This window comes from Thalia democratica, chromosome 1 (assembly GCF_965202585.1).
Source record: "Thalia democratica chromosome 1, ktThaDemo2.hap1.1, whole genome shotgun sequence".
NCBI lineage: Eukaryota > Metazoa > Chordata > Thaliacea > Salpida > Salpidae > Thalia > Thalia democratica.
Window position 1 is genome coordinate 41,537,241 of NC_139165.1, and position 144,179 is coordinate 41,681,419.

The following is a 144,179-nucleotide window of genomic DNA, read 5'->3' on the forward strand; positions in this document are numbered from 1 at the left end:
ACTAAAGTGTTAAATTCTTTTGCTGTTAATCTATAAATATTAGACAAAACTATAGTTTTTGATTTTAAGGTATATAAATTTGCGTCTCTTTGTTAAGTTTCATTCAGTTTAAATGGCTCGGATTTTGATGCCTGGGTCTAGCGTAGGATAACAAACTTTCAAAAGCAATGAATATCAAAAATAAAATTTTAACAAAAGCTATTTGAACATTAAGTTTTATTTTAAACAAAACTAACTAAATTTCATAAAAAAAACAACTTTGTTGAAATTAATTTGTTTTAAAAGCAAATCCTTATTTTTTAACAATAATAAACAACTATATTAATACAGATCAGGTTAATAATTGTCGGGTTAGATATGATCAGGTTAGAAATGATCGGGTTAGATATGATCGGATTAGAAGTGATCGGGTTAGAAGTGATCGGGTTAAATCGGGTTAGAAATGATCGGGTTAGAAATGATCTTGTTAGAAATGATCGGGTTAGAAATGATCGGGTTAGAAATGATCGTGTTAGAAGTGATCGTGTTAGAAATAATCGGGTGAGAAGTGATCGGGTTAGAAGTAATCGAGTTAGAAATGATCGGATTAGAAATGATCGGGTTAGAAGTTATCGGGTTAGAAATGATCGGTTTAGAAGTGATCAGGTTAGAAATAATCGGGTTAGAAGTGAGCGGGTTAGAAGTGATCGAGTTAGAAGTGATCGGGTTAGAAGTGATCGGGTAAGAAATGATCGGGTTAGAAGTGATCGGGTTAGAAGTGATCGGGTTAGAAATGATAGCGAGTTAGAAATGATAGTAAACCCCTACAGATGAACTCAAACTTAAAGTTTTATTCACTGTTAAAATTTAGTTAGTGATAACTATAACTTCCAGTTAAAAAAATTATGATTACGGAAGTTAAAATTAAATAATTAGACTTTATTAGTGAATTACTGTAAGACTGTATTTCACATCAATACTAATGTTTTTAAGATACAATTAACAGCAAAGCTTAAAAGTTGTTTAAAAAAAAATTGTACAAATTAGTCCAAGCTCGAAAAGTCTAAACTCGACCATACATAAAACGTTCGAAACTCAATGACAGGGTTGCCACAAACTCTGTATAACTCGGAATATTTTGAAGTCTAGAAAGTTTTAGGGTAACTCAGATGAGCTCAGGATAGTTCTGGGTATTTCTAGTTTTTTTTTCAACTAAGGCTGGCTCATGAGGTCTTAATTTAAAACTGACACTTGATATTCTGGATTTGATGATGAAGAGCAAAATCTAAGCGTTTTTAATGGTAGTTTTATGAGAAACATTTTTTTAGGGAGCCATAGCTTTTTTAACTTCTCTAAAGAAGGCCTTTAAAAAAAAAACTTTGGTAAAACCTGGTATATACTATTAAAGTCTCAAAAGTACGAGAAATCATTTAGTAACATTTAACTAAAAACAATAACATTTAAACTGTATAAAAATAATACGATTAAACACTTTGGTTGGGTACAAGGCGTGTTTAGAGCAGTAAATATAGTTGTAAAATGTTAAACTATAAAAAGTCGTTTAAACAATGTGGGCATTGAGTAATTTTGTTATTTCTTTTATTTATGGATTTATTTTATCTGAAATTGCAGTGTGAACTGTGTCCAGGTTGCATAGGGTGCATATATTTATTTGGCTAGCAATAATTTTCATTGACTCAATAATACTCCATTTAGAAGAATATTATCGTTTAGTTTCCATGAGCAGTTTGCCAATTGTATTCGGTTTTTAGGTTTTATTTTACCAGTCTGAGGGAAAAATGGTTTGTGCTATAAAATTTAGGCCAGCAAACTAGTTTATAAAAAAGTCATAGTGAGCAAGTTTAAAACATTAAACTTTCTCAATAGATTTTGGCATAACACTGTTGATATAGGTAACATCAGCACAGATTTTCAAGATGGTTAACTATAATTATCAATCAAGGTTATAACAAGCCAAAAACTATACGGGACAATAATCTGAAAAACATTAATAAAAAGTGTATGTCAACTACCAAAAAAAAGTGTATTTAACAACATAAAAAGCGTATACTAAAATGCATATAAAAACATAGTTTGACCTACAAACCATTAGATAACAACAAGAATAAAATAAAGAACAATATTAATATACATTACATTCCCCCATTTTATAATTAAGTTCAAACTATAACTAGAAAATTCTTCATATAACTATTTTAAAAACATTTTAATAAGACAGTATAAACCGGAAAATTAATGTTAGAAGTAGTGTAAAATATCGTATAGTTTAACACCAAATATTACGACCCTTATAAACAAGCACAACAAGAAACTCAATAAAAAAACAGGTAATGATAAAAATATATGTTACTGCAAAAAACACTGCTTGGTCAACAACAAAAAAATGCTTGACTTTACACATTCAAACCATCTATAAATTATACGTAAAATCAACCAAAAAAATTAAAGCAAATTATTATAAAAACAAACCAATTTTTCCTAAGGTGGTTAAAAATAAACCGAAAAGCTTAAAAAATTAGCAAATTACTTATGTAACCTAAACAAAATTAATGTTTAATATCCAATAAATGGAGTATTATTGAGACATTTCAATTACATTTGACTTTTTAACTATATCAAAACTTTGTCGTTAAATAAATAAACAACCTGCAACAATACTTCTCAAAAAACTGACTTAGACTTTTTTTTTTCTATTGCTCTTCATCATCATTTCCAGAATATCTGGTGTAAGTTTCGTTTTATGGCCTTGTCGCTCCCCCTTTTACGGCCGGTGGACCCCTAATTTTACTGTTTTGTTATATATAATATCTAGTATAAGTTACAAGCTATGAATGAAAATGATAAAGACTTTCTTTCTTTTTTTGTTCTTTATCACAAACTACAGAATACCTAGTCTAAGTTTTATTTTATGACCTCAAGGTCCCCCTGTGACCCCTTTGCTGCTCATGGCCTCCAAGTTTCTGTCCAAGATCTCCCAAAGGGTTTACTTATTATTGTAAGTTATTGTAAGTTTATTGTCATACGAAGGACCCAGGCATCAAAACCTAGGTCACTTATACAGAAAGACAAACAACAAAAAGACAAAAATAAACCAAAATTGTACATTAAAAATGAAAAAAAAAAACTGAGTTTAACTAATTAAAGTTTAAAAATAAAAGCACAGTTTGGGAAACCCTGGTTTACATGAAGGTTCATAGAAACTTATCTTTGGATTTTCTACTACTTTTTATAGTTTTTGGTCAATTTTAAGTTTGAAAAAAAAAGTAGTGCCTCCATAAAACTTTATTCAAATCGTCTTATAAAGAGTAGAATAGTTTTTTTTTGATAACTGCTGCCTGTGGAAAACTTTCCAACTAAAAACTAAAAGGTCGAATTTTTTAGTCCAAGACGTTTTACATAACTGTTTTTTGCAGAGAAGTTTTGCCTATATCTATGTTTCTTAAAATCATGTAAAATTTTTGCATAGTGTCTTTGTGATATTTCCTTAATGTCAATTGATTTAAAGTTGAAGTTCAAAGGTAGCCATTTTTTAAACATCCTAATAATCATGTTATAAATTATCTAAAAATAAATCAGCTTAACTTAAAATAAGATGCCTTAAAAGTTTTCAAATACATAACAACTCATACAAGTGTTTTTTTGTTAAACTAAAACTTAAATTATTTATTTTAATTTTTTGAAAAGTTTAAAACGATCATTTAAAAATTGTATGAAAATATAGGTTTTACATGAAATAATTCTTTTTAGCCCCTATACGATAGAAATATGTGGAATTCTTTGGAAACTTGAAAATAACCTATAATTTTATCTAGTTATAACTCTTATGTGGTAGCTTAGATAAAACTTTACATAATAAAACACATTTAATACCCCCTTCTTATGGCCTCAATATCACAAACGAGCTTTACAAACAATAATAAAAAACAAATGTACTACAACGTTTTTATATATCAAACCCCTCAAACTAGTCTTGTTAAAAAAATTTTATGTTTTTCTTTTTTTTTTCACGATACTCCGATCAAATTTTTCGTCTTAATTACGCTTTCTTAAATATACTCCTCCCTTGGTCGCGGTATTGGCTATCTAGGGGTATAATAGTAAGTAGACAAAAAGTAAATAATATAATAAATAATAAAAGGGCTAAATCTAATAAAAGAAACATTTTAACAACTTAATTCAAAATCTTAACCTTGTTTGCGATTACGAAAATAATTTTGTAAAACCCTAATCTAAGGTACTTCATTCTTCACGCTTAATTTTTACTCAGTAAATTCGTTATAGATAACATTTTACATAACTCCAAAAAAATAGAACACAAAAATAATGTTTTCAATAATCAGGTATGTTATATGGGAATAACTTGTTAAACTTTAGTCTATTGGTGTTAATAAAAGTATTATTGTTTATTGAACGACAAAAAAGCAGTCAAAACAATTGGTTTTAGGACCTGGTGCACGAGGAACTCTTCAATTATCAAGTTGTACACCTTTTGGACACCATTTTAACATCTTGTTCAGGACAAAAAGTAAATTTAACTAGTATTACTAAATGTAGTTTGGTAATTTTGTTTAATTTTTTTTGGTAAAGTTATAAAGTAGATTACTAGATTAAGTAGAAATGTCCTTTAGTAGCTTTTTAATTTATACAAACTAAAATAAAAGGAACTCTAATATTTTTGGAAGTTCAGAAACTCTTAAATTTATTTTTCTTTTACTAATCTAATTTACTATACAAAATTTTAAACAATTAAAGTTGCATTGCGAACACACGGCATTTAGGCATATATTTCATACTAAACGGAAAATGAAAACTTCAGAAAAATATTACTGTAACTATTAAAAAAGAAACAATTTCAATGCTTAGCCTATAAGAACTACAAGAAAACTCATGTAAAGATTTTAACCTTAGAATAATTAATATTACAACTTCGTTTCGACTTAGCTTAAACTTTAGAAATAATAAGCTAACATGTCTATAAATAAGTCAAAATCTTAAAAAACAAACTTAAACTAAGAGATTTTTATTATTAAAGAAATTAGTTTGAGAAGCATCTTTAGTACGAACAAAATTAATACAAGTAGACAGTTTTTAAGGACTTAAATTAGTATAGTTATAAATTTTTTTAAATATCGGTATAACAAAAGTGTATTTTGTTTAATAAATTAATCAACTTTTAAACAGATTTAAAGAGCTAAGCAAGCTAGAGTATTTTCGTTTTAAGCTGCCCAAGATTATTTAGGATAAAGTTGTTGTTGTTATAACTTGTAAAAAATCCAATAAGAAGTGACTTAGAAAGTTTAAAAATCTTTTAATTATAGATTATTTATAATAAAAGAATGTTGTTGTTCTTTTGGTTTATAAGCTATTATAAATCTACATTTATTCTGTTTCATACAAATGTGTAACTACGATTAATTATTGTTTGAACTAGCGTACTAGAGTAGGTTTTATTCATAAGTAGTTTTGTTTCTTATTTTACACACACAACTTAAAAGATTATGTATTCAAGATTAATGTAAAAAGAAACTTAATTTTTTTAATTTCTAAACCATTTTACAAACGAAAGTATGTAGATTTTGTTTGAGCTGCCACATCAATGACCTTTTATGTTAATTTTAGTGTTATATTTATGTTATTTTTTAATAATATACCAAGTCGTTTAAATAACATTTGCTAAATTATAACTGGATAACTTATTTAATATTGTTATTATATTTTTAAACTGTGAGTTAAAACCACAAATACTTAACAATAGTTTCTGTTATTTTTTAATTCTTATCTTCAATACTCCAGCTGTTTAATGTTTAACCATAAAACTAAAAATTTTAAAGGTTTAAGTTGATAAATAACACCAAACAAATATTTAGAATTAATAAAATTTATGAATAGTTCTATGAATAATAGAGATTTATTTAGTTTTTTTAATTATGCAGTTGCCTAGCTTTATAAAACGTGTGTGTTTGTTTGTTTTTTAAATCTTATTTAGTTGAATTTAGTTTTTCTAACCTACTTATAATTTACAAAAGTTTTAATTACCTAACTTTTCAAATGTTTGTTTTGTTGGGTTGTTCAATATAAGTTATATTTTCTAAATTTTTTTTATAGTTTCAGTCAAACTTTACAGTTATATATTATTGTAGATTTTTTGTTGCAGTACTTATGAATTAAGAAAAATAAACTTTGATTCTATTTTATTGGAAAATTTGCGAATAAAAATATTCTAAAATTTGTGTTTTTAACTACAAGATATTTATAGAGAGTAATTAAAATTTCAATATACTTTTATGAAGTTCAATAATGCAACTAAGTATTATATTAAATACGAAATGTATTAAATAATAAACACCTTAAAGTGAACTTTTACTAACTGTTTTTTATGTTTTGGTATTATAAATAGTAAGATAAGTTTAAGGAAATAAACAAACGATCTGACAGATAATAAGAAATTTAAATGCAAACAGTAAAATTATTGCTAAATTAGTTATATTAGACATGTCTCAAAAATTTGATTGTTGTAAAGTTATTATCTTCAAAACTGACAACAATCCAATAAATCCAGCGACAGTTGAATACGTTACAAATGTATTAAAAGATGAATCAACAACTGATGGACATTCCAACGTTGCTGATTGTGTCCCCTTGAATAATGATGGCAATACATTTACTGGTAATTCCTATAATTGTAGTAAAAGTAGACATGTTAAAAATTGCGAAATCAATTTACCAGAAGAAGCTCCTTGTAACATTAAAAATGATAGTAGAAAAAGTTCTACTCAAAATAGCAATGACTATTACGTTGCAGTAATAAATAGGATCAACGATTTGGATAAAGACATAAAATCAGATCGCAAAACTGCATCTAAACGACACAAGACCATTTTGCAAAGCATTGGAATTATATTTTTTATTCTTGTAGGATTGATTATAACAGCAATTGCTTATGCAGTTAAATTACTTGCAAACAAACAATTTTAAAGATTTTACAAACAAAAAAATTATAATTTTTATTTTTATTTGAGTTGAAAAAAAATCTACATATACAAAAATGTCAATTGTAATAAATGCATTTAAACTTAAAATAAGTATAGTTTTTGTAGTAAGTAAATGTTGGAATTATATTTCTCATTGTAGTAGGAATGGTTATAAAAGCTTAGTTTACACCGTTAAACTATTTGCGAGTAGACAGTTGTTGAAGTTTTACCATAAACTTTTGTTATTTTAATAAACTTTTCTATGCATACTGATTTACCAATTGTAAGAAAAACACATGCGTACAAGATATATTATTTTTCGAAAACTTTTTTATTTGTTGAATTTTATTATTATGAAACACTTTATTTAACAAATGACATAAACTTATTGAAAAAATTTAATTACAGGGTTATACAAAACCTTAAAGAACTGAACAATAACTGTTAAAAAAAAACATGAATATATATTTATTTTAAAATACAATTGTTTTCAAAAGTAGTTTTACATTCATTTTTAAACTTACTGGTAACCCTGTTTTATATTTTTACTCAATAGTTGTACTAAAACATCAATAAAGCTTTAATTACAGTCTTGCAAATAAATTATTTTTTGACATCACACTAAACATTTAAGTAATCGTATCATTTATTTTTTAAAGTTTAATTACTAATGTAATTTTTTCGTTAAACTTGTTAATATTCAGTTATGATATAACATATATGCTAGTGAACAAACAGTAAAATATGTACGAGTATATGATTGTTAACTAAAAAAAGACTACTAAAAGTTGTAAGAATTTTATTAAAAGAATTATAATTATTGAATATTCATAAAATAGTTAAATTTAGTGTCAAAGTACCTACATACTGCTTGTCTTTGAAAATGAAGTCTTATAGTTGTAAGTCTTTTTTAAAAATATGTTTTGTGTTTTACAACTGTTAACTTTAAATGTCTGACTTGATTATTTATATCCTATATAAGTTACAACAACTTTTATAAGTTTTTCGCATACTAATTTTGAAAGATGTTTCCATTTAATGAAATTATTACAAAAAAAAGATATGATTTTTTTATTGTTGCAAGCTAATGTCTGCTCTATTGAACTATAAACTGGTTCTACTTAAAATCCTTATATTTTAAAATATTTCTCACATATTATGTGAAATTTTTTTTTAAATAACATTTCTTAATTTTCAATGTTGTTTCATTAGTCTTAAATTACTAGTATAATAATCTTTCAAACTTAACACAACTTAACCGTACTTAATAGTCAGTAAAATATACAAAAGTTTAAATAAAAAATTAAAACGTACTTTAACTTTCTCATAAATTTATTTTTGAGTTTGTTAGGAAAATAAAATAAACTAACTTTTAATTTGCTTGTTCAGTAAAAATTTTGGAAACTTCTTTTAAACTAAATTAACATATGTGTTTGAACAACGATCAGTTTTAAGTGTTTATTTTTTAGCACTACCTGGTGCTTTAATATGTCTGAAATGATTTAAGAAATAGTGTAGATATAAGAAAATAATTACACAGTATGTTTATGAATTTTACCTAATCAATATTGACATCATGTCAAAACTTATTCTCAATTCTAAACTACAAAAACTATGTTATTTAATTTGTGCATACCGTGTTATAGCCTTAATATACTTTTATTTTTTCTAAGTTAAGAATTAAGACTTGCTTAAAGGTATACTAAACCAAACTGTGTAGTAAAATTTATACAAAACAATGATTTAAAATTTTAAAGGTTATAATTTTTTTTTTTACTCAAAAAGTAGAACACAAAAAAAGTAATAAAAATTAATAGATGTTTTATTTTTCTTTGTTGATTAGTTATACCTCAAAGCAATAACAAACAGCTGTAAAAGTACAATAGTTGGTGCTACTACAAGGTTTTATCAATTAATCAGAGTAAACTTAATATAAATAGTATATTCAATAAACTTATTTAAGTATGTTAGTAAAAATTAAACTTACGTTTTACTTTCGTGGATGTCAAAAACTTTTTATCTTGATAAGCATTAACAACTATCAGACAAAGTTAATATTTAACTTTAAGAAACATGCTTTTACAGCTTTATACAAATATAAATACTTAAAAATAATTAGAAAAAAAAAACAAGCATGCTGTATTTTAACTGTATACAACCAACATTTTAGTTTAACAAAAAGTTCTTGGGCGTAAACGTTTTGATTTTTTACCTCTTACAACTTTTTAGTTATTAACATTGAGCAACAAAAAAGAATTGATACTAATAACAACTTCTAAATACATTTTTTTCTTAAGAGTTTAATTTATCAGGTAAAAGAATTTTAGTTAAAAACAATTAAGCGAAGGGAACACTAATTACAAAGCATCAAAGTTTAAGTGCATTTTTATTAAACACCGCCTAAGCGCTTTTAAAAACTTTATATAATCAATTATGTTTTGTTTTGTAGATTTGGAATTTCTTTTTATTAACAGAAGCTTAGCTAAACTATTTGTGAAACAGAAAGTTTTAAACAGTTTTAATTTCATAATTATACACAGATTTTTGGTTGTATAGTTATTTTTTCTCAAGTTTTTAGTTTCTTTACTTCTTTTTATAAATCCAAAGTTGTTTTGTTGGTACATTTTGTTAAATTTTCTTTTTGCTTGAAAACTAAAACTTTTCAAATTAGATTTTAAACATAAAATTCAATCATTGCTTTTATAATATTTAACTTTTGTTTATAAATTATACTAAAAACTCCTTGAACAAACAGTTAATTAAATAAAAATATATTGATTTTATAATTAAAGTTTAGTACATGGTTTTTGCTGTACAGTTATGTATTTAATTTTAAAAAAATTAGCTGAACTTTTAAGTTTATTGTTATTTTTATAAATGTTAAGTCGTCTAGATAAACTTATTAAACATTAGTTTTTTATATAAAGTTGTAAATTTTTTTTATTCAGGCTCTATGTGTTTTCTCAGAATAGAAAGTTTTTGATAATTAAAACAACTTTTTTTTATTACTATTAGTTTTACAACAACTTTGTTTACAGTGTTTTAATAATTTATAACAATTTAAACAACAATAGAAACGATATAGCAACAAAAAAATAGGTAAACTATGAATTTTGTACTTATTCATTAAATTACCAAGTAATTCACAAAAAAGTACGTACATAAATTTAAAGAAAGTATATATTTGTTACAGCAAACTTTAGAAGACGCTTAAGCGTAATGTCTATCGATTAGTACATTAACTTGTGTTTCGCTTAATTTTGCACGCCAAAAAATATGAAAGTTTTATAACTGATGATGCTTAATAATTTTTTTTTTATAATTTTTCAACTTAATGCAAAGAACTAAAAAAAGTTTTTTTTTTGTCAATTTTTCTGTATTATTCACAGGAGATAAAAAATTCAGTTAGGGATTTCTGGATGCTAAAAATACGTTGTCGATTTGAGTTTTTACACAGTCATTTTTGGCATGTAACGCTTTCTACTTATTCACACTTTAACTTTTAGCAACTAAAGCGGTGATGCTTGATTGGAAAATTGCCACAGAAAATAGGAAAAAGAGAAGTATACGCGATCGATATACTTTACAAAAGAAAATATTAGTTACTTTCGTAGACTATACTGCTTTTAACTCACTACAACGAAGAGTAAATAATACTAACAACATTTTTATAAATTAGAAAAAAAGATTAAAACTTTTTAAACAGTAGTTGCTCGGACTTTAAAAAGTATGTACTTTATGAATTTGTTTGGCTGAGCTTAATTTTTTTTGGTAGAACAGTTGAAAAATAATTTTTGTATCAGCTAAAAACAACACAATTTGTTCTAATACTTGCAAGACGCAGTTAGTGTTTATTATTTGACAAAGGTTGTGTCAATTCTTTTGAACTTTGTTGTAATACTAGCAAAAGCAAAAAAAAGTTTTCAACTTGATAAGAAAAACTTAAAATTAATGTTTACATTGTAGTTAATTATAAAAACTATTTCAAATCAGAGTTACTAACTAAAAAGCTACTTATTCGTTCCAGTGTTCAAAAATAAAGTATTATTATAGAATAGTATGAGTTGCTTATGGTTAGATTATTAGTATAAAAAAACAAAAGTAATTTTTCATATCTACCTAGACTTAGATTTAAAAAAATGCTCATAAATCCATAAAAGTTGTTTCTTATTTTTGAAAGGTAAAAACAACATCTGATTTATCATGACCAATATTTTGACCGCATGGAGACCGCTTTTTGTTACTTTAGTCACCATGGCCTACTTGGATTGCTTTCTTATTTCCGAGCATGAAGGAAACAAAAGAACTGGAGTGACAGTGTTGCTGTTGATTGCTGATGTCTCAATATTAGCAGTTAACAGGTCAATTTTTATATATTTTATGCATTACCATTATTTTAATATTACTAAGCTTTATGTCTAAAAACAAATTTTGGTAAAAAACAGGTTAAAGTAAATGAATTTTTAAATATTAATCATGAGTAATTTTAAAATAAAAATTAGCTTACTTACTTTTTCACGTGTTTTTGACTGTTTGAGCTGTTATATAACTTTAAATTTGCGTTATAAAAAAATATTAATTTTTTAAAAGTTTCGGTTTAGGTGCATAGTAGTAGCAGCAAAGTCGCTGAAATGTCAAATTATTTGCCAGTGGATCCTACATACTTGCTCACAACAAGCTAAACTGTATTTCGTCATAAACCACATAAAAGAACACTGCATTTATGGTGAGTAATTTATTTTAAATATATAGTATACAACTGTCGTTCTTATGTTCAATATTACCATCACGTTCACTAGGATAACCTTGGAAAAAAAGTTTATTCATTTTTAGATTAAATCACATTTAAGTTTTTTTATTTGAACTCAAAAAGAATTTTCGTATTTTTTTTTAGCTTACACACATTTTTTTTTCTAGGAGACTGCAATGATTCAGCTTTCGTTAGGAAATCGATCGGCATGGTTCAATTAATTACCAACTTAACCTGTTTCCTACTAATTTCTGCTGAAAATTTCAACCTTGACAAACTGCTGCTAGCCCTCGACCTGGCAGACGCTACCGATTTAGGGGCTTTTTTGTGGGAGAGCCAGCCGAGCGGGGTTGGCAGCGGAACGGAGAAAGCTATTTTCTATTACGTCAGCATTTCGATGACGTTGCTTCCGATAAAACTTTTCATGAAAAAAAACTCTGTGGTTGAAGGAAAGGAAAATGATTCCCTAGGGGAAGTTTTTTTGCACCAATGGAACACGGCTAATTTCGTCGGGTTGATTGCAAGGTGCTACTTGATGGGATGTTACTCAACTAAAATTGTTTCTTCTTTACTGCTGGCCAAAAACATAATGCATTGTTTATTAGCTGTTAGTAGTTTGCATTGTTTTTTTTTTTCCGTAAAAATGGAAACTTAAGTAAGTTAATTTATGTTGTAACGGAGGTTTAAGATGTTTCATGTAATTAAACACATTAACTCAATATAGTATTTTCTAATAATATAATCTAAAAAATAAGGTAATTGAAAAAGAAAATTTAACGAAAAAGTTCAATTGTAAATATAGTCAGTTAGATATAGTTTCGATTAACTTTGATAAAAAATTAAAAACCTTTTATGTAGTATATATATTTTTTTTCTTTAAGGTTTATACGATTTTAAAAGTGTCGTTGTGGAAGCTCATCACGAAAAACGAAGGCATCAGAAACAAGTTCAAGCAAATTTTTTGGAAGAAGAAAACAGCGAGTATCGACGTTTCGGAGGAAGCGCAAAACCACAAGTGAGTTCGCACTAAAGACTTCTCTTAACAAATTTCCAGCAATATACCTCGTTTCAGCTTGCTCAACGACAACCACCACGGATTGCCAAACGACGCAAGCAACGAAGCAGCCAGCAGCGTCGGCGGTGATGAGCAGCAAGCCGCAGACGACGAGACTTGTTTTTTTTCGTGGGAAGCGAGCAAGAGCGAGGCGGCGAGTCGGAAGGAGCTGGAAGGGCAACAGGGGAAATTTTTCGAGTCGACCGTCGCCAAGCTGCTCATTCAACCGTGCGATGTGTTGAACCAATCGGAAGCGTTTGTCGGTTTGAACCAATCAGAAGCGTTTGTTAGCCTGAACGCGGCCAATGACAGCGATGAAAGTACATTCATTTGATAGTTTTTTTACTGAGAAAAGTTCTTGTTTCTTTCTAATAAAGTATAGAAAAGTTTTAAATTAAGTATATGTAAACTATTGAATTTTCAGAACTAAGTAGTATACTAAAACAACGTATGGTTTTATAAACTACTTTCAGACCGTTTAATTTCATTAGAAATGCTTCTTTAAACTTCATTTAACCTTGGTTTGCTGTACAATTTGTGTGAAATTTAAGGTTAAAGTTTTTTTCTAATAAATTTTGTCATAGTTTAATTTTTTTTAGAACTAATACAAATGCTATACCAACTATAATTATATCAATATATACCACTATAAACTTCAAAATACTTTATAGTTTGTCAAATAGTTATTTTATTTCTATTACTTACTGATACACTTTTATAAGTTTCCTTACATCTTATATAGTAGTGATAGTAGAACAAGTTTTTGTTAAGTCTTTTATCCGTTTTTTAATTCTATATACTTTTTAAACAATTTTAGAACACGTTTTTTTCTTTTGTTTGTAAAAATGTGCATCAATATTTTATTTATCTTAAAAGTTAAAAATTTAAAATCAACAAATCTACACTGTATTAAATTCTAATCAGAGTATAGCATTTGTAAAGTAGCTTAGTGAACTACATTTGTTATTCAGGTTGATTGAATATCATTAATTTATTTGACGTTATAAAATGTACGGTATCATGTTACTACAAACATTTATTATTTTTCATTATAGACTTTAATGTAAATGCTTTTAAAATATAATAAACAATATTATTGCTTTATAAACTGTGTTTAAATTTTTTAACCTAAAATAGTTCAACAATAGTAAATAAATAATGCTTTTAACAACATCTCACTTGTACAGAACACATTTACCAATAAATCTTTTTATTTAAGCTCCACTGCCAACATGCTAAATTTCAACTTATTTTAACTACGTTGGACAAAATAGATTTCTACATAAGTTATGTTAAAGATAATAATTCATAAATCATGTAACGAGTTTAACTAGCTAAACTAAAACCTAATATAGTTGTGGTGCTTAGTAAATTACGACTAGAACCAATTACATCTAATATGTTGAAAAGTACTAATCTATTAAAATTAAATTTTTTCAAGCATATTTAGAATACATAATAACAGTTTATAACTGTTTTATGGTAAAAGTAGCCAACAATATTAAAAAAAAACATTTTGTAATAACAGTAACCTATAAACTCTTAATTTGAATCTAACAACGCTATTTAAATATTTTTTAGTAAATATTAATTACATATAAGTTATACAAAGTTTAAAAGCTTGTTATACTAGTAAGTTAAGGCTAATGAAACAACATTAGTAGTTTAGATTATATTGAAAACAAAAAAAATGCACATAAAAAGTGTAGATTGTTTTTAAATATAGGAATTGTAAGTAGAAACTGTTTGTACTTTAATAAAGCAGACATTAGTTTGCAGATATAAAAGAAACTTTGTTTTTTTTTTGCAAACGTTCTAATTAGTAATAACGCTTCATGTCTCTAAATATGTATTTTTAAGTTGAAAGTACTATCACAACTGTTATGCGTCTTAAATTTAATCAATCCTTTTATTTAAGTTGAGAACTTTGATTGCCATCTTCAAAATATTAAGTACACAATATTAATAACTTGATTTTTTTGAGTTATAATTATTTGTTTGAATAAGTAAGTACATGGATCACATCTTAATGACGTAATAATAGTTTCAAAAGTTTGTAATTTTAACTAGTTTTGTACCGCCTAGGTTCAAAACAAAAACTTTTATTTTAAATACAATGAGGAATACTATACGAAAAAGAAAAAGCTTGATCGATCCTAAAAGACATTATGAATCGCGCAAATCCACTAAAAAACCAAAAAAACCAATCAGTCTGACACAAAGACTGTCGAACAGCTTTAACGTGCCGGTTAATCAACTAAGCTTAACGCTTTACGGCAGCTACGCAGGCATTGAAGTAGAACAAAAAAGAATAAAGCATGCTGGATATTTCGTTATTCATCCGTTCAGCATTTTTCGAGTTACCTGGGATGTTTTTTCACTGATGATATTAATGGCAAACGTGTTTGTAATTCCTGTAGGAATAGCGTTTTACAAGGGAGAAGAAGCAGGATGGTTAGCCTTCAAAGTTAGTTTAAGTTAGTTTCAAATAAACTGGACTTTTATAAACATTATATACTTATGAGCAAACTAAAAAATTTTAAAGTATTACACCATCAAATTAAGCAATATTTAATTTTTCTGCTCAAATAAAACACTCGTTTGCAATTTTTATATTAAAGTCGAACTAAAATCCTTATTTGAGCTCAGGTAACTTAACTATGTGTCGATAAACAAAATTTTATCTTAAATGTTTGAAACAACCTGTAAAACCCATTAAATATGTTTTTATAGTTTATCCAAGTACTTATGCTTTCTTCAGCTCGTTTCAGACTTGTGGTTTCTGATGGACATAATTTTCAACTTTCACACCGGAATACTCATGGAGTTTCCAGACGGTGAAGTAATTTTAGACCCGTACGAGATAAGGTCCTATTACATCAAGACCTGGTTCATAGTTGATTTGCTGGCTACGTTACCCGTGGACTTGTTTCTTTCTTTTCAAGTTAGTCTACTTAGGTTAAACAACAAAAAAACTTTAAGTTTTATTTGCGTTTGTAGTTGTTAGTTGAATTTTTATATTGAATAACCAACCAAATACATCTAATATTTTCAAATATTATAAAGGCTTAGAATTTCCTTAAGGTCAAAATTTAGTTTTGGTTTAATTTAATAAAATACAAAACTTCAAGTTAAGGTTTTTTTTTATTAAATGAAAAATACTTTATCAATAACCTAAGCTGATAAAGTAGACATTAAAACTACCGGAAACACTATATGTAAATATAAATAGAACCAAAAAAAAGTTCTAAGTGTTATATAGTGTACATATTTTTAGTACATTTTTAGTATGTGGATTAGTACATATTTTAAGTAAACATTTTCAAACAGCGATCGGTGACCGACTACGACATGAGCCCGGTGATCGCACAGCAGCGCAAGTACCAGGGATTCCACGCCTTCGAGCTTCTCAGGATGACGAAAGTGCTGTCCCTGTTGAGAATTCTCAGGCTTTCCAGGTTCATCAGGTACATCAAACAGTGGGAGTCGGTGAGAACTTTTTACTTTGCACTATTTCAAAAAGCTTTAATATTTCACAGAGTTGTTTTCATTTGCAGCAGCTAATTAGTTATGAAAGTTTAAGCGGTTTAATTATGTAAAGGCTAAACACTGAAAAAAAAGCAAGTAAATTTTGATTACTTGGGTTTTATCAATGTTGTGTAAGCACTAAAGTATCTTACAGCTGCAAAATTCTATTATAATAGTATTATAAATTATAAGGAAGCTCTGTTTCAGTTCTACAACACATGTGATAAAAGTTTTTGCTACGAGCTCATGATCTGTTTAAGAAACAAAACGAACTTTGAAGCTTAGAATGTTAAATATTTTTTTATTTAACATTTGATAATGTTTTTTTCACTCTTTAGATACTATTTCAACTTTAAATACTGCGAAACTTTTCTGAAACTTATTTGCTAAATTACAAACTAACAGTTCCAAAAATTGGCAATATTTTTAAAGTACTTTATAATTTTCAATTATTATATTTTCTACTTTTACAGAATTGCACTACTTTTAACCTTAATTATCTATTTTTTAAATTCCTTTACTTTTGTTTTATTTTATTTCCATTGGTATACCTATACTATTTTTTTCTTGTTTTTTTTTTAATTATGTTGCAAACATTTCGATGATTTCCACAGATCTGGCTGCACTTTCAGTTCGAGGACGCGATAGCCATCATCCGCATAACCAACCTGATCTTCGTGCTGCTGTTCATATGCCACTTCAACGGGTGCTTGCAGTACATGGTGCCCATGTTCTTCAACTTCCCCCAAACTTCGTGGGTCGTCACCAGGGGCATGATGGTATATAAACTGTTCTGAACTTTTCTTTTTTTTTTTTTTCTTTGTTGCTGTTTTTAATCGAATGCTTTTAATTAACTTCTTGTCTGAATATGCGTAAGTTTTTTTGTGACGTGTTTTGATAATTTGATGTTTACTATGCTTTTTTTACCCAACATACAAAGTTTATTTAAAAGAAGTAGGTTATCTCTAACTGTATTCTTATTCAAAAACATTTGTTAAAAATTTGCCACCAGGCGCATGGCGGCTTGTTGTTTGATTTGTTTCGTCATGCTTACTATCATTTTTATTTGGCGTTTTATAAATAACGATATAGGTTAAGTATTAGCAAACTTAAACTGAGACTAAGATACTAGTTGCAATACTTATTATTTACTCTGTCAAAATTCTAAAATCTAACTAAAAGAATATTTTTTTTACTTTCTTTTTAATGTTTTCCTAATTTACCCAAACTTGATTATGAACTTGCAAATAGCTTTTCAAGCTTAATTTTTTCATTCAAAAACCCACACAGTACGAGAACGTGACGGTTTGGGAAAAGTACTCGCGATCCGTGTTCCGCTCCACTTCGCAGATGCTGTGCATCGGCTACGGTCAGGACGTGCCCGTTGACCTGGTCGACTTGTGGACCTGCTACTGGTCGATGGTCAGCGGGGCCGTCTGCTTTGCCATGTTCATCGGGCTGGCCACCTCGTTCATACAATCGCTGGACGCTCCCAAGAGAATTTACAAGGAAAAAGTTTGTTGCTTGCTTTACTATTGTTTTACCACTTAAAGCAACATTTTAAGCTAAAAATAAAAAAGTTTGTTGTTTAATGAGTGTTTATTTTTTATGCTCACTACAGAATACTTATTACTTTTTACAATACTTAAGTACTATTAACTTCATTGTTGTTCCAATTAAATAAATGCTTGTGTTTTATGCTTAATGACTTCCAAGTACTGGTTATTTTAAAAGTCTAAACACTGCATTCCAATGCTGAGACGGTTAATTTCGGTTTTATTGTTTGCAATATAGTTTTATTATGTTTTTTGTTATAAATTAATGATAACTTTAACTTAATTAATGCAAACTAAACATTTCTGCAGTACATGCAAGTGAAAGAGTACATGTCATTCCGCAAACTTCCGCAGCACCTGAGGCTGAGAATTTCAGATTATTACGAGTACCGGTTCCAGGGCAAGATGTTCGACGAAGCCAAAATCCTCAGTGAGCTCAACGACGTGCTGCGCGTTCAGGTTCGTCGACTTCGCGCCTTTCAAACAGTTTGCACAAACTGGTGGTTATAAAAGCAGTGCCTGGTCCATTATATAGATAAAACTTAAACCTTCTACATGCTGGTCTGTTTAGCATTTAACTTTTTAACTGTAGTTCCTTTGTCTCTTCTAATAAAGACTATGCTAAGACTTATTTTAAGTATTAAGTATCAAATTTTAATTGGAATGATACAATTGGAATTAATATATTTTTAAGAATGGTACAGTTTTTGTTTTACTATTGCATAAAGTCAAATACCTGTTTAAAAAACTAACCAATAATAACACTAACAATCACGAAAAAAGCAAGTATAGTTATTTTTAATATAACCTAACAGTATGTGAGTTACTTAAATAATAGTTAACTTGTATGGTATATAATGTAGTGTACAACCACACTATATACCATAACTAAATTTATACTGGTACTAATACTGAATGCTATTAATGTTACTTATACAACCACGCACGACAAATGAGTGGTTATATTTTATATAAAGAACATTGCAAACACATAGAACATCATACTTTGGAAAACACTTCAAATACGGTCAAAGCTTTTACACAACAATTAAATCTAATAAAAATATTCTTTTGAAACGTATAATTAATAAAGAATTAACTTCTTGGAATTTGAATCATAAAACATATTAAGAAAAATAACATTGTTTGAAAAAAAATTTTTACAATAAACAATAAAGTAGCAAATAAGTTCAGTTTTGGAACTACATCTAGAAGGCCTTGACTAGAATGTCTCCACACACTCTATTTGGCTGGTTTAAGTAGCTACAAATTAAAAATGTAAACTTGCGTCAGATTAACTTACTTTCTGCTTAAATGATTTTATACTGTTTAATATTGAAATAAATAGAACAGTAGTGAACTGGTATTCAATTACATTAACAATTGGCTTACAAAGAGAACAAATTTGAAGCTTTTATAGAACTATACACATTTGGCACTTAATGCTTTTTTTCCTAGTAGATTAAAACCACCTATTTTTTTTACTTAACAAAGCTGAATACAGCGTTTCCGTGGCAATTCAGCACACACTAATTAGTTGAACTAACTTAGCAAATAATAAATGACCTTCAACAATATTATGAAACAGCACCTGAAATTTTTACAAATAGTTATAAGTATAGTAGCTAACGTTATAAGTTATAAGTATAGTTATCATTAAACTAACAAAACACTCCAGGTGATTCAGTACACGTGCCAGGGGTTGATCGATCAGGTTCCCTTCTTCCAAGGAGCGGACGAGCATCTGGTCAACGAAGTGCTGCAGAAACTCAGGTTCGAAGTCTACCTGATGGGCGATGAAATATTAAAGGTAAATTGTTGAGTTTCGTCGTTTAAAGACACAGATGTTTCAAACTTCTACGTACTGCCTCGCCTATATTCTTACCAAACGTTCTACTTATTTTCATAGTTTTATTGAAGTTTATACTATTCTGGTAGTATTTTTTTATTTTACTTTTTGATGAGCTTTGCTTGCATTTAAGACAACATATTAAAGGCTTGTTTTAAGTTTCAGCTGTTTCAGACTTTGATAAGTTGTCGCGTTTCTCTACTAACCAAATATAGACAGTTTCACAGTTATTTTAAAATTAATACTGCTTGTAGATTTTTCTAGTTCTAATTTTCGACCAGCTTTTATTGGGTAGATATTTAAGACTCCTACTACGTTATGATAGATTGTTCTACCAAAAACTTCAACTAAAAACTCAAATCAATAGCCTTATAAAAACTTTTACATAAAATTACATGGTCATACCACATTAGGAAGGAGACGTTTCGGACAAGATGTACTTCATCAACAGAGGCACGGTCAGAATCCACAGCGAGAGTGGAAAATTGGAGCAAATTTTGCAGGACGGCTGCTACTTCGGAGAATCTGCCATCACTGATGTTAGTTTGATGATTAATGTTACTAACAAAAAAAAAATCAAATATTTGCTAAAGCAGCTTGTTTGAAAGTCTCACACTAATCACGACACATTAGCTTTCAAAATCCTCAGCATTTTGTTTTTCCATGTTAAAAACTCTAAAGCTATGAAGTTTTTCTATACGATTCTGTTTTGTTTATATAAAAAAAAATTATAGCGGTTTATGTAGAATCTAAGCGTCTTAACTTAGTTCAAACAAATTACTATAAACACAATCGACACTGAAAATTGTAAAGAGTTTTTCTGCATACTATAGCGAAGAAGGTTCTGAAAAATCAAGTTTTGTAAAAATACTAGCAACTTTAGGTTTTCCTTTAATAATTTGTCAAAACAAGTAACTCATATAGAAACAGTTGTTAGAATTCTTAAATTTGTCCACTAAATTGTAATGTTGTTATTTTAAATCTTACACATAGAAACATAGTGGCAACTGTAACATGATAATTCTAAACTCAATCCAGAAAAGTACATTAATCACTATCGTTCTACAAAATACGTATAATGTTGCAAAAAATAATTCTCTTAACTGAAGTTTTGTAATATCACCTTTAAAACTCTTTTTAACAACTTGTCAATGCTAATCATGTGTCTGTTCCACTTCGAAACAGAGGAACGTAGTGGCAACGGCGAGCGTCACTGCTGAGAGCTGCTGCTTCCTGTACTCCCTATCCACCGACGACTTCAAACACGTCATAAGGAGCAACCCGCACTACGACGAGAAGTTCCAGAAGATGAAGGATCTGGAGGAGACCGAATTCAGTTGGTGTTTCACCTGTTTTGTTTACATTTACTTGTTTTATTTTCATGTTTTGTTTTTGTTTTGTTATCTAGAGTCTACTTGGTTGGGGTTATTTGAAAAGGTATTTAAAACTTAATTTAGTAATAATGGTAAACTTTATTTGTTTGCTTTAATTTGTAAGTTTATTTTTTCTTAAAATTTAGAAAATGTAGCATGTGTTAGGCTTAAGGTTATTGTTTTGCTTTTCTACGTTTTCTTCATTAATCTAAAAAACATAAATTGTCTTCAAGGAACTTATTGACATTGTATGAAAACTGGTTTAATATTTAAGTATTTTTCAAAATGTTTTTTTTTAATTTTTTTATGTTTTTTTGTACAATAGCGTATATATATCATTTAATAAAACAAATATTTTGAATCTACAATTACTCTGGTTTAATGGGAATTTTTTTAAATACTAACAGACAAAGTTTTTTTATTTTTATTTTTAACACATTTTAAAATTTAAACAAAAGAAATATGTTTTAAAACTTATATCTTATTAAAATTCAAGTTCTTTTCAAAGTTTATCATAAAAAACGTTTTTTTATTAGTTCATAGAGTTCTAAGGTTATTTAAAACTTTGACCAATACATTTAAAATTTTAATAAAAGTTAAGTTTTTCCCAAAGAAACATTTAGCCTACTTTTATGATTTGTAAACAGTTACATACAACTGATCTTATTTATAAAGGTAGTTATTTTACTAATACCTATTTTTGCTTTTAGGCTAAACATATTGGCAAATTAAATTTTTAAAATTTAGTATCTAATTTTTTAGTGAAATAAAGAGCTTATAAATTATATTATAAAGAAGTTTTCCTTAAAAACATTCATTTGCTTAAACTTTATTTAAGTTAAATGTTACCAATTTTAAATTGGACACTAAAAAACAACTGCTGAAGCTAAATAAATCAATATTATTTTTCTCTAAAACTTTAGTGCGAAACTTCACCACTAGCCACTCTACGCGACTGCTCAACTTAAAGTTTGAAAACGAATCGGTAGCCGACGATAATTACACCATTTTGGAAGACGAACTAGAAAAAATAACTTATTGAAAATTTTGTTAGAGAGTGATTTTTTCTATTTATTGATTTTATTTACATTTAGTTTTACACTTTTTTTTTTGTTTTTAAAACCTTCATACGTAATTATCTAATTTGTTGAGCATTAGATACAAGTATTTATCAACTTTAAATACGTTGTTTTTACAATTGTTTTAATAGTTTTCACTGATGTAAGAACTGCAATGATTTTATACAAAAATGCTTATTCAGCCCCACACTTTGTTCAAAGTTAGACACTTTTATTTGCTGATTTATAACACGTTGCTTTACTTTTGTAATTTAAAACAAATGCAGATGTTTTTAATTTTAGTACTGAAATAGTAATAAACTGTTTATACAAGTCTAATTTGTTAAAAACAAATATTTATCCATATACTAACACTTTGTTGGACATTATACTTTTATTTGATTTAAACACATTTTTACTTTTAAGTAACAAAATTTAAACAATTTTTTTTCAAACAACATTTCTGCAAAGTTTTCCAGCCAAAAACAAATTTTGTGCATTAATATATGTAGACACCAGATTATCAGTAAGTAATTACAGCTAGTTATGACCTTGACCTCTTCTTTGAGGCACAAGTTTTGTTTTAATACTACTGACTATTTGAAATGTTTGTTGTTTTTATGCTTTTTTTTTTGAATTGATTTGAAGATTTTCTACTGAGTTATCTTACAAACTTACTTTTTGTTTTGGTGTACAGGCTAAAACTAGAGTCCAAAAATAAACAAACTATTTCAAACTTTTCACAATTTAATAAACAATTTCACACACAAAATACTAAAACTTTAAAACGTTAAACTCAATGTTGTAAAAAGAAGCTATTGATAACACTTAATTCTTAAACTTAATCCAACAAAAGTGAATATGAAAGTTTAGACTTTGCTTCTTTTACTAATATTTCTGCACTAGTTTACCAAGCAATACGTGTTTTTATTAAAACCTTGATAAAAACATTCCTGTAGACTAATTTCATAACAAACGCCCTAATGGCATTAATTATTCATCGAAAAAAAAATAAACTGCGAGCGGCATTAGCAAAGTCTGTTGCTTTCGTTGCAACAAACTCATTCAGCAAGCCCTGTAACTGTTTTTAAAACAGGAAAGTTTGTAAAATTTGATTTTTGGTTTTGAAAAGGATTTTTAAAATCATTTAATTTTTTTGTATAAAATTAGACTTAGGCAACAAATATTTATATAAGTTTTTTTTTTAAGTTTTAACTTGGCTATGTAAGAAGTTAGTTGATAAACATGAGCTTTTTTCTTTTGATTTTCATACAATGACGGCTTTAATGTTTTATTACTATAAATACATATTTAGATTTTTTTACTTAGTAAATTTTTGGCATTAGCTAAAAATAGCCATAACGAGTTATAAAATCGAACAGTAACAAATATTCACAAAATTTGCTAAAAAACGTTTATCCAATAAAAAGCAATACGCACTTCTCAAATGTACTATTGAATAATTAAATTAATTTATTCTGTCTTTTTTTTTAAATTACGAAACGTCTGCTCAATTTTATTGTTTGTTAGAAAAATTCAAATGAGAACACGAAATTGAACAAAAAAAGTTTATCTACGAGATTTATTAGGTTTTTATAATTTTTTGTAAAAGAAATATTAGTTTTGTGACAAGAAAGTAGTTATTTGCTAGCAAAGTTTGGACAAGAAATATTTAGTTTGGTTTTAGGCAAAACATTAAGCATAGTTTAGCAATTATTAGTATCATTTAATTTTGAAAGCTCAATATACAAACAGTTTTTTTCAACTTTTTTCTTGCTTAAACTACTTTACTACTACATTAGCTTTATGAACTAGTAAAAAAAATGTTAATTAGTGATTTTAATTTATGCTGAAACTTTTTTTTTTAATTAAATTGTAAAATTTCATAGTTTTTCTTTTTGCAAAAGCTCTTGTTTTCGAAACTGTTTTGCTTTGTTAATAATTTTTGATTGAATTTATAAAATTACGAAAATAAGAAATTATAAATCGACGTCACAAACAAAAACAGGTTCTTAAATTAAAACAAAACTTAATTTTTGGTGTTTTACTTTATTTTTAACCAGTAACTAGTTTGTTCTTTATTGTCTTAAAATACCAAATTAGTTTTTAACACTTTCAGGACTTGTAAAATGTAAAAGTTGTTACTTGTGCAATCGACTTCCACATACATAACAACAAGCTTAAAAGGTAAGGTTTCAAAGTATACTACTAACTTATTTAAAAGTAATATTAAATAAAATTAGTTATAAAAAAACAATTTTACATGTTTTGCAAACCAAAGCCATCAGCATAACAGTTAAAGCCGGATAGAAATTTCAACAAAAAATCAAACTAGTACTAAAACATTTTTCTCAGTCAAAAGATGTCGGGCCGGAAAGAGCTGATAGTGTTCGACTGGGACAAGACCGTGTCCAACCTGTGCACCGAAGAAACGGTGATCTCGTTGTTGTCGGAGGAGCAGCAGAGGAGAGCGGAGGAGATGCACGCGGATCCTCGGTACTCGTGGCAGGAGAAGATGGACTCGCTGTCGGAGGCGCTGCACGAAACGGGCCTCACCGAAGACAGTTTGAGGCAGGTTTTGGGGAGCCTCAAGCTCACTCCAGGTACGCGAGTTTTCAAATTTTATAAAATTTGCACTTTTTTCTGTTTCATGTTGTATCTTATTATTCCTGATGATATTTCGCTTTGACAAAAAATAGTAGTTTGCAGTAACTGTTCGTCACTAGGTTGCTATAGCATTTACACGCAATTTAGTTATTTATATTTATTTGAAGCATAAAACACTAGCTCACTTTCAGCAGTAAGTTTCAAGATTATTTCGTAGCTATTTCGGCACAGAATGCTTACTTTTAATAAACAAAAGAAAGTGTTTACTTTTTTATAAAGTTGTCATCCTTTTTGCAAAGTTTTTAAACACAACTACTTTTTATAGTGTACAAAGTTTTTATCTTATTTAACTTAAAGCTTGCAGTACTTCAGTATCTGACTCATCGATTGATATAAATCACTTTTTCGATTTCAACTTTGCACTTGTAGCAATATGTGCTTGGCTAATAATTAAACTTAAAGTGGTACTTTTATTTAATTTAAATTCAAACTTGATACTATTTTATTTATCTTATACATCCTAAAATATTTTTTAAGATATCTAAAAATTGTAAACAATTTTTTGTATCATATAAATGTTGAAACAACAACCAACGTTGTAAATTTGTTGTTTATTTTTAATTTTTTATTTACTGTTATTTTTTACAAACCACTTAACAAAAGCCATTAAAGATATTAGATATCATGTACTTTTTTAATTTTGTTTAAATTAGGTAACAAACTCAAATCAATCTACAAAACACAACACGGTAAAATATAGACTCATTAAACTATCAACTACGAACCTTAGCAAAGAGATTCACTTTTTTTCCTTAATTTCACGTACAAACATTTCGCAAAGGCATGGAGGGGCTGCTGACGTACATCAAGGAGAAGGAGGACAAGTACGACTGCGTGGTCGTCTCGGACGCCAACGAGTTCTTCATCCAGTGCATGATCGACTCCAACAGCTCGCTGGAGGGCGCGTTCGACCGCGTGCTCACCAACCCGTGCCGTTTCTGCGACGGCAAGATGGTCGTCAGGGCGTGCATGGCGGGCCACGGCAACCTGCAGGGTAACCCCCAGTGCCCGGAAAACATGTGCAAAAGCGCGGTGCTCAAGTGGTTCCTGAAGGAGAGGGAAAAGTGCGGGGTGACCTACAACACTGTGAGGTGAGATTTTTTGTGAACTTTTGAAAAACGTTAGGGTGAGCGGATAAAATTTTTGAAACTGAATTTTTGACCTGCTGAATAATTTTTCTTCCCACAGACAATGCAGTGTTTTGTCAATTCCTGTTGTTTGACTCGTTATAAACATTTAATAAAGTTTTTTTTATACATTTAAACAAAAGTTTTAGTTAAAAGGTTAGATTAAATCTTATAACTTATGTGTACTGTTTATTAGATATATTAGATATTATTATAAGCTTTATTAGAATTTTTTGAACTTGGTCCAAACCACATTTATACGATCTCACAAAAACTTTTTTTTTGTTTTTTAGGTAGTTTTAAAACCTATTTGTTTTTAAAAAGAATTTTACAAACACGCGTTTCAGAAATACATACGATTAATTTAATTATGTTACAGTTTAAAGGTTTTTCTTTTAAAACTTGATTACACAAAGCCAAAATGATCAAAGGTTTCAAGCGTTTTTTGAACTGATTCACTCACTCAGAAAATCCACAACTTTACATAAAGTCCATTAAATATCTATCGTCCATTAGTTTAAAGTTAGGTTTAGTGTATTTAAAAGTTTGACACGAAATATTTTTGTTTAAATGTTGTACTAAAACAAAATAAACACAAAGGCTGGTTTTAAATCTTGATATTTTTACAACATTTGCCGTTTCTATAACGACTTTGTTTATTTCGATAGCAGAACATCTGATTAATAACGTCGATTGTGCAAACAATTATGATTTATTGAGATTTAAGGTTATTAACAATTGTACAAATTCCATTGATTTGGTTAGATTAGAAGCAATCTCAATATTTTTAAATAAATCTGAACAATGTAAGCAGAAATAGTTTGACTATAAGGTTTCTTTATTTACTTAAAAGTGTCTTTGTTTGTTTTAATTTTAATTTAATTATTAGATTGTGATTTAAAGTGTTTATTTTTGAATTAATTATTATTTTACATTAATCTAGAAAAATTTGAAATTTGTTTTTTGTTGATTGTTTTTTTTTTTTACAGCAATCTAATAATTATTTAAGTAATTTTTAAAGTTTATTGTTTTTAGTTAAAAAATTATTGTTTTATTTTAAATGCCTCCAGTAAGTTTCTGAAGAGTTGCAGTGAAAATATATAAAAACAAATATGAAAAACGTTGGATTGTTATTTATATAGATATAAAATACTATAATAGACTTAAGTTCGTGATATTAAAAAGCTTTACTTAGACTTTTTTTTATATGAAATTGTGCAACTATGCTCCCTCATGCAATTTTGTGCACTTGTGCAAATTTGGCTTCGTGCAATTTTGTGCACTCGTGCAATTTAGTCCCCTCGTGTAATTTAGTAACCTCATGCAATTTTGTCTTCGTGCGATTCAGACTCGTCCCCATATATTAAACATTTTGTTAAACTTTTTTTATTTATTTGTCCTAGACAAGACCTTAAATGGTATCCAAGTAGTGTGGATAACCACTCGATAAACAAAATGATCTTCGTGCGCAGGTCCAATTATTTTGAGCGCTTTTTTTTCGTTCAATAAACTATGTATACTATGTATAACTTTCTATATTTTTGCTATAATTGACTAAAGTATTAACTTGATTTTAGTTTTTCAAAGCTGATGAAAAAACCAAGTATATTTTTCTTCAATAGAAATGTAACTTGATTAACTAAAGTTGAAAATTTTGCTGTTTAATAAAGCTCCTCTTGTAGTACATATCAACAACAATGTGTTGATTTTTTTTATTAGCTATCTTAAAACTATCTTAAAACTAAATTAACGTACATGATAATGGACTTAAAACTGTTTTTACTCAATGCAAACTTTTGAATTTACATAAGTATAAATGTAAAATAGAAGGACAGTTTTAAATAACTAAATGGTAATATAAGGTCAGAAAAATGTTTAGACTGATTCATAGCATTGAAGTTTTTCGTTAGAAAACTCTTATTTTGTTATTATAAAGTATAAACAATAAAACAATAACTTTGTTATTATAAAATTTAGTTACTTGTTATAAAATTTGCTCGTTTTTTTATAATATAAATAAAGAATTTTTTATTTCATTACCAGCAATTGTTAGTTTGTAAGCTATATTTATTTTTAACTTGCAACACACAATATTTTAGTAAATTCTACAACCTAAAATAACAGTTTGGGTTCAATTGGGTTGTACACTTTCTGTTAAATTAAGTAATTTTATCTTATAAAGTTTACTTTTTTTTTGCGTTTTGCATTAGTAGAACAACAAAATATTAAAAGCTATCTTAAATTTAAAGTTTACAGAGGCACTTCATGTTTATAGTTAACTTAGTACTGCTGGATAACAGCCTTAAACATTTATGATGAGTTATTTTTTAAAACTACAAACCACTCACATTCTTGTTTTATTTACTATAACTCTCATGCTCTCACTATCTGCGTAAGACAGTCTTATTAAGTTCAAACCAAGTATTATAAGTTACTACTTCACCCATAGGAACTTTTTTTTTGTTTTAAAAGCAAGTTGCTACACAGATACGTGGGGGACGGCGAAAACGACTTGTGCCCCGGCGAGAACGTGCTCACCCACCGCGACAACTTGTACGTCAGGAAGGGAAACTACCAGATGTGCAACTTGCTGCAGGAGGACCCGGCGCGGAGGCGGAGCATCAAGGCGCGGGTGGTGTTCTGGGAGAGCGGGGACAACATAACGCAGGACCTGATACTGTCGAAATAAGAAAATCGGTAAAAGTATAAAAATTTGACCGATTCAAATCTTTTTTGAGTTTTCGTTGGGTGAACTTTTAGTGTGGCTTGAACTTGTTGGTACGAAAAAATAAAAATATTTCTGTCGCAGCTCTATTACTTGTCGACAAATTGCTAACGAAACAAAATTTTAAAGTGGTAAAATACTTTATATTGATGTTCGAAAAAAATAAGTATTTAAATATTTTAAAACTTTATTTGAAGTAAAATCTGAATGAAATAATTGTTTTATTTTTTAGTGTTTCTTACTAATAAAATGAGTTTAATGTAACTTACTTTTTGGTCAAACTATTAAATTTTTTAGAAAAGGTTGCGTCTATCTTTTATTTAACATAGGTAATGACAAATTAAAGGTGTGTAACATTTGATGTAACCTTTATCGGTATTCATTTACATATAATAATTAAAACATTTTACACTTTTTAAAACGGTTTTATACTTAAACTCAGGCAAAGATTTAAACATTAATTAACTTTTTAACTTTTTACATTAATTTCTCATTTTTAACACTACTGTTTAAAATATATATTTAATTAAGATAATTCATAGGTTGAATAGGTACTAAGACAATTTATTCGAAGGTTTGTTGTTATAGTCAAAGGCTGATTTTAAAACTTATAACTGACAAGATACATTTACAATTCAATGCCACAGTTTAAACTAAACTAGTGTTGACTTTTTTTGTATTTAATTCCCTTTATATAAAAATAGATTCAAAGACATAATTTAAATGATGAATTAAACTCGAATTTATATTTAAACTTCCGTTTATATATTAAGAATTTTTTAGTCAACAATAAAGCAATTTAAGTTCTAAATGTATATAAGTTATTAAACTAAACCACTAGTTTAAATTTCAGAATCTACTTCATATTATTCAAACTTAAAAAAGGTATACTAAACCTCAGTTCGCTTATACATTATTGATTTTTTTGATAAATAACTTTAGTTTTAAAAGAACAAACAAGCTTAAATAAATGTAACAATAAATGAAGTAGTTTCACTAAACATATAAACTTTTCTAAATAAACAAGCAAATTAAAAAATAAATAAAAGAACAAATACTTTTAAACAACTGTTTATTTTCTTATTGTTGTTTTATGCAGAAGTTCCATTATTTCCTGAAAATCTTTCAATAAACTTTAGAACTTAATTTTTAAATTGTCTTAGTTCTATTTCCTTATAAATTTCTTGGTCACTCGAACTCAACAATTTTTTTATATTCAGTTGCTCTCAGCTTTTGCCTTTAATCCCTCTCATTGTTCTAAAATTTAATATTTCTGCACAAACAACATATGCAGTCACCTCTCGCGGATCTACGTACATTACGTCTACAACAAAAGTACGTAACTAAACGAGAGGTAGCAAATAAACCTACTATATTGGATAGTTTTTTATAATGTGTTTGGACAAACACAGTTTGTGAACTTTTCTTTTTTATTTGTTTACAAAAATAGTTTTTATTCATGTTGTACATATATGTGAAACGTTTTTTTGTTTTCAAATAATAGTTTATGTGTATACATAGTGTTTTTTCTACTATGTTCCTCGCCAACCAAAGAAAAAACTTGTCTTGCATGGTATTAGAGAAAGATCTTTCACAAACACCATGCAAGACAAGTTTAACCTTAGGTGGGCAGGAAATTAGCTTGGTTAAAAGATTAGTTGAAATGAAACTTTATGCCATAAATATTTTGTGTAAACTTATAGTTGTACCTTGTTTAATTTAAACGCATAAATGGGGACTAAGATATCTGAAATATAGCAAAGCCAACGAGTTCAATAGGTTCCTTATGAAAGACACAAACTAAAAATTCTAAAATCTCAATTTTGTCTATATTAGCATTTAAAATGATATAAAAAAAAATTAAATATATTACTAAATTGATGTATACAAAAATGTTAATATTAAATATTTTTAAGCTTCTTATTTTGTATTTTTAGAGAACTCTTAATTGCCTAACTAAACGAGAGTGCGTAACCAAACAAGTGTGTAGTTTTGACTACCTAAACAAGAGGTGACTGTAACCATATTTAAATAAAAAACAAATAAAAAACTCTAACTGGCGCTTACTTGATTTGTTAAAAATGTGTATTTAACTTTTGTCACTAACGTGTAAACACAAGTTGTTATTGATTTACATTACAAATAACTTAACTGTTTGAGCATTTAAATAAAATGATAGTAAAACATTAACAAGACTAGTAAAATAAATGAAGAATTTTATTGGACAAAAAACATTTATCATAAGAATATTTTAATAATTGTTTTTAAAATGTTGTAGGAAATAAAACATAAAGAGACTATAAAAAGAAAGCTTTGTTTTTGAATATAAATTTTGAAAAAACTAAACTTATACTCTTTTCCTGTTTTAATATGGTTTTCATATCATACAATTATGTCCTTTCAAAACGCTAAAACCAAAGCAACAATATTAATTTTATCTTTAAACTGTTAACACCAAGTAACCAGAAAATGTTGAGAACCTGTCTTAGCAAAAAATCTGCATTAAACTATTTTTATGGAATTTGCCAATTGAACGAAATAAAAATACATAAGTCTAATCATGGTTTTTGGTAAAAAAATGTAAATCTATTTATATACATTATTTCACCAACACTTTAAAAATCATGTGATTTTACTTTTAAAATTTGTGGGCATTGTTGGAAATAAGTTAGAAGCAATGATCAAAAGTGTTGACGGTATAGGGGGTCCCAACATTTTTTTACAAAAATTAACAATAGCTTTTATTACAAAGCTTAGAGTTATACTATACTTTTTATAGAACAAAAAAATCAATTAACTTTTGAGATATAACAAGTTTTGTAAAAAAATTCCGACACAACCGTATGGAATCAAAAATTTCAAGGTCAACTTTCTTGGAATTTGAAAAAATTACTGAAAATCTATCTTCTCCTTTGTTTTTAAAGCAATTTTTTCAAATTTTAATACAAACGAATTGTAAGAAGCGAATTTTTGTAAAAAATAAAGTATAAAAAACTATGATCAAAATTCAAAAAAAAATTGATCATTTTATCTAAAAAAAAAGTTTTACAAAAATTTAAAAATCGGTTTCCTAAAAGTTGTTTAAAATTTGTCTAAGATTACTCTGCAGAAGCTTTAAAATAATTTCACAAAAATTGAAGGAGAACATAGTTTTTTATTGAATTAGTCTACTTTTGTCTTTTTAGTTTCCGCCTCCCATTAATAGCATACAGTACGCTCTAAGTTTGATCGCTTATATCTCAAAAGTTACTTTGGATTTTAAGAAGCAGTTTATCTAACTATGTAAAAAATTAGACTTTTTTTATTTAAGGTTTATCCCCATATGCCCTTTAAAAAACTAAAGTGGCATTTGAGGATTCAATTTAAGTTAGCTTTTACAAGTTTTAAACTTTTTTAATTTTAGTATTTAACAAACTATTCTTGTATTTAAATCGTGCAAAAAGAAATTAATAACAGAATTTTTTAATCAAAAATTTAAAACAATCTTAAATAAAGTTGATTTAACGCTTTATTTTTTTCCTTATAGTGCTTATAATATATCATTATAGCAATTATGCTCACTCAATATATTTTTATATAAGTTTTAATTGTATAAAAAAAAACCTTATTGAATTTTAATATGTAAATTAAAGTTATAACATTTCTTTTAGTAATTAAACTATGTGAAAAATTTAAAGATCATAAGTTTTTAGCAACTTTATAGTTAAATATTATCTACATTTTTAAAAAGCTTATGTAAAGTTAATGTAAAATCAACTTGAATCAAATTTATAATAATACAAAAATTTTTATTAGTTAAATTATTTAATAAAAACACAACATAGAAATTTATTTTATTCTTATAAGTATTAAACAGCAAAAAGTAAATTGATGGACACAAAATTTCATCTAACAATAAGACATAAAACAAAAACTACATTTACAAACATCTACTAAAATTTACAAACATTAAAACAAAAATTTTATATCTTAATTACACATATTTACATATATATATATATACGTCTTTTAAATTAGTAACACTAATAAAAAATTTCAAAGCCAAGTGAGTATAATTTAAATTTGCACAGAGGTAGATGTTGCAAGTTTTCCAAAATCAGTAGTTGTAATCTTTTTTTAGTTTCAAAACAAGAAATAAAGTTTTTTAGTAACACACAAACAATAAATAACAATTTACAATTTATCAGATCAAAATTGTTGTGTTCATCAATAAAAAAAATTCAATCAAGTCTAACAAATCAAGCTTGTTTAATGTTTTTAATAAGAATTTATACTTCAAATGTCTTAAAAATTACAAATTGAAATTTAGTTATATAATTTAAGTGAAATTTTTCAAACTGTGATCTATGTACAAAATTACAAACTGTACAAAACCCAAACTTTTTTTTGCTGTAAAAACTAATTAAACAATGATGGAAATAGTAAATCGACAATATTAACTGTTGTATTTTCAAGCTCGCACACATAACTGCGCGCTCAGTATAATCTCAGCAAGAAAGCAAAGTTGTAAGCACCCAAAACAATAACCTGCACATATTTACAAAATATATAGTTCAATAAAATCACAACACACTTGCAACAGTTACATTATGATAATCAATTTGTGACAAGAATTTGTGAATATTATGTCATGTTTTGTTCGAACAAACTTTATTTGTAACTGCCAGGCCTACCATAGTTTACTTTATAAAATCTAGCACGTTAGTTCAAGTTAATAACTTGAACTGTGCAAAAGTAAATATACATAAAAATTTTAAAGTACTGCGCTTTTTTATACACTTGATAAAAAAAAAAGTTACTAAATCATTTAAGCTTTTTAATTTAATTATTTATTATTTAAAGCAAAAAATGTTATAATTTTACACAACAACAGATTACAAAAGAGTATTATCAACTTGTGATATTTATGTTAATCTAAATAAATATATATCAATAATATTTTGTATGCAGTTTGATCCTAAATAAATTTAATACAATTTACACTAGTTGAATATAACTAAAAATAGTTAAGTTAAAACAAACTTTAGTAGAATAAGTTATAACCAATTTAAAGGAATATTTCCTATGTGTTTTATATAGATAATTGTTTATTATACAATTAATGTTTCTTAAGTACATACTTTTATATATTACATAATAATTTAAAAACGTATTATTTTCAAACTTAAGTAACTTTTTAATCTAATGTTGAGTCTTTTGTAATGAAAACACATTTGAAATATATTTTTTTAATTTTAAAACAATATTTCAGATTACGAAAGTTGAAAATACAACGTAATAAAACTTATTTAAAAAACTTTGTTACTAAAAGTAATAAATACTTGGATGTTATTGAAACGAGAGCCAAACTACCACACGCAACACTAAACAACAATACAAGTTAGTTACCATCAAGTTTAGTGACAAACATCTTAATATATATATAAAACAATGTACAAAAGAGGTCAGCAAATTGGAAAATGTTGTATCAAAACTGCAGCTTGACATTCAAACAAAAAATATTGTTAATATGTATTTTATTCTGTCAACTAATTAACTTTAACACTTGGAAGAAATGGTTGAAGATGTTCACTATTTTTGTATTATTTTTTTAAAGAAAAATATTGGTAAAAAACTTCAACACTTTAGAAAAATTCTTTTAAATCTTGTTTAACACATTTATATTTAAAAATAAATCTTCATTTTTCTTATATAGTCGTGCTATGTATAACAAAAATTGTCCAAAACTAAAGGTTCGGTGACAATGTTTAATAACACTATATTTAAAAACGAAAGTTATTAAGGGCATAGGGGAGGTCCAATTTTTTTTTCAATTAACATTGACTTATTATATCAAAGCTTAAAGTATAAACTACAAGTCAGTTTTTAATGAATACAAAAATTTTTAATCAATATGAGATATAGACGTTTTTGTAAAAAGTTTCCAATACAAACGTATGAACCGCAAACTTTTCAAGGTCAATTTTCTCGAAGTTTAAAAATTCACTAAAATCTATCACCTCCTTCATTAATTTTAGCTGGAGACCTCAAACTTTCAGGAAACATTCCTTTTGTAATTGAATAGACATTTAATGTTGGGTTTTCAATAATATTGAAAAATACAAATTTAGAAAAAAAACAAAAAAAAATATGGTTTTTTTAAATATTTTCAAAATTAATATAATTACTGCGTTAAATCGGATTGAATATTAATAATAGACTTACTGTGAAAATTGTTGAACATTGGTTGAAAAATGAAGTAGGAGATAGATTTTTAGTGAAACAGTCTTTTTTTTGCATTTTTAGTTTGCACCTTACATTAGGAACATATTGAGGTCACCTACTTTGATAGCTTATATCTTGAAAATTACTTTAAATTTTGTTAAGCAGTTAAAAACGTCTGATAGATCAGATTCAACTCTACAAAATAAGATCAACTTGTAAAAATCAAAGTGAACCCCCTATGCCCTAAAATTGTTTTAATAAAAGTTAGATTGACAAAACAATGTTATAAATCTATTGAAATAAATAGACTGAAAAGTATAGAGAATTTTGAAGTAGGTACATCATTTAAGATATTTATTTCTAATAAGACTCTCGTTTAAATTTATTTTATGTTAGTTAAAATAACCTTGAGACTATGGAAAACATACATTACACTAATTTGTTCTCTGGTAAAAACTAAACACAATTAAAACAAAAGTCAATAAAAAAATTTAAGCTTCTTAAAAGCGGATTAAAATTCAAACATTATAAACATACAAAAGTAAACTGATGTAACTTAATTAATTAAGATATTAAACTTTGTGCACTTCGATTAAAACAATGTACAAAATATATATAGAAAAGTGTAATTTGTTTTCTAAGCAAAAAAGCATCACACATCAACTCAAATGAAGGTGAAAAAACATTTGGATCTACCGATTTGTTTTCTTGAATTAATACATCAGATCTTGTTTGTATTAAAAAAAAAATTAAGCAAATCACGACCAAACAAAAGTAGAAATAAATTAAGTAATTTAAACAGGTGTATCTTAACATTCAAAGTACCCTAGATCAATTAACAAAAGTTTGCTTTTAATAAAAAGTGTACATGTTTTATGAGAGTACTCTTCACCAAACAGTTGGAACTATATGCTTTTTGAATTTCGCCTCAAAAAAAAAAAAGAACTTACACATAGGTAGTAACTATCAGAGATATCAGGTCGTAACTGGTAATTATGAAAAGAAACCGCACCGCTCAACGTTTATGATTAAAGATGTCGCGCAAGAGATTTAAAAATTTAAGCTTGAAAACAACGGGAGAGATCAAAAAACATCATAGAACCTGCCATGTGATGGATTTTCAGAAGTTCAGCCACTGTCATGAGCTAGCCGCTGCAGTCAAGTCTTGTTTTTGACGTGGGAGACGTTACTTGTCATCTAAAGTAAAATGTTGTATTTTTTGAAATTTAGATAATACTACAGTAAAACAGCTTGCTTAATTTTAAAAAGTTTGCTTTGTTTACTCAAAATTAAAAATAGAACTTATGATCAACGAGTAATTTAAAAGGCTATTTGTAATACATAATTTTAAACAATAAAAAGTGTTGTGTATTTTTTTTTTTTGAATTTCAAAGTTTAATAATTTATTATCATTCAGCGTTTCTAGTTTTAAGCAACAAATGGATGTACTTTAGTTTTTTAAAACTTTAAAAACTCCTTAATGTAACACAAACCAAAGTTAAAGATGAATTTATAAGAAGCATTATCTAAGAGATGCTATATGTGATAAGTAGAAAGTAAAATATCATATTTATCATGAACTACTTTTTACAACAGCAAAAAATAGTTTTAAAAGCTTTTAGGAAAATTTTGCTCATGATAAATTTTTCATTTGTTAAAAAAACAAAATTATTTCAATTAAAACATGCACAAAATATTTAACACGTTAGATCCAATAACAAAACTGTATTATGAATATAAAACAATAAACACCTATGCTCCAGCGGACAATGGCGTTGGAGAGTTCTTCACTTTTTGGCTGGGGCAAAATGCATTGATCTCAATATTTGACTTAATGCAGAAGTCACAGCACCAGATAGCCATTTCCTCAGTGATCAAGAACTTGTAAGCGGCGTCTGTCAGTCCAGTGCAAGTCTTGTGGAAATACATTCCACAGCTGGCTTTGCACTGAATCATGTCCTCGCCTACAGCTATTTCCTGGTTGCAAATCCTGCAAGTTTTGGGCGCTGCGGGGGTTGGAGTTGCATTTCCTGAGCCCAAACCGTCCATTCCGTTCATTGGCTTTACATCTTCAGTTTTAATGGATGATGACTTTTTGTCATTTTTCTTTTTTGATTTTGGAGCGCTTGGCTCAATTTTAGGCGACTTTCCATCCACAGCTGAGTTCTTGCTAGACCCAGTGGACTGCCTCCTTATAGCAGTCAGAGTTGGCCTACCCATTGGGCCAAGGTGTGCACCAGGCCCACCAATCATCCCATGCTCAATCACTCCATCTGACATCGGACCGCCAGGCATTCCTGGCCTAATGCCGTTTATCATTCTCTGTCTGTAAGCCATGTAAGGCACCCTGGACATGGGGTAGCCGTTTGGGCAGGATGGGTGCCCGCTGTAACTTGGTGACCTCACCATGCCTATGTGACCCCCTGGAAAATGGTGGGGTCCCATGCTGTATCCAAAACCTGGGCGCATTCCTGGCATTTCCCTGTAGCTGGCACCCATTGGGGCGTGACTGACCATCCTTGGAATGGGCTGGCCAGGGTGAAAGGAAGGGTGCACCATTCTCATCTGCATGCCCGGGGAAGGCTTTGGGGCATCATCAAATGGGTCCCTAGCAACCAAATTGGACTCTTCGGGGTTTGGAGGCCTCACATTGTCAAGCTGACCTGCGGTTGAAGTGACCGTCTCTTTGGCGGCGTTCTTTTTTCTTTTGGAGTTTCCTCTTGGCATTGTTAGGTTTTTTATTATGTTTGCCACGAGCAGCAAAAACGCGGATGCAACAGATTGCAGGAAGTAAAGTGCTCGTTTGAAGCGATGCATCAATAACAAACAATTATTCTACCGACTTTGTGCTTTGAAACAAAATAGTCAAAGCTGATTTTATTTTGTTTAAGTTCTGAAATAAAAAATACTGTAAATTTATGGATTTCGATACCAACTTAAAAGTTTTAAGAAACTCTTCATTGGTTATGATTTAAAATAAACTTAATAAAATTTACAGATGATTAACAGTTAGCAATAATTTTTCAAAAAAAAAACAGAAAATAGCATAATTTCTAAGTTAATTTTTTATTATAAAGAAAACTTTTAGGTCATGAAGGTTTATGGACATTTTTGTACCATAATTAACACTAGTTTCAAAAGTAAAGGGGCAATATTGCCTCCATTTGGGAACCCTGATTTAAAAATTTATCTTATAACAAAAACACCAAAAATTCACTTTAATTATATCATTTTACAATTTTAAAGTTTAATTTCGCAGCAAATGTCAAGTAGTTTTTTATTATTTAGAAAGCTTATTGTGAATTTATAGACTTTCTAAACTATTTTTGAAGAGAAAATTTTCTTTAAAATTTCAGAGAAAATTTAATTTAATGATTGTTTTACATGCATTTTGATACCATTCAACTTTCTTTTACATTAAAGTTTAATGAGTAAGAAACACAAAGTACTGAAAATACTTATTATTAGGTATTGAAATATTTATAAGGATATATCTAACTATCTAAGAAAATATTCACATTACTTAGTATAAAAAAAGTGTAAAGTATTTAAGGACATTTAAGATTGATTTTTATAAATTAAAAAGTATTAACAGAAATGGGGATAAATAAAGGAAGTATAAAAACTATTTTTATTATAAAATTAAAACATGAGTATTATAAATATAAAATATGATAGTGTAACTTGTGCATAACTTTTTTATTTATAAATTGATATTCAAAGGCAAATCTTATTTCTGTTTGCAAAAGCATTTTTTACCAATTTTAAGTAAAAGAATATTGTAATAATGTGGCTTATAATAAATTTGTGAAAATTAACAGAAATTTGTATAAAATTGTGAGCTTATTGAGAAAGTACACCTTAAGAAATAATTTTTTAGATCGATTTTGTTTATCACATAAATTGATATCATAATTAGGGTTGCCACTGTTCAAGTCAAAAAAACTGTCCTGAATTATCCAGAGGTTTTTCATAACTTGAAAAATTAATTTTCAAAATTAATAAAAATCTTCAACAAATTGGTTTTAAAATAGCAAACTAAATCTAGAAAAAAATCTATTCTGAGATTACTAAAAACACCAAAAACTGACGTGAGTTTTTTATAAAAAACAAAACTATCTGAGTTATCATGAGTTTAAAAGTATAATTAAAAAATATCATAAGTTATCCTGAGTCATGGTGAGATTTTCAAAATTCTTAAAATATCCTGAGTTATCCTTAGTCATGGTAAGATTTTCAAAAACTTCAAAATATCCTGAGTTATCCTGAGGGCGCGGCATTAGTTTGCTGGTTGAACTTTTAATTTATAAGGAGAAGAAATAACAACCTTCTGGACAAGTGCTTATTTTATATGCTGGCAATAGCTGTGCTACTGTTCTAATTTTAAAAATGTATATAATCAAACACTGTAACAACTACTAATAACTAAATTATATTATGTGACTCAATTAGAATTATAGCACTACTTAAAATAAAAACAAAAAAAAATCCAAAATGTACATACAAAACTAAAGTATTGTTTTCTATTTCAACTGCAGATAAAAATAAAAAAATTAAATATCTGCAAATAAATAAGTTGATAATTGGAAGCATGACTTTTTTATAAATATATTTCAACAATGAAAAACAGAATGTATAATCATGTAAATGTTAACACTTAATAATTTTTTATCTACAAAATGGAAACATAATGTTACTTTTTTCTCAAGAAATAAAACTCTAGTAGAATGTCATCAGTCATCACATAAATAACTGTTGACATTTTTAAGAAATTCTTGTTAATATTTAACGCTTGTTAAGGTAAATTAAGGGCTAGGCCCACTTAATATAAGTTAATCTTATATTGCATACTTCAGTTGGTTTGAACTGCTCTTTAAACTTAATTAGTTAACAGTTTTTGAGATAAGGTTTATTTCAAAAAAGTAAATTATAAAATTTTTAGTTTTCAAAATATATAAAATTCTTGCATAGAATCAATTAAAAAACTAGTGATGGAAAATAAAAATTTGAAGAAGATTGGTTAAAAAAATAAAGGTGAGAAGATAGATTTTTTGTGAAATAGTCTTTTTTTTGCGCTTTTGGTTTATGCCTTCTACTTAGAACCTATTGAGGTCACTTATTTTAATTGCTTATATCTGAAAATTTACTTTTAATTTTGTTAAGGGGTTTAAAATGTCTGATAGCTCAGATTAAACTCTATAAAAAATAAGATCAACTTGTAAAAATCAAGGTAGGTTACCATATACCCTTAATGTCAATATTAAAAAAATAATTTCTTGAGCCCCATGATTATAAATTACTGCATTAAAGCCCTGTAGCAAAATTTTTGTTTTTACAAGAAAATAATTCATAACTTTAAAATTTTCTAATAGGTTTATTATCAATAACACTCATTGACAAGACTTCTTAAATTGATATAACATCCATATCTTATTTTATAATATTATTCTTTAGTCATAAAATTGTATGTTTTCATATTTTTAAAAAATTTCAATAACATTTTCTGTTATAGTTCATAAAAAAATCCTTTTAATTTAAGGCCATAGGGGGCGGTAAAACATGTTTTTTACAAGTTGATCTTATTTTAAAGATTTTTTTCTAAGCTTGAAGATGCTTTTTATGGTTTTAAAATATTAAAGTTATTTTTTGAGATATAACTAGTCAAAGTCGGGCCACATAATAGGTTCCCTATGGAAAGGAAAAACTAAAACAATAAAAAAGACTATTTTATTTAAAATTTATCTCCTCCTACATTTTTCAAGCAATCTTCTTCAAACTTTTACAGTCTATTTATACAATAACAAAAAAACGTTACTATGAAAATAAATAAAAAATTTAAAACATAATTAAAAAAAAGTGTTTTGTGTTAAAAATTTTAATTTTTTTACATTATTAAAATTCTAAGGTAATGTTTTTTCCTTTTAATATAAGGAACATTTCCTGAAATTTTGAAGAAGATTGCTTGAAAAATGAAGAAGGAGATAGATTTTTAGTGAATTTTTAAATTTCCGAGAAAATTGACTCCAAAAAATTTGCGGTCCATACGTTTTTATCAGAAACTTTTTACAAAAAACAAAATATCTCAAAAGTTAAATGATATTTTTGAGTTCTATAAAAACAGGCTTGAAGTTTGTATTTAAAGCTTTCATATAACAGCCAAAGTTTATTTTTGTAAAAAATAAAGTCAGACCCCCCACCCCCTATGGCCTTAATGTCAACTGCTTAAAATGAATAAGAAAATAGCTTTATACTAATCTTAATTAATTAACTTTTCTAATTTATTATAAAATCTCAATGAAAAACTTACAGTTAAAGGGGATTCAATTTTTAAGTAAGACTTTTTTTTTATACTTAGCTACAAGTTGCCTTTTTTTTCTTGAAAATTTAAGCAAGGTATAAGCAATCATATTTAGTGTTACATAGGTTTTAAATACAAGAAAAAATTAACTTCTATGTAAAATTATTTCTACTCCATCAGCTTTTGAGCAACTGCTATAAAAATTTCTCAGTAAAAAATTTATAAATTTAGAATAATTTGTTTGAAACAGACTTCTAATTTTTCATAAACTGTGTTTTATAAAACAAAAAAAAACTCTATTACCATCTTTGTAAATAAAATCCCTCCTACAAGTTTTTTGTACCATATAAAGTTTGAAATAAATGCTTTTAGATGAAGTAAGAGAAATAGTTTTTGTAAGTTTTGCAAAATTCAGAGAAAAATGAAAGTAAAATATTTATTTCATAGAGTTGTATCAGACTTTTTTTTACAAAACTGGAAATTCTCAATTTTTTTTTTTAAGTAACTTAACTTTTATATTTTAAACTTTTAAATAAAAGCTAATGTGATTTTTTGTAGAAAAAATGTTGGACCCGACCATGGCTTATACTTGTAATAGACAACTTTTTCATAAAATAGTTTCTCAAAATTTAATTAAACTTTTTTATTATAAAAAAGTGACTAATAGTTTTTATTTTGAGAGTACAAGAGCCGTTGATAATTTTTGGTAAAAAATTCTTTTACTGCCAAAATCTATAACAATATAATTGAAAACTGGCAATTTTGTCAAATCTATGTGCCTACTTCATTAAGTAGTGTTGTATTCAACAAAAAACTCTTTTAAAACAATTTTTATCATGGTTGGCAAAAGTTTTTAGTAATTTTCTTTCAGGTTTTTTGAATTTCTTCCATGTTTAAAAAAACAAGTTTTTTGGTTTATTTTGAGAGTATAAAATTATACTTTAATTTAAAAAAATTTTATAGTACAACAACATTGAAAAGATACTTTACAAGTAGTTTAAATGCTTGTTTACTGAATTTTTTTTTTATACAAAAAAAGTTTCATCTTCATAATAGATTTTATTGTATTAAATTAAAATTTTGCTACATAACATGTAAAAATAGTAAAATATTTTCCAGGTTTTTTTCCTGCCCAAATTCCAGGTTTTTCCAGGATTCCAGGTTTTGCGCAAGCTTGATATTATAGCATTGTAACAGGATATCAAATTGCAATTGAATACTGTTGATAAAGTTGTTACTAAGATTTGGTTGGAAGTTTTGAGCTATAAGTTCATCCAAGCGGTTAAGAGAAAGCTTGCAAGGTCAACAAGCTTTATACTAATGCAAGTTTAATACAGTTGAAAAATAAGAAAATAAAGTGCAGACCAGAAATTACTGATGTAATGTTGCAAAAAGTTAAGAACGCTGCTATATAAATCAGCCACAGAAAGCAGTGAGGGATTCTAGCCACATACTGCTGCAGTAAACGTGATAATGAAGAATATATTGTTTTCTTGTGTGTTTTTATTAATGTTATTTTTATAAGTATTACTTATTTACATTAAAAGTAATTAAATCTTATTTTGTTTTATACATTCTTAAAGTATATTCTTGCTAGATTAAATCTTGTGTAAAGGTTTTGACCACATTTAAAGTGTTTTCTAAATGTGGGATTGGGGGGAAACTCTTTTTTTTCAAAATTTAATCTTAATTTATACAGTTTTTACCAAGCTACAAGATGCTTTTTAAAGATTATAATAATTCAAAATGATTTTTGAGATATAGCCGGTCAAAGTTGGAGGCAACAATAGGTTCCTTATGGAAGGCGCAAACTAAAATGGCTAAATAGACTATTTCTTTAAAAATATATCTTCTACGTTTTTTGAGATAACTACCTCAAATTTCCAGGAAATGTTACTTGCAACATTTAGAAAATTCTGTTAGAACAAAATTTAACAAAATAAAAGTTTTGTAACAACAAAACTAAAAAACACTGTTTTTTTTTTGTTTTTTTTATATAAAATTTTTGTTTTTTAATTTTTATAAAATTCTTTTTGTCAGAATTTTCTAAATATCTCAAGGAACACTTAAATTTTAAGGTAGTTATCTCAAAAACGTAGGTGAAAATAGATTTTTGGTGAAATAGTCTATTTTTGCAGTTTTAGTTTGCGCCTCCCATAAGGATCCTATTGCTGCCTCCGACTTTGACCGCCCATATCTCAAAAATTATTTTTAATTTTTATAATCTGTGAAAAGCATCTTGTAGCTTAGTAAAAACTATAAAAATTGGATCAATTTTTGAAAAAAGTGTTTTACCCCCCTATGCCCTTAAAAAAATTTAGTACTTTTATGTTTTAAACCATTCCAAAATTTAAACTTGATTTTGATAAACACTTTATTATATTAACTATTAGAAAATAATTGTTTTACTTAAGTAAAAAAATTATAATAATTTAATTGATATTAACGTTTCAAAATCCAAACAATAACTGGTTTTTTTGAAACTGTGACCTTTTTGGTAATTACTTAGGATGATGTCACACCAATATCAAACTGAAAATATATTATATTTTATGTCTATTTTAACTGTAATTATAGGCTAAAAATCAATGTTTTAAGCCTAATATGTTTAATCTAAAAAGATACTTTGCTTTAAACAAGCTTTATAAATACATAGTAAGAATTTAATTTTCTTATAATAAACTTAAATATCTAATCAACTTTATTTTACAATATTGTAATCAATGTAAAATATTTCATTAATATGATCACTTTAAATTGTCAAATAAAACCGATTAAATTATTTAGTTTTATTAGTTTATGATTAATAAATTTGACTTTATTATTTATTTATAAGACAAATTTTTTGCCTAAAAATATGGTTAAAAAAGACATCAAATATAGTATATTTTCAGTTTGATATTGGTGCAACATCATCCTAGGTAATTACCCCCTTTTTTTTATAAATGAAGTTTTAAAGATAAAAAAACTTTTAAAAACTTTTTTTTTTAATTTAAGAGATAGGGTAAATCATGATGTCAATGGTATATTTTATTAACAATAAAATAATTGAAATTTTAAACAAATTCCACAAATTTGATGTATAAAAATGTTTTGATTACTCTATTAATTTTCTTATTGTAAGTAATTACATTAATTTTGTTAAACTAGATTTTTTTTAACTACCAAAACTACAAATATACTAAGTTTTATAAAATAATTTCTAACAAGTAGCTTTTAATTAAATAATTTTTTGGTGTATTACAAAATACCATAACACATTTGTCAAAATATTAACAGCATACCTGTCTAGTGATTTTTTTGATATATATTTTAAAATTTCATAGTGCAAACAAAAGTGCTTATGCTCAACATTCATCATTGAATTTTCAAAACGTCATTTTGTTTTTCAAAAATGTCTGACCAAGACGCATTTGGTAGCTTAAAAACAATTTGTAAAAAGTAATTGTAGCATTTTTTAAATAAGTTTCAAAAAAGTGATATAGTTGAAAAAAAGAATGAATAAATTTTACTAAACAAATACTAACTTGAAATAGTTTTTTAATCTCAAAATTCTAAATATTTAACTTTTATTACTTAATGTTTCTATAAGTCTAAAAACAAAAACAAACATAATGTTAGTCAAATACATAATGTTAATTTAATACTTAAATATTTGTATTCTGATCTTTAGTTAAAAATAGTTTTAGAACATTACATTGATTACTATTAAAGCATTTAATCGAATTTTGCTTATAGTTTTTTTTTCTGATTTTACAATTAAGTTAGATAAAAAGTTAAAGCAGCTATACATTTATAAGTAACATAATTATTATTTAAACAAAATTAATTAGTTATACAACTCATACTTTGTAAAATATTGTCAATAAAATTAAACTGCTAATGTAAAATGAAAAGATTACTTTTCAATACAGTATTTTTTTTCCGTTCTTAAGCTGCGTTAAAGTTTCACAAAATATAAGAAGTTAATACTTAAAGTTTAATAAGACTTAAAAAACACGTTAAAAGTATTTCTTTTTGTTTTAAACAACTATTAATACTTTTTATTTGTTAGTTTCTGTACTTTAAAAGTTACTGATCGAGGCAAAAAAATGTTATAATCTTTTGTTAGTAGTCTAAATAAAAACAATTCAGAAAGGTATTAGCCTACATTGAAGAAAATGAATTATTTAAAAGATTTTCTGTTGATTAATCACTGTATTGGTGTTTCAAAAACTGTGAACTAACAACGGAAAGCCTTAAATTGCATTTTAAAATTTAAAGTTTTTAATTTATTGTTTTAATATATGCACTACTCATAATCATACTTTTAAATTTATATTATTTTATACGTTTTTAAGTGAAGACAAACCATTTTATAATAATATCTTAAGATTTTTCTACTTATAATAAAAAAGAAAGAAACTTGTACCTGTAAAAAACTGTTTTACAGTAAAGTCTAAAAATACAAAATCGGCTTCAAAAAGAAAATAATTAAACAACGCTAAAACTAAACTATATACTTGTCTCATAAGCTCGCAATTCTCTTTAAACTTTGTCATTACAACTTCTGTATACCGGATCTTTAAGGGCGCTTACTGATTTCACCATGAAAAAATATAAGTACCTTTTTTTAATTTGCACATAAGCGTTCAACAAATTAGTGCACCGAATCTAAAAGCATGACTTATTGCAAACTTTGAATAATTGCTTTTAAAGGTTTTCTGTTTAATGTTTTAGATGAAAATGTTTTTATAACAACAGAATAAAAATACTTAAGTATCGAGTTAATTTTATGTTGATTTTAGTTTTAAGGATTTGTAATTTATATGTTATAAAATGTGACTAATTGATATCCCATAAAAATAAATGGGATATCAATTAATAATGTTTCGTGAATAATCTTCTACAAATTAATAAGTTTAATATGTTTGACTTTAATATAACTCTTTAGTGATACTTTAAAATTAAAAATAAAAACATTTCTTTGTATAATCTATTCAGAGATATAAAAATAAGTCTATAATATTTTTGTATACAATACTTTCAACTTCAGCTCTACATTTTATTTTGTTTTTGTAACAAAAAGAAACTATTTTATTTATGTAACTACTACAGTGGGTACGGTACTTTTACACAAATATCAGTTATAGTGTATGAGTTATACCTTCATCATTAAATTTGAGAAAAAAACTGTTTAATTAATTTTACTTTTACGACAATGAAAAAACATTTTTTAAATTAAATAACGTTCTCTTTAGGGTTTTAGGTTATTTTTCTATTTATATTTATTATACATTCTCAACAAATAATAAAAGTACTATATCAAGTTGAAACCCTGGTTCTTTATATATTAATTTTTTGATTAAGATTGATTTTGTTAACAAATAAAATTTTCAAGCTGGTTGATTATGTTATGTTTATTGTGAAATATAACCTTCTATAAAAATTGACATTGAGGATAGTTGTTATAATACTGTAAATTTTATTAACAATAAAAATAAATAAATAACAAAATTTTGTAAAGCTCTACATAAGTTAAAAAAGTATACAGTATTTAAATTCTGAGATTTAATGAAATTAAAAACACATATATATATAAATAAAAATTTATTAATTCTATCTTTTGAAGTAATAGACTTTAATCTAAGTTTAATATCACATCTATAAATTTTACAATTAAAAGAAGTCAGTATAGTTAATTTAAATATAAGCCTTTTAAAAATTGATACTTTATTTTTTAAAGAAATTTACCTAAACCTAAGTTTTCACATCTTAATTATTACAATTAAAAGATTAAAAGACAAACTATATTTTTAGATTACGCTAATTAGAAATTAAGTATATTACATAGTTTTTTATTCATTTATACGCTTGGTTACAAAGTTATACTCAACTACGACATACCTTTGTTTATTTTATTTTATTACTATTTATTAGTTAATTAAGTATTTAAAGATAACTTTTTTTTAACAACGTTTATTTTTAAAGGTTATGCAATTTTTATGTAATTAATACAAGATTCTACTCTATAAATATTAGAATTTAAAACTATATTTTTACTTTTAACCTTTTCAGTTTGAAGTAATTTTACAACCCAAAATGTCAAACAACCTGAAAAACCATGGAGAATGGCTCAACAACCTTCCAGAAAAGTACAATTTAGAAGGAAAAGAGCTGATATCTACTAAAAAAATCATGGATTGTCAAGATTTCTACCGTTCGAGATACATTTTCTACATTCAGCAGCAAGCTAGGGAGAATCTCGACGAGGAAGACACCGCTTTGAGGGGAGTTCAATACGAGAGCTCTGAAGAAGGCCATCAATACTACTCGGTTTACAGGAGGCTCGAAGATATGTTCAAAAACGCGGAAGAAAATGAAAGAGTTTTGCAACTCAGCAAAGAAAATCAATGCGACGAGCATAATTCTGAGAAAGAAAACAACACAGCAGCTAATGATAAAAACAACAACCAAATTGCTATCGATGAAAACAATAGTCCAGGTGCTAATGATGGCAGCTACACTGATGACGCAAATGTTCCAAGCACTACGGATGACGTAAGCGAGTCGATGGCTCAAATCCACATCAGCATCCTTGGTCAGGGAGAAAGCAGCGATGAAGAAGATGATAGTGACAGCCAGGATAAGCAAAAAGACCCAATGGAAGGTTTCGTATGCATCAATGATTTCTCAGACGACAGCAACCCAATTTACGATTTCGCCGAAGTCCAAGAGTTTGAAATAGGCGAAGACGAATGGTTTTTGCAGCAGCCGAAAATTTACCAGTACGTCCTTATGTTTGCCAACGCCTTAAAAACGCAGGTGAAGCAGCAAGACCTGCTGAGTCAAATCATCGAAAAGGGGTTGGAGCTGCAGGAGTCTGAAATTGTCATACTTAAGTACGTGTACGAGAACCCTGTCATCAACAGCAGGTACATGAGAAGCCAAAATTCATATGAAATTAAAGGTCATCATTTCAAGGGAGCTTACGAGAATGTGCAAACTGATTTCACTCAGACGTGGCCCGCTGTTGAAGTAAACGAGCAGTCTTCAGCTTACGACAAGATCAAAGCAGAACTTTTCGATCTCCAGTTTAAAGTTCAGCCTGTGTTGATCACTTTGGAAATATTCGAACTTCAGATGAATGTTTCATACAAGCAGATTCAGTGCAGCAATCTGTTGAACACTCAGGTGCAAATAAGAGAAAGGTACTTTTATTTTTACATGTTGAAAGAAGTAAGCATCCTTGAAGATCCAAGATACAGAGTGTGCTTTGAGTGCAATGATATTGATAGTATTCTGAAGAACTGCAAATTTCGCTACAAAGTAGTTGACTATCTTATCAAGATCTATCAAAAACTAATAGAGAGTGGCGAGCTCTCTAAAATATTTAGTTCAGTTTAAGTATTGTTTGCTTCAACTTTTAAAGTAGCCATTTTACTTATTCATACTTTTTTTAAAACCGTACTTTACAGTCTTTTTTTTACTTTTAATGCAGACTTATTACTTTTGTTCGTTAAATAAATTCAGATTGTACATTGTTTTTTTCTATTTAATTACTAGTAGAAATATTTACAAACATTATATTAATACAGAGTTTTTACATATAGAAAGTGAAAGGAAACTGAAGAAGTGACAAAACTTAAACTTTTTTAAATTCAAGTATTAAATTATGATCTTCAACATGGAAGAATTAGCTTAAACGGCTTATTATTGTCAACAGATAATTTTTTAGATACCCGCTACAGTGTTTGTCCAGTAGTGAACCACTACAAATAATAAAGTTTTTAAGCTCTCATCAATCAAAATCATAATTAACAAGTGCAAATAAGTGCTTAAGAAAAAGCTTAAAATTCGTTTATATAGTGTTTTGTTAACAATGTTTTTAAATTCCTTTTAATACAATTTTAATTTAAAACTTGAAAATGTTTTTGCTAAATTTAACAGTTAAAATTTTGAGAAAGTAACAAAATGTACAGTTTTAAATATGATTAACTGATATCAGTTTTTAACTTGTATACATTTTGTTCAAATGTTTAATTATATAAGCTTGGACGTATACCAAATGTTTGTCTACTAAACGCAAAAAAAAAATCACTTAAAGGATTGGCAGTTAAAGTATATTCCTAGTTTTAGCCTTTTTTAAATTTGTAATAAACTACATTATTAAACAGAAAAATTGAAAAGTAATTTTTTAATTTAGTGGTTGAAAACCTTCAGATTCTGACAGTAGACCAGGCTTTTCAGTGGACAAAATGTATAATTTTATAAAAAGAAACAAGTGTATTAGTCGACTAAAAAGATACTGTTAAGTTTTAAGTAGTTGATAGAAAAAATCAGTTTGAACACTGCAGAAAAAATTTTAAACTTGGTCTTAGATATTATCTAATTATGATTTTCGACAATAAGTATCCTTTTGGATGGTAATTAGTAAGAGTACAAAAAGTAAACGAGTAAAAGTATAAAACTCTTTCTATTTAAGATTGGGCGACAATGTACCTAATTTTTAAGTGTACAGTTATGAAAATGAAGGCGAAAAACCCTGGTCCTAATGAAAAAATGCAATTTACTACAATTTTATATTTTACTTTACCTGTTTTATGTTAAAATTAGAAAGAGCGGCTTTAAACTGCATATTATTTAAGTAAACTTTAAATAAAGCACAGACATATTTATTAATTATGAATTAATTTTTATTATTAAGTAAATTTTAATTTACTAATTTGGACGTTACTACATAATGTTTTGTTAAAAACAATACATCTAAGGGTTTTAATTTAAAATAAATATCTATTAAAAAATATATAAAAGTTCAATTAATTTTTAGTTTATGAATTAATAATCTACTAAGAACACCTTAAAGTTCAAAAGTTTAATGTTATGTTAACAAGATAAAATATGACATTTTAGTGAAAAATGTTTAACACTAAAAATGAAAAGAAAACTTTAAACGAGTCATAAGATTTCGAAAATTTTGAACGAGTAAATAAAGTATTTAGTTTTCTATTTGAAGTTTGAATTTAACTCCAGAATAAGAGTTGAAATTAATATAAACTTTCTAGTTAAATACAAAATCATTCGAATGTTTGCATAGAGGTTGTTTAATTGATTTTTTCCAATTAAATTTAGTAAGCTGCATTTTCATTATTTTGTTACAATAAACGAAAGCTTTGAAACATTGCTATTTGCCTTTATTCTATTTTCGACCTACGGCTTCTTGTAGAAATTTCTACATTTGATTTAGAAGTACATCTGTCCGAATATTTAAACTTTCAATTTGTTTCTGTACCTAGTTTTACAGCTTTTAACAGTATAAAATCTTTACCAGTACTTAATTTATATTTTATTTATTCCTTCGAATTTTCATCACTTTTTGTTAAACTAAAGTGTTTTAGGTTACTACTTGTTTAGAGTAAAAAAAGTATTAGGTGAAAGTGACTAGACATTAACAAGTGTTAAGAAGAAAGCTTTAGTTTTACAGTTTGAATTTAACTAAAAAATATCACGCTTAAAGTTTTGAACGCAGACGAATTGACCGGTGAACTTTTTGAGTATTTGTCTGAAGAATGTTCGATTTCCGCTGCTACGTATTCGACCTACATCAAAGAAAACACGTGATGTTTTTATTTATCGTAATCAATCAACATCTGCGACTCCCCACACAAGAATGTGTGAAGTTTGAACATAATTTCTTCTAACAACAAAGCGAAAGTTGACAGAAAATTGCGTAAGACTTTTACCAGACAGACAGAGAAAATTTTTCAATTTTTTTTAAAAGGAAGCTTGATTTCCGCTACTACTGTCTGTTATCTTACGAAATCAAAGAAAATATTGTTGTGACTTTACACTTGGTCAAATGTCACTTCTCAGACACTTGTCGGTCAATTCTTACCGCTGTCTCGAAAATGTGTCTGGACATTCTTCTGAAAGTTTTTCTCCTAACATCAAAGAAAGATTCGAGAGTATATAAACACCCGAGTTCTAATATTTTTCACACAATTCACACAAGTTGTAGCAACTGTATGTTGCAGTATATAATATTAGATCTTTTATAACAAAAGTGTGCTTTAATTTTTGATTCAATGTTATTAAAACTAACTTCGTTCTTTATTATTTGATAGATTAAAGTTTACTTTAAAGTTCTTTTTATTTTAGATTAAAAACTAAAAATGAAGTTGTTTTTCTTCATCCTAATAGTCGTCGCAGTTGCCAGTTCAAATACTTTTCGTTTTAGTGACAACAATCCTGTTGACTTTTGGTGCCAAGGAGAATGTAATATGTTGACGCATGGATTTGCAAAGAAGCATAATATAAAAAGGTGCCAAAATTATATCTGCAGTTTTGGTTAGTTTTTATTACTTTATATACTTTTCATTTCGTACTTAAAATAACAGTAAATCAAAGAAAACATAACTTTTAATAAATTCAGCCTAAAACTATTTACTGTTATTTTTACTCTGATGAATAAATAAAACAAAAAAAAGTCATGTAAAACATTAAAAAAAGTATAATTAAATGTATCTTTAAAACATTTAGGCCGTCAAGGATGTTTAAAAAACGAAGGCTTTCTAATTTGCTTAGTATAAGTTTTTTTTTATGTTTCAAAAGTTAATGAATGTTTTATTAAAACATATAATCAAAGTATTTGATACTATCTGGACATTCTTTTTAGTACACAAACCTAAGGAAGGAAAATGTCAAAACATGTGCAAAACCTGTCAAACTAAATGTAGAACCTATGTATTGAATAAGTTTTCAAATGATGAATTCTTTGTCGAAAATCAGTGTGGCACAAAACTTCCTGAGAAAAAGTATCAAACTTTTGATAGATGTTTGAAGAAGATTAAATATTTGAATAAAAATACTGTTAGAGATAAATTAGTTACTAATGTATTTAACAACAAAAAGTTAAACAAACTTTTTTTCAAGTTCTAAATACATATTGTCATGCTCATAATCGATTTAGTTTATTTATTTTATCTTTCTTCAATGAATGTTGATTTTAATACGTAAAAACATAGTTTTGTGCTTTTTTAATATGTATGCCGGACTTTAAAATTTTATTTATTTTGATAGAAATTTAGGTTTAAACTTATTTTGTTTTGTATTTAAATACTAAACAATTTAATAGCCCTTAAATAGATAAACATGTACAGTTTTTAACTTTATAAGCTGCTCAGAATAAAAAAGTAAAATGATCTATGTTTAATGAATTTGTTAGTTGTTTTCTTTTTTTTTTATTAGTAAATTAAAATTACTATTTTTTTATTTAGTTTTTCGTGTTTTTAAAATTTTGTTGATTTTTTATTAAATCTAGAACATATTTTATTGTCAAAAAGATACATGTTTTGTGACGTTAAATTTTATTTATGAAAAATAAAAAACATTCATATATGAGTTATAGAGTTTAATTTATCATAACTAAGTTGTAACCGTAACCACTAGTGAACAAATAACTTATAGCTAAACAAAACTTTGGTATTCTCTTTAAGCATTAAATTGAGTTTTTACGCTTAGTTAATAAACAAAATATATAACTAAAATCGTGTGTAATAATTAATTGGTTAACATGTTAGTAAACTATTTACTGTAGTATCAAATACTTAATCTTATTTCTGTAATTAGTTTAGTTTGATGTTGGGAAAAAACCAGGTTTTATAAGTTATCGCAATTAAAAAGTATTAATAGAAAATAACTCAAATTTATACTCATACGTTTTTAAGATATAGAATAGTTTTAATAATGCTAATTTATTTATTTTGTAATGTTTTAATAATACTAGCTTCAATTTTTAATTTACTTTTACAAGCGTTTTACCTATACACCAAGTTAGAAAGGACATCTTAAATAGGCTATAAGTAATTCGATGATTTAATTTAGAGTATGCAGTACTGTTGATTATTTATAGTTTTGATGTAGTTTTTTTTGTGTATTTGGGCTTGTTAAAAATCGGCAAGCTAAAAGCTATTTTTTTTAGATCATGTTTTTAATTAAAAACGATTACTATTTTAGACTTTTTTAAAACTCGTAAATTTAACAACATTTTATTAAAGTGTAAAGTAAGACTTTGCAAATATGTTTACAATTTAATCATTAAACTCAAAAATATCGATAAAACTTCTAAGCAACATGAAAGATTGTAAAAATTAATGAAATAAAGTTAATACAAATATTGAAAACTGATTAAAAAACCGTGTTGATACCACAAAACATTTTAGTTAAGTAGTTAAGTAATTAAAGTTTTAACCATCTTTTAAACAAATTACCTAATATAAATAGTATATGTTTTTATACATACATATTTAAAACGTCTTTTTAAAAGCTTTCTAGTTCAAAGTTATTTTATAACGAAAAAAGAAAAATATTGTTACGTTTAAAAAATTAGTGCATATAAAAAATATATATATAAAGTTATTTAGATAACTTAAAATAAAACTTTCATCTATTCCAAATGGGTAAAAGAAAAAATAAGTTTTGTTAATATTGATTTTTAATAACTTGTTTAAACCTAGAATACAATTGTATCCCAGTGTTTTAATACGTAAGTTTGCACTACGTACAGCTTGTATAAGTTTATGGTTTTAGTTTAAACTAGTATAAGAATATTTAAGTTCGCTTTCAAGTTGCTAGTATCAGTTTCGTTTTTGAAGCCCTTTATCATAGATTAGTTATTTAAAAATAAATACAAATAACTTTAATTTATGTTTTATTTTATTTTTTCAAAAACTATACCGATGTTTGCTTCGAACAGTAATAAAAACAAGCTTTACCATATTATTAAAAAAAATATTCACAAAAATAAAATTTTAAATTGCCTGTTCGAAATTTTGAAGAAAAGTGTTTAAAATCGTCGTATTTCTACAACAAATTAGAATATATGAAATTCTCGCTTAGAAAAATACGTCCAAATTCACGTGTATCATTAAATTCTATCGCATTTGAACAATTATTTATATAGTATTAAGAGCACAATTCTATTTTGTTTTATTTCTTAAATAATCTTCTTTTCTTCTTTATCCAGTTTACTAAATGAGAAAGATAAACTGTGGCGGCACATTTTTAACTGAGGGCTGCTTACCTTAAGGCGGGAGGGTTGTTCAGACAAATCCGCCTACAGACGTTCGCGACCCTTTGTACCTATCTTTGTTGCCATTTATAACCAAACTTAAAACCGTGTATTAGAAAAACTACAAACGCCAAAAAACGTAAAAAGTTACGAACACCTCTACACGCCAGAAACCTAAGAATAAAGTTACATTTGATGCCCATACAGCAAGATCTCTTTCCGCAATAAAAAGTAGCACGTTTGTACAGAAAAATAGATACAGCCGAACATTTGCCGCGGGAAAAGCTAGTATGACACTTGAAACAATTTCAGAACACCTAAACGGCCCGAAATACGACTTTTTTGGTCAGAGATTTACATCTCATAGAAGGATGAAAAGACATGTCTACATAGTTCCTTCTACTTCATTGTAAAAACTTATCTCTTTTCAAAAAAAACACAAACAATCTTAACGATATACTTCTAAAGCCTCAAGTTACTTATAATAGTTTCAAAGCAATAAATATAGGAAAAAACAGTACTTGTACCAAATCTTTTAAGTCCATAAGAGTAAACTTATTCTATCATTTACGATAGCTGACGTATATGTTAAGTATACAATGAATAAACAAAACAAAACTAATATCATTGCCTACGAATTTATTATGCGAAAAAAAGCGCCTTAACAATTATAAATGTTAATTAGACTCGCAATTCTTTGAAAAGAGCATCATACCTTTCGATAAGATAGTCAACTGCGTCGTATAGAGTTTCGCAGCTCTCCAGAATACTATTGATTCCTTGGCATTCCGTGCACCTTTTGTATCTCGGATCTTCAAGGCTACTTACTTCTTTCACCATGTAAAAATAAAAGTACCTTTCTCTTATTTGCACCTGAGTGTTCAACAGATTGCTGCACTGAATCTGTTTGTATGAAACATTCATCTGATGTTCGAATATTTGCAAAGTCATCAATACAGGCTGAACTTTGAACTGGAGATCGAAAAGTTTTGCTTTGATCTTGTCGTAAGCTGAAGATTGCGCGTTTACTACAACAGCGGGCCACGTCTGAGTGAAATCTGTTTGCACATTCTCGTAAGCTCCCTTAAAATGATGATCTTCAAACGCAAATGGGTTTCTGCTTCTCATGTACCTGCTGTTGATGACAGGGTTCTCGTACACGTACTTCAGTATGACAATTTCAGACTCCTGCAGCTCCAACCCCTTTTGGATCATTTTACTTAACAGATCTTGCTGCTTCAGCTGGACTTTCAAGGCGTTCACAAACATAAGGACGTACTGGTAAATTTTCGGCTGCTGCAAAAACCATTCGTCTTCGCCTATTTCAAATTCTTGGACTTCGGCGAAATCGTAAATTGGGTTGTTGTCGTCTGAGAAGTCGTTGATGCATACGAAACCTTCCATTGGGTCTTTTTGCTTATCCTGGTTGTTACTATCAACTTCTTCATCGCTGCTTTCTCCCTGACCAAGGATGCTGATGTGAATTTGAGCCATCGACTCGCCAACGTCATCCATAGTGCTTGGAACATTTGCGTCATCAATGTTACTATCATCATTAGCAATTGGATTGTTTTCATCATTAACTACCGGGTTGTTTTCATCGTTAACTGCGGAGTTGTTGCTGTTTTCTTTCTCAGCATTTTGCTCGTTGCCTTGATTTTCTTTGCTGAGTTGCAACACTCTTTCAATTTCTTCCGCGTTTTTGAACATATCTTCTAGCCTTCTGTAAACCGAGTAGCAATATTGACGGCCTACTTCAGAGCTACTGTAATTGACTCCCCTCAAAGCGGTGTCTTCATTGTCGAGATTTTCCCTAGCTTGCTGCTGAATGTAGAAAATGTATCTTGAACGGTAGAAATCTTGACAATCCATGATTTCTTCAGTGGATATCAGCTCTTTTCCTTCTAAGTTGTATTTTTCTGGAAGGTTGTTGAGCCATTCATCATGGTCTTTCAAGTTGTTTGACATTTTTAGAATTTAAAAAACAAAGTCTATAAGAAATAATGATTAGTATTTAAATAAAACCATTGAAAGCTTCTGTTTTTGTACACAAAAACTTTAATTGAATGTAGAGTTTTCGCTGCTGATTAATTATAAATAGCTCAAAATGTTCTAAATTGTGCATATAATTTCTAAAATCTAAACTTAAAGATACATAACACCTGTAAAATATTCATTACTAGAAACTTGAGATAATTTTTATCGTCATATTTATACAAATAAAAAAATTCTTGCTGTTAGGATGCATAAAAACTTGAGGCCCCCTTTAAAGAAAGTAAAAATCTATGGCCCCCTTTAACAAGATTACTCAAAAAAAACTAGTTTTGAAAACACCAAAGATTTTTTTTCCTCTTTGTTTTCAACTCCAGAGTATCTAGTGGAAGGGAATCTTGTGGTCCCATATGGCCCTTTTACTGCTCAAAAGATTAATGAACAATAAAACTAAAAAGGTTGTTAGTAGAAGTTAAGTTTTGTAGATACCATACAAAAAATCATTTTTTATTTGTTAAATATGAAATAAATGTTTGATCATAATAAATAAAGATTACTAGCGAAAAATTAAAATTTGAATTTTTTCATTAAAATAATTACCTAATAAATAGTAAATAAATAAAAAACAAATATATGACCACAGTAAGTGTAACTTTGTAGCCAAGCTTAAAAATAATTAAAACATTAATATAAAGAATTTTAGATCCAAATGTTCTTTTAATAGACTTTACAAACTTTATATTTAAATTTTAAGACTTACAAATATGTATTTAAACATAGGTTTAGGATAATTTCTTCAAAAGATAATAAAATCTTTAATTTCTAAAAGGCTTAAGTTTTAACTTTGCTAGCTTAATGTATGTTATAATATTTATAGATACATAGTTAAATTTAGGTCTTTTTTTTTCACTTCAAATTATAATTTAAACATACTTATATTTTTTTTGTCATTAATAAGTTTTATTCAAGCCTTAATTTGGATCACAACATAGACTTGATAATTTTCTTAGCAAATGTACAATATATTTTATTTAATTTTATTTTTAGTTTAGTTTATAGTATTATCACAACTATGCTCAAAGTCAATCTTTATAACAAATTTCTAAGTTTTAAAGGTAGTAGAAGGTTATATCGTACAACAAACTTTCATAAAATAATAAACCAGCTGAACAATATATATATCTCTACAGAATCAATCTTCATAAAAACTTGGTATATATAAGGTACCAGGGTTTTAATTCAATATCGTACTTTTATCATTGATTGTTAATGTATAATAAATCTTTATAACAATAATAACCCAAACCGTCAAACAAAAACATAATTCAACAATTTAAATTTTTTTTTTTATCGCATAAGTAAAGTTAACTTAACAGTTTTTTATAATTTTAGTATGAAATTATAACTTATAATTACAACTGATTCTGTGTAAATGTACCCAGCCCATTATAAGTTTATAAACAAAATACTAATTTTTTTTTTATAAAATCTTATTAGAATATACTATCGAAGTAGAAGATATTTTTTATAAAAACGTTATAGATGAGTTTTTATATCTGTTAATAAATTATACGAAGAAAATTTTTAATTTTTGTTTTGAAACATCACTTAAGAGTTAGGTCAAACTATTGATGTTATTAGTCGTTGTTTGTAGAAAAATATTTTCAAATCCATGCAAATCGTTTTTTAAATATCGTTTTTTGTTAGGCATACTTTATAAAATTTTGATGTATAACACATAAAAAAAGTGTATTATCTTAAACGTCCTTTACAGCATTTTGCAAATTTATTTAATAATAACAACTTTGAAAAAATATTTGCTATCTTTTTCATGAGACTTCCTTAGAAAATTAAATTAAGATACTAATATCCAATTAGTTGTTTTTTAAGAGGCCATTGTAAATATTATACAGTGCTTATAAATTAGTTTCGTGTTCGAATAAATTTTTAGCTGAAACTTTCTTTAAAATAATTAGAATAAAAAAGTAATTCACAGTTAAGTTTTTGAAAGACCAATACAGTGATTAACTAATAGTAAATCACTTTCTTTTCATACAAGTAATACATTTTCTTCAATGTAGGTAAATAAGTGACGAAAATAGAGAAATTTAAACTGTTAAAAAAGGTTACATGTTTTTCTTGCCTCGATCATTTACTTTTAAAATACACTTACTGACAAGTTAAATGTAGAAATAAATGTTTTAAAAAAGTTTGAAATCCTTTTTTTGTGTTCTGTCAGCGATTAATTTAAAGTTAATGTTTCATACTCGTTATACAAATATAACCATACTTAAAATAGTTAAACGTAGCAATGTATTATTTGCTAGTTTTCGAAGTTAAAAGTTATAAGAGATGAAAAATTTTTGATATTATACAACGTTTGTATAACAAAAAAAATAATTACGATTCACTTATATTAGTTTTTGACTTCACAGTTTGTACTAGTGATTAATCATACAAGGCAGGGGCGTATCGTCGGGTGCGACACTGGCACATGCGTGCCACCAAAAAAAAAGAAAAGAAGTAAAAAAAAAAGAATGTAATATCTTTATCTTTTATTGTTCATTTTTGCTGCTTAACTTGTCTTTTTTCAACTATGTTTATCTAGTATTTAAAAAGTTAAACGAAATTTGGAATACTAATTAATGACAATTTAGGGAAATTACCCAATAAATTGAAATCTGTGCAAGCGAAAGTGCGCACCGATGTTGATGAAAAACTCCATAAGGAAAAAACTTATAACTTCATTAACTTCATAAGAATTTAGACTCAAAAAGGACGCAACTAATTAGTGCACCGCAGTGGTATAACCTTATGACAGATTATTCTACAAAAAATTTACAAAAATACGTCATGCTTAAAGGAAAGTTAAACAACTTTACAAGTTTTTTTTTATGCTACAATAAATGTTTAGACTATTGCTAGTTTTCTGAACTTTATTTTTGTAAAGATACAAGAACAAGCGTGTCGGCCTATGAGAAATAAATTTTGTTTGTGATTTTTATTTTAACAAATACAATCAGATAAATTAAATCTAAAAAGTATACTTTTAACTATTCTACAAAAATGTAATAAATTGTAATAACAGTTATAAAGTTGGTCTATTTTAACTTCTGTGTAACTTTATTTAAATAATGTGCAATGAGGTGTTGTTATCACTGTTGTATTGTATATTAAAGAGATTGATATTTTTCTTCGTAAATAAAACAGATACTTTCGTTTTTTTGAATATATTCATTTTTAAAAATATAACGTTTACTGTAAGTGGTAAAAATAATTTTTATTTAGTAAGTTTACAATTGTGCAAGTATAAGTAATTCTAATGAAATTCATACTTTTTTTAGTTGTTTAATTTTGTAATGTATAAGTATCGTTTTAAAAAGTTACATCGAACTAATTTTACTTGATGAATTTATTTCGATTATATTACTTATAAAAAGATCTTTTTATAGCTAATTACAAAAGTTTTAACTTATGGGATATTTTGAAAAAAAAATTGCGCAACCCCTGACCAAAGTACCACACTACGCCACTGATGCAAGATAAGGTAAAACATACAAAAAATAAATTAAATGACGTAATAAATGAAATATAAACTTTTCTTTTGTGTCAAGAAAAATGACCAGCAGCTATACAAATGTAGAATGATATAAGCGCAAATCATGACAAGCTTTTTTTCTTTTGTCCAATCGTATCAAAGAAAAAAAGTGAGTAGAAAAACTTTTAAAAACTATTTTTTTTTAACTCAAACTGACCAAAAATCGTTTGCGTTCGGCTTGAAACCAGGGTTTTGCCGTATAACAAAAGTTTAGTCTATATGACAACTGAAAAGTGCATAAGTAAGTTAACATAAAAATTCTTTTAACAAAAACAAAAAGTACTGCACAATAAACTCTATCTTAGATATATCTCAATCAGGATTTCTAAATGTATGCAACAAGTAACGGTACGAAAATTTACGTAATTAACTAGTAAAGCGGCGATATTTTTTTTTAATTTTTGTAAAGTCGGCTATTATAAAAAAATTGTTTTCGAAATTTTGACTAAATAAATAAAAGCGATTTACTTCGTTTTTAGAGTTTATTTTATCGATTTCGTGTAAATATTAAAACAATTAACTTTAAAATGCAGGATTTTCAAGTAAAATTATAATAGCAGAGAAATAATTGTTTATCGGAGATTATTTTTTACTATATTTTAACCTGTTAAAATACTAATTTTACATTGCAAAATTACGTTTAACAAAAAAACATCATTTTTCTATTTAATAGATTTTAAGTTCTACAGATGTTATTTTTTTAATACTTATAAAGTTAAGTTTGTTTTTTAAACTCATGAAAAAACCATCTACTACGAACACCTTAAAGCATAAAAAGTAATGTTAAATTAACATAACACAATTTAATACTCAAGTGATAATTAAAAAAAAACTTAAAAAACTTGTTGATTTTAAGTATAAATCGTCGAAAGTTGTAAACGAAGAAATGACGTATTAATTTTTCGCTACGAAATTTGTGTCTTACTCCAATCAACTAAAGTGATTGCAAACATTATAAAGAAAATTGTTCGAACGTTAAATCTAATTAAGTTTAAATGATATATTTTATAATTCGATTAAATAAGCCGGGTTTTTAATTATTTTATTATGATAAGCGAAAGCTGTAAAAAGATTGTTGTTTGATTTTTTATCTAGTTCAGAAATTTTATCACGCTTTTTGTAAGAAATTTCTACATATATAAAAATATATTTTATTGAGTTTTTTCAAATCCTATATTTACGGCTTTATACAATTTTAAAACTTTACAAACGTCTTTGTAAACCTAAATTTCTTTTAATTATGTTTTAGATTAGACATAGATATTTAAAGTTACCATTCATAGTTATCAAAAAAATCAGTCAGTATTTTTGAAGGAGAAAGTGACTGGACATTAACAAATGTTTATAAGGAAACAGAATCGTTGACTGCCGTTTGAATTTTGACTTAAACTAAAAAATAAATTGTTTTTACCGCAGACTAATTGACCAGTGAACTTTTTGAGTATTTGTCTGAAGAATGTTTGATTTCCGCTGCTACGTATTCGACCTACATCAAAGAAAACATGTGACGTTTTTATTTATCGTAATCAATCAACATCTGCGACTCCCCACACAAGTATGTGTGAAATTTGAACAAAAATTCTCCTAAGAACAAAGCGAAAGTTGACAGAAAATTGCGTCAGACTTTTACCACACATGCAGACAGACAGAGAAAAATTTTCACGTTTATGTTAAAAGGAAGCTTGATTTCCGCAACTTCTGCTTTTTATCTAATGAAATTAAAGAAAATATTTTGAATTGTTGTGACCTTACACTTGGTCAAATGTCACGTCTCAGACATTTGTCGGTAAATTCTTACTGCTGTCTCAAAAATGTGTCTGGACTTTCTTCTAGAACTTTTTCCTCAACATCAAAGCAAGACTCAGTAGTAAATATACGAGTGGGTGTCACTTTTGCACGAAGGGATACTTTTGCACGGCGTCACTTTTGCACGACAAGACACTTTTGCACGGTCGTCACTTTGGCTCGCAGGGAAATTTTTGTACAGCGTCATTTTTGCATGAGGAGACACTTTTGCACGGCGACATTTTTTCACGATGACAATTTTTTACGGCAGCATTGTTGCACAAAGTCACACTTTTCCGATGAAATTTTTGCACGGCGACATTTTGGTACGATGACTTTTTCGCACTATATTGCATTTTGGTAAGAGTTTTTTAGCTAGTAGCAAATCTGTAACACAAAAAGAAACTGAAAAACAAAATTTTATAACATACTTATATTAAAGGCAAATAATGAAAGATTTAAAAACTTAAACAGTAAAAGTTAATGTTTGAAACAAACTAACGAAAAGATAAAATAAAACTATTTACAAAAGATTCATACCAGGGACAAAAAATTTAACTTATTTAGAAACTAGGACAAAAAAATATTTAAATATTTTAAGTCTTTCATATTTTGCCTTTAATTTAAGTATTTTATAGAATTTTAGTTTTCAGTTTTTTTGGTATTAGCTAAAATACTTTTTACCAAAATTCAAAACTGATGTTCCGTGCGAAAAAGTCATCGTGCCAAAATGTCGCTGTGCAAAAATTTCATCGTAAAAATGTGACGTTGTGCAAAAGTATCGTTGTGCAACAATGCTGCCGTAAAAAAATGTTATCGTGAAGACTTGCGTTTAAAAGCGAATATTATTTAAGTTGATAAAAAAAATGTTTATTTAAATTTTTATTTGAGAAAATAAACGTAGAAGCGTGCAAAAGTGAAGTTCCGTTCAAAAGTTACTGATTGTTTAAATTTTTTGCAGTTCATAATTATATCCGTGAAAGTATAACGCCGTGCAAAAGTGACGCTTTGCAAAAATGTCGCCATGCAAATTTAACGTCGTGCAAAAGTTTTAACGTGTAAAAATGTCGCCTTGCAAAAGAGACGCCGTTCAAAAATGGACCTGCGTGCAAAAGTGTCTCCTCGTGCAAATGTGATCCTCCGTGCAAAAAAGTCGCCGTAACAAAGTGTCTCCTCGTGCAAAAAAGACCCTCCGTGCAAAAATGACGCTCTGCAAAAGTGTCCCCTCGTGCAAAAGTGACCCTGCGTGCAAAAGTGACGCCGTGCAAAAGTGTCCCCTCGTGCAAAAGTGACGCTCGTGCAAAAGTGACCCGTTTCCTAAATATACACTAAAAGTATAACGTTTTGAACATAACTTTATTTACGTTATAGCAATAAACTTTTGTAAAATATAAGTTTATATTTTATAATAATAAAACGTAGTTAAGTTTTTTATCTGTTTAATAAAATTCATTTTTGTAACGTTCTGAAAACAGGTGAAAGCTTTCAACGCAGACTAATTGACTAAAAATATTTTAAAAATTTGTCTGAAGAATAATTCATCAAAGAAAGTGTCTGATGTTTTTACTTATCGCCTGCGACAATCAACACAAAAATGTGTGATTGAACAAAATTTCTCCTAACAACAAAGTGAACTCGACAGAAATTGCGTCAAATTTTTACCACACATGCAGACAGAGAAAATTTCAAATATTTGTAAGAAGGAAGCTTCATTTCCGCTACCACTGTCTTTTACCGTAAAAAATTAAAATTAGATAATTAAAAACGTTGTATTGACACTTCTCAGACACTTGTCGGTCAATTCTTACTGCTGTCTCAAAATTGTGTCTGGACATTCTTCTCAACGTTTTTCTCCTAACATCGAAGCAAGATTCGAGAGTATATATACACCCGAGTTCTAATATTTTCACACAATTTTATTTATATTATAGCAACTGTCTGGCGTAGTAAATAAATTAAGATTTTTTATATTAAAAATTGACTTCAATTTTTAATCTTAAAACATTAAAATCATCTTCGTAATGTTCTTTATTGGTTAATACATTAAAGCTTACTTTAAATTTTTTTCATTTTAGATTAAAAACTAAAAAATGAAGTTGTTTTTCTTTCTCGCGTTAGTCATTGCAGTTGCCAGCTCAAATACTGTTCGTTTTAGTGACAACAATCCTGTTGAATTTTGGTGCCAAGGAGAATGTAATATGTTGACGTATAGATTTGCAAAGATACATAGTATAAAAAGGTGCCAACAAGTTATCTGCAGTTTTAGTTAGTTTATATTATAATATATAAATTGAAAACTTTACTTAAAATAAAGTGGTTCTAATACAGAATACGACTTAAAATTAATTTTAGCCTTAAACTGTATACTGTTTTTTACTCTGATAATTTTTTTGAGTGTTTTAAAACGTAATGAATGTATTACTGTATCAAATAATCATAATTACAACTAAATCTAATTGATATTATCTGGACATTCTTTTTAGTACACCAACCTAAGGAAGGAAAATGTCAACACATGTGCAAAATCTGTCAAACTAAATGTAAAACCTATGTATTGAATAAATTTTCAAATGATGAATTCTTTGTCGAAAATAAGTGTGGCACAGAACTTCCTGAAAAAAAGTATCGAACTTTTGATAGATGTTTGAAGAAGATTGATTATTTGATTAATAAAACTGTTAGAGATAAATTAGTTACTAATGTATTTAACAACAAAAAGTTAAATAAACTTTTTTTCAAATTCTAAATATATATTGTTCAGCTCATAATAAATTAAGTTTATTTATTTTATATTTTTTCAATTTATGCTGATTTCAATATTTAAAAACATAGTTTTATGTTCTTTAAACAAGTTTGTTTGATTTAAAACTTTTTATTTATTTTTATAAAAACTTGAGAGTATTGTAAAATTGTTTTTAACTATGAAATAGTTCGGTAGCCCTTAAATAATTCAATTTGTTCAGTTTTATAAACTACTTATACTTTTAAGATTTTTTAAATGACTAAAAATGTATTTAATGAATCTGTAAGTTATACCTTTATTAAGTCGAAAATTAGCTAATTTCAATTATTTATTTTATCTTAGTTTTTCGTGTTTTCAAACTTTTGCTGAATCTGTCAATTACTTTAATGTTTTACATACTTTACTATATTTAAAATAAGTTAAAAATTAAAACCGCAATTCTTGTTATATTTGTTAAATAAACAATATTTTATTGTTTTTTCAAGTTAATAAAAAATTATGACGTTCTACTTTAATCAAATCATTAAAAGTTGTAGAGACGAAATAAAAAACAGTTGTTCTTCTTTTTACCATATATTATAATTTTTAAAAACTTGTTGCGTTAGGTAGCTATGGTATATAAATTAAACATACTTATAAAACCAATTTTATTAAAACAATCAGTTGAGAAGTTAGAAAATTTAACCACTTGATTTTAAACGATTTATTCCAGCTATGACTTAAATTTAGTTTAACGTAAGGAAAAAGTTAGTTTTTATTAGTTTTCTAATTAAACTTTAACAATTAATACCAAGTTCATTCAGCTTTATATTTTTCATTTTTATAAAATAAAAATATTTTAAGTTTTGAAACTAATTAACAATTAGAGTTTAGATGCGATTAACTTCAATTTTTGATTTACAAGTCTTTTACACAAACCATCTAAGTTAGATAGAACATCTTAAACAAGCTGAAAAAATAACTCGATGTTTTAACAAAAAGTAAGCAGTATTGTTAACTTTTTAAAGTTTTATTTCGAACCTAAATTTTGTTGTGTGTGTTTGTGGAAAAAAAGTAGCGACCGGCTATAAATTGAATTTTTTAAAATCCATATAAAAATAGTTTTGTTTAATTTTTTATTGAAAAATTATTTTATTTTTAATGATGAAGTAAGACGTTAAAATTGTTTTTATAACTTGATCATCAACTTTGAAACATATCGATAAAACTTTGAAGCAACATGAAATATCGCATAAGCTATCGAACCACATGTTAAACAGGTATTTAAATAGCTGATTAAAGAACCTTGTAAATGAAAACTTAGTTATACCAGCAATTCAAAGTTTTGCTGTTAGAAAAAGCATTTTTTAAACAATAATAGTTATTTTTATTTTATATTTCGATAAACAGTTTTATAACTACTTATTTATTTCTTTTTATAGGCTTTCAAAATGAAAACTATTTTAACTCCAAAAAGTAAAATGTTACAATGTATCAAATAAAATGTATACATGATCATTTATAAAACTTAAACTTCTCACTTTTATTCATTGCCAGTAGTGAAATAAAAAATCATTTACAAGTTTTATAGACAATAACTTACAAATGCTAATTAAATTTCTTAAATAAATTGAGGCTTACAGTATTGTGTTAAGTAAATTGTTGATACATGCAGCTGGTTTTACTCGTTAACTTTACACTGTACTATTTCTTATTTTAAGTCTGTTGTTGTAAAATATTTGTTTTAATTTTAAATATATATTTTTAAGTTCATGCTATAAGTTTAATTTCTCAGTAACTTAAAGATTCGTGCTCGTAAAAGTAAAAAAACTCACAAACTTAATCATTACATTTAATTCAGATTTATATATTTTAATTTTATTGTTTTTCTATAAAATTATGGCTGTAGCGCCTGATCAAAAAGTTATATAAAAAAAACTTAGAAATCCGCGTGTTTACTTAAAATCATTAAAAACATCAATTTTATAATGACTTATATTTGAACATATTTAACATTATCACTCGAAAATCGTAAGTCTGCACTTTATTTCGCTTTCCACAACTATGGCTAAAACGCCTTATCAAAATATTATAAAAAAACTTAGAAATTGGCATTTTAATTTAATATAAACAGAACATGAAACTTGACTTCACTTATATTTGAATGATATATATTTGAACATGTTTAAAATTATCACTCGAAAATCGTAAGTCTGCACTTTTTCTCGCTTTTATAAATACGTCCATTATCGCGGTTATCGTTACATTCTATCGCTTTTAAAACAAAATGTTGTATAAAATTAAAATCACTACCTAAATCTGAGTTTTTAATTTAAAATTTACATCTCTCTAAGAGTTATCTTACTTATCAAACGAGGAAGGTAAACTATGGCGGAACCACACCTTGTTTACTAAGCTTGAGGCACGCGGTAGTTGTAAAGCTCATATCATCCTTTTATCGACGAATGCGACCCCTGGTGGCTATCTTTTTGTCGAAACTAGTTAAATATTACTATCGTTGTTAACTTACTACACGTACAACCGTGTTGTGTCTCCGCATAAAACCTACAAAAATATCTCCACGCACAAAGACTAGGAATACAAAGCCACTTTTTCTCGCTTTTAGAAATACGACCGTTATCGCGTCTATTCCTCTATCCACGCACAGAGCCTAGGAATAGAATTAAAGTTACATTTGATGCCTCGTTAGAAGCAGGATCTCACTCTAGGCAATGATTAATGGATCTTTCAAACAGAAAAATTAAAATATTTTTGTTGAAGCAGCCAGAATGACACTTAACACAATTTCAGACAAACCTATACGGCTGCAAATATGGCTTTTTGATCATATATTCATATCATATAGATGAAAGGACATATATATGAGTTCCTTCTACTTTATTTTATAAACTTATCTTTGTCTAATAAAAAACATTGATGATATTTATCTTATTAAACATAAATCTACTATTGTACTTAAAATCAAACAAGGTCTTTTACTAAACACAAATATATTTAAAATAAATACAAATTTTCATCAGAGTGTTACAATTTATACAAAATAACGAAAATTTTTAACTTTTGTATCTTTATAATTGAATTTTGAATGAAATGATTCGATCTTCATTACCAGAAATTTTTATTTAAAATTCTTTATTGTTAAAAAAGTTACAACGAAATAAAACTTGGAGCATTAAGAAGTTGTAACAATATTTTTGACCTAATAAAAATTGATGCCATATACATTCTTTTAAATAACCTAAAACAAAGTTAGGTCGGCAGAGATAATTTGATTTTTCATAATCCTTGTTTAGTTAAACAGTGCTCTTATGTTATGGTTAATTATGTTTATGACTCTTAATTACTTTTTTGTTTTGTGTTTTGCTGAGTTTACTAATTATTGATGCAACTGTAAAGCTGAATAAATTAAAAAGTTTTGTTAATTTGTAATTGTAATAAACTTTTGTGTTGAAAGATACTTATCTTAACGGTATACTTCTTAAGTTATTTATAATCAACTACAAAGCAATATATATAAGCAAAGCTTTACAGTACTTATGCCAAATTCTCTTAAAACCCAGTATAGAGTTTTTTAATTATTATTTACTATATTTAACGTATTCGTGAAGTATACAATTTATAAGTAAAAAAAACAAGCAATATTGACTAAAAATTTACTATGCGAAAAAAAACGTCTTAATCAATATAAATGTTAATTAGACTCGCAATTCTTTAAAAAGAGCATCATACTTTTTGATAAGATAGTCAACTTCGTTGTATCGGGTTCTGCAGTTCTCAATAATATTACCGATATCTTGGCATTCGGTGCATCTTCTGTATTTTGGATCCTCAAGGATGCTTACTTCTTTCACCATGTAAAAATAAAAGTACCTTTCTCTTATTTGCACCAGAGTGTTCAACAGATTGCTGCACTGAATCTGTTTGTATGAAACATTCATCTGAAGTTCGAATATTTGCAAAGTGATCAACACAGGCTGAACTTTGAACTGGAGATCGAAAAGTTCTGCTTTGATCTTGTCGTAAGCTGAAGATTGCTCGTTTACTTCTACAGCGGGCCACGTCTGAGTGAAGTCTGTTTGCACATTCTCGTAAGCTCCCTGGAAATGATGATCTTCAAACGCGAATTGGTTTTGGCTTCTCATGTACCTGCTGTTGATGACAGGGTTCTCGTACACGTACTTAAGTATGACAATTTCAGACTCCTGCAGCTCCAACCCATTTTCGATGATTTGACTCAGCAGGTCTTGCTGCTTCAGCTGCGTTTGCAAGGCGTTGGCAAACATAAGGACGTACTGGTAAATTTTCGGCTGCTGCAAAAACCATTCGTCTTCGCCTATTTCAAACTTTTGGACTTCAGCGAAATCGTAAATTGGGTTGTTGTCGTCTGAGAAGTCATTGATGCATACGAAACCTTCCATTGGGTCTTTTTGCTTATCCTGGCTGTCACTATCACCTACGTCATCGCTGCTTTCTCCCTGACCAAGGATGCTGATGTGGATTTGAGCCATCGACTCGCTTACGTCATCCGTAGTGCTTGGAACACTCGCGTCTTCAATGTAGCTGCCAACATTAGCAATTGGACTATTGTTTTCATCATTAGCAACTGTGTTGTTTTCATCATTAGCTGCTGGGTCGTTTTCATCGTTAGCGATTGGATTATTGTTTTCATCATTAGCAATTTGATTGTTGTTTTCATCATTAACTGCTGAGTTGTTGCTGGTTTCTTTCTCAGCGTTTTGCTCGTCGCCTTGATTTTCTTTGCTGAGTTGCAACACTCTTTCAATTTCTTCCGCGTTTTTGAACATATCTTCTAGCCTTCTGTAAACAGAGTAGCAAGATTGTCGGCCTACTTCAGAGCTACTATAGCCAACTCCCCTCAACGCAGTATCATCTGCGTCGAGATTTATTCTTGCTTGCTGCTGAATGTAGAAAATATACCTCGAACGGTAGAAATCTTGGAAATCCATGACTTCTTCAGTAGTTATCAGCTCTTTTCCTTCTAAGTTGTACTTTTCTGGAAGGTTGTTGAGCCATTCATCATGGTTTATTAAGTTGTTTGACATTTTAGTTTTAAATCACAAAATCTATTTAAAAAAATAATGATTAATTAAAAAAAATGAATCAATCTGTTTTTGTATAAATAACATTGCTGACTGATAAGCTTTCGCTGCTTATAAAAAGAGAACAGCTTAGAAATTTCTTAGCATATTGTTTTTAAATTTAAAACTTAGGATACAGCTCCAGTGGTAAAGCTACTGTAAATTATCTAGGACTATTATACTTTGGACTAAATATTTTGTCGTATTTATATGTATTTTTTTGATGCATATTTTTGACATTAATATGTTTATCAAAAATTTTTACCTGGTGTTATAATACATAAAAAAAAACCTGCCTTATCTAAGAAATAAACTATTAACTTCCCGATTTAAACGTTAGCAGTAAATTGGAAAATAAAATATAAAATCACACTAATCGGCTTTGATAAAAATAAGTTACGACGAAAGTTTATTTAGAAAAACTTGGTATAAGTTGACCGGATACCAAAACCAAAGCAACATTAATTAACCTGATCAAATTAAGGTTAACTTTTTTGAAATCTAACCCAAGTTATTTAACTTAAAATTGCTAAGTTACCATTGTTACGGTTTTTTGAATATTATATAATGAATGTGAAACTTTCAAGTACTTAAAGGATTCGAAAATATTTTAAATTGACTACATGCGTAAAAAATGTTTCAGACTACAAAAAAATTATAATCAATTACCAGTTAAAAATAACATTTCAACTTTAAAGTATTAAGTTAATAGTTTTATAATTTGCTTTCTATTTCATTTACAGACAAAGCTAACTAAACAACATCAGTTACATACCAAAAAACCGTTTAACTTAAACTTATAAAATTTGTAATTCTGCTAAATAAATCTTGTGATTTATAGCTTTTTACTTTTGTTTTTTTCTTAAATTGTTTGTAGAACAAAAAAAAAAGCACTCAAAAAGTTTGTTCGAAGATCCTGGTGTTCTAAAAAACCGCTTAGTTATGGACCCACGTTACAGTTTAATGTCTTGTTCAGAACCAAATTTTTTTATAAAAATTGTTAAGCAACCAAATAGTTAAAAAAAAACTCAATCAATTTTTATTACATGACGAAGAATTTGTTTATTTTAAATACCAGCTGATATTAGTTTCAGTCAAAGTATTTAGAAGCATATATTGTTAACATTTGTGTTCGTTTAAAAGCTTGAATGACTACTTTAGAATGCTCAGTCAAGCACAAAACCATATGAACAATTTGAATACAAATAATAAATGATATCTTACAAAATAAATCCTAGGTATTAAAATATTTATTAATCTAAATTCTGTCTAAAGTTTATTTTGCTGTAACATCATCCAAAAATTTAAAAGTATGTTTAGCAAAAATTATTGTTTTAATTTTTTCTATGTTGTGTTGATCACTAGTTTTCGATTTTGAAAGTCTTACTCAGAGTCCTATGCCATGAGGCCACACTTTATGAATGTTTATGCCTCTGAAATATTATTACAAACTATCTTTTACTAATACACAGTTTTTTGTTTTGCTTAAAAGTTTTATACAAAAACAGTCATTTACTTAGAAGTAAGCCAATATTATTATTATTAATCTAATTTCAACCTCTGTCACACTTGTATTTAAAATATATTTTTCACATGCAGTAGATAGTTAAAATTTATTGAGCATGACAACTCAACTTTTGAGGTTTCAAATTCTTAATTTAGTCATTGTAAAGAAACTATTTTACTCAATACCTTATCAATAAGTTGTTAATCATCACAATTTTTTTAGACCTAGTTCAGGGCTTTCCAAACTTTTTCATAAGGCCCCCTTTAAAGAAATTAAAAAACTATGCCCTATTAGATATGATTTCTCACAAAACTACCCTTAAATATGTCTAAGGGTTTTTATTACTCTTCATCATCTACTCAACTATATCTATGTAAGTTTAAATTTATAGTCTTAGGCTCCTTTTACAACTAATTTTATTTGAAAGTTTCCCCTAATTTTTAGTATTAGTTTCAAAACCACCCATATATGCAACTAAGGCATTTTTTTTTACTCCTCATCACCAACTCTAGAATAATTTCCAAAATATCAGTAAATAAACTGCAAATAGTTTAAAGTTATGACCCTTTTGTAGCTTACGGCTTATTTTGGAAACCCTTGATTTAAGTTTATTAACTGATATAACCAAGAAAAACTTAATAGCACTTAGTAATTTTGTTATGGTTTTTAAAGTAATACATCAATGTTGAAATTGTTTGAACAAAATTTGAACAGTCTAAAATTTTAACAAAGTTTTAAAAAATGAAAAAGTACTGTTAACCAATCTTGAATACTTGAGCAACAACTATTTAGAAAAAGTGTTATTAAAACCCAAATGAATTCTAATAAACTATTCAATATAACCAAATAATTGCATAAAATATTTTAACAACCTTGTTAAAAAGTTCTGTTAAAGTTAAAAACATTAAAACTGCAATCTAAATTTTACTTATTCATATAAGTTGTCAAATGATGTATTACTAAATACTCACATTCAGCATTTATCCTTTATATAGTTTGCAAGAATATTTTTTTTAAAACATTAAGGTGAAACATTTAACTTGTAACTTTGAGTCAACTCTTTGAGTCTTAAGAAAGTGTCCTGAGTAACCTTAAACTATCCTGATTCATCATGTGTTTTTTAAAATCCTTGAAAAGAAGTTTTTTACAAAATCAATAAAAATCAGGTTATAATCGATAAAATTAATTAAAAAAATAACTAAAAATATAAACTAAATCAACAACTCATTCAAAACCTTAAAAAACTGGCTTGAGAATTTAGAAATCTTTAAAAATATCCTGAATTTTTCTAAAAAATTAAACTGGCCTGAGTCATCCTGATTTTTGAGTCATCCTGATTTTTTTTTGTATTCATTATGTCCTGCGTAATACTTAGTTTTTCATAGGTTTCAAAATATCCATAATTTTAAGTTTCCAGAAATTTCTAATTAAATGTGATAATAAAACATGTTCTATAAAACACTTTATAAGAAATCAGAAAACCTGGAAGTAATTTACATGTTATAAAATTAAAAAGAAAGGTGTATTAATTATATATGTTAAAAGAACTTCAGAAGATAATAGAAGAGCATTAGTTCTTATACTATTTTAGTGCATACTTTTATGTTAATTTTGAAAAAAAAACTAATTCACATTTTACTTAGTTCAAGAAGACTAGTGCAGATTTCTATTTATTTGCTTATTGTTTGTTTAATAAATAACAAATCTATTATTTTTACAAAATAATTAAATATTAAAAAGCTTATTTATCAAAAATAGTAAAGAGTTTTAAGTCATGTAAAAAGATGGCAGTTTTATTTATTCCTGTAAAATTCTTGAGTTCAAAAATTCAGAAACAAAAAAACCTGGAATGACCTAGAATGTAATACTCTTTGTGAAATTCTTGAAACTAGAACAAAATTCATCAAAAAGTCTCTAATTTTGAAAAAGCTTTATATGTAACTTAAACAAATTTAGTTAAAGTGAGAAAAACTATTGTATACAATAAAAAACATATTATTTAGAGTTTAACTTATTATAAAAAATTTAAAGTAGCATTAGTGGTGTATCTTATAACTATTTTTTACCTTAAATTTAATAGACAGGAAAATATGTAATTTGAAATCTTGATTATATTAAAAAAATATTGGCAATTTTTATGCATTTTCTATTTTATAATGTAAGACTTTTAATTTAATTTTTCAGATTTAAAAAAGTTCTTATTGCTTAATTAGCTAAAGGTTTATATCTTTAAGCATAAACAGCTTTACTTAATGTTATTTTGATCATACATTTATAAAGATTTTAAAAGCAACCTGTACTATGTAATTCAATGACAGAAGTTGCTATAACATAAACTTCATATAAAACTCTAGCAGATAGTCACACCAAAAATTTTGTAATCCAGACTCATCAGTTGTAGTAGAAGGGTTGTTAAAAAGTCTGGAATTGAGGAAAAATCTGGGCTTTGACAATTAAGCCAAAAAAAACTGGAAAAACCTGTTTGAAAAGTGTTGATAAAACCTGGAATTAAAAAAAAAATATAATAACCTGTAACTTTCACCAATTTTTCCATGTGAAATAATAAATTTTAATAAGTAATGAAAAGTCTATCTTATACAATATTTTTATTAATCATATAGAATTTTATTTATCTTTTTAATATTTTTATACTATTTTAGAAAGTTTTACTTTAATTTTGTACTAATAGTGGTCAAAAAACCTAGTAGTTTCAAGAACCTTGAAGACATTTAGAAAACCTAGAACTTCTTTTAGAAAAACCTTTACTTTTTTACTTAGTTCAAGAAGAATACTGCAGTTTTCTATTTTTTATTTAATAAATAACAAACCTATTGTTTATAAAAAATAGTAAAATATCAAAAATAACAAAATAGTAAATTATCTTTGGTAGCAGAATTAACATGTACCACAGCATGTTTCAAAACTAGACTTTTTGATGAAGTTTGTTTTAGTTTTAAGGTTTTCATAAAGAGTATCACATTTAAAGTTTTGTTTTGCTTTAATTTTTATACTAAAGAATTTTACAGGCATCTATAATATATAAAGTGGCCATGTTTTTTACATGATTAAAACTCTTTATTATTTTTAGTAAATAAACTTTTTAATGTTTTAATATTTTGTTAAAACAATAGATATGTTTTTTACTAAACAACCAATAAACAAAAAAATAAAAAAAACTTCAGTATTCTTCTTGGACTAAGTAAAAAAGTAAAGGTTTTTTGAAAATCTTTTTCAGTTTTTTTAAATGTCTTCAAGGTTCTTAAAAGTATTAGGTTTTTTGATCTAGGAGTTTGAAAATTAGAAAAAAACCTAGAGTTTTCAAAAAATTTCTATATAAAACATGTAAAAACCAGTAATTTTGAACAATTTTTCCATGTGAAATTATAAATATTAATAGAATATAAAAAATCTACCTTAAACAATATTTTTATTAATCATTTAGAATCCTATTTATCTTTTAACCATTTAAGACATTTTTACTTTAATTTTGTACTATGAACAGGGTGCCACTCTTTGAGTCAAAAAATCTTCCCTGATTGACCAGAAACTTCCCTGAGTAACCTTAAACTTCCCTGAGTTTCCCTGAGTTTTTTTTCAAATCCTTAAAAATTTTTATTTATTAAAAAATTACCATGTTAATCTTAAGAATATTGAAGAACTTGCTGCAAGGCTGAAAATTTCAAAATAAGCACTTAAAATGAATAAATTTAACTTTTTTGAACAAAATATTGAAACTGGATTTACTAAACCTCATTCTATATCTAGAAAAAAAATATCCCTGAGATTTTTAAAAAAATCTTAAAGTTTTCCTGAAATTTTTAGATAAATACCAAAACTTCCCTGAGTTTAAAAAAAGAGAATAAAAAATCACTGAGTTTCCCTGAGTCTCCCTGGGTTTCCCTGAGATTTTCTACAACTTAAAAATTCCCTGAGTTTCCCTGAAATCCCTGAGTGTGTGACAACCCTATATGAATGGTAAAAAAATCTAGTACTTTCAAGAACCTTGAAGACATTTAGAAAAGCTGGAAAATATTTTTAAAAAACCTTTACTTTTTTACTTAGTCCAAGAAGAATACTGCAGTTTTCTGTTTTTTTTTTAGTAAATAACAAATCTATTGATTTTACAATATAGTTAAGTATTGAAAAGCTTATTTACAAAAAGTAATAAAGATTTTTAATAATGTAAAAATGATGGCCATGTTATATATTATAGATGCCTGTAAAATTCTTGAGATTAAAAATTAAAGCAAAAAAAAACACCTAGAATGTGATACTCTTTGTGAAAACCTTAAAACTAAAACAAACTTCATCAAAAAGTCTAGTTTTGAAACATGCTGTAGTACATGTTAACTCTGCTACTTAAGTTGATTGTAAAATTAAGTTCTTATTTATAAAATGAGAGTACTTTTTTGGGTTTTATTTTTGTTTTCACAGGATCTTTTAGTTTACTACCAGGTCTAAACTTTTTACTATAAATCAACACTATAATTCTGTTTAAATATTTTTGAAATAACTAAATAAACTGCATATAAAACTCTATCAGCTAGTCACACCAAAAATTTTGTAATCCAGACTCATCAGTTGTAGTAGCAGAGTTGTTAAAAAACCTAGAATTGAGAAAAAAATTTAAACTTTAACAAATAAGCCTAAAAAAACTGGAAAAATCTAGAATTGGAAAAATTTTGAAAAAAACCTAGAGTTTTCAAAAAAAAAAAATGTAAAAAACATGTAAATAACCTGTAATTTTGAACAATTTACCATGTTAAGTAATAAATTTTGATAAGAAATGAAAAATCTATCCATATTTTTATTAATCATTTAAAATTTTATTTATCTTTTAAAAATTTTATACAATTTAAAAAAGTTTAAAATGGTTAATATTTTGTACTACAAATGGTCAAAAAACCAAGTAGTTTAAAGAACCTTGAAGACATTTAGAAAACCTGGAAAATATTTTCAAAAATTTTTTATTTTTTACCTAGTCTAAGAAGAATACTGCAGTTTTCTATTTTTTGTTCAGTAAACAATAAATCTATTGTTTTTACAAAATATTAAAATGTTAAGATTAAAAAAATAGTAAAAAGTCTTTGGTAGCAGAGTTTAAATGTACTTACAGCATGTTTCAAAACTAGACTTTTTGATGAAGTTTCTTCTAGTTTTAATATTTTCACAAATAGTATCACATTCCAGGTTTTTTTGGCTTTTTTAAACTCAAGAATTTAAAGGCATCTATTATATATAAAATGACCATCTTTTTTACATAATTAAAACTACTATTTTTTGTAAATAAGCTTTTTAATATTTTGCTGTTTTGTAAAAACAGTAAATTTTTTATTTACTAAACAAACAATATACAAAAAAAAAAAAGAAAACTTCAGTATTCTTCTTTGACTAAGTAGAAAGGTAAAGGTTTTTTGAAAATTTTTCTCCAGTTTTCTAAATGTCTTTAAGGTTCTTAAAACTACTAAGCTTTTTAACTATTTTCAACCTAGAAAACCTAGAATTTAAAATTTTTTGAAAAAAACTTGAGTTTTCAACAAATATATAAAAAACATCTAATAACCTGTAATTTTGAACAATTTTCCATGATAAATAATAAATTTTGATAAGATATAAATAATCTATCCATATTTTTATTAATCATTTAAAGTTTAATTTATCTTTTAAATATTTTTGTACCATTTAAGAAAGGTTAATTTAATTTTTTACTAAAAATGGTCAAAAAACATAATAGTTTCAAGAACCTTGAAGACATTTAGAAAACCTTGAAAATTTTTCAAAAAACCTTAACCTTTTTACTTAGTCCAAAAAGAATACTACAATTTTCTTTTTTTTTGTTCATTGATTGTTTAATAAATAACATATCTATAGTTTTTAAAAAATTGTAAAACATTTAAAAGCTTATTTACTAAAAATTATACAGAGCTTTAAACATGTAAATAAGATGGCCATTTTATATATTATAGATGCTTGTAAAATTGTTGAGTTTAAAAATTAAAAAAAAAAATCTGGAATGTGATATTCTTTGTAAAAACTTTTGAAACTAAAACAAACTTCATCAAAAAGTCTAATTTTGAAACATGATGTAGTACATGTTAACTCTGCTACCTAAGATGATTGTGAAGTCAAGTTTTTACTTATAAAATGAGAGGACTTTTTTGGGTTTTGTTTTTATTTCCACAGGATCCTTTAGTTTACTACCAGGTCTAAAGTCTTAAGTTTTTAATATAAATCAACACTATAATTCTGATTAAATATTTTTGAAATAACTAAATACAGTTAAAAATAAATAATAAATAGTCCTAGTTTTTATCACTGGTTTTTTTGTGTGGAATGGGCCCAAAGCATAAATTTTAAATATTTATTGATGGCTTAAAATTGAAACAATATGGTTATGTTTAAAGTAGGACAAGTTAAAGTGCAAATAAATTTTAACATTTAGGTGCAAAAATTGATCTATAAAAAGTTTCTCATTAATAAAAAACAGCATTCAAAAATGAGTCATACTAGTTAGAAATGAACTACCCCCTTAATCTATGATTTACTGGTTTTAGAGTTAGTTTGGTTAGAGGTAAGGGTGAAAATGCTAGATTTTGAATAAGACAGTAGTTAAGTTATAATTTTATATAAAAGCGTACAGTATATTTGGGAAATTGTTTTGCTGTTAAACTTTTTATTTTTGATAAGTTCAAAATTGGTATGAATCTACTTGAAGATTGTTTGAGTTTTTGTGAAATCAAAATGAACTATAGCTTAATCATCAAATAAAAAAAGACACACGTTATCTTTACCAAATAGAATAACTTTTGTTATATAAAAATGTCTTTGTACTTAATGTAATTTTAAACATTTAGAATTTGTATAATTTATTTTAAATTTTGTTGGAAGTTTTCCATTAAAAGTTTTTTAAGACTGTTGGCAATTCAGATAATTTTTAAAACAAAATTTACTTTAAACAATCTATTCAATATTTTTCTTAATTTATTTTACAATTTTTTGTATATTTTACAAATATAAATTTTTTAAAATTCAAATTATTATTTAGTTAGCTTATCTAATAATAGCCTATGTGTACTTCAGTTTGATGCTTTTACAATGAACTAATACTGATGGAAGAGTCAAAACACCTTTTTAACAAAAAAACTCTTAATATTATTTAAAAGCTTTAATTACACACTGTGTACTCATTTACGAAATATGAATAATACTATTATATTAGATCAATTTTGAATACTGGATAAACAAAACTTCTTATTAATATACTGATAAACTTTATATCTTTGCTTAAATATATAATAAATCTCAGATAACTATTCTTTATTGTATTAAAACAAACTCAGAAAGTTGAAAAACAATTACTTACAGTTGTCAAATAAAACATATTTTAATTTTATTTTTCTGTATTTTTAGTTTAATCCTTTAATAATGAACCTTTAAAATTTTCTGAACTTGTTTAATTGTTTATTAAAAGCTATTTCAAAATTGAAAATACTATTAAGAGCAACTGGTAGCTAGATTATAACCTTCAAAACAAGATAAATCAGTATGAAAGGTACCTTACTTTCATTAAAATAAATTTATCTTAAATGAAATATTTGTATTATGGCCATTTCGGTTGAGTTCTTTTACATAAAAATTTTCAAGTATACTTATGAAACTTTTATGTCACAGCAAGTATTAAAATTAAAAATGGCAGCTGCATTTGTCTTTGAGACTGCAAGACAAGAATTTCGAGTGAGTTTGATAGTTTGTAATATAATTTTTTTATACTGTTGTAGCTTTTAATCTACTGGTTATTAAAGTTGTTATAAATTTAGCAGATTATTTAGAATAACTACATGACATCCTATGCAAAGTGTTGTTAAAGTTAAGTTGTGATTTTTATTTTGCTAAGTTAAAATTTGGAAACTATAAATTCAATGCTTTTTTAAGACTTGAATAAAGTTTTTATTTAACTGTATTTTTATATCCTTTATTTTATTCGAAACTTATTATCATAAATTATATAAATTGTTTAATTTTATAAATTAAAAGTATTATATTATTCTAAATGAAACAAAGACATGCTCGATCACATACCAAAATAGTATACTGTTTAAATAATACTCTTATTTAGTTTTTAAGTTGTTAAACTTTAGTTAGGTTTTTTAACAATGTAAAACATATCAAATTAAAGCTATAACATAGTTTCTACATTCATGAAACCAAAACAAGCAATAAATAAAACTTCAACTTTGTTGCTCAAAACAGTGAAAAATGAACTCTCTGCTTTTTTTAACAAAATACATTTTTAATCAGTTGACTTTTACAAAAACAGAGCAAGGTGGACAGCCACAAGAAGGATGCTGACCTGCAAGTATTAGCCAACTTCTTCAAAACGTACACTGGCATGGACAGCGAGAAGAAGACGGTGATGGACCAGGTGTTCAAGGATCTGTCCAGGTTGCTGGTGGACCAGGGCGAAGGCGCGGTTGATGACGTGCTCAGCATTGTCAGCGTCTGCATTTTCATGGCCAAGAAAGGTTTGTTTTGGACTTGTTAATATTTTTAGTTTTACCAGGGACTAATCTTCGGTTTTATAAACAAAAATCTTCAGGAAAGGTTAGTTAAGTAGTTGAAAAACAGATGCTGATTGATATTTTAGAATGTTTATTAATCTATTTTTTATTAAATTTTTATGATTTGCTTTATAAAATCTTTAGTAAAAAAAGACCATATAATTTCACTGTTTTAAAGTTTTGACTTAAAACTAAAATTATTTCATTAGTTTATTAAATTACTTTTAACCTTATAACTTGTGAGGTCTTTTAAATTCTGAATTTTTATTAAAATTAGATTTAATGTTTTGTGAAAAAGAGTTTAAAAAATAAAATATTTTACAATAGTTGCTGTATGATTTTTTTTACTTTTAGCTTATCACTGGAAGTTATTGATTTTTTTTCGATGTGTTTTGATGTTTATTAATTTTTGATACAAAAACAAATCACACAGTACAAAATTTAAGGTTTTGGCTGGAATTAAAGATGCTATAATATTTTTTGTTTAAATACTTTAAAGCTATCATTATAGGATCAATTTTCAGCCTGAAATAGTGTTTTTAAAATTAAGTTGATAAAACTACAAATTGAAATTATTTTTGTTTTATATGAAAACAAATATAATACTTTTACTTGTGTTTAATAAAGAAAATCATCACTTTATGTTAAAAAAAGAAAATATCATTTTTGTATATAAATTCAATATTGATAATGTAAGCTTTTTAAATAATTTTTTGGTTATTTGTTGTAAATTTCATTTTGTTTAATTTTTATTACTGTGTATTAAATAATAAAAACTGTAAAATAATTTTCATTCTCATGTCTAAATTAACAATTCTCATGTCTCTGTTTGTTTTATATTTCACTTGTTTAAAACTTCTTTAAAAATTATACTTTTCAATATAAAGAGTTATAGGTGAAAATTTAGTGTATTTTAAAAACCAATTTTTAACATATATTCTTTGGTTTAGACTAGAATTCAAAATAACTTTCTCTAAAATATATTTTAAAGTAAGAAATATCACACTCTAGTTATTAGGTTTTTTATCCAATTTCTAACAAGTATTTTAAGCCAAAAGTTTTTTACTTAGTTGTGAAATTTCTAAAAATCACTTTTGTACTGTTTTATCAATTTTTACTTACCTTTATGTGTCAAAAGTTACATGTAAAATTAAGTTGAAAATTGTTTGACAACTTAATATAAATAGTCAATAGATTGGTTTAGCAATAATTTTATTATGAATTTGCTTTTTGTTATAAGCTTGTTTTTAAAACGATTTCCAGTACAATTTTTTCTTGATCATATTTGTTTTTTTCTTTCTTAAACAATTAATACTAAATATTGGTCTCTATAGTTGTTTTTTTATAAAGTTTTGTCTAAATACTTTTATTTAGTTAACGTCTGCTAGACTCAAGACTTAAATACAAACTTTTGGTAGTTAAAATAATATGCAAATTTTTTATTTGAATTAATATTTTTATATTACTACATAAAAGTTTTAATTTTTTAAGATGTATTCCTAAAAGTTTCACTATTGTGTCAAAATAGACTTTTATTCATTCAAAATAAAAATATCAACTATTTATTAAATATACAAGTACAGTAATTATTTTAAAGTGATTTATACAAATACTTTATAACAGGGTTTCCACAAAGTCAGAAAAATTAGGAAAATTCAGGAAAAATGAGTAAAAATGATAAAAGTCAGGAAATTTATTTTTGAAAATGTCAGTATTATTCAGGAAATTTGGCATAAACATACCCTTAATAAAAAAATTTTTCATCACTATAAACTGCATTTTGCTAATGTTAATTTTAAAAATATATTTGCTTTTGTAATTCTATTTTTTTCAGGGTCTTATTGAATTATTGGAATAAATTACAATGTTGTATGATCTCATGTGTGTGTTAATTATGTGGTAAAGATACAATTATTTTCAGGGTTGCCACAAGGTCAGGAAAGTCAGGAAAAACTAAAAAAAATTACAAAAGTCAGAAAAAGTCAGATTTTGTTTGTTCAAATTTTCAAAATTCTTTATTTTCAAATGGTAAAAAAGTAATTAAAAATCCCTTAAAGTCAGACTAAAATTGCAAAATTTTCTTAGAAAATTACATAACTACTTTATTTCAAATGCCTTTATCTGGTAAAAATTAATAAAGTGAGTGCGAAAATAAAAGAAATAAAGCTCACAAACTGTGGATAGAATTAGAGAAATGATTTCTTCGATAAGTGTAGGGCAGGGGTCGGCAAACTGCGGCCCGCGGGCCAATTGCGGCCCGCGAAGGGTAAATCTGCGGCCCGCGAGCACGTTATTTTTTTGAATGGAATGCGGCCCGCGAAAGAAAATTTTGTGGCCCGCGAGCATGTAAAAGTGGTCCGCTGAGCAAAAACATATTTCAAGTAAAGTTTTTTTCGGTTATTCAATTTAATTTGATTAGTTTGGTTTTAAGTCTCTGTATAACATTTAAAAATAATTAGAAGAAGTTACTGCTTTAGTTTAAAAATGTGAAAAAGACAGATTAGCATTCTAACAGGATATTTTTCTGAGTTTCATAATAACTTCTATTTTACAACAGAAAGTAATTATCTAAAAAAGTGTGTAAAGAGTGCTTGAATTTAATAAGTTAGTTATATTATACCTATTTATTAAATAAACTAAATGCAAATGTTTTCCATTTTGTACAAAAGCAATGCACAGTAATTAACTAAAGTGTCATTTCTTTATAGCTTAGATATTCTTTTCAATATTTTTTATACCTATGTTTCTTTTATATATTTTTATTTGTAAATGCTATGTTTTAGTGTAAAAACATTTAAAATAATATAGTAATAAGAAAAAAAGATTTATTTAAGTTTTGTTTTAACACATTTTAATTTTTTAGAAGTTTTCTTTGCACTTAAAGTAATTTATATGCACACCAACTTAAAAAAGATGCTCATATTTTCAACCACTTTTTATAAAATACTTTAGTTAGTTTAAGTTTAGTTTATGCATAATTTTCTAAGTTTAATTTTTCTATATTTAATATCTAAATTTGTACACACACATTTAAAACAATATATATGACATAAACTAATATAGTTTTTGTTAGGTATACATTTTCATTTTTCAAAAATTGATTTTGTCAAACTAAGTTAACTTTTATGCTTTGCATATTAATACACACATTTGCCTGTTTTTGGAGCTACCTATTTAATATAAACTAGACTTAGGGATGGTTTAAAAACATTGACACACACTCAGACTATAACTATTTGAAGACTTCAAATCTCAGGCCAATTAAGTCATTTTGTAAGTTTTTGGCTAGAATTGTTTTTTGTATACAAAAATATCAGGAATGTTTTTGTTAATTCAGGCTGGCTTTTTTGCTCGAAAGAGTGGCAAATTAAACTTATGATGTGAGTTTTGCTCAAACCAAAGTGTTAGTTTCAGATATAATATATGTTAAATTTTAAGACTTGCAGCTGATATAATTCAAACATTTATTTTACTGTGAACAATCAGTGTTACCAAAAAACATGAATCTCGGAAAAGCTTTGAACTTGAAAATTTATGCTTAAAAATTTTGGAAAAAAACTTAAATTTGAGAATTTTTGAAAAAGCCTGGAGTTTCAAACAATTTTTACATGTAAAGTAGTGAAATTTCGATTATACACAAAAATTTAGCAAATAAACATTTATTTAAAAAAAAATATATTAAAGTAGCTTAACAGTGTTTTTTAATATTGATATACTTTATAAGACACTTTTTAAACTTTAATTAAACTTTATACTAAAAATAAAAGAAGGAATTGTACTTCTAAAAAATTTTGGTGCATTGCACCTTTACTTGTAAAATTTCACCGATTGTTGTGCTTCGTGTTTGAACTAAACCAAGAAGTTATACTAAAATGTCAAAGTTAAAAAAACATCTCTAATAAAAAATCTCAGATGAGCAATAGTTTTTCTATCAGTGCTCTTATGTTAACATATTGATTAAAGTCATAATTTGATCTATGCGACTTTATAACCTTAATGCATTTCCTAAATAGGACTTTTTGTTGTTATTAAAGAAATAAACAAAAGTTTTTCATTACTGCCAACAAAAATTCTTTAAAAAAGTTTTTAATTATAAACGGTATCTCATTTTTAGTAATAAATTTTGCTATTTTATAACTTGCCTTAACAACTTTTTTCTGATAATTCTGTAGTTACTGAACATAATCATGTGCTTTGTTGGAACTGACTTTGGTGATTTGTTTTTTTATCGTTTCTCGCAATAACTCCTAACTAACGTTTTATTTTTTATTTTTGTTGCTCGTCTTTTATTTTACAACTAATATTTTTTAATGCAATATTCTTATTGCAGATTAAGAATTGCTGTAATGCTTAATAAAAAATAAGTTTTTCCCTTCGCTAATGACTCAATAAAGTTTTATACTTTTCTTAAAAATGTTTAAGAAAGTTAAATGTCCATTACAGCTGACTTATATTTTTTTGGCATGTAATTTGTTTACTGTTAATAAGTTTCGTTATTTCTTTATGTTGTGAACTTTGTTTTAACTGGGTTGCTACACAACCAGGCTATTTTAAAAGCTTGAAAACTCAGATGTGTGTGAAACTTTTATTTCAAACACGTTAAAGAAATCGTAGAATTCCAAGAATAGTTTTTATGACTGTAGTGTAGTTTACTAATTTTAGTTTTTCCTTGTTTTTTTACACTTTGTGTACTTTTTAATGATGATGATATTTTTACTAGGTACTTAAGCTTGGTTTACAACGATTTACTAGCTTTTTACACTTTTAATAAACTTAGGTTGGTTTGATACAATTCAGACATTTTATTTAAGTATTCGAGAATTAATTATGTTAAAGAATTTGTTTTAGCTTTCTTTAATACAAACAGGTATTAGTTTTATTAAATTAAGTATTTAATAATTTTTTTAATGAATGTAAACTATTTATACGTAAAAACTTTTTTTTGAAGTTAATATTCTTAGAAATATGAAAAAAGGGGTTGATAATATAACAAATATATAAAAGTAACTAATAAATTGTCTTTAAAGTTTGGTTTTTATAGAGAGTTAAATTGTATGTAAAATTACAAAAGTATTAAATTTAACTTGTTAAGTGCTTATGAAAGCACATAGTTTATTAACACTTTTGTATATTAGTCAATGTAAATTTCATTCTAATTTTATTTAATTTAAATAGTCATTCTATGTATAGCTAAAAATCATTTAAAATGATAAGGTGAATAAAAGTAAAACTTTTCTCTAGTGTGACTAAAACTAAAAGATTATTCAAATGTCACTAAAACTAAAACTGCGGCCCGCGAAGACTTTGTAAACTTGAAAATTGGCCCGCGACCACCAACTGCCTGCCGACCCCTGTTATAGAGAGTTAAATTGTATGTAAAATTACAAAAGTATTAAATTTAACTTGTTAAGTGCTTATGAAAGCACATAGTTTATTAACACTTTTGTATATTAGTCAATGTAAATTTCATTCTAATTTTATTTAATTTAAATAGTCATTCTATGTATAGCTAAAAATCATTTAAAATGATAAGGTGAATAAAAGTAAAACTTTTCTCTAGTGTGACTAAAACTAAAAGATTATTCAAATGTCACTAAAACTAAAACTGCGGCCCGCGAAGACTTTGTAAACTTGAAAATTGGCCCGCGACCACCAACTGCCTGCCGACCCCTGGTGTAGGGGCAGCAGATAAGAACAATTTAAATGAAGTGAGGTGAATGTTTTTAACTGCCAAGAAAATTAAGAGGTGTGCAGACCAGGTGAAGGAAACCATGCCTTCATTAGATGACAAGGTTAAAGGGCTAATAAAGAAACGGAGAATATAAAATTTAGTACAAAAATAAAAGACTGTGGTGGATTAAGTTCGTTATTGTTTTAAGGCTTTAGTTGTAAAAGCTCTTTATCGTTTTAAGATTTTAATTGTAAAAGTTCCTTATATGTCTCTTCATTTATTTAGATAAATTTATGTTAGGAAATGCTAAAATATCGTTTCTTTTTTCTGACAAGTTGTGTTTATAAGTTAGAAAACACAAGCATTTTGCCGATTGAGCTGTTTATTGCATCAATCATACACATATCGTTCAAGTGATTTAATGGAAGTTAGATAATTGAATTCGGCAAAAAAATGTTGTTTTAACCTGAATAAAAATAAAATTGAAAGCTTAACATAGTTTTTAACGTTTGATTATGTTTTTTAAAATAAGTTTAAATTAGGGGTTTGATTTAGAAAAGTCAGGAAAATTTTAGTAAAAAGTCAGGAAAAGTCAGAAAATTTTTCTCAGCTTGATCTGTGACAACCCTGTATTTTGCTTATAAGGCTGTTTATTGCATATAAATCAATCATACACAGATACTTTAGATGGTGCAATGGAAGTTATATGATTGAATCTAGCAGAATAACTGTTATTGTATCCTGTATAAAATTAATATTGAAAACTATACACAATTTCAAGTCTTTGTTTGTGTATTTATTAATCGGTTTCAATTAAAGATTAGATCAAAAAGTCAGGAAAAGTCAATAAATTTTTTCAGCTTGATCTGTGGCAATCCTAGTATAAACTAAAGGTCTCTAATAGAGTGAAATGTTGTTCTATAACCGAATTTAAAAAAATATGATATGTATAGTTTTACAATAAAATATCAGCAAACACACAAAAACCAAAATAAATTGTGTGCCACACGTTTTGCAGTGTAATTTTTTTTATTTTAAACAACTGATAATTAACAAATCCTTAGGAAAATTATGTTAAATAAAAAATCAAATTAAGTTAATATGAATACGTGGTAAGTTTGTAACCGGTGAAATACTGTAGTGTAGTAATAAACTCTCATTGAATGTTTTTATAATGAACATTTAGTTAAAATATACATACTTGAATTTTATCAAGTCTCTCTACGATGAGAAATAGATTTGTGTACTACTTATTTTCAAATTTTCATCTTCCTCTTTACTAAATTATATTACTGATAAACAAAGAACACCAAAAAAGTAAAGTTTATAAAATAATCATATTGTAATACAACCAGGTCACTGCACTATGAGCACGCCATTCATAATACTCGCTGATGTGTTGGACTACATGACATTAGAAGATTGCGACAAGATATTCTCGTATATTGAAAGCAAAGTGTCTGTGTGGAAAGTCCCCGCCTTCTACGCAGCAGGTTTTTATTTGTTTGTTGTTTTAGTTACTATTTTGAAAGTTTCAAAGTTGTCTTGCCTATAAATGTTTTTCTTTGTACATGAATTACAAACTGAACTTATAATTTTTGTTTGAATATTTCTTAAAATTTTTTAAGTAAAATAAAAATAAATTATAGAAGTAAACGTTTATTAGGAAGTTAAAATGTTCTGAAAAAAGGTTTTTAAAATAAAAAGTTTGTTAACTTTTCATTGGCACTTAATATGAACAAGGTTGCCAAAAAAACTGGAATAACCTGGAGTTTGACAATTTAGGCTAAAAAATTGAAAAAACCTGGATTTTGAATAAAAAAACCTGGACTTTTTAACAAGTTTAACATGTTAAGTACAGGGTTGCTACTTTACCTGGAATCCTGAAAAAACCTTGAATTTGATAATTTAGGCAAAAAAATACCTGGAAAAACCTGGAAAACCCACGAATTTTATCAATTTTCACATGTTCAGTAGTAAAATTTCAAATGGACTCAAAAAATCTATCATATAAATATAAAATTTTCGTCAGCACCAAAAATGTTTTTATTAAGAAACATATTAAAAGTAGCTTTACAGTATCCTTTCAATTTTTTATACTATTTAACACAGTTTCTTACCTTTAACTTAACTTTTAACTAAAAATAAACCCAAAAATGTGTACTTTAAAAACGTGGATGAAATTTCGAAAATCTGGAATTTTTTTTGAAAAAACGAGTGGCAACCCTGTAAGTAGTAGATTTGACACAAAAAATCTATCATAAATATAACATTTTTTTGTCATTATCAAATTTTTTTTATTAAAAACCAGAATTAAAATAGCTTTACAGTATCTTTTCTATGTTTTTATACCATTTGACACAGTTTCATACCTTAAACTTAACTTTAAACTAAAAATACACCAAAAAATGTGTACTTTTAAAAACCTGGAAGAAATTTTGAAAACCTGGAGAAAATTTGCCAAAAAGATTTGGCAACCCTGTATGAAGTAATACATAAGTTAAATAGAATCATCATTTTTTTTATTTTATCCACCAGGTAAAAATCTTTTGTTGCGTTTGTGCAACAACCAATTTCTTAATTTTTCATTGAATTTAAATATAAAGTAATGCATATATTAATTATTACTTAATATTTATTAATATATATAAGTATAAACAAATACTTAATAATTCAGGTAAGAACTCCTTGTTGCGAATGTGTAATGACTTGTTGAGGAGATTGTCGCAATCAAGAAACACTGTGTTCTGCGGAAGAATACAACTGTTCCTCGCATGTCTGTTTCCCTTGGACGAAAAATCCGCACTTAACCTGGTTTGTAGTTTGTAATTAACAATTGTGCTGTTTGTATTTTAATTGAGTTTGTCTTTGCACCAGTTATTGAAATGTTTGTTTGTTTAAATATGGTACTGCTATTGTAATGTTAGTTTCTTAAAACAATGCTTAAAGTGTTAATTGAGCTGTGCACAAAAATTAGAATAATGACAAAATTTTTTCAAGTTAACAAGCATAAATTAAATTAAATTCAAATAAATTTTTTTTTATTGTTGTTAATAGTTAGCAGCATGTTCATTAATAACTTGGTTAAAAAAGTTACCCATAGACCATTTAAAGGTTTTCCGTACAAAAGTATAGGCACAGTAAGATTTTGTAGGCATAATACTGTGAACGTACTTTTTTCAGTGCACATATTTCCTAAGTTAAATCATAACTAAATTCAGTTATTAATTATAATATATCTTTTAGTTTGAATTTTCAAAGAAGTTTTGCAGTGCATAAATGTTTATTTCTAGTAATTGACTTAGTTATTATAGCAATATAACATTTTCTTATCAAAACTTTAAAAAGTTGTAGTTTTAACAACGTTTTAAAACAGAACCAGACAACACCTTTATATTTTCTGTAATCCAAAAGTATTAACACAATAAATAAATAATTTGAAACAAATTAATAAGAACTTGCATAATAAAAAAACAGTTCAGCCAGTTCAACACTGACAACAAAACGGAGTATGAGAAAAATGATGAAAAATCAACAAATGATGATGAAAATATGGATGTTGATGACCAACTTAATTCTAGGTTGTTTGATTTACTATAAAAAATGAAAAATTGAATGGTAAAATGAGAGTGGTGTTTTCAGTATATTACTGTTTGGTTGTGCAACATAAAAAACGCTCAGCATTAAACCAAAATTATACTTTTAAACCAAAAATTGAAGTTGATGAATATTTTATTCATTAAGTGAAACTTATATGTTGTACTTAATATTTAAATAGTTTTTTTTGTTTTGTTCTATGTTTTTTAACATAGTTTTTAATGATCTGCTTAAATAGTAGAACGTATTGTGGTTTCAAGTGTAACTTTATTGGATAGTTAATGTTTTTAAAATGTAGCTTTACAAGAATAATTAATTGATATATATACATTTATTTCAAGTGGTTGTTCGTTACTAAATAGTGCTTTGTTATATTTTTGATTATGCTCGTGTATATTGAAGTTTTTCGTATTAGGATTTACAAAATTACAAATTTTGTTTTAAGAGCATTATTTCATTTATTTTAAATATATGTATATAATTAAATATAAACAAAAGAAGTGTTAAATTTTTAAAGTAACCCCAAAAATTATTTAATTTTTTTTTTACCAAAGCATAAATTTAACTGAATGAGTTGAAAAGACAAGTTTCTGTTTAAATAATATTAGATAGGTTGCATGTTTGGTTAAAACTTTGATAAATATAGTTAAAGAGTAACATCAAATAAAAATACTGTAATAAACTACACACTGAAAAGTTACGTTAATTGTTAAATAAAAAACAGGTGGGGATACTGGAGTTTTTAAATACCAATTCAATAAGAAACACATTCTAAGTTTAAAATTTATTCGCATGACGACGTTTCGACTTTCCATTAGTCATTATCAACAAAATACTGTGCAAAATAACTAAAAATTAGTGATAAACAACTAAGTATACAAAATTTTAAGTAATACAGTATATATACATATATAAATTAGGATTATAAACTACTATAAAATAAAATGGTAAATAAATACTTACAAATTTTTAAACTAATATATATCAAACCAATCAAAAATTCTTAGTGTATGGGTAATACCCGGTTTAGTTAATTGTTTATTTAAAATTAGATTATATCGTTTAATTAGTAGAGCTTCACTTATCAGGGTCTCAAATTTACTTCTACATTCTTAAGACTTCAAAGTAAGTTTTACCACAACAAAAGTAAGCAATTACTTCAGTAATAAAGATAAGACACCCCATGAATTAAAATCTAACGTGGTCTATGAGTATAAATGCTCTTATGATAAGAGTATCCAGTATATTGGATTCACTTCATGACCATTAGTAGAGAAAATTAAAGAACATTTAAAAGGCAAAACAGCTGTATCTGACCACATTAGCAATTGTAATGTTTGTAAAAATGAAAAATTAACTGTTAATAATTTTGGAATTTTGAAAGAATGTAGAAATAAGTTTGAGACCCTGATAAGTGAAGCTCTACTAATTAAACGATATAATCCAATTTTAAATAAACAATTAACTAAACCGGGTATTACCCATACACTAAGAATTTTTGATTAGTTTGATATATATTCGTTTAAAAATTTGTAAGTATTTATTTACCATTTTATTTTATAATAGTTTATAATCTTAATTTATATATGTTTATATACTGCATTACTTAAAATTTTGTATACTTAGTTGTTTTTCACTAATTTTTAGTTATTTTGCACAATATTTTGTTGATAATGACTAATGGAAAGTCGAAACGTCGTCATGCGAATAAATTTTAAACTAAGAATGTGTTTCTTATTGAATTCGTATTTAAATTGTTAAATAATTAAAATCTGATACTATTAAAAGTTGAATCAATATTATTAAAATATGATTAAGATTAATAATAATTAAACAGCATAATAGACCACAAATTGTACGAGTGCATATGGAGCCTGCAGGACATATTCAGGCAACCGGCTCAGTGTTACAATGCTGAAACGTGGAAAAATTTCACACAGGTTCAACTTTTGTTGATTTTGAATTAAGTTTTGTACCTCGACAGATTATGACGTTTTTTAGATCAAAGTTGTATGATAAGTTATAACAAGTATCTTTAAACATTCTAAAAATTTCGACTCATGAACTTTTTCAGTCAAAGTCAAAATTACGTAAGAGATCCTTAAAATTTAAAGGCTTAAGTTAATAAAATCATAATTTTTTTCCTTAAGTCAACAAATTTAATTGGAAAAATAGTTATGTACCCCATTAAGGAGTGTCTAAATATTAATGACTTATTCATGGAATTTTCAATAGAATTCAGACGAAGTTTTGAGAGTATTGACCTCACACAAAATAGAAGCAGTCAGCAGCAACGCTTCACATAACAACAAGCACAAGTCGAAAAAGTATGTGAAAATATTAGAAGTTATGAGTAACTAAAAGTTGATAAAAATTTGTTAAGTAAAAAAATGTAAATAGAAATTAAAGTTTTGAGTTAAATGAAAAGTTAATAATTACATTTGCAATTATATTTAATTAGCTTGAAAATATTTTAAACAAAATGTTTCAAAAATAATCAAGCAGTTTTGAAACATTACTGTAAACTACTTTTTGAATTCATCATTAACTTTTTTTTTTCTTATCTTCATACCTTTAGCAATCTCGTTATTTTTAGCTACGATAAAGCTACCTGTTGATACAACAACGAATTGTTAATATTTTATTGCATAAACATAATAAGTGATATATTGTTTTGTGATATACATTTTTGTTTAAAGTTAAAAAACTTTAATCATCAAAAAAATTACTTGTCATTTTAACCTATTTTTTTTATTTTGACAAAGTTCATATGTTTCATAAAGAAGTTCCTATTTTGATAAAGTAAACTCTTGCTTAAGTAGTGTGTTTATAACTTTGTCTCTTAACCAAAATGAAACAAAAAAGAAATAATCCATTAACTCTCTGTTATTTTTTATACACAAAGGTTATCTGTTTTTTCAAGGTCGTACTTCGCAAAATTCCTCACTTCAAAGACCTTATCAGACCTGCAGTTGAACGACCACATGTTCAGAAGGCAGATCTACATCCAGTTTCTCATATTGTTCCGATATCTGCAGGGCACGAGCAGATTCAAACAGTTTGTTTTTTGCACTTTTCTCTTTGGTAATTTATTGTACTGGTAAAGACTTATATATTTTATTTTTTGATATTTACTTGTATACAAAAAATAATGCGTTTTGTTGTAAGCTATTACTGCAAAATGATTATTATTTAAATCTTTTATAACTTCTACTGAATTTATGTACAACTGAACTTGTTTATGAAGATGCAGTTCTTTTTTACTAGCATTTACATATTATACTAAAGTGCTAAAGACACTGAAGTTTCACTATTATTACATTATTATTATTTTTTTAAATAAACACGAAAGCCTCCAAAACTTTTTTATGGATAAAAAACTTCGATTTTTTATATTAACATTATCCGTATCAGTTATTTGGATTATTTTTCAAAGTATACACAAAAAAATTAATCAATTGAAAGTTTTACTCACAAAAAATAACAAATAAATACCAGGCCCTCATTGGTTCTCACCGACTCAATGAAAAAATGGATAGGAGAAAGTGAAAATAAAATTTACAATTTGTTAGGAGAAACTCCTCCCGATGGCAAGAAGTTCGCTTCATATGTTAAAGTTTGTTACTTTTAAATTGTTTTTTGTTGTCTTCAGTGTAGAATTTGAACTAACTGTGATGACTTTGTGAATTGTTGTCCATTTTCATTAATAAATACTTTTTTAAATATAAAACTTGTACATTGATTTATTTCGGAACATTTGTAATAATTGTTACTTGTTATTTATTTTGTTTAATCGTTTAAACTAAGTAGTACCCAATATGTGTATTCATTATTGTTTTCAAAACATTTTGATCGGTTAAAACTAGATAGCTTTTATTTTTTAATTCATTATTTTAGATACAAATAACTTGAAATAGTAGGTTCTTAAACCATTTAGTTTTAATAATTACGTTTCAAGCCAAACAAAAATACGGAATAATTTTCATGTATTGTCTTCTTTATGATGATTATTCATTAGATCATTTTCTTCTTTTAATAAATAATAACTCATAAATGTACTCGTTAAAAATGACAAGTACAGTATTTATCTTATCTTGAATAGCCTTATTCAACAATACGTTAATTTATAAAAAGTCCATAGTATGCTCTAGTCATAAATTTCTCAAAACATGCCTACTTAAAACTAGCAAACACTTGTAATGTTCTGCAAAAATAAAAATATTTCTACTAGTTTAATTTCACACAGCACATGCTGGCGAGGGAGGAGTTTTGGGTGGCGTGGAAGAACAAGAACTGCCAGTCGTTCACGAAGCAGCCGTGTCAGAAGGACGACAGTGAGGGCAGCGGGGAGCCGGCGCGCAAGAAGAGCAAGCTGGCGGGCGGCAGGAGCACCATAGGCGACGATTTCGTCAACGACCGGCCGTTGGGGTTGGGAAGGTTCGGTTTGTTTCAATTTGTTTGTACGGTTGTGTTTGTGTTTTTACATTATGTGGAAGAACTTAAAACTGTTTTTGACAACAAAAATATTTTATTTTATTTTTAACTTGGTTCTTTTTACAACAGTTATTCATGGTCATTTTTATTGCTGTCAAGCGTAAGTCTTGATTTATGCATACTTTTGCAAAAAAATAAAATTCTTTTTTTAGTTTAAACTTATGTGTTTTTAGTTGTTTTTAGTTTATTTCTTACATTTAACCCGTATTTTAACATAAGAAACTGAAATATTATGTTTTGTCATGAAATAAGTTACGAATGAACAGGGCTCGTATGCGCCTGTAAAACCTGGCTTAACTAGCTGTTTTGCTGTGTATTTAAAGTCCCAGGATTTTGATTGTGAATGCTTTTTAACTTGTGAATTTATAAAAATAAATTCGTATCATGATTAAAAATAATTTCTACTGTTTAAATTAGCTAATACAATATTGTAGTTGTGTTTGTAAAACTTATAAAAAAAAATTTGTCAAAAAGTACATCTGAGAATGTTAATGACGTCACAAAAATCAAATTACAAGACTGTTCTAACAATCTTGTATAAATTGCATGAAAATTTTAAATCATTTAATAGAACAGTGCGTTAGGTTTTTAATTTAGACCAGTTAATCTTACTGGCAAATATCATTGACAATCACCTTGAATACAGATTAGGTAGTCTTCTGTTATAATTTGTTAAACCACCTCTCTCCAGCTTGTTCTAAATTTTTGCATAAATTATCAATAGAAAAAAAAACTTTAATTTTTAAGTATGATCACATCAAAGAAGTTTTTCAGTTAAAAGTGTACTATTTTTATTTTATGGTGTAAATTTCTCGTGCAAATGCTATGTTTATCTATTGGGAAGGTATATTCTGTGCTATCACACGAAAAAGTTTAGAATGTATAAAAGTCATTGATATTATTCTTGGAACGAAAAGTACGTTTTATTTAAAAACAAAAGTAAAACTGGAGTTTACGACAAATTGTTTTTGACTTTTAAAGTGGTTTTTTAAAATAATTTAACATGTTTTTTTATATTAGTGCAAGTGTTAAAGTTAAGATATTATTAGTTTAAGAAAACAATTATTTATATTACTCTGCATTAAACACGAATAATATTAGTTGAAAGAATATTAACTTATTCTGTATTGACTACAAACATGATTAAAAATATTTACAGCGCCGAAACCGCCTCAACATTAAACTGGTCTGTCTTTCCTGTATTTATAAATAACATATATTTCAAAATATCTTGTATTTATGTAACACACCGCCGAACTAACGCGCTGTGTCGTAATATTTAGTCGTTACTTTACCAATATTAAGTTGTTTTGTATTTCCTGTATTTATAAAGTAGATATTTACTTATCTGTTCAAAAAATGGGTTTAATCATTTGCTAACAAAAGATCCTAGTGAAGTACATTGTTTCTGTGTGTTAACGAATCAACACACTTCAACTGGGTTGTTAATGGAAAGAATAACATTAACATATTAACTTTATTCTTTCCATTAACAACCCAGTTGAAGTGTGTTGATTCGTTAACACACAGAAACATATTTTGGTACAATAAAGGAAAATTACTGTACATATTGTTTTTATTTAAGATATTTACTTATTCCGATTTTGATAACTTTTTAATCATCAACAGCGCCGAACTGACGCGCCTGTGGTCCATATGTCCGGATAACAAGGCGGCGTGCCAGGCGGATGATCGAGTGTACCTGCCCACCCTGAAGGACTTCTTCCAAGATGCGTACGATCAGGAGGACCCAGTCAACCAGATAGAAGATCAGTACAAGTATAAAAAAATTTTGGATTATTTAATTTTTTGATGTAAAATACACAACTTTTTTGATTTTTAATTAGCTCATTTACAAGTATGAGAGTATTTTGTATTGTTTAATTTTTTGATATAAAATAAACAGCTTATTTTGATTTTTAATTAGCTGGTACTGCTTACTAAATGATTAAAAACTTGCCCAATTCAAGATAAAAAAATCAACGGATTTTATAGTTTCAAAAATACAGGAGTGGAGTCTTATAATTCTAGTATCGAAGACCTGTACAAGTATGAGAGTATTTGATATTCATGGTTTTCGTTTATAGTAAAATTATTACCTTTTTAAATCTGATTTAATTAATAAAACGCTGTTGTATTGTTCTCATTGATTTTAAGTTTTAGCCCTACTTATAAATTTTATTTTGAAATGTTTGAAACTACTTTCGTGTTTTTTGTTGTTTGAAAAGCATATAACAGTTTGGTTTTGTTTCACAATAAGCTGTAGTTATGTTTTAAATATATTTAAATTTAACTTAACATACAGGATATATTTTTCAACGGCTAGTGGTTTAAAAATAACAGAGTCAAGTCTTCTAGCACTATAATTTCACAATGAATTGTAAATTAGTCGATTCTCGATTTCTGTGTTTTATAATTTTCCTCCACTTGGCGCTACAGTCAGCCGAATATGTGTACTTATTTCAAGATAACGTTAAAAAATTGCTCATTAGCCTTTAGCTCGCGCACTACGCGCAGCTCTATTCTGTTATTCTTTATATATGTTTTTTTGTATTATTATTGTATTGTGCTCAGTTAGCCATAAGATCGTGCAGAGAGCACACCAAATTTAAGAACTTAAGACACTGATTAAATTTAAGAACTTTTTTATGAATTTAATTTTATAAGATCTTTGTGTTTATTTATATGATTGTATTGTGCTCAGTTAGCCATAAGACCTTGCGAGAAGCACCTCACAATTTAAGACTCTGTATTTTTAGAAATACCTATTTTTGTATTTAAGATTGTGATTCACATACTTTAAGAACATTATTAAGAACACTTTTATTTGTACAATTTTGTGTTTACTTGTGTGTTTATTTTCGCAGTTTTATTCTACTGTTATATTAGCTGCTTTATCAGTTCTACTTTCTACTTTTCACATTAACATCACTTATTCAATAAACTCACTTCATTAAATAAGTTATATATATTAAGTTTATTACATATTTATCAATTACTAAGTTAAACCTAATGAGTCAGGTAAATTCAGTAAAAACCTTAATAGCTAAACGCTTAAAGCGTTTAGGACTAAAGAGGGAACTTGCCCTAATTAAAGGTAGTTCCTAGCATAGGCCTAGGACTACAGAATTACTTTCGTCTTAGAATAATGGAAGTTTACTATAATTTATAATTTACTTGCTTCCTGTAAACAAAACTTCTACAACAGTTTTATGTTGCGTTGTGAAAAATATTGTTTTTTTTTTGCTTGCAAGAGCTAGATATATTTTAAACCTTATAAAATACACAAAACAAAATTCTCTGCTCGTGAAAAAATGTCTTTGTGCAAAAGTGATCTTTCGTACAATTTTGTCCCCTTGGTGCAAATTTGTGCCCTCGTGCAGTTTTGTACGCTCGTGCAAATTTGACAGCTAACCATATTTCAAACAATACTTAATACAGGTCGACACGCGACCCGAAGTTCCAGTGGAAGGGATTGAGGTTGCTGTCGAAGAAGAGCATGCACTTTTTCATTCCCCCGCCCCAGAACAACCAGCACAAGTCCATGAGCGAGTACTTGGCCAACATTATCACCACCAAGATCGACTCCGAGTTCACTGTCAGTTGAGTGTAAAAAAGAGTTTAAATTTTAAATTTATGTTATTGAGGTTTTAATGTACAGGGAATCTTGTAAAAACTTGGAATTCAAGAAATTTGGAAAAATAAATTCTCAAAGTAACATAAACTTTTAACAAAAGTCACTAAAGTCTGAAAAAACCTGGAGTTTTAAACAAAGTTTACATGTGTGTAAATGAAATTTAGATTAATTACGAAAAAACTATTATAAAAAATAAACAAAAAATGAACAAAAATTTTCGAAAACCTGGAAGAATTTTAGAAAACCTGGAAAAGTATTTTAAATAACAAATGGCAACCCTGAATAAACATTAAACAAACTTGTTTTAAGGATTGTAACATGGTGTTAGAAATTTTGTTTTAATGTAGAATATATCTTAAGCTCTTCTTTAAACCAGATGATGTGTTGCTTTTAAATATTACTTCAAGCGTAAAATCTAAATATAAAAATATTTAATGTATCTAATAAAGTAAATTAGCTTTTGTTAAAACGAGCAGTTGTAGCTAGTTTTGTTTTACTTATTGAAAAAATGTTCTCATTTTTACGAGTATATAAGAAATGCATTTTGATTTAAGGTTTATAGATTTCAATTGAAGTTAACTAACAAATTTTAATTTTCTATGATTGTATTAAAGTATATTTATTTTTATAACAGAAGCCAGTAAGAAGTGAAGAAACTTCGATGGACGTTTCTGCTAACGACACGAACAACGAAAGCACTGCAGGTATCTTAAATAATGTTAAAAAATAGTTGAAAAAAATGAAAAAATAAAGACTTTCAAAGTCGCTTTTCACAAGCTTTTTAACTTTCGACACAAACTTTGAGAACAAATGCAAATGTCTTGAAAGAAGTGCTCAAATGTAAGACTGAAAACTTATTTGTTTAAAGTTAAAATTAAAAAATTAAAAATAATTAAAGAAGAAGCTGTATGATTTTGTGCATAACAATTCTTTGTATGCGTGTTGAATTATGTTTTTATATATTCTCTAAATTTATTGTTTTATGTTGTATTAATTATTAACCTTATAGTTTATTGATAAACCTTATTAGGAAGAGTTTTGTAATAATTAATTTTGTACTTCACGATTTAGAGCTCAGCTACCTGGTTAAAGACTGTGACAGTGAGTTTATTGAAAAGTCGTGGAAATTTAGGAACATAGTTTTGTATTAGAAGTATCTTACCGTTAAATTGTATCAACGATTAAATATTTTAGAGCTGCATATATACAATATATATATTGTAATATATGTTACAGACATGTTAAATACATTTGTTAATAGAGCTTTTTTGTAAACTAGTGCATGTGTAGTCAAAGTTCCATGTAGTTAAACTGGAAAAGTTTTCAGAAGCTTCTTCAAAGTATAACTAACTTGCGAGACGTCGAGTTAAAATCGAGTGACCATATTTCACATTTAAACATATTTGCTTATCATGTTTAAAGTTTTTCTAAATAAACATTTTTTGAATTACATCTTAAATGTTTTCACTTTACAGAATAGGTTTATTCGGAGCACTATTTATAAACAATATAGTATATATACATTTTTTGTGTTTTGTTTCACTTTAATCTATCTATTGTAAATGCAATTCTGCATTTCAGTTATAATAAGAAGTTAATTTGAGTTAGTTAAAATAAAATTATAAATTTATTTCAAACAGATGTGTTAGCAGACGACGGAAATGGTGAAGATGAATTCAAAGAAATGGAAGAAAGTTCACAAGATGATAAAAAAGAAGATGCAACTGCTAATGGTTAATTTGTCAATATTGGCGTATATAAATAAATTTGTGTTAATTTACTGCAAATAATTCAATATATAAAGCTAAATTATTTTTGTTTGAAGCCAAATTAATCTACCACCTATTATAGAATGTTATTGCCATTTGATCCTTTTCGCTTTATTTCTTCATTTCTTTTGGTATTTATTTTTTAGTTTCGATTATTAACCTCACATTTAAAGATTACATTATGATAAGTTATGTAAAATATATTGTAAATAAATTATAAAGTTTTGTGCGTTGAAGATTAATGTAATTAATTATAAAGATTTATCATAAAAAGACATACATAAAATACTCAGTATCAGAACAATATCAGGACAATTGTGTGGAAAAAATGTTTTTTTACAATAAAAAAAAAGAAGTAGGTGTAACTAATAATAGTTTCTCTTCAGAACCATCTGATGAGGTACCATCTGAGATGATCGACTCAGTGGCGACGAAAGTGGCGGAAAACTGGAAGAAAATGGCGGGAAGTTTGAAGTTGAGCGAGAAGGACATCAAAGAAATCGAAGGCGATTCCGACGACAACGTTATGAGGGTGAGAATTTGAAATTGTTGTAAAAAAAAGATAATATCAATATACTAAACTGATCATAAGGGAGAGATTGGTTTGTTCGTTAAACCTTAGGGCTGACTTAAAAATAACAAACAAAAGGTGTATAGTAAGTAGTAGCGGAATATAGGAACGACCATGAGGCTTCAATAGCCGTTTTTCGTTTGTTTGCCAAGGTTCGACAGTTTGCGTATTAAGAAAATAAACAAATAAGTAATTCAAACCTTGTTTAATTGAATTTTATATAATGCTTCACAAATTATTATTTTAATCTAATCTGGTAAATATTTGAACTAATAAATGTTTATACATTTATATTTGAAAGCGGAATAACTATGCACTTTAAAATATCAAGAAGGGTGTTGATGTATTAACTGTTTATATTATTAAGTGTATTATCAACTGTATATATTATTCACTGTATATCACTAGAAGTAGTCCGTTGCAACATTTGAATTTATTTAAAGTAATTAATATTAGCACATATTATATAATATACATGCAAGTTATAGTAACATTAACTTTATGCTTTTAAGATTATATGATATGTTGTGTACTTTTAAATTTTTAAATTATAATAAAAGTTCAATTTAATCTTAGATTATATTTTGATAATATTTTAATAATTAACTGAAGACCTGGTTTAAATTGTTATACAAGTGAAATATTGTTTTGGTAATTAAATTAAAAAAGTTTGTGTGATATAGAATACAATGTATAAGAAGTATTTTGATTACAATATATAATGTTTAAACATTTAAGTTATAGCAATTGTTGTTGATATACTTAAAACTTATTTGTAATAAAGTAAAAGGCTTAAACCTTTCCCTTTAGTATTAATTTATAATAAACTCCTAAAAAATAGTTTGCGTTTCTGTTTGATTTAAAAGAAGTACACAAAAAACGTATAAAAACGCTTCCTATAAATAATAATTAAAAAAAAAATTATTGATTAAATTATAAAGTTTTTAAACCTCCATAATATTTAATCACAACAAACTTCAGGCACGCCAGTGTTTGTGTACGTGGCAGGATTTGAACGACAAGAAAGCATCGAAGACCCTGCTTGCAAATTCGCTAGCAAAATGCGGCCTCGAAGATGCTGCTAAGGTGCTCAAATAAATAGTTCAATTTTTTATTGTTTCTTTCCTCATTGTAGATTGATTACTTTTATTTTAGCTTTATACCGATGATAGTTTATTGAACTTTTCGTGTGCTAGTTTAATATATGACAAATGTAAATTCATATTTTTTGTCAATAGTTATATTCTATACAAAGTAAATTTATATGACAAAAAATAAATTGAATTGTTTAAATTGTAGAAATAGTACGAATTATTAGTTTGTAAAATATTTTTTTTAACAAATTTATGTTTGCCATAGCGATTTGAAAATATAGTCAATTTATTAGTAAAACTTTTTTATATAAAAAGATTTTTACTTAAAACTAACTAACCAAGCAGTAGTTTTTACTTTTTGCAGAGAATGTTTGTGAATAAGAATCTGTTGCCAAACTGATAATTAAAAATACTTTATAAAAAAAAGTTATTCAAAACTCACGTAAATAGTATATAAATATTGAATCACTTATTTATACTATAACAGAAAAAGTTACATATTTTACGATATGCAAGAAGCTTAACGTAAAAATTAACTTTTAAAAAGTAAATATTACAGTACACTCATATTTTATTGTGCACAATAAATTAAACTGTACGGACATTAATTGTTTAGACGCAAGTTTGAAAAATTATCGCACTGCATAGTTAAAGAGATATTTTTTTTATGTAGTTGGTTACAAAAATATTTACAGTTTTTTTTAAACTAAATAACCCAAAATAGTTGAAATAACAATAAATAAGATGCTTAGAGTAATGTATTTGGTAAGATTAAGTTCTTATTCCTTTTAATATTACTTATACATTTTCAGATTAACATTTTATGTAATATATTACTTTTAAAAAAAATATTGTTAAGTTATTAAAGCTAGTAATTCTTAATGAAATTGTACTTAATATGTTAATTAGTTAAGTTTGACCCTCAACGTATACTTTGGCCTAAAAACAAAATCTAAGGCATTTTAAAAGAACTATTTTGAAACATGTTGCTAATTTATTTATAAGTGTCTTGTAGTTCTCATTATATGATTCATTAAATTTTTGCTTTAAACAGCATTTAAAAAGAATATAATTAGAAATTACACAGTCTACAAAGACTTCTTTTATCGAGTCCAGATCATGAACAACTTTCTGACAAATATGGCCCGCTCAATTAAAAGTTGCCTACAATAATAAAAACTCTTCTTACAAGCTTTTTATAAATATAAAATATCATTTTAGGTAATAATTTATACTTAAAAAAATATTCCTCTGGACTTTTTACAACAACACATATTGAAAAAAATTGAATAAAAAAAATGTTTGCAGGAACATATATAAAAAGTTAAATTTTCTATAGATTTAAAAAAATCTGATTATAATGTTATTGACAGATCACAACGTTCATTTTTGTATACTTTTAAAAATAGTAGAAAATATACGGCATGGGTAAGTGTCAAGCACGAAGGAACACTTTTCCTCGGGTTGATTTTTTTATAATCCTCTTTTTACTATTGTATTAAAATAAGTATTTTATATCACTATCACTAGTACTCCTTATCCTTGGTCGGTTACTTTTTTCTTTTCTTAAATGTTTTAGTTTTTTTTGTTTCTTTAAACTATCACTGTTACCCATACCCTTGGTCGGTAATTTTGTTTTCCTATTATTTTATTTATAATATTAATGTATTTTATTCCTTTTTTACTATCAGTGTTGCTCTTACCCTTGGTTGGTATTTTTTTTTTCTTAACAATTTTTTTTTGTTTTTACTTTTACTAAACCCCTTACCCTTAATTTTTTTTTAATTTTTCTATCTTTGTTTTATTTACTCTTGTGCAAAAATTTCTTCATGCAAATGTGACTCTTCGTGCTAAAGTGTCTTTGTGCAAAACTGCTTTGTGTAAAAGTGACCCTTCGTGCATATTTGACCCTTCTTGCAAAAGTGTATTCGTACATATTTGGCCCGTTCCCATACAGCAAATATAACTTTTTGGATACTTTAGATTAAAGACCTTGTTTAGTAGGAACTGTCTAATTATAAAAATAGAAAATAATTATAGCATTTGTAAAGTTAATGATTGAATAACATGTTTACTGAAATGTAAAACCGCTAAAACAATCAATTTTAAAAATTGCTGTAAAGGTATACTTTTATTATAACAGTTGTAAAACTTAAAAAAAAGTCCAAGTTTCATTGTTTAAAAGTGTGTTAAACTACTTATACTAAATACTTTTATGTATAACTAACAAAAAAAGAGCACTCAAAATATTTGGTCCTAAGACCTGGTGCACGAAAAATATTTTCTGTTATCGAGTTGTGCACCTTGTTAAAAACCTTTTAACGTCATGTCCAGGACAAATAGCTTGTAAGTGTGTTTTTTACTCAGATACAAACACTTCTTTTGTGCTTGTAACAGTCATATCTTTTAAACTAAAACTTTAATTTTTAAGTTATTTGTAAAGTTTTGAAATGAATGACTTTTTGTGAAGCTTTGAGAAATCAGTTTAAAATAGATATTTTTACCAAAAGTTAGAATAAAATTAAAAATTTTCAACGAATGGAAACTAATTAAAAAATAATTAGCCGTTATATACTTAGATAAAACGACCGAAGTTAAACAATTTTCTTAAAAAAAAAGTCAGTTAGTCTTAAAAATAATAAATTTATAAAGACGAAAGTTAAACTTGCAAGAATCCAAAAATTTTTAAGAGAACGCTTTGACTAATATCAAACTATTATTGGGTTTACAACTAGTAAGTGAATAATATAATAAATAGATACACTTATTGTTAGCATTTTTTACAATTTAGAATAAATAATTGGGTATCTAAAAAATACTTTTAGGACCTTTTTTAAAAAAGCAACTATAAAAAGTTGATAAGAAGTCAAAAAAATGTTTGTGCTAATATATTTTTTTAAGTTTTAAAATTAGTTTGAGAAATGCTAATTATTTTTAGCCAGAAGCAATTTTACTTAAAGAAGAATTGCGTGAAAATATATTTTTATATAAAATTTGAGTAACAATAATATCTAGTAAAACCTTGATTTGTAATAAACAAAAGACTTAAGGCTAAAAACTTCTTTATCTCTAATTATTGGTTTTGACATTTATTAAATTGATGTCATCCAACTTACAAAACTTAATAAAAAGTAAAAACTACTTCTCTTTCTCTGGACGGTCCAAGCAAAGTTTTCGTTGTAGTAATGTTCCAAAGCAACATTCTTTAGATTGTTTTTTTTTTTTTTGTTTTGGAATTGTAACTTTTAAGCTAGTCTTTTTATTAATTATTAATTATCAATTATTCCAGATGACACAATGAAACTTTTGTAAATTTTTCATTGAAATGACTGTTGTGCTGCGGTTTAATTGAACAAGTAAAAAAAAAACAAAATCAGGTGCTAAGTTTGTTTTCATCAATTAAATCTCCGTTTTGTTTTAGAGAAAGCGTGATGAGACATTTCAAAAATTCAAACAAACTCTTTTATAAAGCTTCCGTCGGTATGATTTTTTTCTTCCATCAACTATTAGATCGTTATCAGAAGTGATATCTACATCAATTACTATCATCTTTTAGATGAACAGAATCAGAATATTCTATTTAGTTTTCATCAAGATTTTATCTTTCTGTTATGGAAAAAAACTCTTAAAAAAAATTGTTTTAAACAACTTCAGATACCTTATAGTTGACTTCTATAACTTATAAAAAATGTAAAAGATAAAACTAAGATATCTATCAAATTTTTAACAGTAATGATACCACATTTAAATTTTATTTTTACTTGTTTTGTTTTGATAATTTTTTTTAAACGAAATCTTAGTTTTACTTTCAATCAATGAATGCTTCAGCAATTAATATGTAATGGGCACAACTTCAAAAAAAAAACAACGTTTTTCAGCGGCTTAAAATGATATTCCACTAAAAGTCTTACAAAATACATCTACTACTAAGGTGTATGTATATGTGAAAGTTTTATCTCCCTATAAATTATTAGTAAAAGTCATTACAGCTTTCTACTTTAAAAATAAAAATTGCTTGGTTGTATTTTTTAATACTTTTATTGTATTTTATTTTTATATTCATAAACCAATCGACTGCAGTTCTTAAACTATGTAAACAAAAAAAGACATACTTTTAAGATTTAAAAAGCCCAAATTAATAAATATATCAATACAGTAACCTCTCGCTTATTTACGCACATTGTGTCCACAGAAAAAGTGCGTAAAGATATGGGAGATCGTAAAGAAATGAGAGGTACCAAATATACTCACTATAAAGGTTATTTTTTAATATTGCTTCTAGTTAAAAGCAGACTGGGCACTTTCCTACTTTTAACTATTTGTTTACTTTATTTATAAATATGAAAACAACAGATAAAACTATACACACATTAAAAAAAAGGATTTGAATTTCTATAAAATAATAAAACGAGTAGAAATAGTCTTACTATTTTAATAATAAGTAGAAATTGTCTTTATCTTTATTTATATGTGAAATTTTTATTCTATTCTACTTAGAAAATTCAATTTATAATTAAGCATTTCTTTACAATTAAAAAATGGTGTTTATTAATATATAGGGCAAGACTGCTGTATTATTTCTTTGTGTTTAAACTCTCATTATTTCATTATACTTTTATTATTAAACACAGTCATGTTTATTTCGGAACTTTGATTTAATTTCTTATTGATAACAAAATTTCTGATAAACTGAGGTGTAACTAAATGTTTATCAACTAGTCAAGGAACATAAATTTACAAAGTCTAAAGATATAGAGAGGTGTGTTAGCATTCAAAAACATATTTTAATTCAAAAATATACATTAAACCTAATTTGTGCAATATTAAAAAAAATAAAATTTTTATTTTCTGAATTTTATAAAATTCTGAAATGCGTAACTAAACGAGAGTGCGTAACGTCACGAGTGCGTAAAGATCCGAGAGGTTACTGTAGTATCAATAAAAGTTTGAGATTTTTTTTGCTTTTGGATTCTAAACATAATTTAGTAGCTGATAGAAAAAACAACTCCAGAGACAACAAATAGTCGAATAAATAAACACTATTTTAGTTTAACATGTAATGTACTTTATTTATTTTGTCAATTTTTTCATAAAGAAATAATTAAGCAAAAACTACACAGAAATGACGTAATAAACAATTTTAAAAACAATTTAAAACATTTTTAAAAATTCCACTTTAAGTCGTAGCCGCTTCAGAAGCCTACCAAGGATATCTGGAGTCGATTGAAGCAAATAAATACAGAATGAGTCATTTTCCAAACAAAAAAATGAAACTTGAAGATTACCTAATGGAAGATTCTGACAGTGACGTCTTGGTAATTGACGAAAGCTCTGATAACGATTCAGTTTTTGAAAGAAACCCCCCTGTTGATGACGAAGATTCTGACAGCGATAGGCTGGTCATAGATGAAGATCGCACCTGTTACGATGATCCGATTGTTGAAAGAGGTATGTATGGTAAGCCTCTGCGTCCCATAGAACCTGAAGAAGATGCATTAGAATTCGAAGTTAGCCAAACAAAAGAACAAGAACATTACGCTAAATATTTGCCTGTAATGAACCGAGATACGCGTCTGGTAGAAAACATCGGAAAAATATCCGGAATCGATTGCTCTAGCAGCAGCGAAGACGAAGGAGCCGCAAATCAAAACGCGAGAAATTTCAGAAGAAACGCGAATTTCAACTGCGGAGCGCCGGGTCATCCGGACGACGTCGACTTGAAGCATTTAGCGCCGGTGTGCGCAGTGGATGGCGACGACTGGCCGGAACCGGTGCCGTTGTCACAGCGGTGTCGTCGCAACCTCGGCTTCCGAGGGCCGAGGAATGCGCCGATGACAAAGCTGTCGGCCGAGTATTACAAGTACAACACGGACAGTCATTTCGTTTGGACGAACCAGCTGGTGATTGGAGAGGGTGTTGAAATGGACAAACGGCAGAACAGAAGCGACGATTGGGCCGTCGGGTCCGTGCGTGGCATTTCCCGTGAGGAATGCAATTTGAGAAACCCGGAGAACAGTTTCCAATTGAGGAAGGTTCCGAAATTCGGTCTCGGCTTGTTTGCCAGGCACTTGATTGAGCAAGGTTCGTTTAAGTTAATAGGTCGTTTAGATGGGCGTATTCAAATACTAAAATGAGCTGTGCAAAAAGTGAAGCACATTCACTCAGCAATTTTTTCAATAAAGGCGGTCGAAGTAAAAAAACTAAACCAAATTTTCTTCTATTTGAAACAAGTTGTAGTTTAAACAAGTTTAAAGGCATTTAAAAAAGAGTGTGATGTTCAAACAAAAAAAGTAATAGTGTGCATTGGATTTATAAAAAAAGCTGATCTCATATACAAAATTTAAACAAAGTACCATACTAAACTTCGACAGGTGGTGTCATTGGCGAGTATACTGGTGAGTTAATAACGCAAGAAGAACAGATTAAAAGAAGTATTACTTACAGTTCGCTGAATTTAACAAACTACTTCTTCGACACGTGCACAGGACTCGTTATAGACGGTGGCCCTATGGGTAACCATACGAGGTTTGTGATCAAGTTGTAAAATACATGCATATTTTATAGCTATTATGTTCGTCAACCAACAAGCTTCATAAACTATTTTTTGATAGTTTTTTAATAAAAAGTATAAATTTGTGCTCTTTTTGTCTAGTTTGTATAGTTGAGTGGTTCTCAAAGTATTGAGCGATATTGATTCATTTGGGAGGTAGGTGTCAAATATGCCCGAAGGGAAAGTTTTGCACAGCGTCAAAATTCCACGAGGGGTCACTTTTGCACAAAGGGTCGCTTTTGCATTAAGACATTTTTGCACGGGTTAATTTTTTTTTAATTCATACCTTTTTAAATTAATTTATTTGTTGTTTTTACAATCAATTTTACCCTTACACTTGGTCGGAAACTTTTTTATCTTTTCTTTAGGTTTAAAAAAGAATTATATTTTATTAATTTTCTATGTCTCTTAGGGTTTTTTTATTATAAAAATTTCTTTATTTTTTTTTCTTACTATCACTGTTACCCCTAACCCTCGATCCATAACTTTTTTATTATATTTTTTATTAACTTACTTTTTAATTTTTCTGTTTTTTTTTTCGTTTATCTTGTTAATTTTTTTTCACTCTCGTGCAAAACTGACTCTTCGTGCAAAAGTGTCTTCGTAAAAAAGTGACCCTTCGTGCAAAATTGTTTTTTGTACATACTTGACCCGCACCGCCATTTGGAAGACCTTTAATTTAATTTGAGAATCTAATAACGGAAAAAACAAAATAGGTTCTTCAATCACGATAACAAACATTTAAATGAAATAAAGTATAATATAAACACATTATAAATCTGTTAAACGGTTTGACAAGTGTATAAATAAGAAGATTTGACTAATTGGATAAAAAAGTTTAACAAAAGTTAAAGGTTTCATGAAAAATCTAAGTTCTTTGATTGCTAAATAAAAAATAAACACAACAAACTAAATTTTGAAGGTTCATCAACCACGACTGCGACCCAAACTGCATAGTAATGGACGAAGTGGTGAACGGGGCTCCGAAAATAACCGTGGTGGCGAAGAAAAAAATAAAAGAGGGCGAGGAGCTCCTCCTCAACTATGGCTCCGACTATTTCGAGGATCTTTCTTGTTTGTGCGGGCACGAAACTAAGTGCCTTGAAATAGAAAAGAAGAAGCGCAAGATGGAAGAAGATCGTAAAGATGAAGAGGATGAATAAGAAATAAAATATATCAGTAAAAAAAAAGCAGCCGTATTTTTTTGTACTTAATTAAGTTTATAACAATTTAGAGCAGGGTTTCCCAAAATGGGTCAAGTTGCCCCTTTGGGGGCTATGAGGAGCAAAGAAGCTACAGAGGGGCCATGAGGTCATAACTTTAAATTTACACTAGATATTCTGGACTTTATGATGAAGAGTAAAAAATATAAAAAATAGCTCTCAGGTATTTTTAAAGTTTTGGGTGCCATAGCTTTTTTAATTTCGGTTTAGGGGACTTTTGAAAAAAAAGTTTAGGAAACCCTGCTTTAGAGCAGTGGTCGGCATGCTACTTCAAATTCCTTAACCCTAAACCACAAATTTAAAATTATGTGCACCCAAATTTGTATTCTTTAGCGCCGCTAGTGTTTAAGAATATGTAAACAATTTTAATTGTTTTTTTTACTGATAATTAGGTAACACCCAGTTAATTTTTACACGCTTAATTTAAATTTACCAGTTTACCCAATCCATTTCAATAAACTTTTGATATCGATGATCTAATTTTTACAACAATATTTTACTTGTATCACCCAGGTCTAAAATACTAACTAGATTATTTTAATACATTGCCACTACCACAATTAACAATCAGTAGTCTTGGTACTTTTTATTGAATGGTAAATTTAAATATTTAATTAAGTTAGCTTAATAACTTTTTGTTAAGCAATTACTATCTGTGTTTAACAAAGGTATTGTCACGAACAAATAACGAAATTAAAAAAAATGACACCAAAAAGTAACGAAAAAAAAGACATTAAAATTATCACAGTTAAATCCGTTTGTTGATCTGGAACTGTGTTGAGGGTGGAAGAGTTTTTACATAATGTAACAGAATAGAACTAGGAGAGTACAAAAATGGTCGTTTTAGTAACAACAAAATGGTCTATTAGATATCAAGGTTGAATATGTCTTAAATGTAGAAAGATTAGAAAAAAATTTTAATTGGATTTCTGCGCAAAAGAAAAATTATGTACCCCTAAATAAGTTTCATACACCCCAAAATTCTCGTGCACCCTAAAAGAAATTTCATGTACACTAGTGTGCACCAGTGTATATCATGCCGACCACTACTTTAGAGTATGCCGTACAGACAAGACACATTACTAGTACAGCATACTGAGTGTTATTTATTAAGTTGTTAGCACTTGTTGCACAAAATCTAGTATAAAGAATTGCAAAAAAAAAAAAATTGTCTTTTCGAAAAAAAGCTTCGATTCCGATCATCAGACCAAAGCTCTCGGTAGGCTGATATCGAAGTGATGTGATCAAAACTTGTTTTTCTAAAAACATTGAACTAGTCGCTCGGCATATGAAAGTCCAAATTTTAGCTTTGGTGAATTTTGCCGATGTTTTGTTCTATACTTTACACATGCGGTAATGTCAGATGTCTTGCTAGTCGGTATGATTACGTCGCACGGTAAACATGAACCTGAAGTCAGAAATCATATCAGCAAACAGTAGTTTTGTTGTTATACACGGAAAGTGTTTGTAGAGTGAAGAATGTAACTTTTTTTTGCTACAACTAACTGACAAGTTTCAATGATAACAAAACCCTGGTCTAATTTTATTAAGAGCTTTGGTCTGATTATCAAAGTAACATGATCAAAAATTAATGTCTTATTCTTATAAACTTATAAATTATATATTTTTTTTTTCTAAGTGATTTTGGTTTTAAAGTTTAAAGTATTTAGCATATTGATAAGAAACATTGAATATTACAACAAAAAAATTCGATTATATTATTTCTAATAAACAAAATATTTTTATGTTGAAGTAGTTCGTGTTAATTTTTCTTTGCTTACTTTGGCTATTTACTATAAGTTTAATTGTGTATAACATTTTGTTTAGTATTTTCTAAATAGTTGTGCAACTAAAGTTTTGTTTTTAACTTAATACTCTTATTAAAAAAGTTGAAATTTTATTTTTACCTTTTCAATTTAGTTATTGCTTATTTTGAAATACATACAACACTTAGGCATCTTTCTTCAACCAGACTAGTTTGTATTGTACATTTTACTTTTTATTTCAAGTTAGAATTTAACTACGTAATACACCAGGAAGAGTCATATGCTGCGGTAACAAAATAAAACACCTCAATTTAAAGTTTTTTCCATCAACTCTCAAGTAGTTTCCCAAAACGTACTTTAGAAGTCGTTAGTCTTTTTTGTTTGAAGAGCATATTAACGTAATTACCAGATAGATACAAAGTAGCTAGTGGAAATATAATAGTAAGGAAGCGTATATCGTTAGTTTGAACTAAAAGGTGGCTGCAACTGATGTTTTACTTCTGAAAAAACTTAAGTACAGACAAAACTTCAAAAAAATTTTGACGTGCGTCATCAGAATAGACACAAAAAAAAGAATTTTGTTATCTTAAAGGTGTTTAAATTTTATTAGGATAGTTTACTGTTAGAGTAGTCAGGGAAAAACAAGCTGAGTTTTGTTTGCACCATTTTTAAATGTCTTGGTTATAACTACAAAATGTGTAACAACGCTATAAAAATTAATTTAATGGTTTAAAGTCCGATTTGACTTTTGCACAACCCTTAAATTATTGCTTTATCCCTTAAAGATTTTCATGTTTATTTTTGCAACTGCAGCTTTACAAAACTTTCCATCTTGCCGCCAATTTCTGCAACATCGGGTGTAAAAATACCTTTTCGTCATCCAGGTGAATTTATTTTACAATTTTTAAGTTTAACAGAAGTTGTTAAAACTAAAACAAAAAGTATAAAACTCATTTTATCTGAATTTTTGAACATGAAAAAGTAAACTGATTTTAGTTCTGATTTAAAAAAATCAAACATATGTTTTGTTAAACTTTTAAATAATCTTAATGAACATAAATCAAAAAAAATTAGAAAACATCGTTTTTCAAAAAATTATTTTACAATTATTTTGAACTATATTTTTATATAGCCGTTTTAATATACTTGTGTCTAGAATCTCGATAAATTTAATTAGCTAAAGTTATCAATGAAAGATCTATAATTTCTAAAACTACCTACTTTAAATCAAACTAGTAAAGTTAGGTACTTTTTAATTATTACTATCCAATTTTGACAAAAGCCAGATCAAAAGTTTAGAATACATACACAACAACTGAGTTTTGTTTTTTAACAATTTCTTTTTGTTTTTAATATATAGTTTTCATCGATGATTATAGCTTAATACACTTAAAACAAGCGATGATCAAAACATCGTTTTTATGTCTACTAACCATCAGTATGAGTATTAATAGTTTATATGTTTAATTGTAACAAAACTAAACAACAAAAAATGTGTCAATTTGTAGATGTTTTGCTATCTTACTCCTGATTAAACCGCAACCGGTGATGTATTATTACCACCCGTTTGGGGCTTAATCATGGGCAAGATGCAAAGTGTTGTGACACTTCAGTGACTGTCACGGGGATCGAACCCACAACTGCTGATTTACCAGCACAACAGCCTAACCAATTGTGCAAAGCTGCCACTTATAAATTTGTACTTTAATGAGTTTATAAAAACAAGAAGCTCATACTATTGAGAAAGAACTGAGTCAGGGGAGAAAATTTTAAGCTAAAGTTAATGTATGTCACACAATAAGAAGTGTAGTTTAAGTGTATAGTATATGTGTTACCTTGCATTTTTAAACAAATTTCTTGTGAATGTTGTGAATATTAATAAAAATTTAAAATGGATACATACAAAACTGAAAACAGAGTATATTACATTATATAAAAAAGTATGTTTACATTCTAAATTATACTTTAGAGATACTAAAATTCAAAAAAAAACATTACTAAATAGAGAAAAATTAGAGTATTTATAATTTAATAAAAAGAATAATCTTGCATTTATTGTTGAAAATTATGTAAAACTTTAAATCTAACCTGACAAGAAGGAAAATTGAAACAACTATATAGTACAACTATACAAATAAATATATCTTTTTATCTAAATAAATAGTAAATAGAAATCTTAGCAGACATCTTATCTAAGCCTTTTTTGTTAAATATTATCTAATTACTATTTAATTAGTATAGTAGAAATTGTTTAACTTTTTAATATTATCTGTATTACGTTTAAGTTGTTGTTTTTTAAGTAATCTTAATATACTATAAAGCACTTTTTAAAAACAAGAACTGTTCAAAAATACGACCAAATAAGCAATGATACTTGACCATGGAATGTTTATGTAGTTCAGAAAATAAATAAATACAAATTAAAGAAGCAGAACAATTAGCATACATAAAAAGTCTTTAAGTTAACTAAAACTAAGTAAAATAAGACCGGAATTTACTAAAACTAAATAGTTGAAAAGCTAATAATTTTATTTTTTATTAGTATTTTATTTTCAAGTGACTAAAACGTCAACTATTTTAAATTAAAATGTTTAATTCAATATCCTGTTCTAAAGTTTAATCTGTTTATTATCACATAAAGTATTCTATTTCTGTTTAGTCAATTTCATTTGAAATAGTACAAATTTTTAAAACTTTATAGCTTTTTAACCATAAAATTAACACTAACCTTATATTGAAAATTATTTTGCTAATGGTCTATGAAAATATTTTGATCGAAAAAAAACTAATCATATCACCTGGATCATTAGACCAAAAGATTTTTGCTGACTGAGTTCTATGTTTCATTTGGACGGAACTTTGGATGTAAGTTTAGTTTTAATACTAATCTTAAAACAGTAAGTTTATATGGATGGTTTTGTAGTGAATTCAAAAGAAGATTTTTTAAACATAAAAACTAGTTTGACAATTAAGTATGTAGAGGCCAATTTAAAGACAAAAAAATTAAGTTAAATAATTAATAGTTGTTTTTTTAAATCAACTAGAAATTCAATTTTTACCAATTAATTGAGGTTTTGGAACTAACATATACAGTAGGAAACTTATACCTGGGTTACCTTTGTACAAGTTTTCAATCACTTAACTTGTCTAAAAAGGGTCTTTTTTTTTAAAGGAAATAATATAAATTTTAATTTAATTTTAAGCAAATTAAGCCGGTAGCTCGCTATCACCCAAAACATACATGCTCACCTTTCGATCTCAGCTAAAACAGTAAAATTGCTGAGAGTAGCTCTCATACAACTTTGCAAAACGCACAAAAGTATTTTCAAACTCCAACGACTCCTAAACCTGCTAAGCAACGAGGATCGATAAGCCAATGCTTAATTCACCCACAAAGAAATATGATGAACTTTACGATGCCAAACGCCATGACTTCTTCTACAAACAGCATGTGTTAAATTATCATAGTAGATTTCTATTTATAAATTTATTTATTTTTGTTTATAGTCTGTTTTTAATACAGCAAAAAAAAATTAGCAACAATGGTAAAAAACAGGTAGTTTTTGTTTATTTTTATATATGTCTGCTAATCTTTTATATTATTTATACTATTTTATATAGAAGTCAAAACAATAGACAAAACCTTACTGGAGAAAAACCAGAAGGTAGGAGAGTTGTATAGAATAAACTTATTTTAACATCACTTTATGCTATAATGTTAAAAAATTATAGGCCACGAACAACTTATACTAAACACCAAAAGTAAATTTTAGAGGATTTTTATTGAAATGAAACTACAAATCCAATTAAAGAGCAAAATGAACAGCTGGGACAGCAACTGGACAAAGATCATGTTGCTATAAACGTAAGAACAAATATTTTGTTTCTTTGCTAAAACTTACGAGCAGTTTTAGTTTAAACTGTCTATCTAAAACTAAAAATTAAACTTTTTTGGGAGATTTTCATTTTAAAATTATACATTTTTTGTTAAAAAAAGCTTTTTAAAGGTTCAAAAACGTAAAGAAAAATTAAAGTTTTATAAAATAAAAGTTAAATATTAAATTAGTAAATATTTTCATATAAAATCTAATACAAAACTTTACTAGAATGTGTTTGAAGTCTTTAGGATTTTCCAACACAGCATCAAATAGTAGATTAGATTTACCATAACAATTTTTTTTTAAATTTAAGTGTTACAGTAAGGAAGTTGTAAAGGTACGCACCATGAACCAATGCAAGAAGTATAACTTACTTGAAACGAGTACCTTAAAATTTTTAACCAATCTTACTTATTTAACACAGAGTAATATCTACTTATTCTTAAAAAATGCGCTTTATTCTACAGTTGAAATATGTATTCTTAAAAACTATTTGCACTAACCATATTAAAACGTCTGGTTACTATAATTATTACGTCTTGTTGCTGAAAATAATTAGAAGAAACTTGCGCAAGTTACTTAAGTTATGTTTTTTTTTTGATTTAAAAATCGAAGACAGGAAGAAAAAAATAAGAAATAAAGCTTGCTAAACAATCTAAGCAAACATCTCATCATCCTTCTATACAGACTAGACGAACTACCCCTCAACTTCCTAGTTAGTATTTATAAAATCTTATTGGCACTAAGTTGAAAAGAGAATTAATAAGTTTTTATAAATACTAACTTTACTAAAAAATAGCCACTAAATACTAAAAACAAACTAAGTTTAAAAAGTTGCTACTTATTTAAAACAAATATTAATGACATACATAATGCATGTTTGCGAAACTAAAACTTGTTATAATTGTTAAAAAGTTTTAGATTTTGTACATTTGATTTTTACTTATTCAGTTTGACTAGTTATTTACCGCTAACATTTACTTTAGTTTTTAATAAATTATGTTTGAAGTAATTAAAACATAATCAAAACGAAATGTAAGTAAAAATTTTTCAGTGTTTCTGATGCTTTTACGCTATATACTAATTTACAAATAGTTGAAAAACTAACTTCTTATTTTGATAAGGTTGGAAACAGTTTATCACTTGCCTGGATTAAATTTTTATCAGCAAACGTTAAATGGTTAGATTAATAATAGCAATGTTCTTAAAAGTATTTTATTTAATACGTTTATATTAGTATACTACACATTCAAAACTAAAACAGGTACTGTAGCTGAACCACCATTGAACTGCTTGGCATTTCATCAATACCTCAACTATTTGTTTCTAAATCAATTCTAACTACCTCCTTACGGTACTACTCAATGGTAAGTGTAGATTAAAGATTTAAATATTAATATCAAAATTTAGATTCATTAAGTACATTGTCTAACTAAAATCCTTTTATCGTCATCAAGTATCAACGTCAAACTTATTTGTTTTAGCTGTGCAGTTTGCCCAAAAAAAATGATGGGTTTGCAGTTGAAGTTACACTCAGCAATGCTCTAAATGCCTCAAAATTTTCTGGCTATGGTAATTTTTTATAATACGTAAATTTTTCTTGGGAAATGAACTTATAAGCAACGATATGTTAAATATATATAAAATATTTATCAAAAGGTCAAAAGAAATATGTTTTGCAAAAAAGATCTTGACATATATTTTACTACTGACTGTTAAGCAGAGTTGCTATTCCAACTGAAACTTAAAACTAAATACAAATTTACTAACACTTGTAGTTTTATACTAAATCGGTTTCTTTTAACATACCCTTCAATATATATATTAGTTAGCTCAAAACACATTTTTTAAAATAAAAAATATAGAAATAAAGATAAATATAGTTATTTAAAAAGTTAATATAGTTTATTCTTTCAAGACTTTAATTAGTAAACTAACTTTTGGTCAAAGACCTTTGTCAGTACTTATATAAGTCTTATTCAAATAGAATTTATACAATTACTGACGAGGTCTTTGACCGAAAATTAGTTTACTAAATAAAGTCTTGAAAGAATAGACTATATTAAACCTCCTCTCAAAGTTGAGATCTTTGTATTTGTTTTCAAAAAATCGAAACATAAAATAATAAAAATAAATAAAATTACCAACAAAAAAATGACGTAACAAATGCATTATAAAAACGTGTGTTATTTTATAACATAATTTTTTGTGTTTTCATTCCGCATAAAGTTGTAGCAACTTCAAAAAACAACTGAAGTAGTTTGAAGCTTTAAGTTGAAAATGAGTTATTTCCGAGATAAAAAGATAAAACTAAGCAGGGAAGAGGAATTTGATAAAGGCTCGACGCAAGGCGGGAAAAGCTTCCGAGGAAATGACAAGTCGGTAGTTACAAAAAAGATTAAGGTTTCCAAAGGAGTCGAAGTTGATTTGAAGTATTTAGCGCCGGTATCCGTTGTCGACGCGAACGAAAATTGGCCAAAACCAGTTATGAATCCGCTTAATACAAGATTAAACAAGGAATTTAAGGGAGAAAACATAAAAGAAATGGGAAATGTATACAGCGATTATTACAAGTTTAACACAAACAACCATTTTGTTTGGACAAACCAGCTCGTAGTTGGAAAAGACGTGGAAATAGACAACGAGGATTATTTTTTAAACTGCGATGGAAATGAACATGTAGAAGGAGTAAATTATAATAACTGCAATCTGAAGAGTCCACATAAAAGTTTTCAGTTGAAAAAACTCAAAGATGAATTCGGTCATGGGTTGTTTGCAAAACACTTAATCAAAAAAGGTTCGTTTAATCACGTACTGTTCAGTTAGTTAGATTGTTTAGAATTAAAATTAATTTGTGGCTTATCAAGTCTACTTTATTACTTATTAACTTTTGCATCTGTTCAATTTTGCATGGAAAGATTTAAAAACAAGTAGTACCTCTTAAATGTTAAGTCGACTTTATTATGCAAGACAAAAGTAGCTCTCGATCAAATTCGGCTAAAAAAATTTGTCCACTAAATCGCCTAATCAAGATTAAATAAAAATAAAATCAGATAATTATATGTATATTTATTTTTAAGTGCAATTAATCTATAACTACTTAATAACAACTGTAGTAGAAATATAAGACTTACTGAAACTAATTGAGAGAAAAAGGGCGTAAAAACTCAGTTAAGGAAATTAACTTTCCTACTTTATTTTGGTACTATTAGGGGTTTACCAAACCGACTAGTTTGTTTAAACCGTGCAGTTGTACTTACATTACATTCACACAGGTTGTAAAAGTAGCTCATTTGAAAAGATATATTAAAAGACTATTGAAAAATATTTCTAAGTCTGGCTTTTAGTTCAGTACATATACTTTCGCTTCACTATCTTTGAAAATTCATTTTCATTTCAAATAAACTAAAACCTTTTTAGAACACATTGTATGAAAAAAAGCAAAGAATAAAAAATAAACTAAGAAACTTTTTTCTTACCATGTATTAAATCAGATATCCGTATATTATTCTTTCACGAACAAACTTCAATTCAAACAAAAGGTTAGATGATAAACCCATAAAGTTTTCTCGAATTTTTAACATTAAAACTACATGCATGGATCTATGACCTGCAGTAAATGTGTAGCTTCACAATTTAGGAACAGTTGTATATGAAAAGTGCAAAAAACTTTTTTAGTTACAAAATCTGAAGCTATCTAAACAATTTAATACAAAACAACGCAACTTACCTCAGACAGTGTTATTGGAGAGTACACTGGAGAGCTTATAGACGACGAAGAATATTTAAAAAGAACCGAGGATTATAAAAAAAAGGGACTTTCCAAATACTTTTACTCCACACAGCCACCTACAACGGACGAAAGCTTGTTAGAAGAGTTTACAATAGACGGCGGACCTATGGGCAATCATACGAGGTTTGAACTTAAGAAAATGAAAACACATAAATAAAAACAGCATTATTGTAATTCGCAAGAGTAAGGTGTTCACAAACAGTTCTAGAGGAATTTTAGATTTATGTTTGAAAAAATAAACAAAATGATATAAGTATATAAAACTTTGTTTTAAACTTTAAACAGTATTTTTAACAGCCTCGCATACTAATTATACTTTTCGCTTGAAGGTTCATCAACCACAGTTGCATGCAAAACTGCAAAGTCGTAATTGACAAAAGATGCGGACTTCCAAGGGTGACAGTGGTGGCTGAAGTTGACATTAAAAAGGGAGATGAGATTTTCCTCAACTACGGCCCAGGTTGTTTAGTTGACTTGCTTGCGGCTTACTATTATTAATTTTTATTGACATAAATGTATTATACAAACTTAAAAAAAAACTTTTTTACGTAACTAAACTTCGCTGAAAAAGTACTTGATCACAAAAATAAAGATTCTCTTTATAAAAACAATATTACTTTAAGCTATGTTATTGCAGGTTACTTTGAAGATTTGACTTGCTTGTGCAAGCAACCCAATTGCCTCGAAAACGATAAGAAATCGGGAGATACCCGTTGGGCTGTGGAAGCAAGTCGTGAAAGAGTTGAGAATAGTAGAAGAAATGTTAAGAGGCTATCTGACTCACGAACAGCTAAGAGAATTTTTAGGGCTGTGAAAGGTGGTAACTTGTGGAGCAAAAAGCAAACAGGCAGAAAGAGCACAATAAAAATGAAAAGTATAATAAAATGAAGAAAGAGCTTGTTTTTTTTGCTGTTTTGTGTATTGGATAAATTTAGAGTAACTATTTAACAACTAGAAACATTATTAACTTTATTGATAGAAGCCTTTTTTTATGTTTTAGCTTGTTAAAATTTAATCAAAATAAAATCTGTAATGTAGTAGATTCAAAGCTTTATTTAAAATGTTAAAATATACTAAAGTTAAAAAGTATTACTTAGTAATGAGATTGTTCACACAATAAAATAAAGTACACTTATTTTAGAAAAAGATAATTAGACTAAAAAAGGAAAAGTTAATGTGAAAATATGTTATAGGTAAAAAGCTTAAAATTAACTCCCGGTTCGTTCGTGTGTAGATATATTTTTTTTGAATTAACAAAAAAAAAAACTTATTTATTTTATTTTTTTATTTTAAATTTTTACTTCAAATTTTTCAAATTGTAACGCTATCTGCCCTGCGTTGTGATAATAGTTAATAAATTTACAAAATAACTAGTTGTAAACACTGACAAGTTTAAATTTATTAAAGCACTATGACGTTTGCTTAACGACGAATTTTTAGTACAAAATGCTATTCTTGTTGTAGCAACGGTCAGTTTTATTGTTGATCTCTGGCTGATGACATATCTTTGGATTGGAACTCTGAGTGGATTGCAGTTGAGTGTTTAAACTTTTGTAAATTTGTTGCTTTAAAAGAAGTACCAAATTATAGATTAAACTTTGTTGCTTATTAAAGAAATTATTGAATTATTCTTTAGCTTTATCAACTTTTTGTATAATTTTACTTGAGTTAATACGTATTTTTTAAATCACATTTGTTATAAAATATTGTTAATTAAACTGTGCTGTGTAATTTATAACCAGTTGTTTTTAGTTTAAGCTACTATTTAAGTGATTACTATACCATTAGAATGATTAAGACTAAGAAGGGCTTAAGACATAAAAATAAGTTAAAGGGTCTTGCAGATACTGAGCCATCAGTATCTGCTGACTTCAATGGCGACTCTGACTTGATATCGAACTCACAATCTCCCAGCAATATTCAAGCGACCATAAACAGCGCTCATGAAACAGAAGTAAGCGCGCAGACTAGGGAAAACAATGAAATTGTAGATTTTAATGCTTTAGATGAAGTTGACTTAGACGTTGAGGATTTAGCTCACTTATTAGAGCAAGCTAAGGTTTTAGAGAAAAAAAATAAACTAAAAAATGAACTAAAAGCAATTTATAGAAGATTAGATACCAATAAGACCATAAATGACAGCGGCCTCACCCTTAACAATCACACCTCGCACGCTTTAGGCGAAATGTCAACACAAATAAGTTTCAAGAAAAAAACTCTTGAAAATTGTAAGCTTTTTCAAAAAATTGATGCCGTACGCGATCCGGCTGTGGAGTTACGTTTTTTTGAAGACCGGTGTACGGCTTATGGTATAACATCTGAAATGGAGAAGTTTGAAATTCTCCAGAGAATTTGGCCCCGTTCAGATATAATTGACTTCGTTGAAACACATGACGAAGACAGAACGTATAGCAGTCTTGTTAACTTTTTACAAGGCAAAGGTAGCAAATTGCCTCGTATATTAGGTGCAAGTCCATCATGGCCAGAGCCAGTTCAATTCCAGGACTTGTTTTTGGCTGCTAAGCAATGGGCAAAGTCTAAAGAGGAAGACAGAATTAAATACTTTATGCACAGACATGCCCCTAATAATTTAAAAAACAAAATTAAGGAATGTTTTGGGCTTGAATATAATGAGTTTATTAGGCGCACGGAATTTATATGCGACATTGAAGAACAGAGGGTCTTTGAAAATGCTAAAAACTTTTCATACGAACCTCAGCGATTTAAGCACAATAAGAGATACTCTTACAAACAAAAATGGCATGAGAACATCCCACAAAAAAGGGAACATTTCCGCAGCTATGAACACAATCGTAGTCAGGGGTATTTCGAGGAAGGGTATAACAAGCGCACGAATTACGAACAGAACGCGCTTTGTTACAAACATGCTAACTTGGGATATAGTGCAGACTATTGTGATGCAGTCGCAACTTGTCCTATGTCTCCGTTAGAGCAACAAAACCACCAAAAAAACGAGCTCCCGTCCTACACACAGTAAGAGGAGTTGAGGACGGGGTCAGAAAACCTCTTACAAAGATGGTTGAAGCTGCTCATTGTTTGTCATGCCATTTAGTTCCAACTAACGTGACAAGTAAATCCACTAAAAAGCAGTCAAAAGTATCCAAGCAGAAAATTTTTGTTCCCAGAAAATCTATAGCCTTTAGATTGACTGGTCAAGTCAAGTGGTTTCATGTTCGCAAAGGCTATGGTTTCATCCATAATGAAGAGTTAAACAGTGATATTTTTATCCATTATAGTGCCATAATCAAAAATAACCCTAGAAAATTAATGAAATCAGTTACAAAAGGGGAGGTAGTTGAATTTGATGTTGTCATGGGTAGTAAAAAATTACCAGAGGCTGCTAATGTTACAGGTCCAAACAATAAACCAGTTCGAGGTTCACGGTATGCTAAAGATAAGAGACACATCTATAACAAAAGTTTCAAATTGCAGCAACCGCCTCTACGAAATAGTTACATGTACTACAGCTGCAACAAATTAAGCAATCAGCAGCAGCGAAATAGGAGACCAAATAGTTACAGAAGGTATTACAATTACGATTTGAGCCTACAACTTACAAGGAAGGATCTTAGAAGCTTCAAGCAAAGCTTCAGTTATAACAAGTATCGAGATTCTTCGTCAGAAAGAAGTGAATCTGGCTACGAGTCAGAAAAAAGTATGATCTTTCAGAACAATTCAGGACTAGGGAACGTGAAAGCTTTTGTTCCAAGGGTCGCATCGTGTAAGGATATCGATAGCTACAATAGGGAACTAAAAAGTCCCCATAAGTTATGCCGAAGCATGTAGCTCGGATGAATTCTAAGCGTTCATTCGGCGTAAGTATCTTTTTTTTACTGTTTTTAAGCGTTTATGTATATTAAGGGGTAGTGAATGGATAACAACTGGTTATAATTTTATTTTCTTTCTATTTATTTCTTTGGTAACTAGTTTATTTAATGATTTATTAGTAGTTGATTTTTTTTTAGTTGTTGCAATTAAAATATTATTTTTGGTTAAAATACCTGTACAAATTTAATAAAGTTTTACTCTCCTTTTTAATTATTTTTCTTTTTTTTAATATCTTCAAAAGTGGTTAATTTTTAATTTGGTACTAAAAAAAAAACTGACAAGTCATGGGTTCGTGACATTTTTGAAATCACCAGCAGTGTCTAGAGAAGTGTGACGAGTTGCAGGCGGGCAACCTGTTTCAGCTGCAAGAGAAAAGAAGCAGTTTAATGAGTACGTCAGTAGTTGTTTAGCAAACCAGTATGTGTGATTTTTCTTTCCTGTCTACTCATGACCTTGATGCTTATCATTTGAGCCTGGCCAAGAATGCCAAAAAAGGGTAAAAAGAAAGGAAAATGTAACGCTATTTGCCCTGCGTTGTGATAATAGTTAATAAATTTACAAAATAACTAGTTGTAAACACTGACAAGTTTAAATTTATTAAAGCACTATGACGTTTGCTTAACGACGAATTTTTAGTACAAAATGCTATTCTTGTTGTAGCAACGGTCAGTTTTATTGTTGATCTCTGGCTGATGACATATCTTTGGATTGGAACTCTGAGTGGATTGCAGTTGAGTGTTTAAACTTTTGTAAATTTGTTGCTTTAAAAGAAGTACCAAATTATAGATTAAACTTTGTTGCTTATTAAAGAAATTGTTGAATTATTCTTTAGCTTTATCAACTTTTTGTATATTTTTACTTGAGTTAATACGTATATTTTAAATCACATTTGTTATAAAATATTGTTAATTAAACTGTGCTGTGTAATTTATAACCGGTTGTTTTTAGTTTAAGCTACTATTTAAGTGATTACTATACCATTAGAATGATTAAGACTAAGAAGGGCTTAAGACATAAAAATAAGTTAAAGGGTCTTGCAGATACTGAGCCATCAGTATCTGCTGACTTCAAAATATCTATTTTATAGAAGTATCTCTATTTTACTTCAGTTCCAATCGTGTAAAAAAAAACGCTCGTTACATTTTAAACAACCACATATTTTACACCTACGGCTTGTATTATCTGTCTTAAACGAAAAACACAATGAAAAGTACGATTCGTTTTATACACGGTCAAACTGTTATTCAAGTTTCAGCTTACCTTAAAAAGCTCAGATACAACACTGTAATTTTTGTACCAGTATCCACACAAGCTTGTAGATAATTCCGGGTTCAACACAAATGTCGTGGCCCAAAGGGTGGGAAGAAAGAATAAAAAAAGCTGAAAACGCTGATGGTTCCGAAAACCGTCAAGCGTTCAGTAAAATTAAATTTGAAATCAAACATCTAATTGACTCCTTTTCTTGAAGTTGATGATTAAAAAGTTGTTTATAAAAAAAAAACTCGACTTAAGTCTATAAAAGATTCTTGATTAATAATATTTTTTAGTTTCAAAATTTCTCAAACTAGCTTTAAATAATAAAGTAAGCCAACATATGTTTGAAACAATTTACTAGTTGCGTTTAATGTTAGGTTTTAAATAAAGGTTTGCCAATTAAATATTTTATTTACGACCCGGTTTCGGTGAAAAAAATTGCGACCTACTCAAGTTAAATAAACTAATAAACTGCACATAACAGTGTTGGTTATTTATAATGTTATCTAAAAACTTATTCATGCGTAAAAATCTAAACAAAACTAAAATGCTAGGTTTTATAAAATTCTAAAGCACTAAAACGTTGTCTAATAAATTTAAGTATTAAGATTCTAAGCATTGGTTAATAAGCATCTTCTAACATTATTATTAATTTTTTGTTTATACATTACAGCAGTTTTAACACATAATGTTAACCCGCAAAATACTTTTGATATTATTCCAACTAAACACTTTTTAATCGTTTATTTGTTTCAGAATAATTTGTCATTTTCGATTTCAACTTCAACATTTTGGCTTTAAATTAGTTACGGTCTACTATTAGATTCTCCATAAAAGGATTTTAAATCATACCTGTAGGTTGTGCAAAAGTATTTCAGAGAAACTAAATTATTTTAATATAGAGAACACTTGTATTGATTTTATACGTGTTTAAATTTAAACATAAATGCATAAATAGCTAGTTATCTATACATATTTAACTGTTTTAATAAATCAATTTCTTTTATAAAGTATATAAGAATTTATCTTAAGATTTTTTATTTACATAATGTGTTAAAAAACAAAACAATAAAAACTAAGAAAAAAACTTTTTGTAACTAAATTCACTTTGAAAACTTACTTTGAAAATTAATATTTTAAAACAAAGTACAATTTTTTTCAATCTCAGTATTCTTGTTTAAAAATCGATGTTGAATAGCTTTTTTTATCAAAACGCCTAAGGTACATAAAATAAATTAATAAAGTTATAAAGAAATTATATTTTAAGAATAAATTTTGTATAATTCTTTAAATCGTTAGAAATTTTATTTAAACTCTATTAGTTAATAGAAATTTTTAAATCCAAATTTAATTTTTGTTTGAATAAATACAAATCATTATACTGATCATAAAGTTTAATAAGACATTTAGAAATTATGAAATTAGTCTTATAAAAGTACTTTTTTTTTTATCTTTGGTGTAAAAAAACTGTAGTGTACTATATGCTAAATTACAAATAGGAAATATTAACTTTAATCAAAATTTTAAAATCAGTACACAATAACTTTTTTAAAATAAAAAATGAAAACTAGCCTGACTTAAACGTACTACAAAAAAAAAAGCTAAAATATTTTAATGTCCAATATGTACTACTAAAATAAGAGCTGCAATATATTTTTTCCTTTAAATTGTGTTATATAAGACAAAAGCACTACAAGTAAAACACTTAAGATTAAGGTTGCTTAAACATTGGTAGTATACACTTAACTTTAAAAATATATTTTTAAGAGTATGATCTAAATTATAATTGCCATTGTGGCATTGGGTTTAACGTCTAAAACTACTAATAGTTAGTCGAGCATGAAGTAAATTAAATTAAATAGCGTTTATTTTTATTCAGTGTTAAAAACTCTTTGTTGATGACAACCTTACTTTAAAGTTTAAAGTGTTACTACTGTTTCATAAACAATGTGACAGTAAATTTGCATCTAGGCTAGTTATAAAACAACCCTAGAGCAAAAAATACATAAGCATTATAAATAGAATAACTTTTAGTTTTAAAATCACTTTTGCCCTTGTAAGATCATATAAGATAAAATGGCTTTTTTAAGTGAAACCCAAAATAGTGGTATTTTCACACTACCATATTTTTATTCTTTTGCTCCTGTTGTGTTTTATACAGTTGAAATATAATTATGATAAAGTATATTAGAGTTTTTTTTGTACACTTTATGTTTTTATTTTTTCCAACCTTTGAGTAATGGTCAGGGGCGTCTACAGGCTTTGTTAAGTTGTTTTTAAAGACACTTCATAAAATGAGATGTATTCTGACTGTTTTGTTGTTTTTTGTTTGTTAAAGGGCAAACTTTAATGAAATTTGTTAATGTTTATTAATTATCAATCACACCTAAAAAGTGTATATTTGTAACACATATTTATTTTTTTACTTTATTTTAAGCTTTGATATTAGATATTTGTTAAATTTTAACATCTTAAGTTAATCTAGTTATTTAATTTAAGTTTAATTCTTATTTAAGTTAAAAAGTCATGATTACGATAAAACTTAATGGCTTTTAATTGGTAGTATGATAATTGGGTAGATAATTTTATTGTTGGTTAATTAGAAGTTTGAGTTTAAATTTTTGTTTACAAAACATACAAAAAGAAAATAAGCTATAAACACGTGGGAGTCTGATTTAATTAAACATAATTTTTAAATGCTATAAAAATACAATGAATGAAGTGTAAGTATAAAACTGAGCATATGCACCCCTACATGAGTTTTGTGAACTGTGAAATTTTTGTGCACCCAAAAAAATATTTCGTGCACACAGTGAAAACCACTAGTCTAATAGTTGTAAGTGAGTTTTTGTCAGGTTTTATAGTTAAAGTTAAAAAAAAAGTTATTAATAATGTTTAAAAATGTATTAAAACAAAATGTAAAAAACTGGAAAAAATGGAAAACTTTTAAGTAAAACTTATAATAAAATAAAAAAGATTCTTTTGGCCTTTTCATAACCTTTACACCCGAAAAATTGTATAAAAAAATTATTTTTTTAAGTAAAACACTGAATGATAGTATTATTACACTAACATATTTCTATTATTGTACTACTAAAGTGTGGTATACAGTTAAATTGTGATTATAAAGAAAGCTCTTTTACTTTTAGAAACTTTTTTTGTTGTTTGTATTTTCAACATTTTTTATCTTTAAGTTAGACAAAAGTCAAAAGACTTAAGGACAATAGTCATAGGCGACAATAGATTTTTTAAGCAAGACTAAAAGTTCTTTTTTTATAAATCTTTATGTATTTAATTCTTTATATAAGTACAGACTATTTTGTTTATTAAAGTGTAAACTGGTACTCATTAAATATTAATTATAGTATTGGAAATACATGTGTAACTCAAATTATGTACTTATCTTTAATTTAAACTTTGATATAAAATATTTATTTTTGAATTTGATTAATTTTAGTTAACGTAGTTATTTGATTTAAGTTTATGTCTTAGTTAAATTACTAGAGGATAAGTCATAATTATGATAAAGTTTAATGGCTTTGTTATTTATAGTTGAGCAAAAAGATTTATTTTTCTTTAATTTTGTTTAATTTAAAGCTTATAAAAGGCTGTTGAAATGTAATCTAGTGTTAGAATCCTACTGAGTTTTGAATTATCTATAGTAACTAAAAAAAAAATAAAAGAAAAAATACATTTAAAAAATGCGGGAGTCTAATTTAATCTAACCCAAGTTTAAAATAGTAACTAAAATAAGTTTTTCTGCTCATTTAGCTTTTTTCTTCAGTGAAATGTTCTCAACTAAACAATGCTGAAGTATTTTTGAAGAGTTTAGAAATGAAGTTACAATATCTTGTTTAGAAGTAATGCATATTTTTTTTGGTAATATAAATTATTTCGAGTTTTCATGTTAAAGTTGATTATGAGTTCATATACAAGTAAGATTGAAGGAACTACTTAAGCTTTTTCTTATTTAGGTTTTTTCTTAGTGTTAAATGTAAATAAAACGTGTTAATAAAAATCATAGTGTGCTTAATTGAACTTTATATTTCAGATATACTATTTTCAAACACTTTAAGTTATATTCACGAAATCAACCAAAGTATCCAAGCTAGATCTTTTTGGCAAAAAATGTTTAAATATAACAGGAATATGATAACAGTTTTGTTGTGTTTTCTGTTAATAAACAACTCAGTATCAGGTGAACGCGTTGATATTGGAAAATCACTCTCAAACGGAAAAAACGTCAACACAGGTGTTGATGACAGTTTGACATTGCACAATTTCCGGCAAGGAGGAGCTGGAAACTGTGGCATGATAGCTTCAATGGCAACATTGGCAATCTATGAAGATCTTTACAACAAAGTCGTGCCAGGAGGTCAGAACTTTGAAATGAACAACCCATCAAGTGTTGTGTTTAATCTTTACAAGCTGGGAAAACGTCACAGAGTCGAAATTGACAAAAGTCTACTAACCGATGAAAATGGTTTGATATACGGTAAAATCTCGAGTGAAAACTTAGTAGGGCCGTTTCTGGAAAAAGCTCTAGTTCAATTGCATTTTGATAGAAATTATGAATCTTCATTCGCTGTTCCAGCAAGCTTTGTCCTTTCAAGTTTGTCGAATAACTATTTTGAAGAATTTTGGTTTCAATCGAGGAACACCACTTATGATATGGACAAAGTACTCGACCACAGTTTGAAAACAAAATCTCAGATGGTAGTAGCTTTTTCCGATGTAGGTAAAAGCTCACAAATTATAAATTACCACGCCTACACTATACTTGGCGAAAATGACGCGGGGAAAAATCAAGTCAAACTCTACAACCCTAATGGTGAAATTTTATCACTTGATAAAAATGTCTTGAACGAAACATCTTGTGTTTTGACAATGTCTTATTTTGACAACAATATTTTTCAAATGCCAGAAATAAAAACCTCCATTGAGTTTACTGGTAATTGGCCTTTATTAAAAAATAATAAAAGGTTTTATTTTGTTGATTACGATTTGTTAGTTGAAGAGGATGACACTGAAATTCTTATAAATATACTTTCAAAAACTAGTGTCGATGTAAAACCGCTAATTTCTATTATAACCAACGATAACAGAACGACTGTAAGCTTAGACATTGCAAATGAAAACTTAGTATTTTACAAAAGGTCCTTGAGAGATAATTTAAAACGTGGAAAGTACAAAATAGTGGTTGCACTGTCAGAAAAAAGCTTGGAAAATTCTAGGAAATTTTTAGAAAACGGTGGGGACAAATTTGTTTTCAGACTTGCTGCTTCAAAACAGTGCTCAGTTGAAAAATCAACGAATAAAGAAAGTGAAAGAATATATTAAGTCCTTGACGATTACTTTGTTACACTTGTGTCAAAACTTAACAACAAAAAAGAATTAACAATCAAGGAAGGGTTATTTAGTGATATAAAAAACTTTATTACTGACTCATTGTTGTGGTTGTTTTAGAAATTACTTAGAAATTAATTGTTTTCTAGTTGATGCCGCTTTATCTGTATTACTAACACACATTTTTTAGTTTTACGGCTTTTCTTTAATTTTGTTTTTCTCTATGTCTCGCTTTTATCATGCATTATTTTTCATGAGAAATAAATAAACTAGACGAAACTTGTGTGTAGTTGAGTATTTCTTTTTACTTTTGGGATTTCAGTTAAGTCATGTGACTATCTCAGTCTCAAATCATTTATTATTCAGGGTTATTTCAAAATTTTTTTTTTAATATTAAATTCAGTAATACGTTTTAACAAGAAAATGAAACTTATTGCCATTGCTTGTTATCAAATTAATAAGTTTAAACTACTTTTAGTTTTGCACTACAAAAGCTCTCGAGTTTGCTCCCTCAAGAAATAGAAAGTAGAAACAAATACAGAAAGTTTTTAAAATATATCAGTTTTGGTGTTTTAACATATGTTTTACCTGCTAAGCTTATTTTTTCTTAGTTTTTGATATTAAGTTTTTGTAATTTTTGTAATAAGGAATATATACGGACTTTTAGTTGTCAAAAAAAACAACAACTTAAAAATAATTCATATAGAAAAAGGTATAGTTTTTCATCGATGGATTAAACACCTCACGAGAAAATAATGTGTTAAATTTAAATAAACAAACCCCATCAACTAAGTTATGTAAAGAAATAAAAACAAAAACTGAAAAAAAAATTTGGATAACAGTGAATAACTTTTATATAAAGTAAGCCTAACTCTACTAAGCTTATACTGACTTGTTTTTGAAAAACTTGAAGGTTTTGCAGGAAAATTCTTTAATTTCCTAAACAATCGACAAATTAAAGCACTAGTTTTTTGATACTCTCATTACGAAATCTACTACTAGACTTTTTTTTTCACATCGAATGAAATAAACAAACACATCGGCCAAAGTCTTTAGACCAGAAGCCTGGACTTTCGTATGCCGCGAGACAAGCTCAAGTTTAACAAAGGGTTGATCATACCAATTCGATCTTCAAACCACAAGCTTCGGTAGACTGAGACAGTCTCAGTATACTAAAGCTTATGGTCTGATGATCGAATTGGTATGATCAACCCTTTTGTTATATGAAATAAACGAAAGTAGATGACGAATAGAGATTTATGTTTTAGATATCCACAAAAAAAGCTATTAAACTTTTTTCAAAACATTGAGATCGTTTCAGTGATACTACCTTTTAGTATTGTGATTTTAGTAGAGGTATTGTGATATATACCTTTTAGTAGGTTTTTTCATTTTATTAGATAAAACCAAAGAAGCAAAATCTCTATTTTAACTTATGAATAAAAAAATGAATGATTGATAACGTTAAAAAGTATAAATAACGTATAATGGTACTTAAATTTTAAAACTAAATATCTGAAACACCTAAGTTTAAAATCAAACAATTTTACTGTTTTAGTGACGCTAACCTTGCAAAGTTTTGTGATTGAGTTCTTAAAACTTAAAACTAGCACAAACAAAAGTTTCAGCGAATAATTTAAAAAACCTAAACGATTAAATTGTCAGAGTTATTTTTTATCACGAAAAGGTGATGTTTAAGAATAAATACGATTTTTTGTGCAGTAGCTTTGTCTGGTTTTGATTAAACATATTTTTATCTAAAGTTTGGTGTAATTTTGGAACTAAAAAAAAATTCTATATAAGCTCAAAATAAAAGGTTCTATTTAGAGGTTCTTTTTAAAGTTCATAATATTTCCAAATTCTCATAATAAAATTATAGCAAGGGCGTGTTTAAAATATTGTAGCAAGGGCGTGTATTTTCAAATTACAAAAATTTCAACACTTTTAAGCATTTGAGAGTTTCCTACAGTTATGTAGTTGACAATTATGAAATTCTCTATATTGATTCTAAAAAGTTGCTACAAAAAATACATTTTCATTTAACAAAAAATCTGCGACACTACTGAAAAAAGTCTAAATACGCTCTTGTCATCACTTAAGCAGTATTTTCAAAATATTAATAAGTAGTTGAATTTCCTTAAAAAGATTAACTTTAGTTTTAAAGAAATAAGGATGTATTATTCTAAAATTGTTAGAACTTATTGCAAGCCATAAATTAGTAAAAATATTACTTATAAATATATTTTTTATCAAATTAGACGTTGCTTTCATTAAATAAACAATACTAATGACGGGGTGTGAGAATGACTTTAAACATTGGCGGGGTGTTAATACGAATCGAAGTCCATTTCCCCAAATCCCTAACAACCACCCCGTCGACAGCCCTTATATGAAAGTGGGCTACCAAGTTAACCAGTGACGTCATAATGACCTGCTTGGCAAGCCTGTGCCCGCCGCACTGCCTCCTCCCAGAACCGAACGTCAGCACCCTGCCATTGAATCGACCGTTTTCGTCCAAATGTCTACCGGGCCTGAAGCTGTCTGGGTCGGGTGACAAAAATACGGGGGCTTATTACACTTATTACACTTGTGGTCTGAACTAACCACAAGTTTAAAAAGATATTTATGTCCTTAGGGACACTATAGCCTAGCAACGTGGAATGTTGTGAAGTGGAAGGAAGCTGTAGGGCGTATCCTATGAGTACCTTTAACTTTATCTTTATCATTTATCACGACTAGAACTTCATCTTCTTTAGTCAATGCACCTATTTTTTTCGATCTTCTCTTACTTTTTCAACACGATCTATAAAATCCTTATAGTCTTCAACATGGTTGGCATAATTGTCTTCGTAGTTGCGAAATATAAATTCCAAAACTTCATCGTAGATTAACTCATAACAAAATTCTTCTTGACTCCGTTCTTTACTATTATAAGACATATCTTCCGCTATATAAATTAATTTTAAATCATCAATCGGACTGTGTGATAAGTTGCTCAGAAAACAGTTTTAGGAATTTCAATACACTTTATTTTGAAGTGAAATTAGAACAAAAATAGTTACACGAGGAAGTGCTGAAAAAATAAACTTAAATTTATACTAAAACTATTTTATTTAGTTACTGGAAAAAATAAATCTTTTGATAAGTAAAGCAATAACACTTACTGTATTATAACAAAAACTTTTCTTAGATATGGCAGTTTTTACAGATTATATCTATTTGTATGTTTATGATCATTTCTTATGTATATATTAAATTAAATATAAATGAAAAATACACTTTCAACGATTTTTAAATACATTTATAAAACTATTATTTACATTGTAAACAACCATTTGATTAGTTACACAAACTAGGGATATTTTACGAAATCATTTAAAGTATTGTATACATTATTGTATGTGTAGTTTAAGATAATTAAATTAAATTTTAACTCTTATTAAATATTTATAGTCTTAAATAATACTTACTCCTATCTTACACAACTATAGGTCAAAGTCGTTATAGAACTAAATATTATTTTTTTGTATTTTTTTAACCTTAAGTTTCAATTGCAAGCTAATAATAAGAAGATAAAACATGTAAGATCAGGTAATAACCTTTTAAGATAAGTTTTTTAAGTTTCATTCACTATAAAGAGAACAAGAAGAGAACTTGTAGGTTTAGAAAAGTATTAAAAATGAAAAAAAAAACTGTTTAAGTATTTTTTTTCTCTAAAGCTAATTTAAAGTAAACTAATTATTTTAATATTGTTGCTTTTTGTAAAATGTTGCACTTAGGCATTAAACCTTGAGATGCTTAAACAGACGACACACCAAGGGTAAAGATGAAAAGCAAAAACTAAAAAGACATATATTTTTTTATTTTTAATACAAAATAAACTTAATTAAATCTAAAATAAACTTAACTGAATAATATCAAATAACGCAAAAAACAACTTAATACTTGAAAATAACACAAAAATTTAAGTAAAAAATTTATTATATAACATCGTTCAAAAAAAGTACTGAAAAAACAAACCTAATCGTAAGGCTAAGTAGTCAAAAGTATTTTTAAAACATATAAGTTTTCATAATTCATAAAATGTTTAAGTCTTTAGAAAAGAGGCGTTGGAATAATACTAACATTTTGTAGTTATTAGTTACAAATAATTCAGAAAAAAAATATTTTGAGTATTTGTAGGTAAAAATCGAACTTTACTGTCATCTGCTTTATTAAAATTATTTTTTTTTAAGTTTTGGTTTAAGTTTACTTATTGAAATATAATTTGTGAGCTCATACAAATAAAAACACAATAATTTTGAAGCTTAATTACATACAGGTACAAAAAATATTATTATAGTAGTTTTGATTACTGAAATACTATACAGTGTATTTTCTCAAAAAACTACAGGTTTCTACGTTTTATCTGAGTATAATTAAAAACCTATACAAAAGACAAAAAACAATAAAACTGTTAGTGACAAAAAGATGTGTTTGTTAATTTAAATTGCGATATATTCAAAACAAAAAAAAAAGTTCAAAATTGCAACAAGAAGCTTTTATGTTTATTTTATTTTTCTGATTAAGATTTCTTGACCAAAATAAGAGCTATACTTTTTTGCTTTGAAATTTTAGTATTAAGCTTCAAGTGTGCTTCATAATAATCTATAAAAAAGACATAATAGTTTTAAATATATATAAATAAAACATACTATTAGTTTAATACACTGAATAGAGCAGTTTTTTTAAAATTAATAAACAGCAAACTATAAATGTCTAAAACTAACAGTTTAGTGGCTTCACTAATATATAAGAAGAATTACAAAAGTTTTCTCCTTACAATGCTTGTTTAAGTTAAATATTACTAAAAAATTAATACTTTTTGTTTTATAAAAACAAGTTATAGAGTAATCTTCCTTTATAGTACTAACATATGTTTCTGTGTGTCAATGAATCAACACACTTCAACTGGGTTCTGTAAAAAAATAATTACTGTAATGAGAGAATAGAAGCATAGAATAGAATATGTGTATGAATGTTTTCATTAAAATAAGATATTTTTTACAGATAATAGTTATTAATAGGTAAAATACTTAATATTAAATCCGACTGTTATAAAACTATATAATATTTATGATTATTAAGTCCAAAACAAGTAAAGTAAGCTAAATTAAACAACAAAACAACAAATTATAATATAAACAAAACAACTCACGTTAATGGGAAAGATAACTGATTCAAAATTTATTGTCGTTAACTAATGAAAATATATTCATTGCAACTAATAATTACGTCACAATGTAAACGAGGTTATTTAAACTATTTAATTTGTATTGCAAAGATCATTAATTTAGTTTTTATGTAATCTATTTTGAACAAAAATAAAACATTAACCATTAGATAGTTGATCAATAAAATTTAATAAAACTTAACGACGGTGAAGGCAATAAGAGTCACAGAAACTCGATGTAACATGTATATTATATATTGAATGTTTGTAATGATTGAATCAAAGTTATATAGAATTAGGAAGCAGATTTAGTTCAAATGTAAAAATTAAAATGAAAAAATATAACTTTAAGAAAAAACCAAAACACAAAAAAAACAAAATTGTTATTAGGCTTACAATGTACCTACCGACAATCAATTTACAGCGTCATACAAAAAATCATAATAAACTAAATTTAATATATATTTTATTTTATAATTAATAAAATAATTAATTGGTAAAGTAGGAGTCGTCTGTTTAATTTATAATATCAATATTACAATAATATAGCTGTAATAATATTACAGATATTTTAAATAATAAATAAGTAAGTTGTGTTATATATGAAAGTTAAAATGTAAAACAACAAGGTAGTCATATGCTAAGTATAAACCTGCAGTACTTTTTGTTTTATAACTTTTGAACAATACTTTTATTAGTTAAAGACTAGTTAATACTTTATTCCCTGGATATAATCGCGTAAAAAAATAAAATGATTAATATAAATATTAATAGAGAGTTAGGTAGTACTTTAATAAAAATTACTCGTATTATTAAAATTCTGAACCGTATTGTTATTGTTAAGTAAAAAGTAAGTTTTAAATAAAAGTTAAACAATTTACTATTTTTATAAAAGTTACATAAATCTCGGTTATTTTCAACAATTTTAATTAAATTGAAAAAACAGCTTTAAAACAAATGTTTTTGCTCAACGAGTCGTTATATACCGAGCCCTAAATTTTAATTTTCAAAATCAGTATATTTTTTTTAAAACTCAAATAAAATTTATAAACAAACTCTTAATCAAAATTATTTTTCGGTATTCTAGTGCACTTACAAATTTTCCAAAAACGTCATGCAACTAGATTTAAACAGTTCTAGTATCTGATTAACTACAAATGTTTCACCGACTTCTTTTATTTTTTTTTCTTTTTATTACACGTAAAATTTTTTTTTTACATCAGAGTAATTTCTTGTTTCGTTTATATTATTTACATAAAATATGTTATGAATATTTCGAAGTTTAATGAAAAGAAAAAGTAGTTTAATATTTTATTGTTAGTTAGCTGTTAAATTAAATAATATAAGTATAAACTTAGGCCAAGGGTTACAAAGTTAAATAATTCAAAATACTTAATGATATTTAAATGTTTAAGCTTAAAATCTTTCGCTCGATTTCTCCATGATATTGTTCCATTGAATGGAAAAAAAAATCCACGACTTGGTGTTATATAACAAACAGAAAAAAAAAAAAACTTTTTTGAATTTGTCACATGTTTTTTTATTTATTAGCTTACTTTTAAACAAACTTTTTGTGTTTTTTAAGTTAAATTAATTAGTTTAAAAGAAAGCTTTTCCAAGGGTTTTTCCAATAAACAGAGATTTGATTAATTAAAGTACATTTTACTATTTGTATTAAAAGCTTCATTTTTGTATAGGTATGTGATTTAATGCACATAAAATTTGTATGCACCTTTATTTTTAATTGCTTTATTTAAACAGTGTTATAACATGTGATTTGATACTCAAGTGTTTTCTCAAAAATTTTTAAAAAAAAGTTGATTTTTGTCTATTTCGATTCCATTTTATCTAATTGTATTTTCAATTATAAAATAACAACAATAAACTACAAAGTATCGGTAGATCTGAACATTTTAACTATCACATTACAGGATATCGCAGCGATACAATTATCACATCATTGTAGATTGCAACAATCTAACTATCAAATCACAGCAGATTGCAACAACACAACTATCACATCACAGTAGATGGCAACCATAAAACTATTACATCACAGTAGATCACAAATATAAAACTATCACATCACAGTAGATCGCAACAATCTAACTATCACATCACAGTATATCGCACCAATACAACTATCATATCACAGTAGATCACAATGTCATAACTATCACATGACAGTAGATCGCACCGTTACAACTATCACACCACAGTAGATTACAACAATACAACTATCACATCACAGCAGATTGCAACAATACAACTATCACATTACAGTAGATCGCAACAATACAACTACCACATCACAGTATATCGCAACAATATAACTATCACATCACAGTATATCGCAACGATATAAAAACATGAATATGAATTATTAGAAAAAGCTACTTAGAGTCATGGTTTTCCGATGGTTACTTTAAATAAGCAAAGACTATAAAAAAACATTTATTTAAACGTAGGACAATTTATGTTTACATATATGTTTCAACTAAAAGTCTTTGTTTATTTAAAATAGTTGTCAGAAAACAATTACGCTTTATATAGCTTTATTTAACAATTCTTATTTACTTATATATATTGTTGCGATATACTATGATGTGATATTTATATTGTTGCGATATACTGTGATGTGATAGTTGTAAAATTGCTGTCTACTGTGATGTGATAGTTATAGTGCTGCTGTCTACTGTGATGTGATAGTTGTAAAATTGTGATTTGCTGTGATGTGATAATTGTATCGTTGCGATCTACTGTGATATGATAGTTGCATAGCTGTTTAAGTTTATTATTTAGATTATAATTATCAATGATATATATATATATAATAGAATATAAGTTTGTAAGCAAAAACTTGTGATTTTGGATAAATTGAAAATAGAAGAAATATTTTTTGAGATTTTTTAAACTTTATTTTCATAAATAAAGTTTGTTTAGCTAACTACTCTCTTTATAAGCAAATATTTGGTTGCTACCATTGGTTGATTTGTATTAAAGACGTTTTTATTTAGTCACCACTAGTGAGCTTAATTGTACTCCGAAAAATAGGCGCGAAAGATGGCTTTATATTAGGCCTATGCAAAACATTTAATTTTCAAGTTTTGATCATACAGCAAGTTGTTATATGTTCGAGACTACATGAACAAAACTTTGGTATTGAAATTAAATAAATTAAAATTAGATTTTTTACGTTATGTTAAAAAGATACGATTTGTCAATAGTAATAAACTTTTTGATTTAACTTTATATAGTATGTTAATTTTTTTTATTCAATTTTATATTGGAGATTGTTAAAGCAATACTAGTATTGATGTGAAATTGCAGAAGAAAAAGTTCGAGAGTATATAAGCTCGTTATTTCTTGTCAAAAATAAAAGTATAAATTAATGAAAAATTTTACTAAAAGTCTTAGCTCTTCTATTTCCTACATTTACCACATACATATGCAATGTAAGACAACATATGAAAGGGCTAAGTCTTTCATTCGTTCAGTCATGGTAGTGTGAAAAACAGTGAAGAGAAAAAACCATTGTAAACATCACTAATAATACTTATTATGTGAACGATGAAAAAATTTCAATGTGATTATTAATCAAAAACAAATTTTTGTATATTATTCACAATCAAAATCATAAAAGTAAATTTTGTTTAATTTAAGAAAATAACTTTAACTAGCAAGAATAAGTTTATGCTTTTGACTTTAAGATTAACTATAAGAAATATATATCTAATAGTTGAAATACAATCATTTTTAGTTTTGAAATAATTCATTAGCATTTTCATCAGCTGATAGCTATAAGAAAAAATTTTGTAAACATTTTTGAACAGTAATAACAAGAAATAATAAAAAATTATTAGTGGATTTCGAAGAAAGGTAAATTAACGTTAAAGCTTTTTTGAAAAAAACTAATTTGCTGATGTTAAAAAATAGTTAATTTCATAATACTTAACTGTACCTACGTTATATGTCTTTTTGACAGTAGATCGCAACGTTACAACTATCACACCATAGTAGATCTCAACAATACAACTATCACATCACAGTAGACTGCAACAATACAACTATAACATCACAGTAGATCGCAACATTACAACTATCACATCACAATAGATCGCAACAATACAATTATCACATCATAGTATATCGCAACAATATAAACACGTAAATAAGAATTTTTTTAAAAAGCTAGTAAGAGTAATGGCTTTCCGACAGTAACTTTAAATTAGCTAAGACTATAAGAAAAAACATTTATTTAAACGTAGGACAATATATGTTATATATATATTTTAACTAAAAGTTGTTTCCAATTTAAAATAGTCGTCGGAAAACAATTACTCTATGTAGGTTATTTTAATAATTCTTATTTACTTATTTTTATTGTTGCGATGTACTGTGATGTGATAGTTATATCGTTGCGGCCTACTGTGATGCGATAGTTGTAAAATAAATATCTACTGTGATGTGATAGTTGTAGTGTTGCTGTCTACTGTGATGTGATAGTTGTATCATTGCGATCTACTGTGATGTGATAATTATATCGTTGCGATCTACTGTGATGTGATAGTTGTATTTTTGAGATCTAATATGATGTGATAGTTGTATCATTTGTTAAATTTATAATTTAGAATATAATTATCAGTGATATATATATATATATACATATATGATAAAATATAAGTTTATGAGCAGAAACTTGTGACTTTGGAAAAATGATAATAAAAGAATTGTTTTTTGTGATTTCTTAAATTTTTTTTTTTTTAAATAGTTTGTTTAGCTAATAATTGTTTTATACAATATAGTGGTACAGAAAGGACATGGTTAATATACGTGCATTGAACTAAGGCAAATGTGTATACCTTATTTAAAACGAGTACCTTACAAATATTAAGTAAACTTCACAAAGATCTATATCAAATATCTACTTACATTAATAATATATGGTCTAATCTAGTTTTTTTTATACAGTTACATTATTTTTTCAAGTAAGTTGTTTTATATTTCCATTATTTTTCATATGAATTTATTTCATTTTTTTTTATTTAAATTGATTTGTGTTTCTTGATCTAACATTTTGTAATATATAGTCTCAACTTTCACGGTAATTTTTGTAAATAAGTTTATACTGAACTTGAAAATGTTTTTTTTTTGTGCATAGTAAATATTTTGCTAGACATAGCTTGTACACTTAAACAGAAACCCTTAACTTAAATTAAACAGTTATAGATTTTTTAATAGTTTTATATTTAAAAACTATTACACTAAATTTTTTTTAGATCTGGTTTCAAAAAAACAAGAAGATATAAAACAACAATCAAAACCAACAGCCTAATGCATACGAAATGATGAAGAATAAAGTATTGTAATAATAAATAATAAAGTAGGTATTTATTTTGCTACCTAATTGTTTTAGAAGACAATGGTATATTTTGAAATTAATAAATTAATAAAAATAATAATGGTTTTATTTGTTTAATACTTTACATTATTATGTTTTATAATTAAAAGTTACCACGAAGCAACAAAATCAAGGAAAAGCTGTTGCAGAATAAAACAAACAAGAAGTTGAGGTAACTAAAAGCTTTATTTTTTCTTATATTATGTTGTGTTGGAGTTATAGCATTAAGTTTAAACAAATTAATAGGTCAACAAATATCCATGAGACAACTTTAATTTCAAAGTTTATTATTTAACACTGTGTGTCATGGTCACAACCTAATAAACTATGAAGCAAGAGTGACGAGGCTATATATAATATAACTAATTAGTACTGAAAGTTAGCAATGAATATTAAATAGACTCTAATTTAAAGTGCAGGTCGATAAGATTGATAGTGGGAGCGAAGGTGAGTTGGTCTTCGATGAAAATTATTCTCCTAGCAAATCTGTTAAAAATTGTGAAATTAACAACGATGTTCATACGTTGATCGAACTTGTCAGTGGTAATGTACAGATGAATTCATATCTGACTGTTGTGAAGAGAAAGTCGAGGATACACCAGCAAGGAGGACAAAAAGGTAAAATAAATTATTGAAGGTTTAAATTTTCTCTAAAGTGTTAAAGTAAGGCTCGTATAACAGTTTTACTACTAGCAACAAAAAATTAATACAAATTGAATGTTTTTTGTTCCCCAAATATAGAGTTAACAAAATTTTAAAAGGTATTTTTTTGTTGCCATTTAAAAGGCTAAACACTTGGTAACAAACGGTTAGAAAATTGTTATCAAATTAAAAAAAAAAAACGTTAATAATGGTTGTTAGTTTTTTATCAAAATGAAAAATAAACACACAAAAAAAAAATTAATTTCATAAGAGCATTTTCTAAGCAAAATAATATTTTCAAATAAGGTCTTATTTAGTTTTATTGTTTTCACAGAGAAAGATACTCATATTTTCGCAATTAAATAAAGATTATTGAAGATTATTTCAAAAAAGTAAGGAAGAATCCAAACAAGAAGGTAAGAAAAGAACTGATAGAAAAACTGGAACAGGTTATCGTGGTATACAGGTTATAAGTTTAATTTAATTTGTAAGCAACCAAAGTTCAGTTATTTTTTCTAACTTTGAAAAAGCTGACAATTTTTAAATGATTAAAATTTATTATAATAATTTTTTGTTTTTTGTTATTTATTAAGTACAAATATTTGGTTTAATTGAAAACCACATTATTAAAGAAGATTGAATCTAGAAGCTAAGTAGTAATATAAAGTAAGTTGGAAGTTTTTAATATCTTTTTTACAATCAATGTTAAGTTTTATTAACTTTTACTATTTTTCTTATAAGTTTGACTGAGTACTTAATTTGAATTCTGATATAAAAATAAATTATTTGGTTTTAATTTTATTTAAACAGACTACAGTTGTTATTCGTAGGACCAGTTTTCAGTGGTTAGAACACTTACTGGTAAATAATTTTATTAAATTTCAACAGTTTGTGAGAGTCCCCAAACTTTTATAAACATTAAAAAAAAAGTTATATCCATTTAAAAATATGTCTACTTTATGTATAACAGAAAGTTCCAAAAATATTGTAGTTTTGTTTACTGGTTGATGAAAATTGCATAAAAATTCTGCCTCAAGGTGCTAAAGTTATCAAATTTAACTGTTTCAGATACGGTTCCAAAACCAACGACGAATAGAAAAAGCAGAAAAAAAAAGACTTGCTAAACATTCTAACCAAACTCCTCATACTTATACTATACAGACTAGCAATACTCCCCCTAAATTGCCTCGTTAGTATTTTTAAAACTTAAAAAAAAAATAAAATAATTTTGTGTATTTTAGTTTCAGTCAGTTTTATACGGTTTTTCTCTATTTATATTTATTACATATTATTTTCAATACTGAAATAGTATTATTTTAAGAAGTTTCGATTTATTGTCTAAAACAGTAATTAGTAGTCAAATTTAAGGGATTCAAACATACAGTGTATATTATTCATGTTTGTAAAATGCATGTGGCTTAAAAGCTGTTCAAACTAAATAAGTAAAAGTCAAATTTAAAAAATCCGAACTTTTCAAACAATGATAACCAATTAAAGCTACAAGCATTTTCCTTTGTTTTTAAAAGATTATATTTGAAATAAAACTAAAAATGAACTCTAAATCTAAGTAAAAAGTTTTAAGCTTTTTTGATGCTTGTACGCTATATACTAATCTTTAATTACTCTAATAAATTACTTTGTTTTTTTGTTAAGATAAGAAACAATTTTTTACTTGCCTAAAAACACTTTAGCAGCAAAATTGAAATGGTAGTATAGTTAATACCAATGTTCAAAAATCTTTATTAAAAACTTTATGCTAAATTTAAACATATAACTTTCCTCAACCACAATTGAATTATTGGGAATTTTTTTAGTACCTCAATTTCACGAATCAAAATCAGTTTCAACTACCTTCTTGCGGTACTATTCAATGGTAAGTGTTAATTAAAGATATTTATATTGATATTAAAACTTAATATATACATATGTAATTTACATCACAAATTTATTAAATACTATAGGGTAGGACTTTTTATGGGTAGTTTTTTTCGAGCAATATTGGGTACTTTTCATAAGTATAGTTGCAGCAATTTTGCAAAAAAAAGGCTTCAATATTTTGATGTCATAGCATATTTTGGGTAGTTTTGATTTTAAAATTATACAAAAAAGTTGTAAAAATACGTCGCACTGAAAAGTAAATTGAACAATTTTACATTTAAAAATTCTATAGTAAATGGCTTCATTAAAAGTCGTACTGCTAGTTTTTGGAGCTTTATTTTAAAAATAAAAAGAACAAGCGTCTCTGTTTATAAAAAATACGCTTTCTATGTTATTTTCAATTGTAAACAAATTCAACTACATGTATAGAAATAAAATAAAAAAACTATTTTAAATATTTACTAAGTTTTAACGAAATGTAATGACAATTATAAAGTGGGTTGTTTTTAATTTATGTGTAATTTTCTTTGAGTCATGTGTACTTTATAAACTTATTTACTAAGTTATAACTACAGAAGAACACTAATTTAAATGTAATTACTAGTAATTTTGAAATTAAACATTTGAAACTTATTTAACATGATACAATAAGACTTCTTCTATGTTATGATTTTCGTAAAAAACATACTTGACCAGTTGGTGCACGACTATTCAAATTCGGACAATTCAAATTCTTAAAAAAATATTGAAAGGTCCACAACTAAAAAAGTAATGTATATTTGTCAAATATAAAAAAATACATATGTAGGTTCTATTAATATCTTCAAGCCATTTTTTTTTGTGCAAAGCATTGAATATTTTTTTATATATTGTTTAAGAAAAGTAAAAAACGTAGTTATTTTTAGTAGTTTTAAAATATTTTAAAAAGTATTTAAGATTTTTCAAAAAAAAAAGTGGCTTGTAGATATTAATAAGGTCTACATAAGCATTTTTTATTTTTCTGAAATTTCAATTATTTTTTGAGATATAGTCTTCTAATTATTTTTTAAGAATTTGAGTTGTTGGAATTTGAATTGTCCGAATTTGAATTGTCATGTAACTTTGACCAGTTAATATAATGATTAAAACCGGTAATGTGATGTGTATAGAAAAACTAAAATAAGGCATAAATAACCAATTTAGTTTTAAATTAAATCTAAAGAGACTACTCTCATTTTGATTAAAAACAAAAACCTAGTAAAGTTTTTATTTATTGTAAGCTGTTTATCATGATTATTTAAATAATACTTTAAACAAGCCATAAGGGTTCTAAAATTTATTTTTAATAAATCTTATTACTTGCTCTTATTTCTAGTTAAAGCTTAAGTTAAAACTGTAAAATTATTCAACTATAACTATAACATTTTATTATACTATAAACTTTAAATCGAATTCAAAGTTAACTTTAGTTGTGTACAAAAATAAGTATCTCCTGTAATTTTAATTAATAAACAAAGAAATGAAACATTTTCGCATCTGTAAAAAATTATTATTTTAAAGTATGTTAATTTTTTCACACACACAACAACTTTAAAAATACGTTATATTTACCTAAATGTATAAGATTCATATTTTATTATAAAAACACAATAAAAAATTCACTAGTTATCTTAAGTATTCAAAAAAATCCAAACATATTTTGAAAAAATTGTTTTTTTAAAAGCAGAAAACAAAACATCTATCTATAATATTTTAAATACTTAAACATTTTAATATAAAAACAAATAATTTCTTCCGTTAAATGTGTTGAAAAATTAAAAACAGGTATATAAATCTAAAACATACAATCTTTAGCAGGGGCGTCGCGTGGGGTGTTGCACTGCCGCAACTGCACCACCTTGAAATTTTGTAAGAAAAAAAATAAGTATCTATAACGTTTTCGTTATTTTTTAGAACGAAATCTCTTTTAAAACTCCAATTTTGAAAACGACCATTTTGCCCACTTCACTGCCGCAAAGTCTTAGCTGACTGCCGCAAATGAACTCAAAAAAGCAAAATTTCTTCAAGAATTACCGCAAAATCAATATCTTGCGGTAAGTAAGTTAAGTTGAAAATTCCCTAAAATAGAACTTGCTTAAGTATCTACAAGCTATTGTAAACATAAATTAAAAACAAAGCTAAGCTACTGCAAAGTGCAAAGGATTAAACTTAAGTTTATATACCCACATGATATTTTAAATTTAAGAGATCACTTCTATTAAAACGAAACAATAAAAGAACAAAACTTGTCATAAATTACATATTTTGAAAAAAATAGATAAAAAACCTAAATCACCAAAGTCTTAAAAATTTTATTTTTTATTTTAATCTGCATACATAACCTTAACTATAACTGATTATTGTTATCATAAAGTTAATAAAATGTTTAATTAAATTATATTTAAATGTAAAATTTGAGTTCTGAAAAAAAAAATTTTAAGAAGTTTATTATAAACTTCTAGTTTACTCATACAGAAAAATAATATAGATTTATATTAAAAAAAAATTAGTATTATTGAAACAGTCACATATTTAAATAAAGTAAATAGACCTAACTTAGAAACTTTGATTACTTAGAGTAGTTTAACATTTTAGGAAAATTTAGTCTACTTTATATGACATTTGGTTTAATTTTTTCATAAACAAAGCAAAAATTTTAGATAAAATTGTTGAAGCATGGTTGCCTTGCCTCATAATCAGGATTACTTAGAAATTAAAAAAAAACTCAAGATGACCCAAGATAAATTAAAACTTAAGATAAATTTAAATCTGTAAAAAACATCTTGTAGCTTAGTAAAAACTACACAAAATAAGATCAAGTTGAGAAAAAAGTGTTTCATCCCAACTCAAGGTCACTCATGACAGTTTTTTGACTCAAAGAGTGGCAACCTTGTTTTTAGAGTGACAACCTTGCTTTTTTTTTTAATATTGAAACTGTTTATTAGTTTACTCTGTATAGCTAACTTAGAAACTTTGATTACTTAGAGTAGTTTAACATTTTAGGAAAATTTAGTCTACTTTATATTACTTTTGGTTTAATTTTTTC

At 26.9% G+C, this 144,179-nt stretch overlaps 3 protein-coding genes across 4 annotated transcripts; 2 read left to right on the top strand and 1 right to left on the bottom strand.

Annotated features, from left to right (window-relative positions):
- Positions 1-14,891: 14,891 nt before the first annotated feature.
- Positions 14,892-28,622, top strand: LOC145836073 (potassium/sodium hyperpolarization-activated cyclic nucleotide-gated channel 3-like). Its single transcript, XM_082943876.1, has 12 exons — positions 14,892-15,242; positions 15,537-15,719; positions 16,148-16,264; positions 16,918-17,082; positions 17,594-17,818; positions 18,169-18,318; positions 19,538-19,669; positions 20,122-20,247; positions 20,894-21,048; positions 24,495-24,742; positions 25,588-25,897; positions 28,421-28,622. Exons 1-12 carry the CDS (start codon positions 14,892-14,894, stop codon positions 28,620-28,622), a joined length of 2,364 nt encoding a protein of 787 aa, XP_082800002.1.
- A 5,738-nt stretch (positions 28,623-34,360) lies between these two features.
- On the bottom strand, positions 34,361-37,747 carry LOC145831958 (uncharacterized). Its single transcript, XM_082939318.1, has 2 exons — positions 36,615-37,747; positions 34,361-36,059 (listed from the first exon to the last, which is right to left on the bottom strand). Exon 1 carries the CDS (start codon positions 37,677-37,679, stop codon positions 36,615-36,617), a length of 1,065 nt encoding a protein of 354 aa, XP_082795444.1. The 5' UTR covers positions 37,680-37,747; the 3' UTR covers positions 34,361-36,059.
- Positions 37,748-78,588: 40,841 nt separating this feature from the next.
- LOC145849120 (THO complex subunit 1-like) lies at positions 78,589-100,516 on the top strand. Of its 2 annotated transcripts, XM_082954213.1 has the most exons (17): positions 78,589-78,666; positions 79,250-79,454; positions 86,517-86,654; positions 87,839-87,975; positions 88,639-88,742; positions 90,596-90,698; positions 90,994-91,085; positions 91,682-91,816; positions 92,257-92,374; positions 93,005-93,195; positions 94,882-95,031; positions 96,694-96,850; positions 97,524-97,593; positions 97,961-97,990; positions 98,530-98,622; positions 99,045-99,190; positions 100,211-100,516. In XM_082954213.1, exons 1-17 carry the CDS (start codon positions 78,595-78,597, stop codon positions 100,325-100,327), a joined length of 2,058 nt encoding a protein of 685 aa, XP_082810339.1. In that variant the 5' UTR covers positions 78,589-78,594; the 3' UTR covers positions 100,328-100,516. The 2 variants fall into 2 exon arrangements, with proteins under 2 accessions (XP_082810339.1, XP_082810340.1); XM_082954214.1 differs by lacking the exon at positions 97,961-97,990.
- The last annotated feature ends 43,663 nt before the right edge of the window (positions 100,517-144,179 follow it).

Coding starts and splice junctions, on each gene's coding strand:
- LOC145831958 (XM_082939318.1), bottom strand. CDS start 37,679: ATGCATCGCTTCAAACGAGCACTTTACTTCCTGCAATCTGTTGCATCC.
- LOC145849120 (XM_082954213.1), top strand. CDS start 78,595: ATGTCACAGCAAGTATTAAAATTAAAAATGGCAGCTGCATTTGTCTTT. Junction 96,851..97,523: donor AGATCGACTCCGAGTTCACT/GTCAGTTGAGTG, acceptor TTTTTATAACAG/AAGCCAGTAAGAAGTGAAGA. Junction 97,594..97,960: donor GAACAACGAAAGCACTGCAG/GTATCTTAAATA, acceptor TTCACGATTTAG/AGCTCAGCTACCTGGTTAAA.
- LOC145836073 (XM_082943876.1), top strand. CDS start 14,892: ATGAGGAATACTATACGAAAAAGAAAAAGCTTGATCGATCCTAAAAGA. Junction 24,743..25,587: donor GAGCCTCAAGCTCACTCCAG/GTACGCGAGTTT, acceptor CATTTCGCAAAG/GCATGGAGGGGCTGCTGACG. Junction 25,898..28,420: donor GTGACCTACAACACTGTGAG/GTGAGATTTTTT, acceptor GTTGCTACACAG/ATACGTGGGGGACGGCGAAA.